At 35.7% G+C, this 144,179-nt stretch overlaps 11 protein-coding genes across 16 annotated transcripts; 7 read left to right on the top strand and 4 right to left on the bottom strand.

Moving 5' to 3' along the window:
- Nucleotides 1-40,771: 40,771 nt before the first annotated feature.
- On the bottom strand, nucleotides 40,772-42,379 carry LOC143914152 (SCAN domain-containing protein 3-like). Its single transcript, XM_077434243.1, has 6 exons — nucleotides 42,127-42,379; nucleotides 41,889-42,015; nucleotides 41,597-41,837; nucleotides 41,457-41,514; nucleotides 40,954-41,392; nucleotides 40,772-40,778 (listed from the first exon to the last, which is right to left on the bottom strand). Exons 1-6 carry the CDS (start codon nucleotides 42,377-42,379, stop codon nucleotides 40,772-40,774), a joined length of 1,125 nt encoding a protein of 374 aa, XP_077290369.1.
- A 1,076-nt stretch (nucleotides 42,380-43,455) lies between these two features.
- On the top strand, nucleotides 43,456-46,977 carry LOC143914155 (uncharacterized). The gene is made up of 2 exons (XM_077434248.1): nucleotides 43,456-44,497; nucleotides 44,574-46,977. The coding sequence occupies exons 1-2, from the start codon at nucleotides 43,595-43,597 to the stop codon at nucleotides 44,595-44,597; spliced, it is 927 nt and encodes a 308-aa protein (XP_077290374.1). The 5' UTR covers nucleotides 43,456-43,594; the 3' UTR covers nucleotides 44,598-46,977.
- Nucleotides 46,978-54,567: 7,590 nt separating this feature from the next.
- LOC143914154 (alpha-tocopherol transfer protein-like) lies at nucleotides 54,568-56,336 on the top strand. Its single transcript, XM_077434246.1, has 7 exons — nucleotides 54,568-54,784; nucleotides 54,877-55,001; nucleotides 55,061-55,217; nucleotides 55,309-55,453; nucleotides 55,534-55,641; nucleotides 55,813-56,032; nucleotides 56,097-56,336. Exons 1-7 carry the CDS (start codon nucleotides 54,669-54,671, stop codon nucleotides 56,246-56,248), a joined length of 1,023 nt encoding a protein of 340 aa, XP_077290372.1. The 5' UTR covers nucleotides 54,568-54,668; the 3' UTR covers nucleotides 56,249-56,336.
- Nucleotides 56,240-72,603, bottom strand: Pi4KIIIalpha (phosphatidylinositol 4-kinase III alpha). Of its 2 annotated transcripts, none has more exons than XM_077434244.1 (37): nucleotides 72,364-72,603; nucleotides 72,013-72,223; nucleotides 67,923-68,659; nucleotides 67,728-67,841; nucleotides 67,471-67,648; nucleotides 66,453-66,553; nucleotides 66,220-66,370; nucleotides 65,936-66,125; nucleotides 65,533-65,826; nucleotides 65,206-65,413; nucleotides 65,026-65,137; nucleotides 63,747-64,020; nucleotides 63,556-63,657; nucleotides 63,263-63,464; nucleotides 63,009-63,146; nucleotides 62,818-62,922; nucleotides 62,543-62,734; nucleotides 62,292-62,472; nucleotides 61,773-61,869; nucleotides 61,580-61,683; nucleotides 61,085-61,217; nucleotides 60,922-60,996; nucleotides 60,600-60,829; nucleotides 60,372-60,499; nucleotides 60,140-60,286; nucleotides 59,863-60,044; nucleotides 59,650-59,779; nucleotides 59,380-59,559; nucleotides 58,960-59,080; nucleotides 58,678-58,868; nucleotides 58,533-58,599; nucleotides 58,327-58,445; nucleotides 58,062-58,250; nucleotides 57,859-57,981; nucleotides 57,607-57,730; nucleotides 57,359-57,518; nucleotides 56,240-57,273 (listed from the first exon to the last, which is right to left on the bottom strand). In XM_077434244.1, exons 1-37 carry the CDS (start codon nucleotides 72,463-72,465, stop codon nucleotides 57,048-57,050), a joined length of 6,318 nt encoding a protein of 2,105 aa, XP_077290370.1. In that variant the 5' UTR covers nucleotides 72,466-72,603; the 3' UTR covers nucleotides 56,240-57,047. The 2 variants fall into 2 exon arrangements, with proteins under 2 accessions (XP_077290370.1, XP_077290371.1); XM_077434245.1 differs by having other exon boundaries at nucleotides 60,393-60,499.
- A 2,113-nt stretch (nucleotides 72,604-74,716) lies between these two features.
- Nucleotides 74,717-77,032, top strand: LOC143914850 (uncharacterized). The gene is made up of 2 exons (XM_077435225.1): nucleotides 74,717-75,002; nucleotides 75,097-77,032. Exons 1-2 carry the CDS (start codon nucleotides 74,827-74,829, stop codon nucleotides 76,370-76,372), a joined length of 1,452 nt encoding a protein of 483 aa, XP_077291351.1. The 5' UTR covers nucleotides 74,717-74,826; the 3' UTR covers nucleotides 76,373-77,032.
- On the bottom strand, nucleotides 76,431-79,252 carry HDAC3 (histone deacetylase 3). Its single transcript, XM_077435226.1, has 7 exons — nucleotides 78,498-79,252; nucleotides 78,151-78,339; nucleotides 77,799-78,073; nucleotides 77,534-77,721; nucleotides 77,050-77,193; nucleotides 76,854-76,963; nucleotides 76,431-76,616 (listed from the first exon to the last, which is right to left on the bottom strand). Exons 1-7 carry the CDS (start codon nucleotides 78,736-78,738, stop codon nucleotides 76,465-76,467), a joined length of 1,299 nt encoding a protein of 432 aa, XP_077291352.1. The 5' UTR covers nucleotides 78,739-79,252; the 3' UTR covers nucleotides 76,431-76,464.
- Nucleotides 79,253-82,794: 3,542 nt separating this feature from the next.
- On the top strand, nucleotides 82,795-84,135 carry unc-119 (unc-119 lipid binding chaperone). Its single transcript, XM_077435224.1, has 3 exons — nucleotides 82,795-83,431; nucleotides 83,527-83,699; nucleotides 83,790-84,135. The coding sequence occupies exons 1-3, from the start codon at nucleotides 82,920-82,922 to the stop codon at nucleotides 83,906-83,908; spliced, it is 804 nt and encodes a 267-aa protein (XP_077291350.1). The 5' UTR covers nucleotides 82,795-82,919; the 3' UTR covers nucleotides 83,909-84,135.
- A 4,485-nt stretch (nucleotides 84,136-88,620) lies between these two features.
- On the top strand, nucleotides 88,621-91,172 carry Mst85C. Of its 2 annotated transcripts, none has more exons than XM_077435222.1 (4): nucleotides 88,621-88,945; nucleotides 89,252-89,567; nucleotides 89,654-89,935; nucleotides 90,010-91,172. In XM_077435222.1, the coding sequence occupies exons 2-4, from the start codon at nucleotides 89,293-89,295 to the stop codon at nucleotides 90,170-90,172; spliced, it is 720 nt and encodes a 239-aa protein (XP_077291348.1). In that variant the 5' UTR covers nucleotides 88,621-88,945; nucleotides 89,252-89,292; the 3' UTR covers nucleotides 90,173-91,172. The 2 variants fall into 2 exon arrangements, with proteins under 2 accessions (XP_077291348.1, XP_077291349.1); XM_077435223.1 differs by having other exon boundaries at nucleotides 88,626-89,169; nucleotides 90,010-90,617.
- A 3,169-nt stretch (nucleotides 91,173-94,341) lies between these two features.
- On the top strand, nucleotides 94,342-113,156 carry LOC143914846 (uncharacterized). 3 transcript variants are annotated; one of them, XM_077435217.1, is made up of 2 exons: nucleotides 94,342-94,443; nucleotides 110,406-113,156. In XM_077435217.1, exon 2 carries the CDS (start codon nucleotides 110,486-110,488, stop codon nucleotides 111,170-111,172), a length of 687 nt encoding a protein of 228 aa, XP_077291343.1. In that variant the 5' UTR covers nucleotides 94,342-94,443; nucleotides 110,406-110,485; the 3' UTR covers nucleotides 111,173-113,156. The 3 variants fall into 3 exon arrangements, with proteins under 3 accessions (XP_077291343.1, XP_077291344.1, XP_077291346.1); XM_077435218.1 differs by having other exon boundaries at nucleotides 94,366-94,457; nucleotides 110,406-113,149; XM_077435220.1 differs by lacking the exon at nucleotides 94,342-94,443 and adding an exon at nucleotides 110,177-110,328 and having other exon boundaries at nucleotides 110,406-113,149.
- On the bottom strand, nucleotides 94,896-114,497 carry LOC143914842 (calcium release-activated calcium channel protein 1-like). Of its 2 annotated transcripts, none has more exons than XM_077435212.1 (6): nucleotides 114,231-114,497; nucleotides 101,360-101,827; nucleotides 99,906-100,080; nucleotides 98,860-99,114; nucleotides 98,671-98,772; nucleotides 94,896-98,593 (listed from the first exon to the last, which is right to left on the bottom strand). In XM_077435212.1, exons 2-6 carry the CDS (start codon nucleotides 101,825-101,827, stop codon nucleotides 98,445-98,447), a joined length of 1,149 nt encoding a protein of 382 aa, XP_077291338.1. In that variant the 5' UTR covers nucleotides 114,231-114,497; the 3' UTR covers nucleotides 94,896-98,444. The 2 variants fall into 2 exon arrangements, with proteins under 2 accessions (XP_077291338.1, XP_077291339.1); XM_077435213.1 differs by having other exon boundaries at nucleotides 114,227-114,476.
- Nucleotides 114,498-115,269: 772 nt separating this feature from the next.
- Kdm2 (Lysine demethylase 2) lies at nucleotides 115,270-134,553 on the top strand. The gene is made up of 19 exons (XM_077435210.1): nucleotides 115,270-115,566; nucleotides 126,995-127,224; nucleotides 127,332-127,443; nucleotides 127,515-127,679; nucleotides 127,755-127,890; nucleotides 127,970-128,097; nucleotides 128,178-128,327; nucleotides 128,405-128,716; nucleotides 128,791-128,950; nucleotides 129,036-129,186; nucleotides 129,266-129,389; nucleotides 129,477-129,567; nucleotides 129,656-129,813; nucleotides 131,551-131,674; nucleotides 131,749-132,185; nucleotides 132,284-132,420; nucleotides 132,494-132,757; nucleotides 132,838-133,020; nucleotides 133,100-134,553. Exons 1-19 carry the CDS (start codon nucleotides 115,456-115,458, stop codon nucleotides 133,218-133,220), a joined length of 3,294 nt encoding a protein of 1,097 aa, XP_077291336.1. The 5' UTR covers nucleotides 115,270-115,455; the 3' UTR covers nucleotides 133,221-134,553.
- The last annotated feature ends 9,626 nt before the right edge of the window (nucleotides 134,554-144,179 follow it).

The raw sequence follows: 144,179 nt of genomic DNA, 5'->3' as shown, positions 1-144,179 counted from the left end.
CCCAACCTAGACTAACTTTTACCGAAATCAAAGAATTCGACATTGCAGAAATGTAAAAAAAACTCGCATACCTCACCAAACCTAACCCAACCTTACCTAACCATCACCGAAATCAAAGAATTTGAGACTGTAAGATTTACACAAAATTCGCTAAACACACCAAACCTAATCCAACCTAGCCTATTTGTCACCGAAATCAAAGAATTCGACATTTCAAAAATATACACAAAACTCGCTAACCTCACCAAACCTAACCCAACCTAGCCTAACTATCACCGAAATCAAAGTATTCGACATTGCAAAAATATACACAAAACTCGCTTTCCTCACCAAACCTAACCCAACCTAGCCTGACTATCACCGAAATCAAAGAATAAGATATTGCGAAAATATACACAAAACTCGCTTTCCTCACCAAACCTAACCCAACCTAGCCTATCTTTTACAGAAATCAAAGAATTCGACATTGCAGAAATGTAAAAAAAAATTCGCATACCTCACCAAACCTAACCCAACCTAACCTTACCATCACCGAAATCAAAGAATTTGAGACTGTAAGATTAACACAAAATTCGCTAAACACACCAAACCTAATCCAACCTAGCCTATTTGTCACCGAAATCAAAGAATTCGACATTTCAAAAATATACACAAAACTCGCTAACCTCACCAAACCTAACCCAACCTAGCCTTACTATCACCGAATTCAAAGAAAACGATATTGCAAAAATATACAAAAAACTCGCTTACCTCACCAAACCTAACCCAACCTAGCGTAACTATCACCAAATTCAAAGAATACGACATTGCAAAAATATACACAAAACTCGCTTACCTCACCAAACCTAATCCAACCTAGCCTAACTATCACCGAATTCAAAGAATTCGACATTGCAAAAATATACACAAAACTCGCTTTCGTCACCAAACCTAACCCAACCTAGACTAACTTTTACCGAAATCAAAGAATTCGACATTGCAGAAATGTAAAAAAAACTGGCATACCTCACCAAACCTAACCCAACCTTACCTAACCATCACCGAAATCAAAGAATTTGAGTCTGTAAGATTTACACAAAATTCGCTAAACACACCAAACCTAACCCAACCTAGCCTATTTGTCACCGAAATCAAAGAATTCGACATTTCAAAAATATACACAAAACTAGCTAACCTCACCAAACCTAACCCAATCTAGCCTAACTATCACCGAAATCAAAGTATTCGACATTGCAAAAATATACACAAAACTCGCTTTCCTCACCAAACCTAATCCAACCTAGCCTAACTATCACCGAATTCAAAGAATTCGACATTGCAAAAATATACACAAAACTCGCTTTCCTTACCAAACCCAACCCAACCTAGACTAACTTTTACCGAAATCAAAGAATTCGACATTGCAGAAATGTAAAAAAAACTCGCATACCTCACCAAACCTAACCCAACCTTACCTAACCATCACCGAAATCAAAGAATTTGAGACTGTAAGATTTACACAAAATTCGCTAAACACACCAAACCTAACCCAACCTAGCCTATTTGTCACCGAAATCAAAGAATTCGACATTTCAAAAATATACACAAAACTAGCTAACCTCACCAAACCTAACCCAATCTAGCCTAACTATCACCGAAATCAAAGTATTCGACATTGCAAAAATATACACAAAACTCGCTTTCCTCACCAAACCTAACCCCACCTAGCCTGACTATCACCGAATTCAAAGAATTCGACATTGCAAAAATATACACAAAACTCGCTTTCCTTACCAAACCCAACCCAACCTAGACTAACTTTTACCGAAATCAAAGAATTCGACATTGCAGAAATGTAAAAAAAACTCGCATACCTCACCAAACCTAACCCAACCTTACCAAACCATCACCGAAATCAAAGAATTTGAGACTGTAAGATTTACACAAAATTCGCTAAACACACCAAACCTAACCCAACCTAGCCTATTTGTCACCGAAATCAAAGAATTCGACATTTCAAAAATATACACAAAACTAGCTAACCTCACCAAACCTAACCCAATCTAGCCTAACTATCACCGAAATCAAAGTATTCGACATTGCAAAAATATACACAAAACTCGCTTTCCTCACCAAACCTAACCCAACCTAGCCTAACTTTTACAGAAATCAAAGAATTCGACATTGCAGAAATGTAAAAAAAAATTCGCATACCTCACCAAACCTAACCCAACCTAACCTAACCATCACCGAAATCAAAGAATTTGAGAATGTAAGATTAACACAAAATTCGCTAAACTCACCAAACCTAACCCAACCTAGCCTAACTATCACCGAAATCAAAGAAATCGACATTGCAAAAATATACACAAAACTCGCTAACCTCACCAAACCTAACCCAAACTAGCCTAACTTTTACCGAAATCAATGAATTCGACATTGAAGAAATGTAAAAAAACTCGCATACCCCACCAAACCTAACCCAACCTAAACTAACCATCACCGAAATCAAAGAATTTGAGATTGTAAGATTAACACAAAATTCGCTTAACTCACCAAACCTAACCCAACCTAGCCTAACTATCACCGAAATCAAAGAATTCGACATTGCAAAATTATACACAAAACACGCTTTCCTCACCGAACCTAACCGAACCTAGCCAAACTTTTACCGAAATTAAAGAATTCGACATTGCAGAAATGTAAAAAAAACTCGCAAACCTCACCAAACCTAATCCAACCTAACCTAACCATCACCGAAATCAAAGAATTTGAGATTGTAAGATTAACAAAAAATTCGCTAAACTCACCAAACCTAACCCAACCTAGCCTAACTATCACCGAAATCAAAGAATTCGACATTGCAAAAATATACACAAAACTCGCTTACCTCACCAAACCTAACCCAACCTAGCCAACTATCACCGAAAACAAAGAATTCGACATTCCAAAAATATACACAAAACTCGCTTACCTCACCAAACCTAACCCAACCTAGCCTAACTATCACCGAATTGAAAGAATACGACATTGCAAAAATATACACAAAACTCGTTTACCTCACCAAACCTAACCCAACCTAGCCTAACTATCACGGAAATCAAAGAATTCGACATTGCAAAAATATACACAAAACTCGCTAACCTCACCAAACCTAACCCAACCTAGCCTAACTTTTACCGAAATCAATGAATTCGACATTGCAGAAATGTAAAAAAAACCAGCATACCACACCAAACCAAACCCACCCTAACCTCACCATCACCGAAATCAATGAATTTGAGATTGTAAGATTTACACAAAATTCGCTAAACTCACCAAACCTAACCCAACCTGGCCAAACTATCACCGAAATCAAAGAATTCGACATTGCAAAAATATACACAAAACTCGCTTTCCTTACCAAACCTAACCCAACCTAGCCTTACTTTTACAGAAATCAAAGAATTCGACATTGCAGAAATGTAAAAAAAAATCGCATACCTCACCAAACCAAACCCAACCTAACCTAACCATCACCGAAATCAGAGAATTTGAGACTGTAAGATTTAAACAAAATTCGCTTAACACACCAAACCTAACCCAACCTAGCCTAACTATCACCGAAATCAAAGAATTCGACATTGCAAAAATATACACAAAACTCGCTAACCTCACCAAACCTAACCCAACCTAGCCTAACTTTTACCGAAATCAATGAATTCTACATTGCAGAAATGTAAAAAAAACCAGCATACCACACCAAACCAAACCCAACCTTACCTCACCATCACCGAAATCAAAGAATTTGAGACTGTAAGATTTACAGAAAATTTGCTAAACTCACCAAACCTAACCCAACCTAGCGTAACTATCACCGAAAACATAAAATTCGACATTGCAAAAATATATACAAAACTCGCTTTCCTCACCAAACCTAACCCAACCTAGCCTAACTTTTACCGAAATCAAAGAATTCGACATTGCAGAAATGAAAAAAAAAACTCGCATACCTCACCAAACCTAACCCAACCTAACCTAACCATCACCGAAATCAGAGAAATTGAGACTGTAAGATTTAAACAAAATTCGCTAAACACACCAAACCTAACCCAACCTAGCCTAACTATCACCGAAATCAAAGAATTCGACATTGCAAAAATATACACAAAACTCGCTAACCTCACCAAACCAAACCCAACCTAGCCTAACTTTTACCGAAATCAATGAATTCGACATTGCAGAAATGTAAAAAAAACCCGCATACCACACCAAACCAAACCCACCCTAACCTCACCATCACCGAAATCAATGAATTTGAGATTGTAAGATTTACACAAAATTCGCTAAACTCACCAAACCTAACCCAACCTGGCCAAACTATCACCAAAATCAAAGAATTCGACATTGCAAAAATATACACAAAACTCGCATACCTTACTAAACCTAACCCAATCTAAACTAACCATCACCGAAATCAAAGAATTTGAGATTGTAAGATTTACCCAAAATTCGCTAAACTCACCAAACCTAACCCAACCTAGCCTAACTATCACCGAAATCAAAGAATTCGACATTGCAAAAATATACACAAAACTCGCATACCTTACTAAACCTAACCCAATCTAAACTAACCATCACCGAAATCAAAGAATTTGAGATTGTAAGATTTACACAAAATTCGCTAAACTCACCAAACCCAACCCAACCTAGCCTTACTATCACCGAATTCAAAGAATACGACATTGCAAAAATATACACAAAACTCGCATACCTTACTAAACCTAACCCAATCTAAACTAACCATCACCGAAATCAAAGAATTTGAGATTGTTAGATTTACACAAAATTCGCTAAACTCACCAAACCTAACCCAACCTGGCCAAACTATCACCGAAATCAATGAATTCGACATTGCAAAAATATACACAAAACTCGCTAACCTCACCAAACCTAACCCAACCTAGCCTAACTTTTACCGAAATCAATGAATTCGACATTGCAGAAATGTAAAAAAACCCGCATACCACACCAAACCAAACCCAACCTAACCTCACCATCACCGAAATCAATGAATTTGAGATTGTAAGATTTACACAAAATTCGCTAAACTCACCAAACCTAACCCAACCTAGCCTAACTATCACCGAATTGAAAGAATTCGACATTGAAAAAATATACACAAAACTCGCTTTCCTTACCAAACCCAACCCAACCTAGCCTAACTATCACTGATATCAAAGAATTAAGCATTGCGAAAATATACACAATACTCGCTTTCGTCACCAAACCTAACCCAACCTAGACTAACTTTTACCGAAATCAAAGAATTCGACATTGCAGAAATGTAAAAAAAACTCGCATACCTCACCAAACCTAACCCAACCTTACCTAACCATCACCGAAATCAAAGAATTTGAGACTGTAAGATTTACACAAAATTCGCTCAATACACCAAACCTAACCCAACCTAGCCTAACTGTAACCGAAATCAAAGAATTCGACATTTCAAAAATATACACAAAACTCGCTAACCTCACCAAACCTAACCCAACCTAGCCTAACTATCACCGAATTCAAAGTATTCGACATTGCAAAAATATACACAAAACTCGCTTACCTCACCAAACCTAACCCAACCTAGCCTTACTATCACCGAATTCAAAGAATACGACATTGCAAAAATATACACAAAACTCGCTAACCTTACCAAACCTAACCCAACCTAGCCTAACTATCACCGAATTCAAAGGATTCGACATTACAAAAATATACACAAAACTCGCTTTCCTTACCAAGCCCAACCAAACCTAGCCTAACTATCACTGATATCAAAGAATTAAACATTGCGAAAATATACACAAAACTCGCTTTCCTCACCAAACCTAACCCAACCTAGCCTAACTTTTACAGAAATCAAAGAATTCGACATTGCAGAAATGTAAAAAAAACTCGCATACCTCACCAAACCAAACCCAACCTAACCTTACCATCACCGAAATCAAAGAATTTGAGACTGTAAGATTTAAACAAAATTCGCCAAACACACCAAACCTAACCCAACCTAGCCTAACTATCACCGAAATCAAAGAATACGATATTGCAAAAATATACACAAAACTCGCTTACCTCACCAAACCTAACCCAACCTAGCCTAACTTTTACCGAAATCAATGAATTCGACATAGCAGAAATGTAAAAAAAACCCGCATACCACACCAAAACAAAACCCACCCTAACCTCACCATCACCGAAATCAATTAATTTGAGATTGTAAGATTTACACAAAATTCGCTTAACTCACCAAACCTAACCCAACCTGGCCAAACTATCACCGAAATCAAAGAATTCGACATTGCAAAAATATACACAAAACTCGCATACCTCACTTAACCTAACCCAACCTAAACTAACCATCACCGAAATCAAAGAATTTGAGATTATAAGATTTACACAAAATTCGCTAAACTCACCAAACCTAACCCAACCTAGCCTAACTATCACCGAAATCAAAGAATTCGACATTGCAAAAATATACATAAAACTCGCTAACCTCACCAAACTTAACCCAACCTAGCCTAACTATCACCGAATTCAAAGAAATCGACATTGCAAAAATATACACAAAACTCGCTAACCTCACCAATCCTAACCCAACCTAGCCTAACTATCACCGAAATCAAAGAGTTCGACATTGCAAAATTATACACAAAACACGCTTTCCTCACCGAACCTAACCGAACCTAGCCTAACTTTTACCGAAATCAAAGAATTTGACATATCAGAAATGTAAAAAAAACTCGCAAACCTCACCAAACCTAACCCAACCTAACCTAACCATCACCGAAATCAAAGAATTTGAGATTGTAAGATTAACAAAAAATTCGCTAAACTCACCAAACCTAACCCAACCTAGCCTAACTATCACCGAAATCAAAGAATTCGACATTGCAAAAATATACACAAAACTCGCTCACCTCACCAAACCTAACCCACCCTAGCCTAACTATCACCGAAATCAAAGAATTCGACATTGCTTAAATATACACAAAACTCGCTAACCTCAACAAACGTAACCCAACCTAGCCTAACTTTTACCGAAATCAATGAATTCGACATTGCAGATATGTAAAAAACACTCGCATACCTCACCAAACCTAACCCAACCTAAACTTACCATCACCAAAATCAAAGAATTTGAGATTGTAAGATTTACACAAAATTCGCTTAACTCACCAAACCTAACCCAACCTGGCCAAACTATCACCGAAATCAAAGAATACGACATTGCAAAAATATACACAAAACTCGCTTACCTCACCAAACCTAACCCAACCTAGCCTAACTTTTACCGAAATCAATGAATTCGACATAGCAGAAATGTAAAAAAAACCCGCATACCACACCAAAACAAAACCCACCCTAACCTCACCATCACCGAAATCAATTAATTTGAGATTGTAAGATTTACACAAAATTCGCTTAACTCACCAAACCTAACCCAACCTGGCCAAACTATCACCGAAATCAAAGAATTCGACATTGCAAAAATATACACAAAACTCGCATACCTCACTTAACCTAACCCAACCTAAACTAACCATCACCGAAATCAAAGAATTTGAGATTATAAGATTTACACAAAATTCGCTAAACTCACCAAACCTAACCCAACCTAGCCTAACTATCACCGAAATCAAAGAATTCGACATTGCAAAAATATACATAAAACTCGCTAACCTCACCAAACTTAACCCAACCTAGCCTAACTATCACCGAATTCAAAGAAATCGACATTGCAAAAATATACACAAAACTCGCTAACCTCACCAATCCTAACCCAACCTAGCCTAACTATCACCGAAATCAAAGAGTTCGACATTGCAAAATTATACACAAAACACGCTTTCCTCACCGAACCTAACCGAACCTAGCCTAACTTTTACCGAAATCAAAGAATTTGACATTGCAGAAATGTAAAAAAAACTCGCAAACCTCACCAAACCTAACCCAACCTAACCTAACCATCACCGAAATCAAAGAATTTGAGATTGTAAGATTAACAAAAAATTCGCTAAACTCACCAAACCTAACCCAACCTAGCCTAACTATCACCGAAATCAAAGAATTCGACATTGCAAAAATATACACAAAACTCGCTCACCTCACCAAACCTAACCCACCCTAGCCTAACTATCACCGAAATCAAAGAATTCGACATTGCTTAAATATACACAAAACTCGCTAACCTCACCAAACGTAACCCAACCTAGCCTAACTTTTACCGAAATCAATGAATTCGACATTGCAGATATGTAAAAAACACTCGCATACCTCACCAAACCTAACCCAACCTAAACTTACCATCACCAAAATCAAAGAATTTGAGATTGTAAGATTTACACAAAATTCGCTTAACTCACCAAACCTAACCCAACCTGGCCAAACTATCACCGAAATCAAAGAATACGACATTGCAAAAATATACACAAAACTCGCTAACCTCACCAAACCTAACCCAACCTAGCCTAACTTTTACCGAAATCAATGAATTCGAATTTGCAGAAATGTAAAAAAAACCCGCAAACCACACCAAACCAAACCCAACCTAACCTCACCATCACCGAAATCAATGAATTTGAGATTGTAAGATTTACACAAAATTCGCTAAACTCACCAAACCTAACCCAACCTGGCCAAACTATCACCGAAATCAAAGAATTCGACATTGCAAAAATATACACAAAACTCGCTTTCCTCACCAAACCTAACCCAACCTAGCCTAACATCACCGAAATCAAAAAATTAGACATTGCGAAAATATACACAAAACTCGCTTTCCTCACCAAACCTAACCCAACCTAGCCTAACTCTTACAGAAATCAAAAAATTCAACATTGCAGAAATGTAAAAAAAACTCGCATACCTCACCAAACCTATCCCAACCTAACCTTACCATCACCGAAATCAAAAAATTTGAGGTTGTAAGATTTACGCAAAATTCGCTAAACTCACCAAACCTAACCCAACCTTGCCTAACTATCACCGAAATCAAAGAAATAGACACTGCGAAAATATACACAAAACTCGCTTTCCTCACCAAACCTAACCCAACCTAGCCTAACTCTTACAGAAATCAAAAAATTCAACATTGCAGAAATGTAAAAAAAACTCGCATACCTCACCAAACCTAACCTAACCTAACCTAACCTAACCTAACCTTACCTAACCCAACCTAGCCTAACTATCACCGAATTCAAAGAACACGACATTGCAAAAATATACACAAAACTCGCTAACCTCACCAAACCTAACCCAACCTCACCATACCACCACCGAAATCAAAGAATTTAAGATTGTAAGATTTACACAAAACTCGCTAGCCTCACCAAACCTAACCCAACCTATTCTGACTTTTACCGAAATCAATGAATTCGACATTGCAGAAATGTAAAAAAAACCCGCATACCACACCAATCCAAACCCAACCTAACCTCACCATCACCGAAATCAATGAATTTGAGATTGTAAGATTTTCACAAAAGTCGCTTACCTCACCAAACCTAACCCACCCTAGCCTAACTATCACCGAAAACAAAGAATTCGACATTGCAAAAATATACCCAAAACTCGCTTTCCTCACCAAACCTAACCCAACCTATTCTGACTTTTACCGAAATCAATGAATTCGACATTGCAGAAATGTAAAAAAAACCCGCATACCACACCAATCCAAACCCAACCTAACCTCACCATCACCGAAATCAATGAATTTGAGATTGTAAGATTTACACAAAATTCGCTAATCACACCAAACCTTACCCAACCTAGCCTAACTATCACCGAAATCAAAGAATTCGACATTGCAAAAATATACACAAAACTCGCTTTCGTCACCAAACCTAACCCAACCTAGACTAACTTTTACCGAAATCAAAGAATTCGACATTGCAGAAATGTAAAAAAAACTCGCATACCTCACCAAACCTAACCCAACCTTACCTAACCATCACCGAAATCAAAGAATTTGAGACTGTAAGATTTACACAAAATTCGCTAAACACACTAAACCTAATCCAACCTAGCCTATTTGTCACCGAAATCAAAGAATTCGACATTTCAAAAATATACACAAAACTCGCTAACCTCACCAAACCTAACCCAACCTAGCCTAACTATCACCGAAATCAAAGTATTCGACATTGCAAAAATATACACAAAACTCGCTTTCCTCACGAAACCTAACCCAACCTAGCCTGACTATCACCGAAATCAAAGAATAAGATATTGCGAAAATATACACAAAACTCGCTTTCCTCACCAAACCTAACCCAACCTAGCCTAACATTTACAGAAATCAAAGAATTCGACATTGCAGAAATGTAAAAAAAAATTCGCATACCTCACCAAACCTAACCCAACCTAACCTTACCATCACCGAAATCAAAGAATTTGAGACTGTAAGATTTACACAAAATTCGCTAAACACACCAAACCTAATCCAACCTAGCCTATTTGTCACCGAAATCAAAGAATTCGACATTTCAAAAATATACACAAAACTCGCTAACCTCACCAAACCTAACCCAACCTAGCCTTACTATCACCGAATTCAAAGAAAACGATATTGCAAAAATATACAAAAAACTCGCTTACCTCACCAAACCTAACCCAACCTAGCGTAACTATCACCGAAATCAAAGTATTCGACATTGCAAAAATATACACAAAACTCGCTTTCCTCACCAAACCTAACCCCACCTAGCCTGACTATCACCGAAATCAAAGAATAAGATATTGCGAAAATATACACAAAACTCGCTTTCCTCACCAAACCTAACCCAACCTAGCCTAACTTTTACAGAAATCAAAGAATTCGACATTGCAGAAATGTAAAAAAAAATTCGCATACCTCACCAAACCTAACCCAACTTACCTAACCATCACCGAAATCAAAGAATTTGAGAATGTAAGATTAACACAAAATTCGCTAAACTCACCAAACCTAACCAAACCTAGCCTAACTATCACCGAAATCAAAGAAATCGACATTGCAAAAATATACACAAAACTCGCTAACCTCACCAAACCTAACCCAAACTAGCCTAACTTTTACCGAAATCAATGAATTCGACATTGAAGAAATGTAAAAAAACTCGCATACCCCACCAAACCTAACCCAACCTAAACTAACCATCACCGAAATCAAAGAATTTGAGATTGTAAGATTAACACAAAATTCGCTTAACTCACCAAACCTAACCCAACCTAGCCTAACTATCACCGAAATCAAAGAATTCGACATTGCAAAATTATACACAAAACACGCTTTCCTCACCGAACCTAACCGAACCTAGCCAAACTTTTACCGAAATCAAAGAATTCGACATTCCAAAAATATACACAAAACTCGCTTACCTCACCAAACCTAACCCAACCTAGCCTAACTATCACCGAATTCAAAGAATACGACATTGCAAAAATATACACAAAACTCGTTTACCTCACCAAACCTAACCCAACCTAGCCTATTTATCACCGAAATCAAAGAATTCGACATTGCAAAAATATACACAAAACTCGCTAACTTCACCAAACCTTACCCAACCTAGCCTAACTTTTACCGAAATCAATGAATTCGACATTGCAGAAATGTAAAAAAAACCCGCATACCACACCAAACCAAACCCACCCTAACCTCACCATCACCGAAATCAATGAATTTGAGATTGTAAGATTTACACAAAATTCGCTAAACTCACCAAACCTAACCCAACCTAGCCAAACTATCACCGAAATCAAAGAATTCGACATTGCAAAAATATACACAAAACTCGCATACCTTACTAAACCTAACCCAATCTAAACTAACCATCACCGAAATCAAAGAATTTGAGATTGTAAGATTTACACAAAATTCGCTAAACTCACCAAACCTAACCCAACCTAGCCTAACTATCACCGAAATCAAAGAATTCGACATTGCAAAAATATACACAAAACTCGCTAACCTCACCAAACCTAACCCAACCTAGCCTAACTATCACCGAATTCAAAGAATTCGACATCGCAAAAATATACACAAAACTCGCTAACCTCACCAAACATAATCCAACCTAGCCTAACTATCACCGAATTCAAAGAATTCGACATTGCAAAAATATACACAAAACTCGCTTTCCTTACCAAACCCAACCCAACCTAGACTAACTTTTACCGAAATCAAAGAATTCGACATTGCAGAAATGTAAAAAAAACTCGCATACCTCACCAAACCTAACCCAACCTTACCTAACCATCACCGAAATCAAAGAATTTGAGACTGTAAGATTTACACAAAATTCGCTAAACACACCAACCCTAACCCAACCTAGCCTATTTGTCACCGAAATCAAAGAATTCGACATTTCAAAAATATACACAAAACTAGCTAACCTCACCAAACCTAACCCAATCTAGCCTAACTATCACCGAAATCAAAGTATTCGACATTGCAAAAATATACACAAAACTCGCTTTCCTCACCAAAACTAACCCCACCTAGCCTGACTATCACCGAAATCAAAGAATAAGATATTGCGAAAATATACACAAAACTCGCTTTCCTCACCAAACCTTACCCAACCTAGCCTAACTTTTACAGAAATCAAAGAATTCGACATTGCAGAAATGTAAAAAAAAATTCGCATACCTCACCAAACCTAACCCAACCTAACCTAACCATCACCGAAATCAAAGAATTTGAGAATATAAGATTAACACAAAATTCGCTAAACTCACCAAACCTAACCCAACCTAGCCTAACTATCACCGAAATCAAAGAATTCGACATTGCAAAATTATACACAAAACACGCTTTCCTCACCGAACCTAACCGAACCTAGCCAAACTTTTACCGAAATCAAAGAATTCGACATTGCAGAAATGTAAAAAAAACTCGCAAACCTCACCAAACCTAACCCAACCTAACCTAACCATCACCGAAATCAAAGAATTTGAGATTGTAAGATTAACAAAAAATTCGCTAAACTCACCAAACCTAACCCAACCTAGCCTAACTTTCACCGAAATCAAAGAATTCGACATTGCAAAAATATACACAAAACTCGCTTACCTCACCAAACCTAACCCAACCTAGCCTAACTATCACCGAAATCAAAGAATTCGACATTGCAAAAATATACACAAAACTCGCTTACCTCACCAAACCTAACCCAACCTAGCCTAACTATCACCGAAAACAAAGAATTCGACATTCCAAAAATATACACAAAACTCGCTTACCTCACCAAACCTAACCCAACCTAGCCTAACTATCACCGAATTCAAAGAATACGACATTGCAAAAATATACACAAAACTCGCTAACCTCACCAAACCTAACCCAACCTAGCCTAACTTTTACCGAAATCAATGAATTCGACATTGCAGAAATGTAAAAAAAACCAGCATACCACACCAAACCAAACCCACCCTAACCTCACCATCACCGAAATCAATGAATTTGAGATTGTAAGATTTACACAAAATTCGCTAAACTCACCAAACCTAACCCAACCTGGCCAAACTATCACCGAAATCAAAGAATTCGACATTGCAAAAATATACACAAAACTCGCTTTCCTTACCAAACCTAACCCAACCTAGCCTAACTTTTACAGAAATCAAAGAATTCGACATTGCAGAAATGTAAAAAAAAATCGCATACCTCACCAAACCAAACCCAACCTAACCTAACCATCACCGAAATCAGAGAATTTGAGACTGTAAGATTTAAACAAAATTCGCTAAACACACCAAACCTAACCCAACCTAGCCTAACTATCACCGAAATCAAAGAATTCGACATTGCAAAAATATACACAAAACTCGCTAACCTCACCAAACCTAACCCAACCTAGCCTAACTTTTACCGAAATCAATGAATTCTACATTGCAGAAATGTAAAAAAAACCAGCATACCACACCAAACCAAACCCAACCTTACCTCACCATCACCGAAATCAAAGAATTTGAGACTGTAAGATTAACACAAAATTCGCTTTACTCACCAAACCTAACCCAACCTAGCCTAACTATCACCGAAATCAAAGAATTCGACATTGCAAAATTATACACAAAACACGCTTTCCTCACCGAACCTAACCGAACCTAGCCAAACTTTTACCGAAATCAAAGAATTCGACATTCCAAAAATATACACAAAACTCGCTTACCTCACCAAACCTAACCCAACCTAGCCTAACTATCACCGAATTCAAAGAATACGACATTGCAAAAATATACACAAAACTCGTTTACCTCACCAAACCTAACCCAACCTAGCCTATTTATCACCGAAATCAAAGAATTCGACATTGCAAAAATATACACAAAACTCGCTAACTTCACCAAACCTAACCCAACCTAGCCTAACTTTTACCGAAATCAATGAATTCGACATTGCAGAAATGTAAAAAAAACCCGCATACCACACCAAACCAAACCCACCCTAACCTCACCATCACCGAAATCAATGAATTTGAGATTGTAAGATTTACACAAAATTCGCTAAACTCACCAAACCTAACCCAACCTGGCCAAACTATCACCGAAATCAAAGAATTCGACATTGCAAAAATATACACAAAACTCGCATACCTTACTAAACCTAACCCAATCTAAACTAACCATCACCGAAATCAAAGAATTTGAGATTGTAAGATTTACACAAAATTCGCTAAACTCACCAAACCTAACCCAACCTAGCCTAACTATCACCGAAATCAAAGAATTCGACATTGCAAAAATATACACAAAACTCGCTAACCTCACCAAACTTAACCCAACCTAGCCTACCTATCACCGAATTCAAAGAATTCGACATTGCAAAAATATACACAAAACTCGCTAACCTCACCAAACATAATCCAACCTAGCCTAACTATCACCGAATTCAAAGAATTCGACATTGCAAAAATATACACAAAACTCGCTTTCCTTACCAAACCCAACCCAACCTAGACTAACTTTTACCGAAATCAAAGAATTCGACATTGCAGAAATGTAAAAAAAACTCGCATACCTCACCAAACCTAACCCAACCTTACCTAACCATCACCGAAATCAAAGAATTTGAGACTGTAAGATTTACACAAAATTCGCTAAACACACCAACCCTAACCCAACCTAGCCTATTTGTCACCGAAATCAAAGAATTCGACATTTCAAAAATATACACAAAACTAGCTAACCTCACCAAACCTAACCCAATCTAGCCTAACTATCACCGAAATCAAAGTATTCGACATTGCAAAAATATACACAAAACTCGCTTTCCTCACCAAACCTAACCCAACCTAGCCTAACTTTTACAGAAATCAAAGAATTCGACATTGCAGAAATGTAAAAAAAAATTCGCATACCTCACCAAACCTAACCCAACCTAACCTAACCATCACCGAAATCAAAGAATTTGAGAATGTAAGATTAACACAAAATTCGCTAAACTCACCAAACCTAACCCAACCTAGCCTAACTATCACCGAAATCAAAGAATTCGACATTGCAAAATTATACACAAAACACGCTTTCCTCACCGAACCTAACCGAACCTAGCCAAACTTTTACCGAAATCAAAGAATTCGACATTGCAGAAATGTAAAAAAAACTCGCAAACCTCACCAAACCTAACCCAACCTAACCTAACCATCACCGAAATCAAAGAATTTGAGATTGTAAGATTAACAAAAAATTCGCTAAACTCACCAAACCTAACCCAACCTAGCCTAACTATCACCGAAATCAAAGAATTCGACATTGCAAAAATATACACAAAACTCGCTTACCTCACCAAACCTAACCCAACCTAGCCTAACTATCACCGAAATCAAAGAATTCGACATTGCAAAAATATACACAAAACTCGCTTACCTCACCAAACCTAACCCAACCTAGCCTAACTATCACCGAAAACAAAGAATTCGACATTCCAAAAATATACACAAAACTCGCTTACCTCACCAAACCTAACCCAACCTAGCCTAACTATCACCGAATTCAAAGAATACGACATTGCAAAAATATACACAAAACTCGCTAACCTCACCAAACCTAACCCAACCTAGCCTAACTTTTACCGAAATCAATGAATTCGACATTGCAGAAATGTAAAAAAAACCAGCATACCACACCAAACCAAACCCACCCTAACCTCACCATCACCGAAATCAATGAATTTGAGATTGTAAGATTTACACAAAATTCGCTAAACTCACCAAACCTAACCCAACCTGGCCAAACTATCACCGAAATCAAAGAATTCGACATTGCAAAAATATACACAAAACTCGCTTTCCTTACCAAACCTAACCCAACCTAGCCTAACTTTTACAGAAATCAAAGAATTCGACATTGCAGAAATGTAAAAAAAAATCGCATACCTCACCAAACCAAACCCAACCTAACCTAACCATCACCGAAATCAGAGAATTTGAGACTGTAAGATTTAAACAAAATTCGCTAAACACACCAAACCTAACCCAACCTAGCCTAACTATCACCGAAATCAAAGAATTCGACATTGCAAAAATATACACAAAACTCGCTAACCTCACCAAACCTAACCCAACCTAGCCTAACTTTTACCGAAATCAATGAATTCTACATTGCAGAAATGTAAAAAAAACCAGCATACCACACCAAACCAAACCCAACCTTACCTCACCATCACCGAAATCAAAGAATTTGAGACTGTAAGATTTACACAAAATTTGCTAAACTCACCAAACCTAACCCAACCTAGCGTAACTATCACCGAAAACATAAATTCGACATTGCAAAAATATATACAAAACTCGCTTTCCTCACCAAACCTAACCCAACCTAGCCTAACTTTTACCGAAATCAAAGAATTCGACATTGCAGAAATGAAAAAAAAAACTCGCATACCTCACCAAACCTAACCCAACCTAACCTAACCATCACCGAAATCAAACAATTTGAGATTGTAAGATTTACACAAAATTGGCTTTCCTCACCAAACCTAACCCACCCTAGCCTAACTATCACTCGAATCAAAATATTCGACATTGCAAAAATATACAAAAAACTCGCTTTCCTCACCAAACCTAACCCAACCTATTCTGACTTTTACCGAAATCAATGAATTCGACATTGCAGAAATGTAAAAAAAACCAGCATACCACACCAAACCAAACCCACCCTAACCTCACCATCACCGAAATCAATGAATTTGAGATTGTAAGATTTACACAAAATTCGCTAAACTCACCAAACCTAACCCAACCTAGCCTAACTATCACCGAAATCAAAGTATTCGACATTGCAAAAATATACACAAAACTCGCTAACCTCACCAAACCTAACCCAACCTAGCCTAACTTTTACCGAAATCAATGAATTCGACATTGCAGAAATGTAAAAAAAAACCGCAAACCACACCAAACCAAACCCAACCTTACCTCACCATCACCGAAATCAAAGAATTTGAGACTGTAAGATTTACACAAAATTTGCTTAACTCACCAAACCTAACCCAACCTAGCGTAACTATCACCGAAAACATAAAATTCGACATTGCAAAAATATATACAAAACTCGCTTTCCTCACCAAACCTAACCCAACCTAGCCTAACTTTTACCGAAATCAAAGAATTCGACATTGCAGAAATGAAAAAAAAAACTCGCATACCTCACCAAACCTAACCCAACCTAACCTAACCATCACCGAAATCAGAGAAATTGAGACTGTAAGATTTAAACAAAATTCGCTAAACACACCAAACCTAACCCAACCTAGCCTAACTATCACCGAAATCAAAGAATTCGACATTGCAAAAATATACACAAAACTCGCTAACCTCACCAAACCTAACCCAACCTAGCCTAACTTTTACCGAAATCAATGAATTCGACATTGCAGAAATGTAAAAAAAACCAGCATACCACACCAAACCAAACCCACCCTAACCTCACCATCACCGAAATCAATGAATTTGAGATTGTAAAATTTACACAAAATTCGCTAAACTCACCAAACCTAACCCAACCTAGCCTAACTATCACCGAATTCAAAGAATTCGACATTGCAAAAATATACACAAAACTCGCTTTCCTTACCAAACCCAACCCAACCTAGCCTAACTATCACTGATATCAAAGAATTAAACATTGCGAAAATATACACAAAACTCGCTTTCCTCACCAAACCTAACCCAACCTAGCCTAACTTTTACAAAAATCAAACAATTCGACATTGCAGAAATGTAAAAAAAACTCGCATACCTCACCAAACCAAACCCAACCTAACCTAACCATCACCGAAATCAGAGAATTTGAGACTGTAAGATTTAAACAAAATTCGCTTAACACACCAAACCTAACCCAACCTAGCCCAACTATCACCGAAATCAAAGAATTCGACATTGCAAAAATATACACAAAACTCGCTAACCTCACCAAACCTAACCCAACCTAGCCTAACTTTTACCGAAATCAATGAATTCGACATTGCAAAAATATACACAAAACTCGCATACCTCACTAAACCTAACCCAATCTAAACTAACCATCACCGAAATCAAAGAATTTGAGATTGTAAGATTTACCCAAAATTCGCTAAACTCACCAAACCTAACCCAACCTAGCCTAACTATCACCGAAATCAAAGAATTCGACATTGCAAAAATATACACAAAACTCGCATACCTTACTAAACCTAACCCAATCTAAACTAACCATCACCGAAATCAAAGAATTTGAGATTGTAAGATTTACACAAAATTCGCTAAACTCACCAAACCCAACCCAACCTAGCCTTACTATCACCGAATTCAAAGAATACGACATTGCAAAAATATACACAAAACTCGCATACCTTACTAAAGCTAACCCAATCTAAACTAACCATCACCGAAATCAAAGAATTTGAGATTGTTAGATTTACACAAAATTCGCTAAACTCACCAAACCTAACCCAACCTGGCCAAACTATCACCGAAATCAATGAATTCGACATTGCAAAAATATACACAAAACTCGCTTACCTCACCAAACCTAACCCAACCTAGCCTAACTTTTACCGAAATCAATGAATTCGACATTGCAGAAATGTAAAAAAACCCGCATACCACACCAAACCAAACCCAACCTAACCTCACCATCACCGAAATCAATGAATTTGAGATTGTAAGATTTACACAAAATTCGCTAAACTCACAAAACCTAACCCAACCTGGCCAAACTATCACCGAAATCAAAGAATTCGACATTGCAAAAATATACACAAAACTCGCATATCTCACTTAACCTAACCCAACCTAAACTAACCATCACCGAAATCAAAGAATTTGAGATTGTAAGATTTACACAAAATTCGCTAAACTCACCAAACCTAACCCAACCTGGCCAAACTATCACCGAAATCAATGAATTCGACATTGCAAAAATATACACAAAACTCGCTAACCTCACCAAACCTAACCCAACCTAGCCTAACTTTTACCGAAATCAATGAATTCGACATTGCAGAAATGTAAAAAAACCCGCATACCACACCAAACCAAACCCAACCTAACCTCACCATCACCGAAATCAATGAATTTGAGATTGTAAGATTTACACAAAATTCGCTAAACTCACAAAACCTAACCCAACCTGGCCAAACTATCACCGAAATCAAAGAATTCGACATTGCAAAAATATACAAAAAACTCGCTTTCCTCACCAAACCTTACCCAACCTATTCTGACTTTTACCGAAATCAATGAATTCGACATTGCAGAAATGTAAAAAAAACCCGCATACCACACCAAACCAAACCCAACCTAACCTCACCATCACCGAAATCAATGAATTTGAGATTGTAAGATTTACACAAAATTCGCTAAACTCACCAAACCTAACCCAACCTGGCCAAACTATCACCGAAATCAAAGAATTCGACATTGCAAAAATATACACAAAACTCGCATACCTCACTAAACCTAACCCAATCTAAACTAACCATCACAGAAATCAAAGAATTTGAGATTGTAAGATTCACACAAAATTCGCTACCCTCACCAAACCTAACCCAACCTAGCCTAACTATCACCGAATTCAAAGAATTCGACATTGCAAAAATATACACAAAACTCGCTTTCCTTACCAAACCCAACCCAACCTAGCTGTTCCGACTTTTGTAATGACGTGTGGCAAACAGTCTTATTAACTGATTGTCGATTGGCATTATTGACGAGTTGGCATTAGTGTCGGCCCAAGCGGAAATACGCGACGGTCGACAGAGTCAGCGATCAGACGGCGTACGGACAACTTGTGTTCCGTACGCTCCGCTGAACCACCACGTGCAAATTTTACATTTCAATAAACTACATCAAACCATTATCGAAGTCTTTTCCATGATGGTCATTTCGAACCGGACACCAGTAACCTAGGCCACAACACCAAACGGACAAACCAATAGGAAAAAACGTGGTCGAGAAAAAATGGATGTCAATTAAGAAATCGGTATCGTTCCTTTGTTACTATCCATACCTTTCCAATACTAATAACATGTTTGCTTCTATTTCAGCAATATATTGATTGATGTACAGAGGTACATGACCGCGTGATTGACGCAGAAAATATATAAATAAAAACATAACCTACAAAGACGCATGGGACACAGAGGTAATCCAAAATTATCGGAACGATCACATAAACATCGTAAAGGATATTCAAGTAAGTGAATGTATTCAATCTCAGGCAATCTGTTCAAAAGGCAATCATGTGGGTAGGTCAGTTTTTAAAATATGTTTTAAAGTATAACAATTAATTAACGCGATTGTATAAAATAATATCGCGCTACGAAGGAATGTTTCATCGGTCGCATCGAATTTCGTATTAAAAGTGTAAAATCAGATGTAGTGTAAAATTAGCAAAGCACGTGGGGAATTATACTTGTAGCCCCAAAGTGGCTTAAACCAAGTACATACCGGTATATTCATATACCGGCAGATCTCTTTGTTTCTTAATGTGTGTAGAAACTTTCTCCCCCCTCCCCCTTCCACAATAAATGTGGAATTATACTTGTAGCCCCAAAGTGGCTTAAACCAAGTACATACCAGTATATTCATATACCGGCAGATCTCTTTGTTTCTTAATGTGTGTAGAAACTTTCTCCCCCCTCCCCCTTCCACAATAAATGTGGAATTATACTTGTAGCCCCAAAGTGGCTTAAACCAAGTACATACCGGTATATTCATATACCGGCAGATCTCTTTGTTTCTTAATGTGTGTAGAAACTTTCTCCCCCCTCCCCCTTCCACAATAAATGTGGAATTACACTTGTAGCCACAAAGTGGATTAAATCAAGTACATACCGGCATATACATACATCGGTAGATCTCTTTGTTTCATAATGTGTGATGAAACAGTGGTGATTTAAAATAAATCACAAGACTTGTAGCCCCAAAGTGGTTTAAATCAAGCACCCACCAATTTAGGGTTGTTATTTCTTCCAAAATATGTTGGATAGATTCTGGTGATAATAGTTAAAGTAGAATATTAAGATTCACGGTTAATCATTGAATATTATTACCTTATCTCTACGAATAGTTCAATTGACAGCTATAGTAGAGAATAACTGTATTTATGAGACGAAATAGTGCAACTTTCTGAAACAAATGTCAAGTGCTGAAAACGAGGAAATAGAAGCTTCGACTTCCCAGTCGCATAAAGGTCGAAATCCAACTAGGGACGTAGAACCTATTAGAGACAGGTCAAGCTCTAGAATACATCAGACTCGAAGTCAGACTCAATCGATAAAAACATTAGCGAAAGAAAATAAAGTAGAAGTTATAATGACGTCAATAGAATTAAAGTATTCGGGCGCGTTTAAAAGACTACAGGAGAAAATAGACAGAATCTCCGAAATAAATGAAGGACAGTATCAATTTATTGAAAAAGCATACGACTATCTCCAAAAACTCCATTATGAGTATTTAGACAACATCACAGATATAGAGCAGGCGGATCAAATAGACGAAGAGTTCTACATAATCACAATGACAATTCAAAATCTTAAAGCAGCATTAGAGAGACAATCCATTCAAGATTGTAAACTGAAGGTAGAGCAAGCAACAATTAAATTTGCTAGAGATAAGTTACCGACGTTAACCATTCCCACATTTCAGGGAGATCCATCTGAATGGCAATCGTTTCAACAAGCTTTTAAGAATATAATAGGAAACAAAACGGAATATTCGAATGTCACGAAATTGCAATATTTGCATCAATCCTTAATCGGTCCCGCTTTGGCAGCTGTATCAGGTTTAGATATTAGCTCAGACAATTACGAAATAGCTTGGAGTATTTTAGACAAGCAATATAATTTACCAAGACTTAATCTCAAAACTAGGATTAATTCACTTTGTGACTTAAAATTAATCACAAGAGAATCACATATCGAATTGAGAAATCTATTGAATCAGGTAACAGTGTGTATTAAAAACATTGAATCGTTGGGTTACGCGAGAGAAATTTTAGATCCATGGGTAACATGTTTAGTTCTAAGGAAATTACCTTTTAATCTAGTAAGAGACTGGGAAATATCGCTGGTCAGCAGAGAAATGCCACCATATGAAAGTTTAGAGACATTCTTGCAGAATAGATGTAATGTATTACAATCTACTGCATCTGTAACTACGGTGAAGGAATTCCCTCATAGTCGTCAAAGAATCATGAGAACTCATGTCGCGAACAAAAACCCCTCAAGTAAGGTAAACGCATGCGCATTCTGTCGAAATAATCATTTCATAGGCAAATGTGATAAATTCAAAGCAAAATCCAGTTTGGAAAGAAATGAATTCGTTAAATCTAATAACATGTGTTTTAAATGTTTAAATTCATCGCATAAGATAACAAATTGCAAGTCTAACTATAACTGCTTAAGGTGCAAACAAAACCATCATACTTTGTTGCATCAGGACGATACATTTAGTTCCAATAATACGGGAAGGAAGTCAATTAATGCTCATTCTACTCATTTCTCTCAAAGGGAGATAATTTTACCGACGGTACAAGTAGACATTATAACGGCCAATGGAACGGTCGTTAAGGGTCGCACATTATTAGATTCCGGCTCACAAGTCAACTATGTTACCACATCTTTCGCTAAGAAGAATAACTTCAAATTAGAGAAAATCTCTCAAAAAATTGTAGGTATCGCTAATCAAGAAAGTAGCATTCGTCACATCACCAAGGTGACCATAAGGTCTTCAACCACTAATTACTCAACCAAAGTGTTGTGTTTGGTATTACCAGAAATTACTGGCGAAATTCCAACTGTGAAACTGGATCAACAGTTAATTTCAATACCAGCGGGAATCAAGTTATCAGATCCCCTTTGGAATAAACCGACGCCAATCGATTTATTGCTCGGCGCCGAGATTTGCGTTCATGCTATGAAAGCAGGAACCATCCAGTTAGGAAAAGGTATGCCTATCTTAAAGGATACCGAATTCGGATGGACAATAGTTGGTCCATATCCCGAAGTAAATAATGCTCCAGGGAAGAGCCACATAGGCTTAAGTCAATTAGACAGTCACATTCAAAACTTTTGGATGATAGACCAGGTTCCTATGGTAAAACATCAATCTCTTGAGGAGAAAAGATGTGAGGAACATTACCAAGCACACACATCACGAGATAAAAACGGTAGATTTTGTGTAGCTTTACCATATAAAAATTCCCCGGTAGTATTAGGAAGTTCATTGCACATTGCGGAGAAAAGACACAAAACTTTGGAAAGACGTTTTTTAGCCAATAATAATTTAAAAATGGAATACAATAAAGTTTTAGAAGAGTACATAAATTTAGGACACATGTCAGAATGTGAACCTCCGGAGGCACATGAGGTTCATTGTTATTTACCTCATCACGTCGTGGTTAAGGAGTCTAGCCTTACCACTAAATATCGTGTAGTTTTTGATGCGTCCGCAAAGACAACGTCCAATATCTCACTAAATAATATTTTGATGGTGGGACCTAGTGTCCAATCAGATTTGTTAAGTTTACTACTCAACTTTCGACTCCATAAATACGTGATTACTGCGGATATTAAGCAGATGTACCGACAGATTCAAATAGCAGAGAAAAATAAAAATGTACAACGAATCATTTGGCGAACAGATCCCCAGAGTAAATTCAAGCATTACAAGCTTAATACAGTAACATTCGGAACTGCTTCAGCCCCATTTTTAGCTACTAGATGTCTAAATCAGTTAGCAGAGGAGAATAGAAACAAATATCCCATCGCTAGTAAAGTGATCGAACGTGATTTTTATGTTGATGATTTGCTCACGGGAACTAATACTATTGAAGCTGGTAAATTATTAAAGGTTCAACTGGAAACCATATTATTATCAGCCGGTATGCCCTTAAGCAAATGGACATCGAACAACTCCGATATAATCACGGATGTTAAAGCTGACGATTGTTCAGATTTTAACTTCTCTAACGAATCACACAAAACTTTAGGTTTATTTTGGAAACCGCGGGAAGACGTTTTTGTATTTAAGGTTCAAACCGAAGTCGAGACTGAAAATATAACAAAAAGAAACTTTTTATCAGTAATTAGTCAGATCTTCGACCCATTAGGACTATTATCTCCATTGTTAATTAATTATAAGATATTAATGCAATCTGTCTGGCAACAAACCATTGGTTGGGATGAATTCATTCCTCAGACAATCTTCAAAAAATGGAAAGATTGTCAATTATCCAATACAGTCATGAAACTTTATAAAATTCCTAGATTGATAATACTAAATAATGTCATTAATATACAGGCACACGGATTTTGTGACGCATCCGAGAAAGCTTATGGTGCTTGTATTTATGTAAAATGTACTGATCAATTGGGAAATTCCAAATGTCATCTTGTGTGTTCTCGTTCGAGAGTCGCTCCGCTCAGTTTTGTAACTATTCCGCGTTTAGAGCTGTGCTCCGCTATGTTATTATCAAAGTTAATGAAGTCAACAATAGACCAATTAACAATTCATATTAATGAAAAATATTATTGGACGGATTCAACCGTCGCATTGCATTGGATTAGAGGAGAGTCATGTAAATGGACCACCTTCGTTGCCAATCGAGTGGCCGAAATCCAATCAATATCTCAACCCATTGAGTGGTACCATGTCTCCTCTACAGACAATCCAGCAGATTTAATTTCTCGAGGGACTCAACCATCAGAATTAAATCATAATTCGTTATGGTGGGACGGCCCTAGTTGGTTGAAATTAGACGAATCACGATGGCCTCGAAGACCTCCTGAGATCACAATAGATCTTCCAGAGAGAAGGGTAGTCACTAACGCTACCCTTGTGAGGGAAAATAATTGGATAGATAAACATTCTCATCTTCCAAGACTCCTTCGAGTTTTATCATATGTTCGTCGGCCACTAAGGAATAAACAATTAAACGTTAAAGAAAATAACGAACCGTCCGCTTTAGAATTAAAAGATGCTTTAAATAATTTGATAAGGTTATCGCAAATGGAATCATTTCCATTGGAATATCGTTTGCTGAGCAAGGGACATCCAATTCCCAGTAGCAGTAAATTAGCTAAATTGTCCCCTCTATTCCACGAGAATTTAATTTGTGTTGGAAGTAGACTTCCTCTGGGAACAACTCTATCAACGTCACCCATTATCTTGTCAAATAAGCATAAACTTACACACATGATTGTCCGAGATGCGCACTTGAAATATATTCACTTGGGTACTCAAGCCTTACTGTCGTTATTGCGGCAGACCTATTGGCCATTGGCCGGACATAATACTGTCAAAGGAGTGGTGCGTTCATGTGTCATTTGTTTCAGAAATAAACCACTGTCACACAATAGATTAATGGGATTACTCCCGCTTGAACGTACCACTGCGAATTTTCCTTTCAGTCATGTGGGGATAGACTTCGCAGGACCTTTTCCTGTGAAGAGTGGTTGCAATAAGAATTCTAAGATAATTAAGGGTTACGTTTGTGTCTTTGTGTGTTTTTCCAGTAAGGCAGTTCACTTGGAACTTGTCGGAGACTTAACGAGTTCAAATTTCTTAAATTGTTTAAGAAGATTCGTAGCCAGACGTGGCAGGCCCAATACGATATATTCCGACAATGCTACTAATTTTGTCGGTGCAAGTCGTGAACTCGTTAATTTAGTAAAATTAATTTACGAACGTCCTCATGAGGAGAAGCTACTACGGTATGTAGCCTCCGAAGGGATTCGTTGGAAGTTTAACCCGCCAAGGGCGCCTCACATGGGAGGGCTGTGGGAAGCAGCGGTTAAATCCATGAAGATTCATTTAAACAAGGTGTTAAAGGCCACCACATTAAATTTCGAATCATTTTGTACGGTATTGACTCAAATAGAAGCTTGCATGAATTCCCGTCCTCTTAGTCCCTTGTCTTCGGATCCACTAGACCTTTTACCCCTCACACCTGGACATTTCTTAATTGGCAGATCCTTACTCGCTCTTCCAATGGAGGTTAAATATAACACTAATTTCCATGCCAATCTGCTTCAGATACAATTGACCACAGCAGCATTTTGGAAACGTTGGTCGGCGGAATATTTACATTCTTTGCAGTTACGACACAAATGGAAGAAGGACTCGAGCAACAATCTGAGTGTGGGTCAAATGGTCCTGTTAAAGGAGGAACACATGCTGCCAACCCGATGGGTCTTGGGTCGAGTCACTAAATTGTATCCCGGACCAGATGGCAGAGTTCGAGTCGTCGACGTCTTTACTGCCAGCGGAGAGTTTCGTCGGTCCAGTCATCTAGTGGCGCCATTGCCGATTCTACCACAAGGACCACTTGACAGGAAGGAAGATCAGCAAGAGGGAGGAGAAACAGCAGCTTCAATTCCGTCAACTTCGGTAGCTTAGTTTAACCCGAAGACACTACCCCCAACGCATATTACTTATTAGATGTAATCATGAGTTTAAATCATTCAATGTTAATAGTAGTACTCCGTAATTCACTTTAATTGTGTTGTGTGTATAATTTAAGCTATTTTCATTTTAACATTCGGCAGTATATATCTCCGAATTTAATCTAATCATTTTGTCTTTATAATATAAGACTTGTCTCATGTCATCACTCGGAAGGATATCCGAGTTTAAAATAAATTGTTCAAATTTGACAGTTAAAATTATATTCATGATTTGTTAATGTTAGTCTCCAAGCCAAACTTAATGGAGCATCTTAAATTATTTCATGTCTACTTAATTATAACCTGCCGGGAGTCATCCGCAGGTCTTATGTTTCTTGTTATGAAAACATAAGTTAACTCTTACTGTTTATAGTATCTATGTGAATCATAGAATAAGTAAATATTATAATACTGAACATTTCAATGTTTAACGTAGAGACATCTATAATCATAGTTCGCCTTCATTTCCTGCTTGTAGGAATGAATGAATGACTTTCCAATTTACTTGTAATTTAGCAATGTTTGTGTTACTTGTTGATGAAATCAAGTTAACTTAGGAGCATTACACTCACTAATCAAGTTTAGTTGATCGGTAATAGCTGATCTGTATTGACTTTATAGTGTCAACATTGTATTGTCTAAGTTAACATCAAGATGAGGAATGCTTAAGTTAAACCATATACAGTCCACTCTCTCTTCTTTAAAGTAAACTTATCTTGTAATGCTTATTCACAGCTTCAAAGGAGATTTCAAAAATTTTAATGTAAATAGAAATAACATTCACCAGAGGTATACCTATAAGTTGAAATATTACTGAACCAATAAATTGATTTTATCCTCACACTGGATGAGGCAAAGGTTTCATTATTCACCCTCTATTTAATTAATTTAAGAGCTATGAGTTATTGTAAACGACTCGTCAGTAATGCTGTAACTCTGTAGAATAACTGTATTGTTCAACAGTTTTCCTATGTGGGACTATGTTCCGACTTTTATAATGACGTATGGCAAACAGTCTTATTAACTGATTGTCGATTGGCATTATTGACGAGTTGGCAGTAGTGTCGACCCAAGCGGAAGAACGCTACGGTCGGTGAGTCAGCGAAAAGACGGCGTACGTAGAAGCTGTGTTCTCGTACGCTCCGCTGAACCACCACGTGCAGATTTTACATTTCAATAAACTACATCAAACCATTATCGAAGTCTTTTCCACCCACTAAACCTAACCCAACCAAGCCTAACTATCACCGAAATCAAAGAATTCGACATTCCAAAAATATACACAATACTCGCTTTCCTCACTAAACCTAAACCAACCTAGCCTAACTTTTACCGAAATCAAAGAGTTCGACATTGCAGTAATATTAAAAAACTCGCTTACCTCATTCAACCTAACCCAACCTAAACTAACCATCAACGAAATCAAAGAATTTGAGAATGTAAGATTTACACAAAATTCGCTAACCTCACCAAACCTAACCCAACCTAGCCTTACTTTTACCGAAATCAAAGAATTCGACATTGCAAAAATATACACAATACTCGCTTTCCTCACCAAACCTAACCCAACCTAGCCTAACTTTTACTGAAATCAAAGAGTTCGACATTGCAGAAATATTAAAAAACTCGCTAACCTCATTAAACCTAACCCAACCTAACCTAACCATCACCGAAATCAAAGAATTCGACATTGCAAAAATATACACAAATCTCGCTTACCTCAGCAAACCTCACCCAACCTAGCCTCACTATCAACGAAATCAAAGAATTCGACATTGCAGAAATATAAAAAAAACTCGCTTACCTCATTAAACCTAACCTAACCTAACCTAACCATCACCGAAATCAAAGAATTTGAGAATATAAGTTTTACACAAAATTCGCTAACCTCACCAAACCTTACCCAACCTAGCCTAACTATCACCGAAATCAAAGAATTCGACATTCTAAAAATATACACAATACTCGCTTTCCTCACCAAACCTAACCCAACCTAGCCTAACTTTTACTGATATCAAAGAGTTCGACATTGCAGTAATATTAAAAAACTCGCTTACCTCATTAAATCTAACCCAACCTAACCTAACCATCACCGAAATCAAAGAATTTGAGAATGTAAGATTTACACAAAATTCGCTAACCTCACCAAACCTAACCCAACCTAGGCTAACTTTTACCGAAATCAAAGAATTCGACATTGCAAAAATATACACAATACTCGCTTTCCTCACCAACCCTAACCAAACCTAGCCTAACTTTTACCGAAATCAAAGAATTCGACATTGCAAAAATATAAAAAAAACTCGCTTTCCTCACCAAACCTAACCGAACCTAACCTAACCATCACCGAAATCAAAGAATTCGACAATGCAAAAATATACACAAATCTCGCTTACCTCAGCAAACCTCACCCAACCTAGCCTCACTATCAACGAAATCAAAGAATTCGACATTCTAAAAATATACACAATACTCGCTTTCCTCACCAAACCTAACCCAACCTAGCCTAACTTTTACTGATATCAAAGAGTTCGACATTGCAGTAATATTAAAAAACTCGCTTACCTCATTAAATCTAACCCAACCTAACCTAACCATCACCGAAATCAAAGAATTTGAGAATGTAAGATTTACACAAAATTCGCTAACCTCACCAAACCTAACCCAACCTAGGCTAACTTTTACCGAAATCAAAGAATTCGACATTGCAAAAATATACACAATACTCGCTTTCCTCACCAACCCTAACCAAACCTAGCCTAACTTTTACCGAAATCAAAGAATTCGACATTGCAAAAATATAAAAAAAACTCGCTTTCCTCACCAAACCTAACCGAACCTAACCTAACCATCACCGAAATCAAAGAATTCGACAATGCAAAAATATACACAAATCTTGCTTACCTCAGCAAACCTCACCCAACCTAGCCTCACTATCAACGAAATCAAAGAATTCGACATTGCAGAAATATAAAAAAAACTCGCTTACCTCATTAAACCTAACCTAACCTAACCTAACCATCACCGAAATCAAAGAATTTGAGAATGTTAGATTTACACAAAATTCGCTAAGCTCACCAAACCTAACCCAACCTAGCCTTACTTTTAACGAAATCAAAGAATTCGACATAGCAAAAATATACACAAATCTCGCTTACCTCACCAAACCTAACCCAACCTAGCCTTACTATCACCGAAATCAAAGAATTCGACATTGCAAAAATATACACAATACTCGCTTTCCTCACCAAACCTAACCCAACCTAGCCTTACTTTTACCGAAATCAAAGAATTCGACATTGCAGAAAAATTAAAAAACTTGCTAACCTCATTAAACCTAACCCAACCTAACCTAACCATCACCGAAATCAAAGAATTTGAGAATATAAGATTTACCCAAAATTCGCTAACCTCACCAAACCTAACCCAACCTAGCCTAACTATCACCGAAATCAAAGAATTCGACATTGCAAAAATATACACAAAACTCGCTTACCCCACCAAACCTAACCCAACCAAGCCTAACTATCACCGAAATCAAAGAATTCGACATTCCAAAAATATACACAATACTCGCTTTCCTCACTAAACCTAACCCAACCTAGCCTAACTTTTACCGAAATCAAAGAGTTCGACATTGCAGTAATATTAAAAAACTCGCTTACCTCATTCAACCTAACCAAACCTAAACTAACCATCAACGAAATCAAAGAATTTGAGAATGTAAGATTTACACAAAATTCGCTAACCTCACCAAACCTAACCCAACCTAGCCTTACTTTTACCGAAATCAAAGAATTCGACATTGCAAAAATATACACAATACTCGCTTTCCTCACCAAACCTAACCCAACCTAGCCTAACTTTTACTGAAATCAAAGAGTTTGACATTGCAGAAATATTAAAAAACTCGCTAACCTCATTAAACCTAACCCAACCTAACCTTACCATCACCGAAATCAAAGAATTCGACATTGCAAAAATATACACAAATCTCGCTTACCTCAGCAAACCTCACCCAACCTAGCCTCACTATCAACGAAATCAAAGAATTCGACATTGCAGAAATATAAAAAAAACTCGCTTACCTCATTAAACCTAACCTTACCTAACCTTACCATCACCGAAATCAAAGAATTTGAGAATATAAGTTTTACACAAAATTCGCTAACCTCACCAAACCTAACCCAACCTAGCCTAACTATCACCGAAATCAAAGAATTCGACATTCCAAAAATATACACAATACTCGCTTTCCTCACCAAACCTAACCCAACCTAGCCTAACTTTTACTGAAATCAAAGAGTTCGACATTGCAGTAATATTAAAAAACTCGCTTACCTCATTAAACCTAACCCAACCTAACCTAACCATCACCGAAATCAAAGAATTTGAGAACGTAAGATTTACAAAAAAATCGCTAACCTCACCAAACCTAACCCAACCTAGCCTAACTTTTACCGAAATCAAAGAATTCGACATTGCAAAAATATACACAATACTCACTTTCCTCACCAACCCTAACCAAACCTAGCCTAACTTTTACCGAAATCAAAGAATTCGACATTGCAAAAATATGAAAAAAACTCGCTTTCCTCACCAAACCTAACCGAACCTAACCTAACCATCACCGAAATCAAAGAATTCGACAATGCAAAAATATACACAAATCTCGCTTACCTCAGCAAACCTCACCCAACCTAGCCTCACTATCAACGAAATCAAAGAATTCGACATTGCAGAAATATAAAAAAAACTCGCTTACCTCATTAAACCTAACCTTACCTAACCTAACCATCACCAAAATCAAAGAATTTGAGAATGTTAGATTTACACAAAATTCGCTAAGCTCACCAAACCTAACCCAACCTAGCCTTACTTTTAACGAAATCAAAGAATTCGACATAGCAAAAATATACACAAATCTCGCTTACCTCACCAAACCTAACCCAACCTAGCCTTACTATCACCGAAATGAAAGAATTTGAGAATATAAGATTTACCCAAAATTCGCTAACCTCACCAAACCTAACCCAACCTAGCCTAACTATCACCGAAATCAAAGAATTCGACATTTCAAAAATATACACAATACTCGTTTTCTTCACCAAACCTAACCCAACCTAGCTTAACTTTTACTGAAATCAAAGAGTTCGACATTGCAGTAATATTAAAAAACTCGCTTACCTCATTAAACCTAACCAAACCTAACCTAACCATCACCGAAATCAAAGAATTTGAGATTGTAAGATTTACACAAAATTCGCTAACCTCACCAAACCTAACCCAACCTAGCCTAACTATAACCGAAATCAAAGAATTCGAAATTGCAAAAATATACACAAAACTCGCTTATCTCACCAAACCTAACCCAACCTAGCCTAACATTTACCGAAATCAAAGAATTCGACATTGCAGAAATATAAAAAAACTCGCTTTCCTCATTGAATTTGAGATCGTAAGATTAACACAAAATTAGCTAACCTAACCGAACCTAACCTAACTATCACCGAAATCAATGAATTCAACATTGCAAAAATATACACAAATCTCGCTTACCTCAGCAACCCTCACTCAACCTAGCCTCACTATCAACGAAATCAAAGAATTCGACATTGCAGAAATATAAAAAAAACTCGCTTACCTCATTAAACCTAACCTAACCTAACCTAACCATCACCAAAATCAAAGAATTTGGGAATGTTAGATTTACACAAAATTCGCTAAGCTCACCAAACCTAACCCAACCTAGCCTTACTTTTAACGAACTCAAAGAATTCGACATAGCAAAAATATACACAAATCTCGCTACCCTCACCAAACCTAACCCAACCTAGCCTACCTATCAACGAAATCAAAGAATTTGACATTGCAAAAATATACACAAAACTCGCTTACCTCACCAAACCTAACCCAACCTAGCCTAATTTTTAACGAAATCAAAGAATTCGACATTGCAAAAATATAAAAAAAACTCGTTTACCTCACCAAACCTAACCCAACCTAGCCTCACTTTTACCGAAATCAAAGAATTCGACATTGCAAAAATATAAAAAAAACTCGCTTGCCTCACCAAACCTAACCCAAACTAGCCTTACTATCACCAAAATCAAAGAATTCGACATTGCAAATATATACGCAATACTCGGTTTCTTCACCAAACCTAACCTAACCTAGCCTAGCTTTTACCGAAATCAAACAATTCGAAATTGCAGAAATATAAAAAAAATTCGCTTTCCTCATTGAACCTAACCCAACCTAACCTAACCATCACCGAAATCAAAGAATTTGAGATTGTAAGATTTACACAAAATTCGCTAACCTCACCAAACCCAACCCAACCTAGCCTAACTATAACCGAAATCAAAGAATTCGAAATTGCAAAAATATACACAAAACTCGCTTTCCTCACCAACCCTAACCAAACCTAGCCTAACTTTTACCGAAATCAAAGAATTCGACATTGCAAAAATATAAAAAAAACTCGCTTTCCTCACCAAACCTAACCGAACCTAACCTAACCATCACCGAAATCAAAGAATTTGAGAATGTTAGATTTACACAAAATTCGCTAAGCTCACCAAACCTAACCCAACCTAGCCTCACTATCAACGAAATCAAAGAATTCGACATTGCAGAAATATAAAAAAACTCGCTTACCTCATTAAACCTAACCTTACCTAACCTTACCATCACCGAAATCAAAGAATTTGAGAATATAAGTTTTACACAAAATTCGCTAACCTCACCAAACCTAACCCAACCTAGCCTAACTATCACCGAAATCAAAGAATTCGACATTCCAAAAATATACACAATACTCGCTTTCCTCACCAAACCTAAACCAACCTAGCCTAACTTTTACTGAAATCAAAGAGTTCGACATTGCAGTAATATTAAAAAACTCGCTTACTTCATTAAACCTAACCCAACCTAACCTAACCATCACCGAAATCAAAGAATTTGAGAACGTAAGATTTACACAAAAATCGCTAACCTCACCAAACCTAACCCAACCTAGCCTAACTTTTACCGAAATCAAAGAATTCGACATTGCAAAAATATAAAAAAAACTTGCTTACATCATTAAACCTAACCCAACCTTACCTAACCATCACCGAAATCAAAGAATTTGAGAATGTCAGATTTACACAAAATTCGATAACCTCACCAAACCTAACCCAACCTAGCCTAACTATCACCGAAATCAAAGAATTCGACATTGCAAAAATATACACAATACTCGCTTTCCTCACCAAACCTAACCCAACCTAGCCTAACTTTTACCGAAATCAATGAATTCGACATTGCAGAAATATAAATAAAACTCGCTCATTTCACCAAACCTAACCCAACCTATCCTTACCATCACCGAAATCAAAGAATTTGAGATTGTAAGATTTACACAAAATCGCTTACCTCACCAAACCTCACCCACCCTAGCCTAACTATCACCGAAATCAAAGAATTCGACATTGCAAAAATATAAATAAAACTCGCTCATTTCACAAAACCTAACCCAACCTATCCTTACCATCACCGAAATCAAAGAATTTGAGATTGTAAGATTTACACAAAATCGCTTACCTCACCAAACCTCACCCACCCTAGCCTAACTATCACCGAAATCAAAGAATTCGACATTGCAAAAATATACACAAAACTCGCTTTTCTCACCAAACCTAACCCAACCTAGCCTTACTATCTCCGAAATCATAGAATTTGACATTGCAAAAATATACAAAAAACTCGCTTTCCTCACCAAACCCAACCCAACCTAGCCTAACTTTTACCGAAATCAATGAATTCGACATTGCAGAAATGTAAAAAAAACTCGCATACCACACCAAACCTAACCCAACCTAACCTAACCATCACCGAAATTTAAGAATTTGAGATTGTTAGATTTACACAAAAGTCGCTTACCTCATCAAACCTAACCCAACCTAGCCTTTCTATCACCGAAATCAAAGAATTCGACATTGCAAAAATATACACAAAACTCGCTTACCTCACCAAACCTAACCCACCCTAGCCTTACTATCACCGAAATCAAAGAATTCGACATTGCAGAAATGTAAAAAAAACTCGCTCATTTCACCAAACCTAACCCAACCTATCCTTACCATCACCGAAATCAAAGAATTTGAGATTGTAAGATTTACACAAAATCGCTTACCTCATCAAACCTAACCCAACCTAGCCTTTCTATCACCGAAATCAAAGAATTCGACATTGCAAAAATATACACAAAACTCGCTTACCTCACCAAACCTAACCCACCCTAGCCTTACTATCACCGAAATCAAAGAATTCGACATTGCAGAAATATAAATAAAACTCGCTCATTTCACCAAACCTAACCCAACCTATCCTTACCATCACGAAAATCAAAGAATTCGACATTGCAAAAATATACACAAAACTCGCTTACCTCACCAAACCTAACCCACCCTAGCCTTACTATCACCGAAATCAAAGAATTCGACATTGCAGAAATGTAAAAAAAACTCGCTCATTTCACCAAACCTAACCCAACCTATCCTTACCATCACCGAAATCAAAGAATTTGAGATTGTAAGATTTACACAAAATCGCTTACCTCACCAAACCTCACCCACCCTAGCCTAACTATCACCGAAATCAAAGAATTCGACATTGCAAAAATATACACAAAACTCGCTTTTCTCACCAAAGCTAACCCAACCTAGCCTTACTATCTCTGAAATCATAGAATTTGACATTGCAAAAATATACAAAAAACTCGCTTTCCTCACCAAACCTAACCCAACCTAGCCTAACTTTTACCGAAATCAATGAATTCGACATTGCAGAAATGTAAAAAAAACTCGCATACCACACCAAACCTAACCCAACCTAACCTAACCATCACCGAAATCAAAGAATTTGAGATTGTAAGATTTACACAAAAGTCGCTTACCTCATCAAACCTAACCCAACCTAGCCTTTCTATCACCGAAATCAAAGAATTCGACATTGCGAAAATATACACAAAACTCGCTTACCTCACCAAACCTAACCCACCCTAGCCTTACTATCACCGAAATCAAAGAATTCGACATTGCAGAAATATAAATAAAACTCGCTCATTTCACCAAACCTAACCCAACCTATCCTTACCATCACCGAAATCAAAGAATTCGACATTGCAAAAATATACACAAAACTCGCTTACCTCACCAAACCTAACCCACCCTAGCCTTACTATCACCGAAATCAAAGAATTCGACATTGCAGAAATGTAAAAAAAACTCGCTCATTTCACCAAACCTAACCCAACCTATCCTTACCATCACCGAAATCAAAGAATTTGAGATTGTAAGATTTACATAAAATCGCTTACCTCACCAAACCTCACCCACCCTAGCCTAACTATCACCGAAATCAAAGAATTCGACATTGCAAAAATATACACAAAACTCGCTTTTCTCACCAAAGCTAACCCAACCTAGCCTTACTATCTCCGAAATCATAGAATTTGACATTGCAAAAATATACACAAATCTCGCTTACCTCAGCAAACCTAACCCAACTTAGCCTCACTATCCCCGAAATCAAAGAATTCGACATTGCAAAAATATACACAATACTCGCTTTCCTCACCAAACCTAACCCAACCTAGCCTAACTTTTACCGAAATCAATGAATTCGACATTGCAGAAATGTAAAAAAAACTCGCATACCACACCAAACCTAACCCAACCTAACCTAACCATCACCGAAATCAAAGAATTTGAGATTGTAAGATTTACACAAAAGTCGCTTACCTCATCAAACCTAACCCAACCTAGCCTTTCTATCACCGAAATCAAATAATTCGACATTGCAAAAATATACACAAAACTCGCTTACCTCACCAAACCTAACCCACCCTAGCCTTACTATCACCGAAATCAAAGAATTCGACATTGCAGAAATGTAAAAAAAACTCGCTCATTTCACCAAACCTAACCCAACCTATCCTTACCATCACCGAAATCAAAGAATTTGAGATTGTAAGATTTACACAAAATCGCTTACCTCACCAAACCTCACCCACCCTAGCCTAACTATCACCGAAATCAAAGAATTCGACATTGCAAAAATATACACAAAACTCGCTTTTCTCACCAAACCTAACCCAACCTAGCCTTACTATCTCCGAAATCATAGAATTTGACATTGCAAAAATATACAAAAAATTCGCTTTCCTCACCAAACCTAACCCAACCTAGCTTAACTTTTACCGAAATCAATGAATTCGACATTGCAGAAATGTAAAAAAAACTCGCATACCACACCAAACCTAACCGAACCTAACCTAACCATCACTGAAATCAAAGAATTCGACATTGCAAAAATATACACAAATCTCGCTTACCTCAGCAAACCTAACCCAACTTAGCCTTACTATCCCCGAAATCAAAGAATTCGACATTGCAAAAATATACACAATACTCGCTTTCCTCACCAAACCTAACCCAACCTAGCCTAACTTTTACCGAAATCAAAGAATTCGACATTGCAGAAATATAAAAAAAACTTGATTACCTCATTAAACCTAACCCAACCTAACCTAACCATCACCGAAATCAAAGAATTTGAGAATGTTAGATTTACACAACATTTGCTAACCTCACCAAACCTAACCCAACCTAGCCTAACTATCACCGAAATCAAAGAATTCGACATTGCAAAAATATACACAATACTCGCTTTCCTCACCAAACCTAACCCATTCTAGCTTAACTATCACTGAAATCAAAGAATTCGACATTGCAATAATATACACAAAACTCGCTTACCTCACCAAACCTAACCCAACCCAGCCTTACTATCACCGAAATCAAAGAATTCGACATTGCAAAAATATACACAAAACTTGCTTACCTCACCAAACCTAACCCAACCTAGCTTAACTTTTACCGAAATCAATGAATTCGACATTGCAGAAATGTAAAAAAAACTCGCATACCACACCAAACCTAACCGAACCTAACCTAACCATCACTGAAATCAAAGAATTCGACATTGCAAAAATATACACAAATCTCGCTTACCTCAGCAAACCTAACCCAACTTAGCCTCACTATCCCCGAAATCAAAGAATTCGACATTGCAAAAATATACACAATACTCGCTTTCCTCACCAAACCTAACCCAACCTAGCCTAGCTATCACAGAAATCAAAGAATTAGACATTGCAAAAATATACATAAAACTCGCTTACCTCACCAAACCTAACCCAACCTAACCTTACCATCACCGAAATCAAAGAATTCGAGATTGTAAGATTTACTCAAAACACGCTTACCTCACCAAAACTAGCCCAACCTAACCTTTCCATCACGGAAATCAAAGAGTTTTGAGATTGAAAGATTTACACAAAATTCGCTAACCTCACCAAACCCAATCCAACCCAGCCTAACTATCACCGTAATCAAAGAATTCGACATTTCAAAAATATACACAAAACTCGCTTACCTCACCAAACCTAACCCAACCTAACCTAACTATCACAGAAATCAAAGAATTCGACATTGCAAAAATATACACAAAACTCGCTTACCTCACCAAACCTAACCCAACCTAGACTAACTTTTACCGAAATCAAAGAATTCGACATTGCAAAAATTTTAAAAAAACTCGCTTACTTCGCCAAACCTAACCCAACCTAACCTAACTATCTCCGAAATCAAAGAATTCAACATTGCAAAAATTTAAAAAAACTCGCTAACCTCACCAAACCTAACCCAACCTAACCTAGCTATCACAGAAATCAAAGAATTCGACATTGCAAAAATATACACAAAACTCGCTTACCTCACCAAACCTAACCCAACCTAGACTAACTTTTACCGAAATCAAAGAATTCGACATTACAAAAATTTTAAAAAAACTCGCTTACTTCGCCAAACCTAACCCAACCTAACCTAACTATCTCCGTAATCAAAGAATTCGACATTGCAAAAATATACACAAAACTCGCTTACCTCACCAAACCTAACCCAACCTAACCTTTTCATCACCGAAATCAAAGAATTCGAGATTGTAAGATTTACACAAAACTTAATTACCTCACCAAAACTAACCCAACCTAACCTTACCATTACCGAAATCAAAGAGTTTTGAGATTGAAAGATATACACAAAACTCGCTTACCTCACCAAACCTAACCCAACCTAACCTAGCTATCACAGAAATCAAAAAATAAGACATTGCAAATATATACACAAAACTCGCTTACCTCACCAAACCTAACCCAACCTAACCTAACCATCACCGAAATCAAAGAATTCAACATTGCAAAAATATACATAAAACTCGCTTACCTCACCAAACCTTACCCAACCTAGCCTAGCTATCACAGAAATCAAAGAATTAGACATTGCAAAAATATACACAAAACTCGCTTACCTCACCAAACCTAACCCAACCTATCCTAACTATCACCGAAATCAAAGAATTTGACATTGCAAAATCGGTGATGGCTAGGTTAGGTTGGAATAGGTTGGGTTAGCACGTTAGGTGTTTGTTTAACTCGCATTGTTGAATACTTTGCTCTGGTGACGATTAAGTTAGGTTGGCTAAGCGCGTAAGGTGTATATCTTTCATCGGTGAATACTTTGCACCGGTGAGGGTAAGGTTAGGTTGGGTGAGGTTGGGTTACCACGTTAGGTGTTTGTATATCTCGCATTGTAGAATATTTTGCTTCGGGGACGATTGGGTTTGGTTGGGTTAGCGCGTAAGGTGTATATCTTTCATCGGTGACTACCCTGCACCGGTGAGGGTTAGGTTAGGTTGGGTTAGGTTGGGATAGCACGTAAGGTGTTTGTATATCTCGCATTGTTGAATACTTTGCTCCGGTGACGATTGGGTTAGGTTGGGTTAGCGCGTAAGGTGTAAATCTTTCATCGGTGAATACTTTGCACCGGTGAGGGTTAGGTAAGGTTTGGCTAGGTTGAAAAAGAACGTAAGGTGTTTTTATATCTCGCATTGTTGAATACTTTCCTCTGGTGACGATTAAGTTAGGTTGGCTTAGCGCGTAAGGTGTTTATCTTTCATCGGTGAATACTTTGCACCGGAGAGGGTTAGGTAAGGTTGGGTTAGGTTGGGTTAGCACGTAAGGTGTTTGTATATCTCGCATTGTTGAATACTTTGCTCCGGTGACGATTGGGCTAGGTTGGGTTAGCGCGTAAGTGTATATCTTTCATCGGTGATTACTTTGCACCGGAGAGGGCTAGGTTAGGTTGGGTGAGGTTGAAAAAGCACGTAAGGTTTTTGTATATCTCGCATTGTTGAATACTTTGCTCCGGTTACGATTGGGTTAGGTTGGGTAAGCGCTTAAGGTATATATCTTTCATCGGTGAATACTTTGCACCGGTGATGGCTAGGTTTGGTTAGGTTAGGTTGGGATAGCACGTAAGGTGTTTTGCATATCCCGCATTGTTGAATACTTTGATCCGGTGACGATTGGGTTAAGTTGGGTTAGCGCGTAAGGTGTATATCTTTCATCGGTGAATACTTTGCACCGGTGAGGGTAAGGTTAGTTTGGGTTAGGTTGGGATAGCACGTAAGGTGTTTTTTTTATCTTGCATTGTTGAATACTTTGCTCCGGTGATGGTTAAGTAAGGTTGGGTTAGGTCAGTGTTTCTTAACCATATTGAAAAAATCGCCCCCTTTACCACAGTCAAATTATCCAGCGCCCCCCCCCCCCCCCCCACCCCCACACATAATTTTTTTTTTTATGTATGTATTTCATGCAATTATTTTCTTTACAAATAAAAAATTATATGAAAAACAAATAACAAACATGATTATTTTTATAAACACTATGTATTAATTGCTATTTATGTCATATTCACATTATATATGTACATTATAATTTTATTTCAATTTAAAAGTAAATAATTCAATGGAAATGTGAATTTTTTATAAAAAAATAAAAAAAAAATTGAGTTCTTTGAACATCATGTGACTGCTATATTTTTGTAAAATTAGGTTCAAGTTTAGTTAAATACAGTCTCAAATCTCCACTTTGGCTTATCTGTAATCGATTTCGGGATTTTTTCAATGTATGCGTTTCTGCGCTAAAATCCTTTTCTACTAAATATGATGAAGGAAATGCTACGATGGGTAATTTTACCTCTTTCCACAGAAGAGGGTATCGATGGCGAAAACGGACCCAAAAAACATCATAATCACATTGATTGAATACTATTTTAGCTTTACAGTCATTTTGTAGCTCAATAAACTGCTGTTTTAAATTTTTGCTGACACTTTCTACGTCTGATAAAAATGGATTAATTATCCAATCTGGTATTAAAAGTTCATACAAGTCTTTGAATCGTATTATCATATCTTCGATAAGGGCGTCAATGTGGCTACAGTATGTTTCCAAATCAGAATCTTTGAGCATATCTTCTTTTAATTGTTGTAAAGAAGGAAACTGATGAAGTTCTCGCCGACGACGATTATTTTTAAATAATTTGAGTTTTTTGATATATGTAGCTCAGTATAATGCCTTTAGCTTTAATAAGACTGATATTGCTTCCTTGAAGCTTCAAGAGATTTTCATTTATCTTTCCGAATATATCCGAAAGATAGGCCACATAATTTCGTAGTACATAATTTTAATTCAATGCATTTGTTTTCATTGTTTACATCCAAAAACTCCACAATTGTATCAAATAGTGCATAAAATCTTTTTAAACAATTTCCTTTCGATAGCCATCTTACTTCTGTATGTAAGATAAGTCGTTCGAATTCTTCATCATTTTCTTTACACAGTTGACGGAATAATCTATCATTCAAGGGATGGGACTTTATTTTCTTTATGACAACTATAACGATACTCAGCAATTTGTGAAGTCTTCCATTAAGCTTCTTTGCGACTAAATGTTGACTGTAAATAATGCAGTGAATTGTTAGAACATTCGATGCAACGTTCTTCAACCTTGATATAAAACCACGATGCCGACCAACCATAGCTGGTGCTCCGTCAGTAGCACAGGCAATAACATTAGTAAAGGGAATCTTTTTTTCAGTGAAAAAATTTTCAAGCGTTTCAAATACTGACGAACCTTTCGTGTCAGTATTAAGTAATTTTTAAAATAGCATTTCTTCGATAATTTCTTCATTCTTCACAAATCGTACATAGGCAAGTAGTAGAGATTAATTATCACGCAGAGTACTCTCATCCAATTGTAATGAAAATTCGTTAGACTGCAGTTCATCGCATAATTGAATTTCGATATCATTTGCCATCTCATCAATTCTTTTTGAAACCGTGTCATTGCTCAATGGGACTGAAGAAAGAATCTCTTGCTGGTTTTGTCCGATCATATTATTAATGAATACACGTATAGCTGGTAGTATTAATTTTTCTCCATATGTATGTGGTGCACCACATTTTGCAATAATTTGTGCTATTTCATAAGATACCATTAGTCCTTTTTCGTTCCGACTTGAAATCTTCTTAAAAACATTACTGAGAGTATTACGGCTTTCAAATGTTTTCTTAAGTTCTTGAAAGTTCAATATGTCTTTATTATTTATTATTTATTTATTTATTGGTACATCGCAGCGTCCGTATCAACATTGTCTTTTGTATCTAAAGGTGTACGCCGTTGTACTGCGAACGATATACGTATTGTTGCGTTTACGTGATGGGCGATTGTTGTCGCATGTGGCGCCATCTTTTTTTCGATGCGATAAACCGTATCGAAAAGAGATTTGCTGCTTTGGAGAGGTGATTTCCCTCATCTTTCTGTTTCCCCTGTTGCCAATGCAGCTACGGTGAACGTTCTTCTTCGCAGTCTTCCAAGGAGCTCGTAGTTTTTAAACCTTGGAATATAAGTAAAATGAACTACATACATACATATGTATGTATTTATATCTATTTTATATATTATCAAATAGCAAATTGCTAATGAATTATTCACTAATTGTGATTTTGTTAATTACAAAATCAAACTTAAACTAACAACTATAATATAACACAGCTTTTTCCCAAACTTACATATATATAATTACATCATCTTCCACATAGGTATCCATTAACTATCATGCATCTGTAAATACTCAAAAATATTACTATTTAAAATAAACCAGTAACTTAATTATTTGGTCGACATCTACATCTACTATTTTTAGTTGAAAAAACTTTTCTTCGTCAGTATCGTTTAAAAATCAAATTCAAATTTGATTTTTAGCAATATTGTTTAATGAGGACAACGAAAAGGTTGAATTTTATTTCCTCTCCAGGAAAATTATTTGGACGGGAAAATTAGTTTGACAAAAGGCTCGTTACATGTATTGGGTATGATAAATTACATAAATTAGTTTTTTTTTTAATTTTTTCAAACATTCAAACATTTCGTAATCAACTATTCAATATACGAATATTTAGTTGAACTCGACGAATTTTTGGGAGCCCTACTAGAGATTCATTAATGTAGGTTGGTATGAATTAGAATATTTTAAGTTGGCAGGCTCGAGGCGTGGCGTCACTCGCCACTCGCGCCGAGTGAGCGTGACGAAACAGACAATAAAGCGATTTCCGTCTACTTTGATTTTGAATATCCTCCCGCACACATTCCTGGATCCCATATTTGGGGGCATCGTCCGGGATCAGGATCAGAACTGAGGTTAGGACACGCTATGACATCGAGAGCGCGGACGCGGCGGTCGACAAACTGGGCGACGTCACGACCACGCCAAGCGACGCCGACGACGCCAACGACGACGAACAAGACAACGACGCCAACGACGAACAAGACAACGACGCCAACGACGAACAAGACGACGACGATGACGAGAGAAGCAACACACTTAAATTTCCGAGATCTGGAGGTTGGCTTCGGTCTGCCGAAATATAACGGCAGAAATAGCCCTATCGCATCGTGGATTGAGCGCCTTAAAGAGCACACGCAAACCCTCGGCTGGACGGAGACACGACAGTTGGTATATGGGCGGATGTTGTGTGAAGGAACTGCCAAGGACTTCTTGGACTCGGAAACGGGTATAATCACGTGGGCGATACTAAGAGAACGATTGACCAGAGAGTTTGGCCATCAGGTGAATAGTGCGGACGTGCACCGGGAGCTAAGATTGGAGAAAAGGGGAAGATTGGAAGACAGTTTAAGCTATATTTACAAGATGAAGGGGATTGCAGCCAAGTGTAGTTTTATTGAGGAAGAGGCGATTATCGCGTATATAATTGGTGGACTTGGGTTTGATAAGTATGAAAAAATGACGCTGAGCGGGGCCGGTACAATCAAGGAGCTGAAGACGCGAGTTACGCAGTGCGAGAAAATTAGAGAGGACGACGAACCCAGGGTGGCGGGGCCCGTAAGAAACCGTGAAAACCGAGAAAGAGAGAGACCACAATGTTACAATTGCGGAGGACGAGGTCACTTAGCAGCCGACTGCAGATTCAAGAAAAGAGGAACTCGCTGTTTCAATTGCAACGAGTTTGGGCACTTATCAGCTCAATGCAAAGGTACCAAAACAAAGACCGTATTGACTATGAAGGAGGATAGGAACCCGAACGTCGAAAAGGAAGTCAGTATTAACAAAGTCCCTTTAACTGCAATAATAGATACTGGTAGCCAAATTAATGTTATTACTGATTCCACAGCTCGACGACTCGGAGTCCGAATAAACAGAACACTAGCCATAAAAGTGAGCGGTATCGGGGGTGAGGCTTTAACGAAAGGGAGGTTCGCTGCCGAAATCATTGCTGATGACGTCAAATTCATGGCGGAATTCCACGTGATGGACGATAAAAGTATCCCGGGAGCCATCCTGTCGGGTAGCCCCATCACAGAATCCGTCCGTATGTGCATTGATGGCAACAAAGTAAAATTCTTCAAAAAACCGAACCCTGATAGCACCACCCGTTGTAGATTTAGTAATTGTTTTAGAAACCTGCAAATAGACGCAACCTCAGAAGTGGATCTGGCACATGTGAGCGACAGAGATTCCAAGGACAGGATCGAACACCTAATCAAGACGTACAAACCTGAGAAGACAGAAACCACAAACATCAAGATGACGATTGTTTTACAATCGGAAAAACCGATATACCAACATCCAAGACGACTTCCGTTCGCTGAAAGGGCAGAAGTAGAAGGACAGGTGAATAAATGGATTCAGCAAGGAATAGTCAGACCAAGCTGCTCGGACTTTGCGAGTCCCGTAGTACTAGTGCGGAAGAAGACAACACGGCTCGAGTTTGCATAGATTATCGACGACTCAACCGTGAAATCATAAAGGATAGATATCCACTGCCCCTGATTGAGGATCAGCTCGATCAACTTCAAAATGCGAGAGTGTTTAGTACGATAGATCTAAAGAATGGATTTTTCCATGTGGATATCGAAGAAGACAGCCGGAAATACACATCATTCGTAACGCACGAGGGGCAATATGAATTTACAAAGGTACCATTTGGACTATGTAACTCACCATCAGTATTCCAGCGCTTTATTAACCACATATTCCGATCGCTAACTTGTCGGGGCATTGCTCTAACTTACATGGACAATATCATTATTCCGGCTCCTGATGAACAAGAAGGAATGCAGAGGCTCGAGATGGTAATTGATACTGCTAAGAGATATGGGCTGGAGATCAATTGGAAGAAATGTCAGTTCCTTATGCGACGGGTACAATTTCTAGGCTATATTATAACAAATGGAACCATAAAACCCTCGCCAGAGAAAACTTCAGCTGTAAGGAGGTTTCCGGTACCAACAACGGCTAAACAAGTGCAGAGCTTTTTAGGATTGACTGGCTATTTTAGAAAGTTTATCCCGAAATACTCTACTGTTGCTAAACCCATCAGTGACTTGCTACGTACAGGAGTAATTTTAAAATTCGAGGAGAAAGAAGAGGAAGCTTTTAAAACATTGAAGGAACATTTGACTAACGAACCAGTTCTTCGTTTATTTAAACAGGGGTGTAGAATCGAGCTCCACACGGATGCAAGTCAAATCGGGTATGGAGCGGTACTATTGCAGGAGTCTGACGGTGATGGAAAATTGCACCCTGTATACTTTTGGAGCAAGAAAACGTCTCCCGCCGAAGAAAAGTACAGTAGTTACGAATTGGAAGTATTGGCTGTCATCGGAGCTGTGGCAAAGTTCAGGATTTATTTATTGGGCATGAAATTTAAAATTGTCACTGACTGTTCAGCTTTTACCATGACGATGGAGAAAAGAGATTTATCAGCCCGCATCACCAGGTGGGCAATGGCGCTGGGAGAATACGATTATGAAATGGAACATAGACCGGGAGAGCGTATGAAACATGTAGATGCTCTGAGCCGATTCCCGGTATTGTGCATCACAAATAACGGAGTCACCGCACGTTTGAAAGTGGCGCAGCAGGAGGACGAACACCTCGTGACCATTCGAGAAATACTCAAAGAAAGCAACGTGCCGCATGAGTCTTACTTTCTTAAGAACAACATTATATACAAGTACACCGATGGCAAATAATTAATTTGCGTACCAGAAGTCATGCAGAAGGAGATTATTAAGAACGCACATAATGTCGGTCATTTCGCAGTGAAGAAAGTAGAAGATGTCATACAAAGGGAATTTTATATCCCGAAATTGAAAGACAAGATCGAAACTTGTATAAAAAATTGCGTTCCATGTATACTGGCCAACAAGAAGTTGGGAAAGCAGGAGGGATTACTACATCCGATATCTAAGGGAGAAAGTTCCTTGGGAACATATCACATTGATCATCTGGGGCCATTACCGTCGACAGCAAAGAGCTATAATTACATACTAGCAATCATCGACGGCTTTACTAAATGCACGTGGCTGTATCCGACTAAGACGACAACGACAAAAGAAGTGTTGGATAAATTGATGATACAGCAGAGAACGTTCGAGAATCCATCGCGCATTATCAGTGACCGAGGAACGGCTTTTACGTCAAAGGATTTTGAAAATTATTGTACCGAAGAAGGGATCGAACATACACTTCACCACTGGATCACCACTGGAGTTCCAAGAGGAAATGGTCAGGTGGAGAGGGTTCACCGCACTGTTATTTCCATTTTATCCAAGGTTAGTGTTGAGGCACCAAAAGCCTGGTATAAACATGTCGACGCCGCACAAAGGGTTTTAAATTCCACACTTCATCGCAGCATCGGGATGACTCCTTTCGAGTTGATGACTGGAGTCCAGATGAAGTCTAAAGAAGAATTGAGATTGCGAGAACTGTTGGAAGAAGAAGCGATCGAAGAATTTGTTCAAAATCGAGACCATCTAAGGGACGCTGGTAGAAGACAATTGCTGCATGTGCAGGATGAAAACCGGAGAACCTACAATAGAACACGGAAACAGGCGCGGACATACGCCGTTGGTGACTTGGTGGCGATCAAGAGGACCCAGTTTGGAACGGGATTGAAGCTATATAGAAACTACCTAGGCCCATATGAGGTCACTCAGGTTAAAACACATGAACGATATGGAGTCCGGAAGGTCGGTACATTCGAAGGGCCGCAACTCACCTCCTCTTGTGCTGAGTACATGAAGCCGTGGTCGAAAGAAATATAATTCGAAGCTATTATATAGAGATAAGTTTTAGAGATATAAGATAAGTTGAAGTATGGCCGAGATACGAAGAATGTTTTATGTTATTTAAGACTATGTTTTAAGTTGTACCGATGGAAGTGAAGTGTGCGTTAGTGAATTATAGAAGTGGAATACCCGGAGGGGTTTTTAGTTAAGCCTTAATTGTTTTATCGCTTATTCTAGTATTTTTTGGGAAGTGCTTTGTATATTGAATAATGTTTTAATTTGGTTACATGCTTAGAAGAATATAAGATAACTGTGTTGAATTGTAATTCTAGTAATGTTTTAAGATGTGATTGTTTCCGATGTAAAGATTTAACTTCTGTCGTTGTAAAGGTATTGATTTTAATGTTTTATTGCTAATTCTAGTAACGTTTTAAAATGTGATTGTTTCCGATGTAAAGATTTAACTTGTCATTGTAAAGGTATTGATTTTAATGTTTTGTATTGCTTGTAATAATTTTAAATTGTAATTGTGATACCTTTCTGTTTTGTATTGCTTGAAATAATTTTAAATTGTAATTGTGATGATTTATGTGTAACTTTATTGAAGATTGAATTGTGTTGAAATGTAAAAATTGATTTGTAGTGAAATGTGTAACGATTAATTTGTTATAATTATAATTGTTATGTAAATTGTAAAATGATTGATGTATAAGTGTATTGAAATGTAGTTGTGATGATGATTGTAGTTGTGATGTAAATTGTAATTGGGACAATTGAAAGCTTGTTTAAAAGAATGTAAGATGATACATTGTATAGAATGGAAGAAGACGGATATTCGAGGACGAATATGTGAGCAGGATTGGCCGTGTAGGTTGGTATGAATGAGAATGAGAATATTTTAAGTTGGCAGGCTCGAGGCGTGGCGTCACTCGCCACTCGCGCCGAGCGAGCGTGACGAAACAGACAATAAAGCGATTTCCGTCTACTTTGATTTTGAATATCCTCCCGCACACATTCCTGGATCTCATATTAATATGTTTTATGGTTTTTTTTTGCTAATTTAAATTTTAATTAACGCTAAATGAAATTTGCGAGTATTTCTATCACTTAAAAGTATTTTTTTTTATTATCGAATTAATGAACACGCGATATTACATGTGTAATTATTATCAGATACTATGTGTGATTGACTTTAAAGGTTATTCGTATTACGTTTGAAATATACCGGTAGACACATACATATGTATGTACGTTCATACACAGGGACGTCCCGTGGGCATAGGCAATGATCACAGAACAAGTTTTAAAAAGGCAAAATATTTTTGAAACACGAATTTGGTTTAATATATATGATGTCTCACTGTCTTTGGTATAAAAAAAATAAAAATAAAAAAAAGGTGGAAAAATACAATTTCAGTAGTAATAACTAAAGAGCGGACTCAGAACGCGCCGTTCATTGTTCAATTGTTGTAAATGCATTGTTAAAGGTTCGCCGAACCTTTTTTTTTAGACTAGCTTTGTAAATAGAGCCAAACCACCCCGATTCCTGAAAAAAGCACGGTCTCTACCCGCGCTCTAGTAATAAAATTGAGTGACTGATAGGTAGGGTTGCCATAATTGTCAAGCATTGATAAGGTACATTTAAGTGCTACATAAATGAAACATGGAAAAGTAAAATTGAGCTTAACATCGTCAATCTCTACACCTCTGATGCTCAAGAACTCAATGCATGAAACTAAATCATCATGCCCTGCCCCCTTTTTCGCCTCCTTGACAGTTGAAATCCCGGTGCTAGCACCGGGATTTCAACTGTATAAGAAAAAAAGTTCAATTGCATGTTTTCATATTTCAAAAACGTTCAATTGCATTTTGCAAACTCTCCCGATGTTTCACGAAAAAAATACTCCCATATTGACGAACTAATTTTGGGAGTTTGGCTACATTCTTTACATTTTCCGTTAGCATTCATAAATTTCGAATATTAAATAAAACACATCCGAAAATGTAATTAAATAAAGTAATAACGTGTATTGATGACCAAAATGAGCAATAGGGCAAAGTATGAAAACGATCGAATAAGAGATAAAAATGACCACTAACACGACAGCCACGTAAAACGTAAAGGAGGTATGTAAAAAACGTCGCTTTGATTCATTGATTCGTTTTTCCAAATAGTTTGTACCGTCTAGTAATTATTCATCGAAACAATCCACCCAATATAAAAAAAATCTTCAATTACATTTACTTTATGTTAAAAATTTGGATGTGACCAACCTACGACTTTATCTATATATTTGAGGAATATAAGAAGGATAAAAAACAAAATTCGATAATCGAACATATCTATGTATGTACATATGTACACGTTCACACATACTGGCTATTAGCATTTTGAACACAAATGTAGGAAAACTTACACAAGACAAAAGTGCTACTTCCGGCTTACGAATTCCGACCAAAAAAGAATACAAATATAAATTTTCAGCTAAATATGTTCAGGGCGTGGAAAGAATCGTTGTCACAACATTTTTGGCTTTTCTAAGAGGAAAAAATCCCGCTTCCGGTTATGAATTTAGTGATTTTTTTTCATCACATTGATATACTTCAATTTTTACGTGAGGAGCAAACATGTTAAAGGGGTCGAAAAAATAGTGGAAGAAAAAATTGAACAAGAGTAAACTGCCACTTCCGGTTGATGGATGCTTACCAACTTTTATACATAACTTGGTATTAAACTTAAAACTCTAGATATAAAATTTCAGTTCAATAAATTAAAGAATTTTTTGGAAAATATAAAAAAAGCTTGATTGTCTAAATTAGAAATACTACTTTCATACCATTTCGTGGAAACGGCAAGCCGGCGTCGAAACGGGTGGCAAACAAATGGACTTGCTCATCCCACCATTGTTCATTATATAATGTTGTTTTATGTTTTTTTCCATATTATTTTTATATAAATAATATTTTTAAATAAATTTCTACCAGCACCGTAATCCCGGTATTCAGACTAGTTTCAGCACCGGGATTCACGGTACCAGAAAACACCGGGATCCCGTGATTGGAAGCCTTAGTAGCACCACATAGTCTGGGGACGTCACTGCACATATGTATGTACATATGTACATAGGGTTGCCACCTCACATTTATTTATTTATTTATTTTATATAAATATTTTTTACATACATATATACAAATAAACCAGGAAGGCTTAACAGGTAAACCCCAAATGCGCCTTCCTGGTCCACATAATTATTACATAGATACATGTAAATCTAAACAACATCTGACATCTATCGTCAGATATTACAAATATCGTATTAATACGATAAATAACTGAATAATTTTCATGTAACAATACGAATTTTATATTCGATAAACAACCACAGAGACATCTATGGTGAGCAATATGGCGAAACCTAAGATATAACAATAACTAAAGGTTCGCAACAGAAAATTGGGAAGGAAACACCAATTTTACAGGAATCGTTTCAATGAAAATCATAAAAATTGGCAAATTCTGATAAGAAACGATCGACCTTGACAAATCAAGGTCTGGCCAATAGCGAGACTTAGCGGGAATCGAACTCGTAACATCAAGTACAAGATAATTCAACATTCACCACTAGACCACACATATGTAGGTTTCACCCGGATATTATGAAAAAATATATTTTATGTACTATTTTATTCATATAAATTATTAATAAACAAAATCACATTTAGAAATAGTATATATAATAATAATGTTTGATGAAAATATTTTTATCCATTTTTATTGGCAGGCAAATCAAGCGATAGAGAGGAAGAAATGATATTTTTAAAAAGCCAGATATCATCATACAATTTATCGGCATCTAATTATATTATACATTTACGTATTTTGCAACATCTATAAAATCTTGGTATTTCGAATTATCATTCTTAAGATTAAATTTGGCTGTTTTAGTCAACTATTATATGTAGTGGCGGCTCGTGGATAAGATATCTAGAGGTGCTGCGGTTGATTAAAAATTATAAAAAAATGTTTATTTGGATTATATTTCACTATTAACATCAAAATGATCAAAATTAAACATTATATATATTTTATTTCATTATAAAATTGATTCTTCTGTCTTTTTTCCTTGAAAAAAGGTCTATCACCTTTTCGTTAAATTTTTCACTGTTCATAATCATTTTTTTTAATTGACACCATAGACAATGCCGACAATCTTTCCTGAACCATTGTGTTTCTTATATATGTATGTTTTTATTCTATTTATTGATGAAAAACACCGTTTTGGCTCAGAAGTAGTTAAAGTTGTAAACAGAATTTGAATAAGTTTTGTTATTTCCACACGAACTTTGCATAAATTGATTGCAAAAATAAGTTTAAAAAATATTAATAAATCATTAATACTATGCATTTCTTTCCTTGAGTAAATGCACTTCTAATTCAGTTTGAAGTTTTTCTTTATCTAGCATTGGATATGATTCAGTGGTTAGTAGTAGATCTTCCATTGGCATTTTCTTTCAGTACTTTTCAAAATTTTCTTTATTAAATAATTTCACAGCTTTTAATTGATTAGAAAAAGTATATCTTTCTTTATATCCTTAATAATAACATCGCACATATTTTTGGCTTCTATAATACATATGTGCGATAATATATGCATCACATATTTTTGGCTTTTATTCGCATTTGTATAATGATATATAAGAATCTCGTATTTGTATAATGACATTAGTAAAACTTTTTAAGTTTTCTTTAATTGAAAATGCATCGATATTACTAGATTGCATTTGGTTATAAATAATTTCTACATGCGGCATTAACTTGTGAAAAAGTTCTGACTAAAATAAAAAATTGTATTCAGTAAATTGGTAGAATCTGTTATTGTCTTATCAGTATTTTCGGAAGAATATTTAAGTTCTTGTAAACATTGGCTCAGCTATATAGCAGATAAAATAATGTATATAATAATATTAATTTTTCCTCAATTTCCTTGGAGGTGCTGCAGTACCACAGTGCGTATGGACGAGCCGCCACTGATTATATGTATGTATGTAGATAAATTTTCAAAAGAAAATAAAGGCGCATGGATTGTTGGAATGGCATTATCAGCACGGTCGCTCGAATATTTTATGAATTTTCGATGGATTATTCGAATGTTTGTATGGCTGAAAATCGGGGGAATATTCGAATATTTCATTGAGAACCCTAGTGGCAGCCCCAATAATATAATACATACATACATATGTACATGTACATTGTATTTATGTGTGTATGAACTTAAATTTTGTTATAATTTAAATCTTATTTTCTTTTTAACGTAATTTTACATACCTACATACATACATAGGTTTGGTAACTAGATAAAGGGGTGAAACACTGGTTTTTATTGATTTCATTGGCTGTGGTGCTCAGATATATACTAAATACATACATATGTACATAGTATGTACCTATATGTATGTACATAGCCAGCAGTTTGGCTTATGGTGCTTACGGACTAAACCAACGACGATTTTGGGCCAACTTTTTAACCAGCAGGATAAAACCAGTAGCGTACAAAATATTGAAATAAAAATTGAAATTAAATATCAAAATTAAGCTAAAGAGCGAGATTGAGCTAAAATTAGATCATCGTTGATGTTTTGAATTACAACAATGTTTTGAATTACAACAATGTTTTGAATTACGACGATACGCATTTAAAACCAGAGAAATATTATAATTTCATCTTGTTATTATTTCTTAAAAGTCGTCACAATATGTTACTGTATTTCGACCGTCGATGATCGATAAAAACAACAATTCATAAAAAAACGCGGTGTCGGATGTCGGTGATTTGTCAAAGGGTTTTTTTTCTTTCGTCGAAATAAAATTATTAATCACATATTATCCGATAAATTTTACCTCTGATGCTGCGTACGGACCAAACCAACGACGATTTTGGGCCAACGTTTTAACCAGCAGGATAAAACCAGTAGCGTACAAAATATCGAAATAAAAATTAAATTTAAAAATTGAAATTAAATACCAAAATTAAAACTATTATTATTATATTAAAATAAAATTCAAATATCAAAATAAAATTATAATCATTATACTAAAATTAAAATAAAATATTGAAAGTTAAAACAGAACATGCCCAATTTAAATAAATTTTCGAGATTGACCTAAAATTAGATCATCAACAATCACATACAGGTAATCCTCGACTTTTGTTTGTCGAAGATGTTTTAAAAGTTGGCCTGTGGGCCGTTCGTTGGCTTGGTGCGTACGCACCATTAATGGTAGCGTATATAATTAGCACCACTGAGACCGAAGGTTTGAGTCGTCAAACTGCTGGTTAGGTTTGGGGGTTTTGTGACTCCAAATCGATCGTTTCTCTATCAGAGTTTGCCAATTTTATGTGATCATTGCTGAAACGGTTCCTGAAAAATTGGTATTAGATCATTTCCTTTTATCACAAAAATCTGTCTGTGTATAATTTATAATAATTATGCACAGTTATCTGAAATCTATAGATATCTCTATAATTTCGTATTTATTATATGTATAAAAAATTGTACACAAAATCTAAAAATAATCCATAGATGTCTCTATGATTATTATTTCTGAGTAATTGTTATATAATTAATTGTTATATGCTATGTATTCTGATTGTATATGTATTATTGTATTTCTGATTTCTGATTGTATATGTATTCTGTATTTCGTTATCGTACACCCGTCGCATTGGAGCGATCTGTAATGACGAGTGTATATTGATTGTAACAATATAATAAAATAAAATAACTGTATCGTTTCAATTACATATGTACATTACCGCTGTCCTCCTTGCAGTACCAGTTTCTGGATGACCTTTTCTGTGTCAATTGCGTAATTATAACCGCATTTAAATTACACAACAATTATTATTATATATATATATATATATATATATATATATATATATATATATATATATATATATATATATATAGATATATATTTTTAACAATAATTTTAAATTTGAATTTTTTTTAGTACAGTCCATTAGTGGATATTTTTTGGTGGGATAATCACCATGAATCATGATTTTTACAATATCGTTAGATTTTTTAATGGTGAATTAACAATTATTTCCTGATTATCCATCATCGCGACGATTAACTTGCAATTGGCGAAGGTCACATATAATGTATAATGTACATTGTATGTACCTATGTATGTAATTAGCAATCGGTGCAAAGGCCACTCGTTACATGTCCACATACCCAAAGATAGAATAATCAGTATTGAGCTAGAGTTTGTTTTCTCAACACGTTCAGGACGAGACAGGTAGCCAAAAACAGTCACAAATATATTAAATTTTCATTATATGTATACTTTGAACAAAATTTATGTACATACATATGTATATTCTACTTTAGCATAATGGCAATGACTTCGGTAACTGTTGAAGAAGAATTCAAAAAAAATTCCCAGCTCTCAAAAGACTCTCTCGATAGTATGAGAGATTGGATAGAAAAACAGCCTCACTTACCCAAATTATCTGGTATGAACACAAAAAAGCAAAATCAAATATTTTAATTACTAATTAATTTTAACTTTTAGATTTGGATATTGTATTCTTTTTGCACAGTTGCTTTTATAGCATGGAAAAGGCAAAGTACACCATTGAAACATACTATACAGTTAGAACTCATGTTCCAGAATTCTTCAGTAACAGAGATCCCAACCACAGCTCACTTGTCCGCGCAATGGACTTTATGTAAAGTACTTTTAATAAGTACATATGTATGTAATTATGAATCTACGTGTTTTAAGAAATTATTATTTTCGTGTAATTTATATTGTTTTAGATCATTTATAATATTGCCAGAAACGACCATCAAAGGTGAGCGAGTGATTTATTGTAAGCTTTACGATATGGAACCATCACACTTTATATTTGCTGATGCCATGAAATACTTTTGTTCGGTTACTGATCTAATGCTTCAAGAATATGTAAATACATTCATATTCCATTTTTTTCATTTCATGTGAATATATCAAACATACATATAACATGTGTAAACTTTATTTAGGGTACTGATTTGGGTCATAAAATTGTTATTGACATGGACGGGGTGGTGATTGGTCATTTGGCCAGACTTGCTATAATACCGCTGAAGAAAATTCTCTACTATTTACAGGTGAAATTTAATCCACCCTTATTATTAAATGTACATACCTACCTATATACACAAATATTACATACATACATATAATGACTGGGTGGCTTAAAATTTCATTTATTTAAAAAAATTTCCGATTTACCGAAGTTCTTATGAAAAATATAATAATTACAAAAACTGATTCATTAGGAAGCAATGCCTGTTCGACTGAGTGGAATGCATTTTATAAACGCAGTGTCTTTCATGGATAAGATATTGGCTTTGATGCGGCCATTTATGAAGCAAGAATTGATGGAAATGATACATATTCACACTGCAAATGAAATGAAGTCTTTTTATGAATATGTCTCAAAAGATATAATGTTGAGTGAGTTCGGTGGAAGAGCATCGGATACCCTTACCCTGAGAAGTAATATTTTTTCACAACAAAAATAATTTATTTCATGCACCTATTAATTATTTTGACATTTCAGAACAAACAATTGATAAGATGAAGAAAAATAAAGAGTTTTTTTTACAAGAAGAAAACCTGCGGGTAAACGAAGCTAAAAGACCAGGAAAGGCAAAAAATGCTGGAGATATTTTTGGAGTAGAAGGATCATTTAAAAAATTAGATATTGACTAATCAATCACTTTATTATTATAGTATTGTAAATAATCACAATAAAACAGTATATCATAGAATTCTACATAGTTAACACTTTAATCAATAAATAAACTATCCAAATAGATAAACGTGTATTGAATAACATTTTTACGTACATTTAGTAAGATACATACTTGAACAACATAATAAGAATAAGAAACGATAAAATACTTGTACAAAACTTGACTACATATGCATGTACATACATATGTATTTGGTTGGTTAAGGGTGCGATTATAACGGGTGCATACTCTGACAAATTTTGCTTTTCAATAATCCTTTTGTGAATTGTTCGTCAGGGCACGCATTTCTTAAACATTATCCTATTAACAATTACATTTTACATTACCCATTACTTTGACACTGTTGGGTAAATATTGTGGTAATTTAATTACATTGTATGTGTGATTTATTCGCTAAGTGAGAATGAAAGGTAACTTTTTAAGTCATACATATGTACATATGTACATATAACCACAAATAATTACATTTTGCAGGATGGATGCAATATTTTAGATATTGGAATGTTTTTTAACATTTACAAAGAGATTTAATAGGAAAGTACATATATGTAGTACATATGCACATAGAAATTTAAAATTGTTCCATTGAAATATTCCATTGAAATATTCCATTGAAAGTTATAATTAAGTAGATAATTAATAAATAATCTTACCAAATGACTAAATTTTACTAAATCACAAAAATAATAGTATCTCATACAACCCTATGTCTGTGTAATACATTTACTTACAAACAATTAGTATTACATAATTAATTAATATGGAATTTGATTTTGATAATACTGTATCATATCATATGTTCTCGTACGGAAATTCAAAAATGAATTTCGAATTACTTGTAACATAAATGCTGCAGCTTCTTTATCTGACGAATTCGGAGCGAAACGAGCTCTCAACAATCTAATTGTTTGTCCACGGAAACAAGGTAATCCAGTATCGAGCATCAACGATACTAGGGATATGATTGCTTCTTGATAAGGTCTAAAACAGTTTGTAATTTGAAAATATTATAGAAAATAATAACAACACAACAATAATAATAAAGAATCACATGTGACCAACTTACCTCACTGCCAAAAACGCTTGTACACATAATTCACAAAACCAGCGGAATGGTGGTGCTTCCATCTTTCCACCCATAATCATCACCATCTCGTCTGTCAATTTTATGTCAGGTTCAAATCCAAGATTACCACCAGGCGATGATTCAAACATAAATCCAAAATCTAAAGCGATGACCAGAATGGGAATATTAAAGAAAATAAAAACAAAGTATTTACATACATATGTACATATGTAGTAGTCAAATCTCACCTATGTGTATTAAATGTCCATCGGTATCCAACATAATGTTCCCATTATGGCGATCTTTAATTTGTAACAAAAATCCAATTACACTGTAAGCCGCCATTGATTTAATAAAACATCGACGTGCAGCCTGCAAATAATAAAAATTATTAAAATTTTGTACATGCAGTTGATGGTGAGTTCTAACCGAGTAAACGTTCTTTGCAAGTTTCAATACGGGCAGAACCGGCTGTATATGTCTCTTATAATAAGACTTACCTGAAACTCTCTAGTTGTTTCATCTCCATACTTCTTAATAAAATATTCGTACATTCCAATATCGGTTTGACGGCCCAGCTGATCTCGAGATTTAGCATTCGGTACGCATTCAATAACACCACACTGAAAATTGAAAATGAATTAATTATTAGTTAAAAATGAATAATACAGATTTGGCCAAACATGCTGACATTAAAACTTACCCCTGGAGCCGTGGCAACGACTCTGTATGGAAAAAGATACAAGTCGAGACCCACTTGCTGAAAGATATTTTTGAAAATGGATATAACTTGAAGTGCAAGCATATCTTGCCTGACGTCGTCACCAACTTTGAATATGGCTGCTTGCCACTGTTCCGCTCCTAAACTAGTATGATGATCTTTACCATCGCTCTAAAATAATACATATTGCATCACATGTAAAAAAGTAAATAGCCTAGAATAAATTTACTATGCATATACTACTTACATTCGACTGATCATTACTTGTGTTCATAAGGGCCAATGATTCTAATTCATTAATTCCATGTCGGATTACACGAAATCTTGCTAAATATGGAGCTTTAGCTGCACTCTGCATGGGCGTTCCTAAAAATTATTGATTCGCAAAATTTAGCACACATTTTCGAGATACATTCACGTATGAATTATATTTATTGTATGATTATCACAAACCACTTTTGTAATCTATATCCATCACCATGGAATCTGGATTAGATGGAAGGTAACATCCCGGTTGAACCTGAAATAAATATTATATGTACATACATATGTAGATAAAAAATCTAGAATTTTAATTTCAGATCAACAAAACATGTACCTTAATTTTTTTCAATGCTTCCAAACAAGCTTTTTTTCTTTCAGCGCCCTTTGGATACGGTCTAATTTCACCACTAATATTTGTTATTTTACTAAAAAAATCAAACTCGCGTTCGTAAAATGCTTTTGCTGGACCAGACAAAGATGCCACAATACTTTTTGTCAATGTGTCCAGTGTGTCGAATAAAACCACTAAAACATTTACAGAGATTTAAATATTCTGCGCTAACAGTATGTAGTTACAAAACAATCACAATATTTAATTAAAAAAAGCAATTGGTACCATCTTTGCATTGCATGTCTTCATCAGTAAACATATTAGTTTGCATATTCCAGATTAACTGATGAGCCACTAGTTGAGATTTTTGAGAAATTACTTTGATGAATTCAGTTACATATCCCATCTGTGCATAAAAATATAATAAATAGGTAAATAGAAAAAATCATAAATGTGTAATATACATATATTAGATATGGTCAATGCTATGAACTGACTATTATTCATAATAATAACCAGTTAATGTGATTAATTAGATTAGGAAGAGCGCTCGTTAAATTAGGTTAAGTTGGTTTTGGTTAATTAAAAGTTTGAACCGGGTAAAGTTGAGTTAGTAAAAATTAAAAATAAGAATATAATTAATTAACTGGTTATTTTTAATAATATACAGACAATAAGCAAATTGAAGTATACAGAAAAACTAACGGTATCGTGTCTGAGCGCTTGGACAAGTTGGGGAATATAGAAAAGAACAGCATCAGCGGGATAGCTTCCTAAAACTCTGACTGCATATTGCGCTGAAGTCGGATGCGGTGGATATTGACGAGAAAAATAAGCCAATGCTTCAATCGGTGTAACGCGCGCCCAAGTCAACATATGAACGAGCTGAAAAATTTAGTTCACACGTGATTTTATTACAATTCACATGTGTATACAATACGTTTACTTCATTAGAATTGATATTGTATGTATTACTTCATTAGAATCATTGAGTAATGTATCGGTTGTTGCGAGATATTGTAAAGCTAATGGTATGTGAGATACAGCCAGAGGATCGAATCTAACTTTTCGTCCCAGTTCCTGAATAACCGCTTCATTTTTTATTCTGTAGCAGAAAAACAAATGTGTATTATATAAATATTCTTCCAAGAGATATTTGAATGTAATAATCGTATAATATGAGACAACCGTTCTGGTAAAAATACTGCTAAAGTTGGACTTATCTCCCAAGCAAGTTTTAAATAGTCCTTCCAAATCTTTTCAGTGATGGGTTTAGAGCGCCATGCTGCAATGTTTTCTTCTCCGGGAACTATCAATTCAGGTCGAGATCCAGGATTATGCCAAATAATTAAAAATTCAATTTCAACGGCCTAAAAACAAAAATTATTACTTCATATACATACATATGTAATGTATAGGTATGTAAAAACAAATTGTGTATGAAAAATATAAAATTGATAGATACCAATAATTCTAAAATAAGATTTCGTTTTTTTATATAATCCTTGACAAAAACATCAGCTGTCGTTTTGGGATTCAATTTGAGGGATCTCGCAGAGCGTTTTCCGACAATACTTCCAGCTGTACTGCCCCCACCGGATGACAAAGGAACCTGTAAAATTCGCAAAAGCCAATGACAACAGATTATAATTACCTTCGTCCATAGATTGTCGATTTATCGTTAAAAAATTAGTTACGGTGTTAATCCAACCACTAGCCTGTTTGTTAAACTCATTACTTCCTACTGATGTTCTATTATCGGCTGCATTGAGAGTATATAGACTTGGTGAAATGGTGAGATTATTTGGTCCATAAACATCAAAATCTACAGTAGGAAACAAACCATAAAATTAAAATATGAAATGAAAGTGAAAGCATAAATGTACATACGTACGTATGTATGAATATCGTTAAAACTTAATTACCGCCAATAGCACTCGCTTTTAAATATTTTTTATCGGAATGCATGACTTGCCAAAACTTGACCAAAGTAATGATATCTTCCCGCAGTGCTGCACCTTGTTTTGAAGGGCAACGTGGTTCGCGACAAAAATAGTCTAAACATGCACTGTAAACTCGTTCTCGCAAAACATTTCTAGCTAAAGATCGAGGAAGAGTATCTCCTTGCAGTAGCGAAAGACCGCATGATAAAAGTCTGAAAACATATTTTCGTTAAAATCAATTGTCTTCGCTCTCAATTTCATATATGTACATATGTACATGTAGTAAAAATCAAAAATTGCATACTTAAATCGAACTCCAACAGCATCAACATGACGGTTTTGATGGCCATCTCTAGCTCCAACACTCATGGGTAAAGATCTATCATGTGAACATATAACAATACTTATGTAGGAACATACATAACATCCACGCGATATTTTATTTTTAAATATTTAAAATAGATTACCTGTGTAATAGTGTAGCTAACATATCAACCTTCTCCTGGCTACAATACTTGGCCGTTTCGGCAAGTTCACACAAAAACCCAACCCAAACGCCATGAGGTGCGACAAAAGGAGGAGACGGTTCCAGTGTGCAATCTTAAATCATTTATATTACATATATTATAATGGAAATCTATAATATTATATATCTAAATGTATGTATGTATGTATGTCCATGGTATACTGTCTCGAGAACCGTAGAACCTTAACGGGTTTCCGAAGGCCAGAGACCTAAGAGAGTAAATATAAAGGCTCCCCAAAAGTGCTATGCATAGGCACAGTTTTCGCCAAGCTAGTGTATGTATTTGTCTACTGTGCAATTTGACAGTTTTTAATAGATTATATACTCAATATAGATATATACTATTTCATGGTATTATAAATTACACAATACGTAAGTGGTTTTTAACATAAGTGATCGGAGGCCAAAGTCAAAGTAGTTTTTTCGTAATACACACCTTCGTATGCAGCCAATGGGCTTGTTTCTTCAGTTTGAATAGAAAACAGTCCCATTTTTTTGTCTACAGTGTATTGCCAAGCTGATAGCATTTCTTGAAGAAATCTTAAAATAAGAAATTATTTTACTAAAAATATTGTAATATTACATGATGTACACATGTATATTTTACATATGTAAGCTCAAAGTTTTACCTTAATTCAAGATCAGGCCTAGCCGTAATTAACCACTGCCAACATTCTACGGCAGCCACCATGGCGTCTTCCGTAAATAATTCCACTTGGGACCACGCTACATGGAAAATTATAATCATATGCATATTAAATCATCATTATTTTTGCGGACTAAAAACGGAAAGTATTTCGTTTGATAGTATCATATCTCGAAATAAAATAAAATTTTATATCCTTTCTTGAACAAGGGAATATACAGTATGCCTGTTTTTAAAATGTTCTCGGATTACAATATTACCTACTATCAAATTACTCATTTTAATAACCTTGCTTTGCATAGGAGTCAATTTATCTCCATATCCTGGTGACAAATATTTATAACTGTTTTTTATCTGATGTTTTAACATGTTCATTATTAAAAGTAATAATGATATTTTGTTTTCGGTGTTTCCTCATTACAAACCTCTTTTTTTTTAATCCCTGATTTTAACACAACTACTTTAAATAGAAATTATATTAGGTATGCATAAATGTATTTACCAACGGCATGCAAAAGTTGTCTATGAAGACCAGGAGTGTTTATGAGGAGAGCTGTAGCCCTCCACAAAGCATGTCGGTGAGCAGCTTCCCCGGAAGTACCGGCTGCCCAAACGCAATCAGCTACTTGACTGGCCACACGAGACCTATCGCCTTCGGGAGCATTATCCAGCATTCCTGCAACCTAAACAACCAAGTGATAAGTTATTAAATTTTAAAATGAAATTAAAATTAAATTTTATTTTTGCAAATACCTCTCCAGCATAACGACTTCTCACACTAAGAACACTAACAAAACGAGAACTGTCACTTTTAACACATCGAGGGCGTTTATCTAAGGCCGTTGTCGATAGAGGTGCACTTATTTGGTTCAATCCAGCCGTTTGCAAAAGAGAATCAGTGGCTAATGCCAATCCAGAATGATGCCATAGTGTCGAATTTGGCACCTTAAATAAAAAAGAAAATAAAACTATTGAAATCTTAAAATTCAAAATAAAGCATGAAGCATGAAGTTTTAAACTTGACTTACTTGATTCAAATATTCTTGAAGATGAGAACGTGTCGACTGAGGGGCCCATTTCATTGCTTCTTGAACGATACCTTGACAGCGATCAGCAAAATCTTTTACAATACTCTATAATGATGTGATAAAATAAAGTGTATAGTTTACGTTGTAATGTTTACCTTGACATAAATTAAATAATTTAATCGAGTACAAACTTCTCTCGCTTCTAAAGTATCCTGGAGTTGTAGAGTGAGATTTGTAGATGGCACTCTTAACACTGGCGTTTCCTCGTTTGCGTCTAATTGTAAACTGAACGATAATACTTGTAGAATGTCTAACATAGCCCACAGAACCTACAAAAATTTGAATAATAATATAAAGTAAACTAACACATTGTATTAACATCATACGTATTTACATATATGTATGTATGTAAGTACACATTATACCTTATATGTATCCAACTCACCCGACAATTCCAGAGTAAATGCGGAAACCTGTCTACCAAACCAGCTAAATATTTATCAGCAACTCTCCGAATTTGTTTATGCATGTGATTAAAATTCACCAACAAAAATTGGGCGTGACTTTCTAGTTCCCGTTCGCGCGCCTCATCTTTTGCTTTATTAGACATACAGTCCAGGAATTTTTGAAAGACTCTGTCGCCGACACTGAAAATAAGTCAATTTTACCATATTACATACATACATACAATGTAACTGTATGTGTAATATGTAGGTTATATTATTATGTAATACATACCTGCAAACACACTGCCACATGCCTGATTTATCTTTTTGCAACGCAGAATCGCTCAAGTACTCCAATATAGGTTGCAAACTGGGCTCTGGAGAATTAGATACTCTAATAGAAAAAATAAAAGTATTTCACTAGGTATTGTACAATAAAAGAAATTTGCAATTCAACACGCAATAAAATCTATGAATAAAAACCTTAACGTTTCCAACCAATACACACTAAGGAGATATGTGCATTGTGCAAAGCTTAATTTATTGACATACGCCGTGATGTCAGCTGGGTGCTCCAACAGATTCAAAATTTGAGTTTTCAATTCTTGCAGTTCAGTTAAAGATACCGAATCGTTTCGAACAGCTGACGTGTATTGCAGTTCTCTCATTTCCGAACGAGATGAAGTCTGAGAAACGAGATACGGAGATTTCTCTGCTATTTCTTTAACACCCACATACCATTCAACAGGCCACAGACCTAAAACATTCATTACATATTATGTATAGTAGAACCTCAAACAGACACAAATTTTACGATTTTGCTGCTGAATTTGAATTGAAATTGCTTTCAAATGTTTACGTTATCAGCTTCTATAAGGAAATAAATTTAAAAGGCTGTTGCTGCATGGTAGCAGAAAGTTGGAATTCTTTAAAGGTGAAAAAAAAACATTGAAAAAATCATGGAACAAAATTTTGACAAGGCCATTAGTATGTTCCAGTAACGCATTCATAAGTTATATGGGAAACATTACGGGAGCAATAGCACAACTTTCAATATGTGGTGATCGTGGTGAAAATGTCATTGAAGAGTGGTTGAATTGCGATACGGACGATCCTGGATTCCAAATTTTGAACGATGAGGAAATAATTAAAGAAATATCTAACTCAGTGGAACAAGATGAAGTAGACGATGAGGAAATTTGCGACGGCGATATTGGTCCTACACATTCTGAAGCTTTTCAGTGCTTAGATGTTGCCATGAAGTGGTTTGAGAGCCAAGAATAATGTAACTCGAGACAATTTATGTGTGTTAAAGGTATTCGCGATTTGGTAGATTCAAAAAGAACAGCTATATATGTAACTTTTAAGCAAAAAATAAAGAATAATTGATAAATGATAATTGATCTTCATGTTATTATATATGTATGTACATAAATGTCGACAAATAAAAATTATTCATACAGAATGTACTCGTCTTTCTCTGTCAATTATGATTTTTTCGATTATCCGGACTACCTACATCCCCAATTAGTCCAGATAATCGAGGTTCTACTGTATGTATGTAATGTACAAACGTGTGAACAAAACAAAACAGGCTAGCAATGATCATGAACTGAACATTTTTTCGACAATATTATAAAATAATAACAATTTCACGAATTGGGTGTAACATATAAATGTGAATATTTTAAATCTATATACATACATACATACGTATGTACATATGCACTCAACAAGTCTGAAAATGTAAAAAAAAAAATACCTGATTCTGCTGCTGTGAATCCCATTACAACACAATATAGCCAAAAATCTTTGAAAAGTTTATGGAGACGGGGTTTGGGGTTTCGAATTGGAGGCAATCTTCGAACCAAAACCTAGAAGTGATTTTGTTTAAAGAATGTTTTGATAAATTAAATACAATGAGTGGATATTGTTCAGTTACCGCAATGACAGGAACGAGTACTCCAAGATTTCCAGCACTGCTCGATGATTTGAGTGCATTCGGTGCCCTTTCTGAAGCCCGCTTGCCTTCAAGTCCTAATTGAACAAACAATTCAAGCAATCTTCCCAACAATTCGGTCATACCTTGTTCGCCTGGAATATTGGCAGCTATATTTGCTAAGGCATTAATCACTGCTCCAGAGACATGTCTAGATAAAAGGAAAAACGAACGGTAATGACAAAATATACACATATGTAGTATATAATTTTATTTGCATGCACATACATGTGTATTGAATATAATAAAAATAAAAATAAACTAGTGTACCTATACTGTTTTCGTTCATCTGATGCGCCACCAGCGCCATATGCTGCACTTCCAGCTTCAACTGTAATCACCGTAAACATTCTCATGATCTCTTCGTAAACTGGACCATCCCATTGTGAAATAATCATGCAGCCCAGTTGATCCACGATCAACGTATCCAATGACGAGGGAACCCGACAAAATCTTTGTTGAAAAAACTGCAATATTGTATCGGTCGTTTTAGGCGTATCTTTCAACGCCACAGCAACGTGACCCAGCATAATCACAATATTTGTACTAATTAGTGACGATTCACTGAAAAAAAAAAGATCGTTTGATTTAATATATGTACATAGTATTATTGTATGTGTTATTCGTGAATACGGAACAAATAGTTGTTAGATACATATATGTACATATGTACCTGTCACTGGTTTCAGCAGTAAATAGTCTATTGCTAACGGATGCTACGAGAGCCGGAACACAGTATGGATCGACAGACTGAGCTGCTTCCAAAGCAATGCATAGATTTTCTATAGCAGCATCGCGAAGTTTTTCAAAAGCAGTGCAACGAGACGACACATTGTCGACAACCGTCATTTCATTACCTTGCACTAAAATTTCAATAGAACACTATTATTATTACAACAAATACGAGTGAAACCAATATACATATATGTAACTGTTGAAAAATAGCACAAAACAAACATGTCACTTTGAACTGCTCCTTGTTGCCTTTCTCGGCAAATTGCTTGTGTAATTTAAACAGTATTGGTGAAGGTGTTACTAGAAAATCTCTAAGACAGTAAATAGAGGTACTGGCAATATTTGGAAACTTTAATGCAAGTTTTCCTAAGCCCTGAAAACACCAACATTATACGTGTATGTATGTGTATCAACACAATATAAGATTATTGTATGAATATTTATTGATTATGCACCTCTAAACAAACCATCAACAGTGGCATATGGGCCAATACCAATTTGTGATTATGGTTGGAATTTATTTTTTCAGTAAGTCTCCCGCATAGTGAATCTGCACCTGGAAACATCAAATTTCTTAAAAACCACTTTAAATACTAATTAATGATTACAATCCAAAAACACACCATATTTTATATATAAATTTATTATATTATGCATGCGTTCAAGGAAGAAATTTTAATATATGTAGTATGTAAAAAGGATAAAAATTAATTCAATAAATCTCAAGCGTCATACACGGTTATACATATCACTTGAAGACGCTGTTAATAAAAAAAAAGACTGTTATCAAAAGGGAATTGAAAATTCACACAATATATTTGTGATAAATTTCACCTATGATTATTGTTAAGCAGTGAACCAAATCCAAAATATCATAATCGTCATCCACTGAAAAAAATGTACGAAAATCTTATCAAATACAAACATTTTATAAGCCAACATATCTATTGTACTATCCCAAATATCATATTGTAAATAAATGAATTTTATTTATTTGATAAATAAATATCATCAAAAATATAAGTACATAATAATATGTATGTGTAGATAACATACATATGTATCTGCCAAATTTTATATATTTGCCAAATTTTTATTTCATTGACTATTTTTGGAAAGGGTTTCTCGTTTCGATGTTTCATCTAAAAATATGCTGTTAAAAATTAAATTTATAAAAACACTTTAATTTTTTTTATACTTACATAAAACCATGAATATGTAAAAAAAAAACATTTAGTAGTAAAAAATGTGCTAAATTAAATATGGTTAAATTTGATAAGAATATTAATTAATTAAAATAATCATAAATCGATTACATACCTACATATAATATTATATAAGTGCAAAATTATATTATACATAAAAAACGTTACACCAATATTATAAAGTGAATAGAATATTCATATGCAATTTTGCTCGCTTTTAGATCGGTTTTTATTAAAACTATTTCTAAGAAGAGATAAAATAAATTACCTGTTTCGTCTCCAATAGCCCAAACGAGAAGATCTACACAAGCAGAATTAGCCATTACGTTTACTTTGAATTTGTTCACGGTTGCATAGTTATTTTCTTTGTCTTCTCTTTCAGAAGCATCGTGATGTCGACTTTGGAGTTCCGTTTGTCCACTTAAAAAGAGACATTTCACAAATTCCTGTGCGGGGCAACAAAATAATACTTGAATGTGATTTTAAAAATTTTATGTAATCTCAAAATGAAATTATGGTGCATACTTGAACATCTTTGGTAAAAGGGGCTGGCAAATCTTTTTTACTCTGCAACAATTCTCTCAGCAACGTTACCATTACTAGATTTAATGTTTCTGAAAATGACCTATAAGGAAATATCTGAAAAAAAAAATGTTTTTTGAAAAAAAATCAATAGTATACATATGTACACACATCCATTTCCAATACCCAATAACACACCTGTATTTGTCCCGATGCAAATATATCTTCAGCTTCCTCGTCCAAATAATTGAGTAAATCTTTAACTAACAATTTTTTTGCTAAAGCTAAAATAGTTTGAAGATGCATGACTGGAAATTGAACGACGGCTCTTTTTTCAGGTGACTCCATCGTGAACCTCATGTTTGGAAATTGATTGAAACTCGAACCATATTTTGTGAAAAAATATGTAGTGGGGTCATAAGGAACAGAATTGTGACTTTGTAATGAACCTCTCTTCAACGAGTTGGTGCCGCCGCCGTTGATTCCGTCATTTGTATCATTATGAGAACTGGAATTCAATGATTCAATAGTGGACGAATTGAGATTACCAGACAGTGAGCGGGGTATGATGGATCTGAATTGATTGAAACTGCGTTTTTTGTTTGTATTCACTTGAATATTATAATCCAAAGATTTAGGTTTAACGGGGGGATCGGGCTCGGGAAAAATCCGACAGAGCAACGGAGGATTGTTGCTGCAAAATCGACCCATGGATCGTGCCAAACCTATTAAAACTGGGATTGTACTTTTACAAAGCTGTAACTTTGATAGAGCATTTTCTTTACTCTCGTGACACTCGGTAATATGTTTGGTGAGATTGTTCATCAAATCCACTTGAGCAGAAATTATTTCATCTCTGAGATTAGCATGTCTCGTTGCAATATCAGATAGTAGCGTATTTAAACAGAAACTGAATTTTTCGGATGCCGTAATACCTGTAAAATCAATAATGAATACAAAATTGATTAAAACAATTTCAAATGCATAACAATAGAATCCTATTCATTACTGACAATTAAATGCAATTTTGAACAATTAACGGTAGTACATAGAAGCGAATCTCTTTTATGACTACACAGATTACATGATAAAAATCAAGAAATATGTACATAACATAGAATAACTATGCATAATGGTGATGAAAATTAGCAGTACAACAATTAATTATATGACATACACATAACTCTGAAGCAATGATTCTAAATGCAACTCGGATAAAAATTAATATACAATATAATACATACATACATATATGGACGTACAACATAATACAAATTTATTATTATCATTTGGAAATTGATAAAAATATAAATATGGGACACATTCTGCACGAGACATGTTTCGATAATTCAAATATGTGGGTTAGTAAATGCTACTTCTAAAAAGATAACTTTTATTTTGAAACGAATTATCTTAACATAATATTTACTTTATCTATGTACATATGTACGTACTATCAATAGATGAAGTTTTGTGATCATAGCGAAAATTCCAACTCGAGATTTTGACTGATTCGAACTCAGAATCGATCACTGATCACATTTTCATGATCTACTAAAAATGTGTGTGTGTGTGTGTGTGTGTGTGTGTGTATTTTGGGGATTTTTCGAATACCGTTAGTCATATCGAACTGAAACTTAGTATCGGTTACTAAAATTCTTATCGACACGACGTAAATCTTTTTCAAATTTTTAATTTGACCGGAAATGGTATCTCTCCTTATACAGAAGTGTCCCCTTTTTTTAAGTTTTTCAATTCAATTATCTCCCAAGCCGCTAACTGAATAGGACTGAAATTTTTTTACATGTAATAGAAATAATAATCTTTATAACCTTATATTTTTTAAATATTTTTATCTGAACCGGAAGTAGTACTGTTACTCTAGAGAATCGAGGTTTTTTTATGTTTTTCTCAGAAACCTTGTGGTTTATTGAACTGAAATTTCATATCTAAAAGTTTAAACTTAATACCAAGTTATGTATAAAATTAAGTAAGCATCTATTTGAATGTAAAGTGACATTCTTCTACCACTACCACTTTCTATTTCTACAGTTACTTTGACGACCTAACGCGAGATAAGCGATATTAGAAGTGCAGACTATCCATTTTAGGATGCAAACAAATTAATTTCCATGCCTTTAGTAATATAAAGTTTCTACATCATATTATTTTATAATTGTGCAAATAGTAATTATAATGAATTTTGAACTACATTGTACTTGATCTATTTATACATAATACATAACGTGACTAACCATGGAAACTTTTTTTTATTATTTTATAACTCCGTAAATGGAAAACCGTTTGTAACTACATAAATATATGTATATGTAAATACATACATACATACATAGATGAGATTAAAAATAATAACACCAATTGTGACTTATTGTTACTCAACATATAAATATGTCAACGGAATCAAGCGTAATTCAGTTACTAGAAGAATTGCACACGTATAATACACAAAAATGCATAAAATATTGTTAATATTTGTAATTGTTTTGGGAACACTCGTCAACCTGGTAAGTTAATTTGAATTCACTACAATTTACTTTAGGCTTAAATGTATAGAAAATACTTGACTCTACATGTGTACATATGCATGTATGTATAGGTACACTAAAATTGCTTTTTTTTTAAACTGGAAATGGTAAATGCCAATTAAAGTGACTGTAAAGCAGCTATAAACTCCTTAATATTATGTATTATTTATACATATTTCATACAATTTTAGAACAATGCTCAAGGTGGAGGAGGTAACGCTGGCGGTGGAGCAAATGGAGGCAAGTAATGTGGTACCCCATCGCGCCCACATTTCGGCGCAGTTCAACAGTCATTTCAAAAAAATTTTATATAACAAATTAAAACAGAATTTGTATGCAAAATAAAGTGTATATATATGTACATATGTTATTGGCTAATTATGGAAAGGTGTCTGACGAATAATTACAACTATTTGTTTATTGATCGTTTTATAGATTTTTGTACATGATTTTAATTTGTTTATTAGCGATTATCTAATATCAATATAAATTTCCCGAAAAGTAATTATATCGTTACATTATATCAATCTGTGACCGACAAACTTATAAAAAATAAATTTTACCTGATTTTTTTCAACGGTTGTGAACTTATAAGAAAGGGGTACACTTTCTTCTAGTTTTAAGCCAAAACGTGTGTTAACAAATAACTTATTTATTTAACGCCCTATAAGAGGCTTTTAAACTTCATTTGGAATATGCAAATACTCCACAGTTCATTTTGTTATCATAATACAATTGATAACTTCTTCTTCTTCTTCTTCACTTCCATCCTCATTATCTTTGTTTTCTGGTTGACTAATATTTATGACTAACATTTCCATATTGAAACGATTGAAAATCGTATAAAAATGATATTATATTCAATAAGCTAAAAACAAAGAGTCCAGATTATTCGTTTGAGACTTCTAACATTAGCATCATTAGCTGGGTAATTGGTAAAATACTCTAATGTTTATTTATTTGGCAAATAACTTCTGTTTTTCTATTATTTTTTTTTATTATAATGAGCGAAAATGATGTTGCGCTGAAATGTTACGCGCGGAAATACCTGTGTGTAATACATTAACGCCATTACTTTATATGAATTTGCAATAAAGACGATCATATTTTTACAGGAATAGGCTTTGGAGCGGGTATAGGAGGTGGAGCAGGTGGTGGAGCAGGTGGTGGAGCAGGTGGTGGTGGTGATGGCAGAGGCAATGGAGGAGGTAACGCAGGAGGTAACCGACACACGGAAATACACTGTTCAAATTTTATGTAATTTTCATGCATTATATGTTGAATTTTTAACAGCCGGTGCCGGTTTTGAAATGGGTATTGGAGCCGGAGCCGGAGCCGGAGCTGGGGCTGGAGGCGGTGGCAAATAATAAACAAAATGTGAAAATGGTGAAAATAACGAATGCATACACTGCTTTTATTTCACGAAGGCGCATTTTATATCATAGAGGAGCACAATTCTTTCCCTCTCGAAAAATCTCCATAAATGTACTCGAAATATAAAATAATGCGCCTTCTTGGAGTGCAAAAACAGTGCACATATGTTACATATTTAATAAGTCGAAAATGATTTGTTTTCATTGACAAAATTTCTTTCACAGAAAATGACATTCACAACAACGGCAATTAAAGGAATATGAGAAAATGTGAACCTCGAATTGGAATAACTACACAAACTATGTATTTATTAAATGTACTTTTTTTTTTAAATAAATGTTGTATTAAATAAGTGGAAGTTTTCTTACGATCTGTGGATACGATGTTGCAGGAGGGTTCCTCCCATTGCGCAGTGGATAAACATTTGAGCAGTTTGAGAAAATATGGTAGCAGTTTGTCTCGATGTTGCAATCCACTCTGCAGGAAATAAATTCCTAGAGCGATAGTCGCCTCTTGGCTCCTGGGAGTGATGTGAACGATTCCCGACACTTGGGGACATAGTGCGAAGAGAGTATTGATCTGCAAATGAACGAGAGCGAAGTGAGCGGTCCAAATGTGCGAGGTTGAAGGTTACAGGTAGTACGAGGGTGCAAAGGTGCACAGAGGTGCAGAGAGGTGTAGAGAGGAAGATGAGGGCAATTAGTGTAGTGTCGAATAACCTTGTCCCAGGGGGCTGGAGGGGGCGTGCGAAGGGCGAGTGATCTCGCCAGATGTCTGACGGCTCGGCTGTGAGCCGTCAAGGCCACGCCGCCCGCAGACATCGCGAATGTCGGAAAGTCGCGAATCTTCGAAACGCGAGATCGCCACTCCCACTCCCACTCCCACTCTCACTCGACAGTGACAGTGACAGTGACAGTGACAAGCTCTCGGCCGGTCTGACACTTTGCACCGACACTGCTGCCAACTCATCGTCGATCACATACCGATCGTGCTAGCTTACAAATAACAAGTACAGATGGCATCGGTGACCGAAAATATTTTTGAAAAATTCACGGTATGGCTTTGCGTCTTCCGAGATTGCAATAAAATTACATTACACTCATCACCGTGAAAGCAGTGCACATTTCGGATGACCTATTAATGATAAGTCCGCTTGGCGTACATATTTGGCAAGACTTGCGTAACCGGATAGGATAAACGCTACAGTCGTTGGCCACCTGAACTAATGTCATGTTGTAACATATGTACACTGTGGGGATACAAAATAATACAGTGTCCTATATAGGTCTGTTCATACCTAGTAGGCACGTACCGACTTCAGCAGGTATCCGGCCGTACTAAAAGTATTCTTTGATACATTTTGTATGGGTATATTCATACCAACCGTCACGTTTACGCCACGGCAGGCTTACAGCAGTACCCGACATTTCCTGTTCATACCTTACAGCAACATCCGTCAACGTATTGTATCCGTTTTTTTGGCCATCGTGGAAATATACACGCGAATTACGTGCCATGAGTCTGCCGCTTTGCTGTTTTGAACCAATTATCGATAGTTACAGTTGACAAGTGTTCAATCTTTCGACATGGTTTTGGTGCAAATATTTAAAAAATATTTTAATTTTTTTTTAATTTTTTACGGAAATATTTAAAAAAAATTTGTCCATCATCCACAAGCTGCTTATACAGTGTCCAAAACTCTCCTTCGGTTTTTCTATTTTTTAACATGGGATGCACATCAAAACGCCTCCGTGCTTTTTTATTGCCTTCTTGAGCTTCTTCTTCCAACAACAACGCGATTATACATAATTTTTCGTTCGATAAACGCCGAAACATTTTTGCTGACTTGTATTACGAATGCACGTGTATGCATTCATATTGTAAGTACTCGACAATACGACGTAAGCAATATTGCGCCGTATCGTCATGGCCTGTAATGTATGTATAAGTAAGCAATTTTGCCTTGCACTCGGCCAAAGTGCTGTAAACGTGACGTGACCGCGACGTGTAGGTAGATATGAATAGAAATGTAATAAAATGACATATTTGAAACGGAGTCGTGCAGTGCTGTTAAGTATAAACAGACTGAACGCTAGCTGCAGGGGCTGTATATATGCGTGTGTATGTGTGGATGACCAGTGGCTGTGTACGTGTCGTCGTCTCGATCAGCTTGCTCTGGAACGGTGCGGGGTGAGGGAATTATACAAAAGAGTAGCAGTTGGTCTCGTTTTTATTGACGAGTTGATGGCCGAGCCGGGGAGTTGCTCGACGCCTCTGCCCCTTTATGGCGGAGGCTGTGGATTGTAGGCGGTGGCTGGTCAGGAAGGGTAGACCAGCCACGCCAAGACCTTCTCGGTTGGCGTTTCACGAGCGTCTAAGAGCTCGCCGTGTTCGAGGCTTGGATCGAACACGTGGTCGAGCATAGTCGGTGAGGCACGACTATGGAAGAAGCCATACTCCTCGGAGGGCTTCTATGATGCCAATGACTTCTATGATATCAGACTTGGGCGGATCACGGGGCCAGAGTTCGGGGCTTAGTTCGAGGCCGGCTTTTACGAGGGACGCTGCATCTGGCGGTCCGCGCCGGGATCACCGGTCGCCGGACCCACGGGAGAATCTAGAGCGACTGACAGATGGTCGGTGTAAAAAGAGAGAAAACAAAAGCCGAAGCCGTAAGAGGACAACCAACGGCCATGAGGGTTTTTGGCTCGGATACAGACCTATATACATACGTACATAATTCGTTGTTATACAGCTGGCTGTAAATCAGCTGGGAGTTTATTTTTTTTTTCAGACAGCTGCAACGTCAGTAAGACAGTGGAGACTTTGACGACGAATTATGTACAATAGATACGTATGGTGATCGGAAAAATGCTCAAAGATCGGAGAGAACCGCACTCTCGAGACTTTCACTTTTAACTTTCAAAGGAGCTCAAGAAGAAGTTGGAATGCATTAGAATAGCAACCGAAAAAACGTTATTTGTGGAGTCGTATTGGTTGTTGTGGTTGTTGGTAAATGAGTGTGCCTTTGAAAAAGAGTACATATACATAGTAAGATAGGGAGGTATGGCCAGAATGGAAGCGGTGCAGACCAAGGAGAAGCGTAAACATATGCGACGTCGAAGCTTTCGCACGTAAACATTAAACACGTCAAACGTGAAACCGGAAGCGGAAGGGGGGGAATGGCTCCTCGAAAGCAGCCAAATTCGTTGTTCGACATTTCGGTGAGGGCATCTATCCGAACGATTAACTGCGCGTGCTTCGCAATGGAGAAAATCCATCGGTGCTATTACGAGGAGAGCTTCCAGTATCACATCGAGATCATGAAGAACTATCTGGTCGCCAATCTGCCCACCGAGTGAGGCCCACCCACACATTAGTCGATAAGTTTTATGTTATTTTGTTTTGGTACCGTTTCACTCACTCACTTTGTCATCGCTTTGACCTTTCAGCTTGTTCGACGCCCTTTGCTCGCAAAGAGGCTCCGTTCCGCTGAAAGCCGATCCCAGAATTCAGCTGTCGCTGCTCACCCACCCGAGCATCACGAGCTTTCGAAAGTGCGACTCCGACAACAGCATCCCCCAAGCGTTTTGGCTCAAACGCCTCTCGGCGCTCACCCGACTCGTCGAGTTGAATCTGCAGCAGATCTGCACCGACGACATATTGAAAGTCGTCGGCCAAAATTGCACGCTTCTGCAGAAGATCAACGCCATATCCAGAGTCGATTTGCTCAAGTCCTCGTTCAATGCCTCCGTCTTGGTAAGAAACGTCTCCGACGCCGGCTTGGAATGCCTGATCGATTTGGAACATTTGCGAATACTGATCATCGATCCGCCGAGAAACGAAAGACTGAGCGTCCAAAAGACCAAGTATATTTCTCAGGCGGGAATAAGAAATATAGTCAATCACCTGCAGTCCCTCGAAGAACTCAGGATAGAGTCGTGCGACATTGGCTCGACGTTGGTGGCCGCCGAATTCACCTGCCATCCTCTCAGCCTGAAAAAGATCAACCGCCACTTTGCCCGAACTGAAAGTGTTCGAAAACTGGTGAAACTTTGCCCCAATTTGATAGATTTGAATTTGACGCATCTCGGAGAGAGTGACAGTGATGAAATATTACAACTTTTGATACGCAGCGAGATGAGTCTGACTAGACTGGTTCTGTCGTTTTTCCCGTTCACCGACTCGATGCGTGAACTCTTGACTATAAAAGGTTGCAATCTCACAGACTTTACGCTGTGGGAAGTGGGCAACGTGTTGAGCCTCAACGACATCCTGACGATCGGAAAGTGCTGTCCGAATTTGATAGCTCTGCGTCTCATCACGCGTTCCGTCAATCTAGTCGTGCCCCAAAATTTCAAACGTAAAGAGATCTTGTTTAAGGACTTGAAGTGCCTCTATCTAGGATCTGGCAATTTCAATCTGGAAGACGTGTTGCTATTTTTCATGTCGTATGCGAAATGCCTCTCCAACCTCATAGTCAAGTATCGTGCCAAGTTGTCGTTTGACGCGACGCTGACGAAACTTCTCCAAAGTGGGTTCATGCATCATTTAGTGTTCCTTTCGCTGGACTGCACTTTGACGGTGTCTCAGGTCGTCATCAAAAAGGTGATCGACAGCTGCTACTTGTTGAGGCGGTTCACAGTCAGTTACAACGATCAAGACATGTGTCTACAGAAGTATATAAAAGATAATAATTTCGATATTACGTTGGATAGTTATTACTGAAACGAAATAGACGTACGAGTCGTGGTGTAAATAAAATAAAATAAAATAACAGGCGGTTGTCGATTTCAAATAAATTTATTCAACGTTATCTATCACTGAGCTTCTATTGCACTTTTATCATTGTCTTTTTCACTATCGTAAAATTCATTTTGGGCATCCACCATTTTGTCCGCTTCTTCTTGGCTCACTTTAACGTCAGGATCTGGCTCTTCTTTTATTCTCAACTCATCTGGAAAAGCGTCCTCTGTAAATAAACATTATCATAAGTATTTAAAATGTACATAAAATTATTGTAAAATATATATGTAAAGATATGTACATACATTATATATAATATAGCATAGTATAGTTTAGTATAATTGAAGTGACATTTAACTCGTGATATGTGATTTGTAGTGTATTTATTTGCAAGCAATCACTCAAGTATGTAAATATACATATTGTATTATCTTAAATTAGAGTAACATGTAGAATTTTATACCTGGAGTTTCATGCATTTGAACGCTGGGCGCGTGTTGACACATTTTCAAATTGTCGTATACGTGTTTTGTTATCGTTTCCAGGTATTGCTTGCTATTGGCATTATCTTGTCTGAAATCAATCAAATGTATAAATTATTAATTGCATATGATCGTCAAATATAAATTATTACGCAAATATTATCGTCGTTTTATTACCTAGTGGTTATGTCAGGATGCAGAGTGAAATCGGGAGCAAAATATTCCAAATATTCCGTATATGGTAATTCATTCGAGATATTCTCATCGACTAATAACGACGTCTCGTACGTCCAACATCTGGCCACATTTCTTAGAGTATATCTAAAAAATATCAATCGTAAATTAATTAATACTTGGCACGTTTTTACTGTCGACTGGAAAAATACACTCGAGATATCCAAACTTTCAAAGATGCTCAAGAAGAACTAACGCAATAGAATTCCACAAAAAAGCGTTAAGGGATGGATATCTGTATGTTATCCGAGGGAGCTCACCTTTATTTGTGGAATGCTATTCTGTAAGTTCTTTTGGAGCGCCTTTGAAATAATTTTCAAGTCCTAATCGAAACTGCGCCACTATTCAGTGCAATTTAGTGAATCTTTCCGGGAACCGTTTTTACTATACGTATATGTCAATTTTAACAAAAATGAATGAATCTCACCCTCCGCCCCCTACGACGAGAATCGGAACTCCGAGGCCTTTGACGAACTTGACGCACTCTCCGTGACCTCGAGTCGAGAGAGAGAAACAACCGAGCCTATCGCCTGCGAGTGAATCAGCACCACACTGTAGGACGATAGCCGTCGGTTTGTAAAATTCCATAACATACGATATGACCGGTTTAAATACCTGCAAATCACGAACAAATACATGATTATTGTTTCACAATAAGAAATGCTCCGAGACGAGAGTCTGGCAATACTCACTTGGACGTAGCTTTGGTCATCGATGCCCTCTTTCAGGGGAACGTTGACAGAGTAATAGCGTCCACATTCGGCGCCAATTTCGTACATATCACCCGTACCCGGGAAGAAATAGTTGCCATATTTGTGAAAACTGACGGTCATCACTCTGTCTGTTAAGTAAAACGCTTCTTGTACTCCATCGCCGTGATGCACGTCGATGTCTATATATAATACTCTAGGATGATATTTGAGAAGTTCTAAAATGCTTATAACAATGTCGTTGACGTAACAGAATCCTGAAACGACAGAGAAACGTTGCATAAAATGGACACAATAGCCGCAAATATTTGAATACGTCGGTTAAAGATGGTACCGGAGGCTTCGAACTTTTTGGCGTGATGCAATCCACCCGACCAATTGATGGCGATATCGCAATGGTTGTTGTTGAGTTTCATGGCACCCTCTAAAGAAGCGCCCGTGTACATGGAACAGAAATCGAACAGTCCTTCGAACACCGGGCAGTCGTCACCGACGTTGAAGTGTGTCAAATACTTGGTGAAACCTGAAATAAAATCGAAACGGTGATGAGAATGTACCCACTAACGAACTCGATATGTTAAGAGAATAGAATTGCAGAGGGTTCTCGGATCATAAATCGAGTTCGCCCACGTCTAATCTAATAATCCAATGCAATGCAAGCAGAAGAAAGAGAATACTGACTTTGAATGTTCTGTGGCGTGACTCTGTGCAAAAACTCGATGTACTCTTCGCTGTGAAAGCGTTGCATGTCATGAGACGTCGCTCGGTAGGGTCGATAGATTTGCATGCGACTGTGTAGGCCGTAGTTGAGGACGAGGCTGTGGATGACGGCGAGGCGATGCGGCTTCATGGGATGTCCGGGGCCGTAGTGGAAGTTGCCCACCTCGGCGTTGTAGAAGTACGAGACGCGTTTGTTGGACATGTCGGTGGAGACGGAGACGGAGACGGAGACGGAGACGATTCACCAGACGCTGCCCAGCCACTCCTTGAAGAGCAGGAGAGCCGTCAGAAGCAGAGCGATCACCAGAAGCCGTCGGGTCAGCTGCAGGCGGCCGAACTCGATCATAGGGATAGGAATTCCTATGGGGTCGATCGCGAAGACATTGCATCGACGACACTCGCAAATCGCAACTCGCCACTCGCCACTCGCTCACGTTAGCCGGCCGCCAAACGTCAACACGACGACAGTGTCAACCGAGACGCGGATCTGTTTTCGCGGAGTGTTTTGGTCCAAACTCACTTTTTCACACGACTCTCTCTCATATCTCATAATGGTAATTGGACTATTCGTCACATCGCGGTGGTCACAAAGACAATTTTTGCCATGAAAATCGCGAATACACAATATTTGGCACTCAAGTTCTCGTTACTATGATAGTTATCGTTAGTATGATGCAGTGGCGGCTCGTGATAATTTTTAGTGGCGGGGCTGCACTGAAAAGATGTCTAAAACATGTCACCATAATTGTTCTATCATGTCATAACTACAGGTAGGACCGGAAGCGCGCCGTCTATTGTTCCATTATTGTAAATGCTTTGTTAAAAAGATTCGGCAAACCTTTAACAATGCATTTACAACATGTGAACAATGGACAGCGCGCTCTGGGTCCGCTCTTTAGTCATAACAGGACAAAAGTTTTCGTTATGCTTACCTATTTCCCGCCGATAAGCTTCGCTTAAATGGGTTTTTATGTTAGCCGATCCCAAACTCGTGAGATTACACACATTTTTTAAGTGTTCGACACTTCCCTCGTGTTTTTTTTAATTTTATCGTTTAAATGTTTTAAGTCAATAACTCCTGTTTTCGTCCAAGATGCTTCGCCTGGCGACTCGCCTCCAAACAAAAGACACGTATAACAAAATAACGCGTTTTTTTCTGTACATCCCGTTAACCAATTGTATTTTTTATAAATGTCTGGATTAAATTTTCGCGAGTAACTAAAGGATCTACTAGTAGCAGGCTGTGAAATAATTAAATTGGGCGTGAGGCAGCCTAATGCTTTTATAGCGACTTTTTCGGTAAGTTCTAGTCGCGAAAAGTGCAAATTTTGTAAATATTTTACTGAATTCTTTTTTTATTCCATTTTTAAAAGAAAAAAAATCTTAATATATTTAAATAAAAATTACGAGAAAAAATTAAACAGATTTGAAAAAAGTTTGCTGTTATCGAAATGAAAACGACTCTTTGACGAAGATTTGATGAGGGCTCGTACACAACCAATTAAGAGTAACGAAAACGAATAAAGCTGTGATCGTGCGATTCAACTAATCAAATGTAAGATCAAGCGCGCGAAATCTTACACAAACTGACAGATGAATGTCGTTTAACAGGCGAAGGCTGCCGACTATCCAGCCCAAAACGGCAGAGTGAGTGAAAGAGAAAGAGCTATCTGCAGTTGCAAATAGCTCTTTCTCTTTCTCGTTCCGAGACTCCGGGCTGCGTGGCGTTCAGGGCGGCGCTGTAAAACTTTACAGCCAGTACAACAACATTTTAATTCATCTGTCACCATACAAGTTAGTGGGGTCTTCGAAACGGTCAACATTACTTACAATATCACCCTTTTGGATATGGGTGATATTGTAAGTAATATTTACTCTGTCGAAGACCCCAATAGTTCGTCCATCCAACTAATAAAAAAAATATCATTAATAAATAAAATATTAAATGTATTATTAAACATATATTTTAGAATTTTATAGGAGGGGCTGCAGCCCGGCAGCCCATTAGGACGAGCCGCCACTGGTATGATGGACTTTTCGGCTGCCAGATGTTCCGTTATAGAGATTTTAGTGACTTTGTGACCAGTAATCACCGAACCTCTCATAATAGCGTTTTGGTAACTACCGGTTGGTACTATTAATTTTTTTAAGTTTTTCTCGAAACAAAAGCACCTTTCTTCTTTCTAAATTTATTGCATTTTATTAATACAAAATATACAAATAAAAACACCAATGAATTCAAATAGGCACATATGTACATACGTACAAAATATTATCAATGAAGCAGATGCGATCTGAATGATCGTTAAAGATGTGAAGATGATTCGTTATTAAGCTCTGACCGCACTATGCGTCTGCGACACGAACGGCAGCGTGCGGCCAAATATTGTTTGTATGAAATTGTATGAGATATAACACACTATGTATGACGCGACGTAGTGTGTTATATCTCATACAAACAATATTTGGCCGCACGCTGCCGTTCGTGTCGCAGACGCAATAGTGCGGTCAGACCCTTAAGCTCCGAACGTCGAATTACAAAGGTAATTCGGGCTCGTGTGTATAATCTGATTCGCGAAGACAATTTTTGATGTTAAAATAACAAAAGCTGTTGCCGCTTTACACGAACAATATAACAAAAGAAACCTCTGTAGGAATCTCGTCACCGCAATCGAAACATCTATTGCGACGGAGAATACATTTCTCACGCTCAACCATTGACGTTATCTCGATTCGAGAAACTTCCACCCCAACAAATCAAGCCGAGCGACGCAAAGTCGAAGAACACCTGCATCCATTAAAGTGCACAAATAACAACTACATTGTAACCCATTGAACAAACATCCAGACTCACTGGAACAAAGGACGATAAAAACTAAATCGAGTGGAACGACGCCACATATTCGAGAATATTCCACCCCAAACAACGAAACCACATTCCTCGCATAACTTGCACACGTAAACACCACCTGCGGTTCTCAGAATCAATCGCCAGTAAACAAGTCACGTGGATCCCCAAAAACAATATAAAAGGAGATCCAACCCAGACAACTTCAGTCAACAGGCAGCAGCTACCACGACAGCAGTCGACATCCAGCATCTGACCAGCTACCACTACACTACCCTACAATGGAAGAACGCTTGCAACTCGGCCGGATCCAGAGCAACGACACATTGCAGATCCAGCGGCCATCACGACACCAAGTCCCCCGGGTGACCCCCGACATCGAGCCACGCAGCCTCGATTAATTCAGCATGCCGCTGCTCATCCCTGCCTCGCCGAGCCAGGCGGGAAAGCTACCCGCCGCGCCGCCATCGCCATCGACACAGCACGTCGCGGCCCGCGGGTGACAATAAACGAGCAGACACGGCTACCTACCTACCTAACGACTGGAGTCCAGCCACAACGTCGATGACAGGTGCTTCATTCGGATGTGGAGTCATGCGCGATCCAGTACACATAGAACGGTCATCCAGCACCACAAGACATACACCACCTCAGCACCATCATCATCATCATCATCAAGGCCCCGTCCGTCCCCACGAGCGTCGTCACGCCGAGACGGGCGGTAGCGCTACAACACCTCCACGAGCCACAACGACTCACGGTCCAGCTCGGAGTATCATCAACCACATCGATGCCCCTGCCGCCCCCGCCGCCCCACCAACCGACATCAGCCTCGGAAGAGCGGCGCCGGCGCAGCATCGCATCGGCGCGACCATCGGACCAGCCACCGTCCTGCTCGCGACGTCACCGCCCTCGAATGTACCGACCATTCAGGGCGGTACACCTACACAGCGGATGACCCACGTCAACAAATTTTTTTTCTCCCCACTCAATAATTTTTTCTTTTGTAAAATTTGTTTCTTTGTAATTTTGGTATCGCTGATGCTGGGGGGGGAGTGATGTGGCGGCTCGCTTATACGACATGGTCGAGTTTGGTTGCCTTCCTGCGAGTGGGAACCAACTCGGCTGGGTTCGGAGAGTCACTACTCACTCTGCCTTTAGCTGTCATATAATAAACACGTGCATTAACATGCCAGTCGTCTCGTTCGTTTATCCTCCATAGCTTCTTATCGGAGCGGGATCTTGGATTACCAAAGGAGTGATAAAAAATTATTAACAATTTCGAATACTTTTGATGTATGCATATTTTCAAACGTCTTCTAAATCTAATACGAGTGGTTATGTTATTGTCTAAGCTAAGAAAAGAAAAGTTGCGCGGTGTGAAATAGTGCGAAGTTGGTAGAAGTGTGGGTGCAAGTGCGAGTAGTGTCAGTGAGACAGCGCGAGGCTCTCGGAAGGGGGCGAGGCGAGGCGAAGCGCTGGTTTGAGGTTGAGGTTGAGGTTGAGGTTGAGGTCGAGGTCGAGGGCGGCTGACGATGTCGACTCTGGGTGTGGGGGTGGGGCCGAGCGAGTCGGTGGCGACGGTTACGGTTTCAGGGACGGGAACGGGAACGGGAACAGGAACAGGAACAGGAACAGGAACAGGAACGCGCCCTTCCGCCGAGCAGAGCCCTTCGCGGTCGAAACCCATCTCGCCCGAAGACGTGCTCCGGCTGGGCCGCATCACCGACACCTACCTCTGCTCGCCGGACGCCAACGTCTACGACATCGACTTCACCCGCTTCAAGATCCGCGACCTGGACACGGGCACGGTGCTCTTCGAGATCGCCAAGCCCTCCACGGACACGAACACCAACAGCAACAGCTCTTCGACGCTCTGTGGTCACGGCCACCTCTCGTCTGGCCAACGGGCCTCGCCCAATGACCACAACCAACCGCAGCCGCAGGCGCAAACCGACCCCGAAGACCCTCCCGACCCCAACGCGGGCAGATTCGTCCGCTACCAATTCACGCCACAGTTCCTCAAGCTGAAGACGGTCGGCGCCACGTGAGTCGTCCTCGTCCTCATCCTCGTCCTCTCCACATCGAGACCCTCTCTCTCTCTCTCTCTCACCTTCCATTTACTTTGCTTTTACGTTTCAGGGTCGAGTTCACCGTGGGCGGTCGTCCCGTTAGCCACTTTCGAATGATCGAACGACACTTCTTCAGAGACACGCTCCTGAAGACTTTCGATTTTGAGTTCGGCTTCTGCATACCGTACTCCCGCAACACTTGCGAACACATATACGAATTCCCGACTCTGCCGCCCCAACTAGGTAACTCGTTCGATCCTATCGTCCACATGTGTATATGTCTATATATCTATGTACGTGCTTAACTCGGATCTCGTTTGTCTATTGTTTCAGTCGACGAAATGATAGCGGCTCCGTTCGAAACGTGCTCCGACAGTTTTTATTTCGTGGAGAGTCGACTTGTGATGCATAATAAGGCTGACTACGCATACAACGGTGGCCTTAACAATTAAAATCTCTACAATTTTCGTTTCTTCGATTTCTATCATCGTCTCTTTATTTATTTATTTATTTATTTATTTATTACTAGCGGTTCCCGACGATCGATCTCGAAAATAGTTTAAAGCGTCTCGTAACTGCATCAAAAATTTTAATAATTGTTATTTAGGTGTATTGAAAACATTGTCTTTGAATACCGTCCTCGGTGCTGAAGAACGGTTGAATTTTCAGGTATACGTTTAAGAAAAGTATATATATATATATATATATATATATATATATATATATATATATATATATATATATATATATATAATTTATTTAGATTTTTTAACGTTACAACTATACGTACTCTCCCACCGTGATATATAATTTTATCAATCTAGTCATTAGTAGATACATATTAGAAAATATACGAATATAAATTAATTTGTTCTAGTGTATTTTTATTCTTTCAGCATTGCACCGATCAAAATCTGCATGTGTACATATGTACATATGCAATCTTATCGTCGGCGTACGTCATAATATAAACGTAATTTATTTTTTAGTCAGTTGTATTAATGTATTATCGGTTTGAAATTACTTTGTGAAGAACGGTCGGGTGTCAACACTGACTTGTTGAAACAATCAGAGCTTAATGTGAGAGAAGAATGAAAAAGATATACATACATACATATTATAGCCGAATACTTGTATATTTTCGGGCAACTGCGATGCATTAAACTAAACCAAGACTGTTTTTGCATAACATAATGCCCTCAAATATGCGTATTATATTATGTATTGGCTACAGATTACTGGAAACGGTAATTATTATATAACAATATTGTGAAAATAATGTGCGCGAGGATAGGCTAATATAAATTGTATAAAAGTGCATTGTGACACTTTTTATTCCATTAACATTCCTCAGTTCCTTTAGAGACGTTCCTTTATTTAATACTAAATATTATATTATACAATATTTATATTGTATGTTGTGTTTGTTTACAATATAATCCGACTTGGAAAATGTGAACAATTTTAATACTACATATACAGATTTTATTTCGTCGATTTAAAAAGAATCATTGTTCATCAATCGACTCGGACATTTTTCTTTTTTTAATTGAGCAATATGTGTACTTTTGCACGTGCATATTTTAAATGTATTTTTATGTATGGCGAGGTTTGTGCTATTTTATTTAATTTGTCAAAGTACATACACATACATATGTATATTGGAATTAGTGTTTGGTATGGAAATTTTACATTAGATACCTTAAAAAATAAAAGAGAAAAAAATGTTCAGCACAATAAATACGGGGAATTTCAGTGTTCAAAATTGTCGTTGTGCTAAATGTAACAGTCGCACGGTTCACTTTTGCACATTCTCTCCTATTGATACACTAATGCATGAAATTCCTAGTATGAGAAGGTATATGTTTGTGTATCACAATTATAATAAATGTATTTAGGTTAATTTGAAACGTAAATAATCTCAATTATGATAGAGGATTATGATTTATGAAAGATGTCAAACTATGTATGTATATTAATGCGTGTCTATGAATAATATCACCCAAAAAAATTATTTTTCGTGTATAAATGGTGGTGTTTCGTCGATTCTCGATTGTGACTTAAAAATATCATACAATTTTATCTCGACAGCTTTAATATAAATCCACTATTACCCATAAAGTATTGCATACATGTATGTTTTTGTATATTTTCCTTTAACTTCAACCTATGTATGAGAAGATTTATTTTCTTAAAATTATGTCCACAAAGATTAGGTCATATTTCTAAAAATGAAGTTTTGCTTATTTTTGTACACCGTGCATGCCTTATTTTACTCTTTTGTGGCAGCTATGAACATTTGTATCCAAAACGCTCACAAAAAATCAATAACTTATATCTACATAATATGTAAATAAGGTGGATCTCATTTTAAATATTATTATTTAAATGATTTGCTCCAAAATATTGATGATTCGAACCAATCTTACAATTACGATACTTCTCTGAGCAAAGTTTATATAAATTATCATTAAGAGTTATGCAAAAATTTGGGCAATCAAATATACTAGTTTTATAAAATAATTTTAAATGTGTTTATAAACCTATCGTAGTGAAACAATAAAGGGGAAAACCAGGTGGAGAAAAAAAATCGATGCGTTAAAAGAAATTATGAAATTTTCACAACTTAGATTGCATTACATTGGCGTAAAACGCCGCTCGTAGCATACATATATGTGTTTCAGTTTTTACGTGTTTCACCGACATTTACTTTGTCTCACTTTTGGATTATATGTCTGTATTGTTATTCTGTTTGAATATCTGGTGCATAATAAAAAATCAATTTAAAATTGAAAATATATACATATTTCATTCTGAATTGTGTCTTTTACTTGTACATACACACATACATACATATGTATTCTCAGGTCCTCTTTGAGAAAGTCAAAACCCAGGCCAACAGAGACTTGAGCCCCCTCCCCCCCCCCCCCCCGATTTAATAATTGAAAAACATAGAGAACTAATAAAAATTAAGGTTTTTTATTTTAAAACTAGTATTTAAGGTAATTGTTATATAAATCTTTTTTGATATTTGTTTTTTTCTACGAACCAAACAAAGTCTCTTTCGAAATTATATATTAGATTATTTAACAAAAAGCTTTTCGTACTTGAGCACCAGTAAAATCAGATATTATTTCAGAAGTATCTAAAGTGCGTGCTATCTGGAGATTTATGCTTAGCGGCGCCAGTCTATTTAGTCACTCTTAATTCAAAATGTGATTTTTTTTTATATATGTATACGTTTGTATTTTTGGCTTTGTACATATGTATGAATGTATGTAAGTTATGTATTTTTTCTGGCAGGTTGTAAAACTGTGAGGCCCACGACAGGTGCCCCTTCTGCCCCCTCTGATATGGTCTGAGATCTACGTCACTGGTTATTTAACATGCGAATGGTGCTGCAATGGCAGTGGCGGCTCGTGAGAATTCATAGAAGGGGGGCTGCAGAGATTAATCGAGTTGTAGTAGCTCGGTGATCAAATGCAGACAAAAATAGCATGAATATGTACTATACTGCGAGGTCTGCAGCCCACATGGACGGCAAAAATAGCATGCATTTGTACTATACTGGGAGGCTGCAGCCCCACAGCCTATATAGACGAGCCGCCACTGTACAATGGTATTGTAACAGTGCACTAACATGATGTGAGCCGATGAGTTTGAATAAATGACACATTTGTGTGGGCGTTATTTTACGCTGTAAGTTGGATTAGTATAATTTTAGAAGAGAAGGTAAGCACTATTGTTCCCAAAAATGAAGAGAGCTACGCTTTGTGCAATACAAGATGTATACTCATCTTGCAACGTTAGTATAGGTAAGATTTAACATATACTTCCTGAACGCTAAAAAATTAATAAATTGAGCGATGAATGTAAAATCAATTTTATTACATACATACATATATGTATTCAGTCAATCGTGTAAATAGTATCATAAACACCTTCAAGCGCTAATTACACTGAGCAACAAAAAAAAAATACCAGAGCGGACACTAGCCAATCATTACTAAGTTTGACCCACTGAATTCGAATATGATATTGATTTTTGTTGGTGGGCGATCGTTTACGAGATATGAGCGTTTAAAAAAATCCGCGATATTTACAGTTTTTTGGCTTTTGCGGTCTTTAACTCAAAATTTAGGATTGTTACGCTCAAAGTGAGTATTGAAATCTATAGTCACATATTTTTCCTATTAATTTTTATATTTCATTGCTTTAAAATACTTCTAATTAATTGTCTAGCGAATTTTAAAAGTCAAAAATATATTTTTTTTTTCCGTGCTATTTTTCATTTATTTGGCAAATTTTTTATTTCACCACGTTTATAAGGATTGGTTTTCTATCTCAATATATTTTTTTTATCTAAACGTGCAAGCGAGATGGCATATAATCCACCTCACAGAGTACAGCGGTCGGACTACATGCCATCTCGCTTGCACCTAACATATATACGATACAACCATATATACAACGAAAGCATTTAAATTGCAATTACCGCTTTAGTTAGTACGTTTAGATAAAAAAAAAAGTATTGAGATAGAAAACCAATCCTTATAAACGTGGTGAAATAAAAAATTTGCCAAATAAATGAAAAAAAATATATTTTGACTTTTAAAATTCGCTAGACAATTAATTAGAAGTATTTTAAAGCAATGAAATATAACAATTAATAGGAAAAATATCTGACTATTGATTCCAATACTCACTTTGAGCGTAACAATCCTAAATTTTGAGTTAAAGACCGCAAAAGCCAAAAAAACTGTAAAAATTGTGGATTTTTTTAAACGATCATATCTCGTAAACGATCGCCCACCAACAAAAATCAATATCGTATTCGAATTCAGTGGGTCAAACTTAGTAAAGATTGGCTAGTCTCCGCTCTGGTAATTAAAAAACGTGATTTTTTGTTGCTCAGTGTTATTAATGAGCCTATCTGAAATTGTGGGGTTTTATCATAGAAATTCGCATAAATTACAAAATTGTGATTTTTAGCGTTGAGGCAGCATAAAAATCGGCTTTTGGCGCGGTCCCCTGAGAAAAATACACATAGCTAAATTGTTTTCACCTCACGAAGGTGTATTTAAAAAATTGTCTTAGGTGGGCTTTCAACGTATTTTTTTTACGAGATTTGGGCAATTTTCGTAGCGGCGGTTATCCTGTTAGCGATTCACATTTGGAGTGTGTGGAATAGTGAACCATTCGATTCGTATGCACATGACGAATATTTGGATTCCAAAGCGTAAATGATCTGGGAGTTGGCTCTCCTGATTCGGTCTCCGTCTCCGTTGTCTTTGCGTTTGCTGTTGCGATTGCGATTGCGATTGCGATTGCCATTGTATGGTGTCTCGGTCGGTAGTGGTGGAGGTGGTTTCTGGTTTTCGGTTTCGCTGGCTTCGATGCGATAGCTCTCGTCTACAATTTTCTACATCCATCCATCCATCCATCCATCATCCAGCCACTCCACGCGAGCGTACGCCGACCCTCTCTCGGTAAATGTCAATGTCAAATATGCCCCAATAAACATATAAACATAACCTGCAACTACGCGACTACATCTATGTACATATATATATATATATATACTCGTACCTACATGCAAATGTCCACACACCCGCGCACATCCAATCGAGAGGCGCAAATTGACGGATTGACAGATTGTGCAACACGACACTCCCCATCAATTTCCCGTGTCCGTGTCTGTTTTCTTTCAGATGTAATGCATGTCTACGTTCTTACTTGTATGCCCCCCAACTTTGGACGCAAACGACTTCCATTTCTTTCTTGTGTTCTTGCAGGCGTTTCTTCTTCACACCAATAACAATTCTGCTCGGCCGAAATGTTCTCGAATAACAACCACTACGAGGAAATATGCGATCCTGGAAGTAAGCCGACGCCAAAATCGTTCGAAGGCCACATCGACGAGAGCCCCCTCCAGAGTCATGTAGTGATGACCCAGCCCACGGGTTTGCCGTGGAATATTCAAGGAATGCCGTGGAGTGCCACCGAACCCCATCCCACTCTGGTACATTTTACGGCGCAGTCTCAAGACGGTACAATCGCGAGAATGAAAATGTTCCCTTCGAAACGGAAAGCCGACTTGTTCTCGCCTATGTAAGACATGCACACATTCAAATAATCCTTTCATCTTCCATATGATTTTTGTGTTTTACCTTTGTGTGTTCGATTTCTCGCCGCAGACCGACGAAACAGGTGAAAACTGACGAAGCCATGGCGGCTCATCTCAATTGCCTTCACATATCGCCCGACTTCACGACCCACTGTACGGCGAACGATACCCTAGACGCCAACGACGACTCAGATGCGATGGCCATGAACGATCAAGCTATCGATAGACTCAAAGCTTACAAACCTTACAATACATTGGAAGATCGTTTAAAAACTGCAGAACGAATTGTATTGTGTGAAGAAGTTAGAAGATTTAAAAGTGAATCCATCATACCCGAATCGCTCATTAACAAGTAAGATTGCTTTGTACTTTTTTCTCAAATACTTTCAAAAGGGGTCAGACATTAATTTCTATTCCTTTTTTCAGATTAGAAAAACCGTGCATGTCTTTAGTTTTATGGAAACCTCCAGAGAAAATCTCAATCAACAGTGATAAACATTCGGATCGAAATAACAATCCTAATAAAAGTAGTAGTACTAGGCGTAGTATATTAATATCTGACTCGAGTGAAATGGACGTCGAATTATAAATTTTAATAAGAATCACACGTTTTGAGTGAAGTTGTGAAATTTGTATTTAAATTTTTTTATGAACGATACACATACGAAACTATTAAAATGTGTGTGTGATAAATCTGTAATCTGAATGTGGTTTTTACTCTTAATTTGCTGCAATTATTAATTTTTATTCTTTATATTTATATCAAAAAGCTGAAATGGCTACAATCAATTTTGTTTGCTCGTTACATACAACTTAGGATTGGCTACTATGACGTTTGATTCTCACCAAATAACACCGACGTACATTTATTGCGTACATATTTTGTGATATACCTATGATCTTTTTTTTATTTTTGAATATCATTGTAAGTGTGCTCTCTGACATAGATGTCTAATCTAATTTGTTTTTAATAAGTAATCAAATATTATACGTTTTAAAGATTGTCATAATAAACTTTTTTAAAAACAATGTTATTCAGATTTTCATTGCCAAAAAACACACTCAATAATCAGTGACCATATCAGTGGAAGCTACAGAGATGAATCGGGCTGTAGTAGCTCGATGACCAGACTGGTGACCAAATGCAAATGCAAAAGCATGTATGTACTATACTTACGCTGACCATACTTCCTTTATTTCTCTGCTGTCTTTTAGATTTATTTATTTCCTAAAATTGCCATCATATACATATATAAAATCGCTTTTCTTTTTATCTGTATGTCTGCCTGTCTGAGATGGTTCGGTGATTACGAGTCAAATGTGAAGCGGTCGCTCTAGATCGGTCACACTAAAACTGGTCACACCCTAAAATTGGTCACGAGAAAACTGGTCACACCCTAAAATCGGTCAACCAGTTTTCTCGTGACCGTTTTTAGGGTGTGACCAATCTAGAGCGACCGGTTGTCCTGTGACTAGTTCACATATGACTAGTAGTCCGTTTACCGTTTGAAATAACTCTCGCCATACTATACTAATAGTTTCGATTCGACATACTAGGTCACAGCTAAACACTGCCAAAACATATATACAAATACAATAACAAAAGAAAAAAACTTCTATATATATATATATATATATATATATATATATATATATATATATATATATATATACCATTTGCTACCAATGTTTCCTCTTGGCAGAGAATTTACCGCCATCTATTGAAAATGTATTTAATTAATTATTTTTTTTATTAGTGTTTTATATTGTTTACAAGTAGGTATAGCTCGTGCAGCGAAAGCTGGCACGTACCAATACAAACACGTATATTGTGTCCGTGAAGATATGAATAAGATTTTTTGTATCTGTTTTCTAGGACAATCAGTTGGTCCCTTTCATACGCACCCACTTCCCGAGCATGACAGAAACAACAATTATTTTTTGTATTGCTCAAAGTGTGCACTACAGGATGATTTTTTCCAGTTTCACTGGTCAGTCACCGATCAACCCCCACAAACTGACGTAACGCGTTCTTATATTGTTTGCTAATTGGTTAATTGGAGTTAGTTCATTAGAATTAGTGGATATATGATAATAAAATGCTTTGTAATAAAATTGGATCTGGGAAAACACTAACGGGACAATCTTGCGAAATTGTGTATAATGTTTTCAACTATTTCATGCATCGTATAGTGAATAGTGAAAGTGACGAAAGAAATAGTTTTATGAAAAATTTATATACTTCAACTGCGGAAGCGACTGGTGTTTCTAATAGAAGTGTTCAGCGAATTGTTTCTGAAGTACGAAATCAATTTGTGGTGGCTAATAAACCGCCAACATCGCAACCTTCAATATCGGAGCCATCAACGACACAACCTATATCTTCAGAGTCATCAGATCCAGCAGCATCCACATCTTCATCGACTGTGCGAGTTGTTTTAAGGACTTTTATTTATGACAAGTTCTGACTCGGCCACAAAATTCTGAAGCCGGCAAACAATTCTATGCAAAATAATGAAAAAATATTTTGATGGTCTAGGCACCCAACAGTGAGCAAATTAACAACAAAGTGTAGCGCTTTCTTTGCGAATTTATTTTATTATCTTTGTAACGGTCGGGACTTTACTAATACTAGCCGACAAAGAAGAATGTCTATACATAATAATGAAAAGGACTGCATAATTATCAAAATTCGAACACTTTTAAAATCACTTATTTCCTGTTTAATATAATTCATATCCTATATTTTTTTCTAATTTTTTAATTCTTATTAATTTTTGCATACGTACGTTTGTTTTACTTATAATTTAAAAAAAACGCTATTTATCATTTTATTCGTGGCACGTATTCAAATATTAAATAAATATGCCATCCAAATTATATCATAGATCTTAAAAACATTACACGATCGGTTGAAATAAAATATATAAATATTAGCGTGTTAATTTCAACAGCCTGTATATGAAAAATGCATTTGTGTAAGTACTGTGCACGCGCCTTCTGTAGCTAATATACCTATAGGTAGGTAGTTTTTACCTTTTAAATGTATTTAAAAGGTATTTGAAAAAAGGTCAACAGCGTGGGGTTCGAACACATGACCGACGATACGTTCCTTTTAATTTTATTTTATTTAATAACTTAATATAAGCCAACACCATGCGATGATATGTCAACAACAACAACACTAGTTTTGTAATATTGACTATCGCTAAAAATGTTAACGCCAAAATATTTAAAGATGCAATTCGTAAATTTTATCAAACCTGTATTAATTATATTGAGCAATAAAAAAATCTTCCAGGGTGGAGACTTACCAATCTTTACAATGAGCGTTTAAAAAAATTCGCAATTTTTTGGCATTTATAGTCTAATTCAAATTTAGTATTGATATGCCAAAAGTGTGGAATCAATAATCTGATGTTTTACTGTTGATTGTGATTTTACAATGTTTTAAAATATTTATAGTTGATTAGTGGTGCTACCCGACTTCGTTCGATAAATGGAAATTAGATGAAAACCATTAAAAAAATCTTATTTGAAAATCTTATTCGAAAATAAAAAATATTATTTGACGACCGACCAATAACAAACGTCTTTGACCAATCCAACCAATCAGAAACGACTTTGACGACAGCTTATTAGAAACGAATTACAGACGCCGTTTCGATTTTATATATAAGATTGATTAAATATACTGATTTGAGCGGTAAATGTCTTTTAAATTTCAATAATCTGCTAATATAATTTCGAAAGAGAGTTTGTAAGGTTTGGTTGGTAGAATTAAGAAAAAACCTCTATATATATCTATGATATTTCCTCTTGGAAAATTCATGAGCATTTAGCGCCATCTATTGATAAATAAATGAATTTTTCTACGGAGTGTTGTACACGACTGTTTTTTATGACGGTTGGGAAAAAAGCAACATGTCCCAGCTCGCAGTTTGGTGACCGAAACTCGACCATGTGGTAGAGCCGCTACATTGTTTTATATTGTTTATATGTAGGTAGATAGGTAATTTTTACTTATAATACATCCGATGAAATTTTCATCGGGTCTATCGCTAGCAGAGAGACGTAATAAGAATAAAGGGGCCCTTACGAATAAATAATTGTTGTCAATTTTACGCGGTACGTCTCTATAAATACGCTACATTGCACGAAATGCAATCGGATCAATTTACTTATAAAAATGTATCCCATGTTGTTTATTGTGTGTTTTTGAATGTATTTTGCAATTTTTACAGATGCTTGCTCATCTTGCGAGCAATATAAACAAACAGATAAGTTTTTATCGGACATATGACGAGCACCAAGCGTCAAATACGACTGATGCTAAAATTATTTAGATCTGTCCGTGGACAGAGTGTCACTTGACAAAAAAAGAACACCTAAAGCCACTTCTATTAATATTACATTTATCTGATCGCTAGTGTGTAATAAATATGATTTGTTTAAGATTATGAATATTCTATGCTTATATAAACTTATAAAGCATTTTATATGTTTTTTAAGCTATAAAACGATTCTTTATATGCACTTTATATATATTTTATTTTATTTGCACTTTATTTCGGTCACGAGAAAACTGATTGACCGATTTTAGGGTATGACCAGTTTTAGGGTGTGACGGGTGGTCACGTGTGATCGATCTAGAGCGACCGGTTGTCCTGTGACTGGTTCACATATGATTAGTAGTCCGTTTACCAAATATACATAGTATGTATATGTATAGTTTTTGTACTACCCTCGACTGAGACTGAGTGTAATGCTAAGGTCGACATCAGTTCGCTTTCGGCCAACTAACGGGCGAAGAATAGTGACAGCTGTCAGTATTTTGTTCAAATTTATTTTTGCTGTCAAGTGAGTTTTACTGTGTAAAAACATTTTATATTCTACCAAAATGCATACATTTTAACATTTTCAATACGCTTTAATTCTTTAGATTAAGTGTCAAATGAATTCAAACGACACTTATACCTACCTGCTCATTTACATTCTTTGTTATTATTGGAAATTAAGGATCCATATAAACTTATAAAACATATATATTATATATAGTTAGGTATTCACCGTTGAATTAGTTTGTACATAAGTATATTTTAATAACTTCTTTGTAAAATTTAACCTAGACATAAAAACATCAATTTTTATAATAGTAAACAACAGCATATTACTATTGCCTAGTCAAAAGAATAATGATGATTAAAAGCGTCCCGGTGGCTGTAGAATCGTTGAGCAAACCAACTTCCATATAATCAAATTTCCATCTAAATAATCATAATAATTTCATTAAATTAAGACAAAAAAAAAATACGTTCACATAATGATATATTTTGAGAGATTATATATGTAGATCGGGTCTACGTGACGAGACAGAATGTTAAATTACAGAAAACACAAATATCGGATACTCTAAAAATTCAATTTTCCGAAATTACTATAGAGGAATTTTGGATTTGTGTCCAAGAGGAATATACAGTTCCTTATACGTATGAGGGCACTGTAAATTTTGTTGCAGTTTTCAACATCATATTTGCGTGAGGTCGGTTTTTCAACAATAACTAATATAAAAACTAAAAAACGAGAAAGACTTACGAATTTAGATGAAAAATTGAGAAAATGAACTACATATGTCAAATATACGACCTAATATTTTTGAAATCTGCAAAATGTGACAAGCTCAGGTATGACATCAATTGATTTTTACATCAAATAAATTCCATTTTGTTATGGGTAATTTTAAATTTAATTAAATTTACGTCTAGTTGAATTGTACATCTTTCGGTTTTATTAATTTTTACATTGCGTTCGTTGATTATACATATGCAGTGGCGGACTGGCCATACAAGCGAACCCATTATGTATATGTTAGAAAATATGGGCCCTCAGTAAAATTAAATAACTTTTTAACTATTTCACGTGTGTAAAAAATTATAGGATATTGCACTTTGGGACCTAAAGTTTGGGTATTTCAACAAAACAAATTTCTTACGATATACAAAAACAACTAATACCTGCTTAAACAGCCCAAAGATCGGTTAACTTTTTTTATTAGGCTCGAAATGTAAGTTTCAACATTTGCGTGGGCCCTTTTGCCGGGATCATTTCCAACGTCAATATTATGTATGTAAACACCAATACCTATGTAACAACTACCTATTGAAATAAAATTAGTAATAAACGAATTTCCGTGAATAATATACACTGAATTGCTTAAAACAATTTTGATAGGACGATTCATCATCAACCAGCGATTTAAATTTACATCATACTTTCAAAATAACATTTGATTATACTTCGACGATATAGTAAGATTTAAATACACAATTTTAAATAGTTTACGAATATAAAATCTATCCCTAATCTATGTAGATACATCCATGTAAATAGAAATATAGGATAGGGGCCCCCTCCCCAAAATCCCGATTTTCGAGTAACATTAATTGAAAATATTATGCATTTTTTTCAGGGACGTAATTTGGGGGGGCACTCGCCCCCCTAAATTAAGGAATTGTGTGAATTTAGAAAATATTATGAATTTAATAATTAATGAGATACTATGGTTGTATGAATGCAACGTTTATGTCTTATGTATGTTACTTTTGGGTAACTAATAAAATAATCGCTGTGCTTTGAAAAAAAAAATATTTCAAAGCAAGTATATTTTGGTTTTTAAGTGGTATGCCTTGGGAAAAATTCTTAGAAATTGTTCATCCTAGGGAGCGAATCGTTAGAAAGATCCCCTTTACTTTATTTTGTCTCAAAATCAGATGTGTAACGTTTATTTTTCTGAAAGTTCGTATATTTTTTGTTTTCAAGAAAAGTTTGAAATTAATATTTTACTGAATCGGTTCAATCACAAATGGTTTTATTTCTCGTATTTTTATTTTATTTGCAGACGTCCATTCTCTCACAAAACAATGAATGAGATGGATTAAAACTTCATGTGTAACGAATTCGGCCAAAAAAAGTTTTAGTTATTTAATAAAATTGCTTTCTGACCAAAGCCTTATCAAATTTAATACATAAAGAGTACAAATATAATTTTTTAGCTTGATACGTTCAGAGATGTGGTAAAAATTATTTTTGACTTTTTTAAGAGGACAAAATCCCACTTCTGGTTAATTAAATTTAATGATTTTTTTTATTATATTTTCATCACATTGATACAAGGAATTATACATAAAATCGTGAAGAGCAGACATATTTAAAGGGTCGATTAAAATAGTGGAAGAAAAATCCGGTAAACTGCCAACAAGAGTAAACTGTCACTTTCGGTTAACGGGTGTAACACACAGAACCACACACATTTTTCTATATTATGTAAACGTGATCAGTGATTGATTCTGAGTTCGAATTTTCGCATGATCACAAAACTTTATCTATTGTTATTACGTACATACATATGTAGATAAAGTGAAAAGACAGTCGGTAGAAATTAAGTTGATTGATAGTTTTTTAGTGACTCAGTTTGATGGTCGATTTTTGTTGACCATGTGAAGATTTTTGGAAAAAAAATTTCGCTTTTTTTCACTTTTTACATAATATTTTGTTATAATTGTTTTTTAGCTTTTATAGCTCAATAAGGTGTATGCAAAGAATATTTTCCATTTTTATTCCGATATAAAAAAGATTTTTTGAAAAAAAATTCAATTTGACCAATCTTTGCCTGCCCCCCCCCAAGAAAAAGCTGAAATGACGTCCCTGATTGTTTTCTTCCGAAAGTAAAAGCCGCTTTTATGCCGTATTCTTTTATGATGCATTCTATTTACCTAGGACAAGGGTTAAACCGAAATATACAATGTAATTTATTGATTTATTTTGCTTTTGCCATTTTTCTTGTACCTAAATTTGTTTATTACCATTTTTGAAGAAAAAAAATTTTTTCCCTTGATTTTTAGCGTGATGGAAAGAAGAAAATTTTGTTATATGGGGAGGGGTGGGACAAATTTTTTTAACCCTGGGTGGGCCCCCTTTGACTCCTGGCATGCACTGATTTCAGTCCCAGTCCGCCACTGTACATATGTATGTATATGTATGAATGTATTGTCTATTGTTATTGTTATTATATTATACATTCATACATACTGTCTTCATATCAATAAATATACCTCTTTAATTCAATAGATAGAGTATTTTTCAAGTTGTATCAGATTAAACTCGTAAATCTGAATCTTTATAATATCGTATCTAAAGGAAATCGAAATCGAAACATACATAGAGAACCTTTTACATTGGTATTTAAATTAAACTATGTACATACATACATACATATATCACTGGATTAACATACTTAATAACTATAATATTATATACATATGTACATACATACATATGTATGTATTGTATATAGTACAAACATACGTAACTATTGGGAATAACCATAACTTTGAGTATGTACATATGTATGTGTATTTGGTGTAATATGTACATATATACATATGTATAATAAAATTTGAGTATTTGAAATTGCATCAAAATCAATAAAAACGTGTATAATTATTAATCAAAACATTTAAACTAATTATTAAAGACATTTAGTATGTGTATGTATATGTATTATATTATATTACGTAATCGTATCATCTATCACATTTTATTAATAATTAATGCTAACATAAAATACTTGGGATTTTTTACTTGTTTGCTGCTTGCAATCACATTTGTCAGATACATACATATGTACATACATACTCGTTTGGCAATTTGACAATAGTATTACATAAGTACGTATTATTATTTACACAATTATATTGAGAAAAGATCACAGGATAATAATGACTCGAGTCACTTCTGGAATTTTCGTTATAACATATGTATTTATTTGTCTATAATATATAATATTTGAGGGTAGGTAGTCATCACACGGGAGAGTTTGCCGTGTTTGTTGCAGAGTCCAGATTTCTTTTCATACTTTCCAACTGTTCAATATCTTCATTAGAAGATTCGTATTTGTGAACCACTAATGAGTGATAAAAATGAATAGCGAATGCCACAAATACAATCAAAACTGAAACAAACAGGAAAACATGCGAGTAAAATATGATATCAGCATGAGATGAAAATATGAATATCGTTTTATCATACCTGGGATAACTATGACGGTGGCGGCTGTAGCTGCTGCGAAAGAATAATCCCAAAATTTTACCCAGCACAATATTGCGATTTCCACCAAAAACAGAAATAAACCTGTAAATTTATTAGACAAATATCTATTACAATACATGTGTATTTTATTTAGGTTATTAATTGTATGTATGTATGTATGATATTCACCTAAAACCGTACTAAACGCCCAAGCGAGTTCTATGAATCCTCGCATCCGTTCATGTGGCGATTCTCTCAAAACATCACTGGCACTCATTTTACTGGCAGCGTCTATGTTGGGTAGGAGATATGTAGAGATCATGAGGGCGAAAATGTGCACCGCCACTAGCACGGTTGTACAAACGGCAAAGATTACGAAAAGCCATTCCGGGACATTCGTCGGCTCGTTGATTTGTAATTCAACCATCGCTATCATCGCAAAACCTAAAACCACACCACATTTTCTGACAATTTAAATTATGTATCTACTGTGGTCACAAAACTAGTCGAATGCTCTAATCCTCGCATATTTATATATTATATTTCGAATTTCATACCTAAGCTGTTTACGGCTGTTTCGCTGCACTCGAGATAACGCGGGGCATTATTTATTTAGACAAAACTTGTTCATGACACCGTGTCTCTTCAAAACATATCTGCGCGACTATGTTGAAAGTACACTCGACTAAATGTCTCTAGATAAATAATCAATTTTCTAAAGTCAAACGTAAAATTAAATTACTCGGACTCGGTGATAATCTAGTTTGTTTTAAATAGTGTTTATATGAGAATCTTATTTCGAGTAGAAATCATTTGCATATACTTGTATTACATATGTACATGTACCTAGTACAACATAAGTTGAGGATGGAACCTTTTCGGCTTATTATGTACATACAAATGTATGTATTTTTCAATAGCATTACATTCACCATGACCAGTTGATTATCTAACAGCAGAACATTTTCAAAAATTTCGATGGGAGGTATTGGAATTCTTTTTTTATCTTCCTGAAATTCGAGACGTCGACGTCCATCAAACTGCCACCGACTATTTTGTTCTTCAATAGAAATCATTAAATCCGTAAAAATGAGCATTTTTAGTTACAATGTATTGTTATCCGTTTATGACGCAACAATTCTTAGAAAAAAAAGACTTATTAAAAAAAAAATTACGCGGCTTCCTAAATACAATAATTATAGTAGGTAGGTAGGTAGGCACAATAGATTAGTTACCCGAGAGCAGTTCCGAAGTGGTAGCTGTGGCTTTGAGTTTCGCTCTGGACATGTGAAGACGTCTCCAAGACAAGGCGTCTGGCGAGCGTGCTTTATCGTGGTCAACTTCGCCATTTCCGTGACAAGAACATCGACAGCTATGATTCGATGCACCCGATCCCACTATTCCGTTCATCTGCGTGATTCAAGTATTTATATTATTTTTCATTGGCATAGTCTTTCATGTATCATACATACATAGGTATAGATATAGGAGAGGGAAAATTTTTAATTTAATCAACTTCAAAATGACTTCCATTAGCATTACCTTTTCACAGCATTTTCTCCAGTTCTAGAAATACTTGGAGCGTTTCCAAAAATATTATAAATTAAATTTTGAAGCGGCTACGTAACTTTGTGTCAGAAAAAAGTCCCGAATTGTTTCAAATACATTCATATGTAGATGATTGGTTCCTCCGCCTTGACAACGCGTCCGTACACATCGCGTTAAATTTGCAACGTTTTTTGACAAAAAAACCAACATGATCGTTGTTTCTCACTTTCTACATACATACATATGTATGTGCATACAGGATGGTCCGCGGGAAACAGACGTTTTAGTGATGAGTAGTACTTGGCGTCTGGAGGAAGGAGGAACCTGTCAACAGCCATCGGGCTGTTCGACTCCTCACTCTATGCCATTTAGTCGTAATATAACTATAATTTAAAAGTCGAAGAATCAACATGGAAAATGGTATGGTTCCAACAAGATGGGACTGCTGTCCATACAGCTAGGTAATCGGCCAATTTTTCGCAGGTCAGGTTTCCGTCATAAAATAACAATTGAACTCCCCATTGTCCGAGAAAGCAGGAGAGCAAAAACAAAATGGTTGACAATAGTGAACCATTTTTTTTAGTTGGCGAGCAACCTGACCGCCGTCCCTTAGTGATGTCCCCTGGTCAGCCCGTTCAGCTGACCTTTCTTTGCGTCATTTTATCTGTGGGTGATTCTATCTTAAAGCACACGTGTACGTTGACTTGATTTTGACCCGCAATACAAAATCAAATCAACGAAGAAACACTGGGAAGAGTGGAGGCGAATTTATTCAATCAACAGCTCCAAACGTGTGTTTCTTGAAAACGGTTATCATTCGAGTGATATAATTTTTCGCACATAGATCAAATTGGCATTTTACCTTTATTCCTATATCAGTCAATAAATAATTTTTCTACAAAAAATTGATTTACTGTGTACTGTTTAATTTATAACCATCCGTTTCCCGTGGACCAGCCTGTAACATATTTACATATATTGGCACCGTGTGACTTTATTCTGTTCCCTCAAATGAAAAGAGAACGTAAAGGAAAATATGGATATGAGTACATATGTACACATGTAAAGGCGAATGGTTCCAAAAATACATACATGGTGTGAGGGTGAGAAGTAGAAAGAAGTTGAGAAGGTATGCAGGTACCTTTTTGTGGTCGGGAATCCAGTCGGTGGCTTTGAGCGGAAGATAGTCGAGGCTACTGTTGGGGCTGTCGGAGAGGAAGGCGTAGGGTTGAGGCCTCCTGCGGACTCTGTTGGCGTAGGTTCCGTAGACGTTGTCGTAGGGGTAGGCAGAGCGCGTCGTGTAAAACGGTTGGGTTTGGGGTTGGGGTTGGGGTTGGGGTTGGGGTTGGGTGTGGGGGTAGGGCTGGGGGTGGAGACGGGAGGGGGAAGGTCTCTGCACCCTCGCCGTGGCCATGGTCGTGGCTGTCGTCGTCAGAAGCATCTCAGAGGCGTGGTGGCGCAGGGGCGGAGGCCTACTCCACCTGCCCGCCTGCGTCCCCTGAGACACCACCCTCTTCACCGCACACACACCCTCCTCCGATGGAACCTGCACTTGCACTTGCACGCCGTTGCTCTCCACCGAGTGCAGTCGCACTTCACCGTCGCACATCTGCAATTTAAAACCAATTCGTTTTAATGTCCTTATAATATTACACATACATACATATGTTTAGGTAGAGTTTTCTCGCACGACTAGCTTTAACTTTTGTGACAGTTGAAATGTACGGCCAATGTTACACTTACTTTTGAAATATTCTGTCAAAACACATCAATATTCATGTATGCGAGCTCCGAACCTGTGTACACGAACACTCCATTACGTGCTCCATTGTACGTGCTAATTATTGTCTCCTTCTCCTTGCTAAATTATTTATACTCTAAAATAACTATGTACAACGTACACACACACACACATATGCACATACATAGTAAGTACCTACTTGGTTTTCTTTTCTACATTCGGATGGAGTCATGTCTAAAATACCATCAAAATAGTTCCATCAACGGGAATATTATATCCCTGTTTTAATCGCACAGCTTCACTAACGTGTGCGCGAGCGGGATACAGGGGTACTCGATGTGACGTCACCTAATCCCCTTGTATACTGCTCGCGCACACGTACGTATGTAAGTAAGGCTGTGGGTCAAAAACAGGGAGATTTTCACGACACGCCACTGGTACGTACATACATATGTATGTATGTATATACAATATGTACTGTCTACATTTATTACGTCCGAACACCTTTATCTTTTACAGGATATGTCATTATAAAATAAGCATAGATATCGTGATTTTCAAATTTTCTTCTTTTGTTAGATTTTTGTCGAGATGACCAAATTTTTTCTTAAGTAACAACTCCCATTTTTATGTACATACAGCAGTGTCGCTCCAATTTTGGAACAATGGTTTCCAATTTTTAACAAATAGAATTCGTCGTTTTACAAATCAATTTCGTCATTATACATATCAAATTCGTCATGTTGTAAATCGAATTAAACAATTGAATGTATTTTTTTAATACTCATTTTATTATACATAGAAAACTTTAAAGAGAATATTATAGAGAAAAAGAGAATTCGATTTAAAAAAAAAATACGTCGCAATTCGGTAAAAACGATCGAGGCGCGCAAAGAGTATGCATTGCAATATTCACGTAATGCCCCGGAAGATTGCCAATCAATAATTTTCATCGACGAATCGGGGTTATGTAATATGTATATGTATTTAATACTATTATTAATAATAATAATACCCTTATATGTATAACCGTACCCTACAAATATAACCTGTATTAAAGTACATAGACAAATTAAGTACAAACTTAGTCGATTACCAATACTAGATACATACAATGTATTATATGAATTTCAAGGAAATATAACGCTCATTGCCCATATATTTATACAAGTGATATTAGCTACGTAGGTACCTACATACATACATATGTACATATGTACGTTGTATCAATTATTATAGTTATGCATGTGTTGTACAAATTTACGGTGAAACACTGCGGCAGAGCTTAATTTATTTTTACGGAAAGATACACATTCATATGTACATTCATTCGTATGTAGTCAATAAATTATAGTCACACTCGTGGTATTATTATGTACATGTCTATTCAAATCTATTATATTTTTATTATAAACTCATTAGTACGTACACACGTATGTATGTATGTGCATACAATTTACGTACATATGTACGTAGGTTGCATTTACGTGATTTGCAGGTATATGGATGTTCATATTTTTCAAAAATCTACACCTCCAAATTAAGACAGAATTTTCTTTTTTTTAACGTTGTCAATTTTGTCATTAAAACGTCATAGATTTTGCCGTTTCACGTCATTGTATTATGTACATATGTACATATGTGTATAAATGTACATACATACATATAGATATAATGTGTACTCGTACTGTATGGGCACTCGATACACAATTCAAAAATAATACCTATTTATGTAAGTATTTCGATTTATTTTCGTCACAGACAGTTATTAGCCATGATAAATTTGCCATTAAGCCAGTGCTTCTTAACCTAACCGGTTCACCGCGAAAAAAATGGTAAAAACAGAAAAAATCTACGAAATAGTGAAAACAGGATTCGTTTGTTTCATAAATCGAAACAAAATAGTGAATCTATATATATATATACATATGTAGTGGTGTAGTCGGGCCAGGTCGCCGCCCAGTGTACTTTGATATAAAAATTGTTTTTCGAGTACAATTAAAAAATATTTTTGCTTATACATATTTCATATAAAAATTTGTATACCAAATATTGTGAGCAGACTCTCGTTTTAAAATTTGGTGACTACAACCGTATCCACACTCAAATGCTCATTTGAGTGCAGAAAAAAAATTAAAAACAGCCCAACAACAACCCATTGAAAAAATTATAACTGAAACTGAATCATCTAACAAAATTTTCAGATCTGTATATTATATTGCAATAAATAATAAGCCTTATTCAGGCCACTTTGATTGACTTTTCAAGTTAATTAGCATTTGATTTTTTATAAATATTTGTACTACCGATATTAGGATAAATCGGGGGGGGGGGGGGTCGTAATAAACACCGACCTGGTACTTTTTTTATTTAGCACTACACCACTGTATATATGTACATATGTATATGCTATGCTGCAAAGAACTTACCGAACGCACGACAGGATAATATGTTTTTGATTCTATTTCTTTATATAATATATACATATGTATAGAACAATTCAAAATGTCATGGGAGCTATGTGTGGGAATTTGTACGGATGGTGCTCCGTCAATGGTAAGCTCATTTAAAGGATTTGTCACCCTTGCCTCAAAGACAAGAAACCCTAATATCATATATTAAAATGCTTAAGTTTGAAATACATAGATAAACAATGTTATAATTTTAAAGAAATATCACTATAGCTGTAAATAAATATCGATATCCCTTTGCCCATTTATTATGGGAAGAAATTGAGGACATAAAACGATGCTTACGAAACGGATTTAAAGGAGTTTTTGCTACCGAAACAACACGACTATTTTCGTTAACTTGACAAAAAAAAAATAATTGACTGGGAATCCGATTTTACAATGGTTGCTGAGAAAAGGGCTTCATTATGGGTCTTGTAAAGAATTCAGTAACCGTTTTAGTCATTGATTCTTTACTAAATTATAAAAATAAAAATAAAATGAAACATAGAAAACTCAATACTCAATACTCAATAGTCGCACCTAAAAGTAAAATATGTATATACCTAAATAGAAGTACCCATATGAAGTTTAAGATGGTAAAACGGCCTGTTTTCTGTCGCACAGAGGGTCACTCTAAATTATATGTACATTTGCATGTTTAAATTCATGCTTAATTAGGTACAATCATACATATTTATATATGTATGTAGGTACAATCATCATTTTTGACGAATATCTGTGCGTAATTCAGAACACACACATGCACATTTAGGCAATTTGATTTCCATACAATATGTAACTATCGAGTAATATATAGAGCGTATCAAAATATTTCATGTTTAATTTTTTGCAAAATATACCTAATTGTAATTTGGGTTGATTTGAAATATGTACCATAAATAATAGTTGTGTTCATAAGAGTGTATATGTACAAATATAATACTTCGTAGGTATAATAATTGAGTAGAATTGTCAGTTGTGTCTGTTGATGTTGTGTTGTGTTGTGTTGTGTTGTGCACAAAAAGATGCGTCGCCAACGTCAAGAGGGGGCATTAAAATCGTATGCAATTCGCAATAACGACCGAGTGTAAATTAATGAACGGTTCGTAACTAACGCGTTAACAAAAGACAGGATCTGAGCCTAAACATCACACAGCCATTGTATCCTAACTCTCTATGTACACAGGGCCGCTCGCCGAGAGAAATCCCGAGCCCTGGAAAAATTTATTCCGGGCCCTGTAACGAATTTAAAAAAATATATTTTTAATATGCGAAAAAACTATCAGCACCATTAGAAAAATACCCACCTACATATGTATATGTATGTTGGTTGTTAAAATAATTGAATGAGAAAGGTAATGATTAACAGGTACGATTTTCCACACGGGGCCCCTATAGTAGCCCGGGCCCTGAAACTTTACCCCCCTCGGCGGCCCTGTATGTACATACATATCTCATTATATCTAGATAGTATATATGTACATACATATATAATATTACCTTACGTATATATGTAAATACACACACACATACATATGTATATTATATGTACATACATGTATTCACATGCAGTGGCGAATCAAGTAAATAGGAGGCGCATTTGAAATTTGAGGCCCCCATTTCAGTAAAAAAAAAATGCTATCATCTTTTTTTGCCATGCTTTTCAGTATATGGTTTTTCATTGGGATTTTACAAACCCATGTTTTTTACTTAATTTTCTTTATTTACTATTCATAAATGTAGGAATGATTTTTAAACGAGCCGAGCCGTATGTGTGGTTGGTCAAACTGCTAGGGATAAAGTATGTGTGTGGTATGCATGGGAGAGACCGGAGGCGTGTTGTTATGGTCACTTGTTGGAGAACAAGCCCGACGACATGTGATAATAAATAGTTCTGACTTAATCTGCGCGTTTCGCTTGGAATCCTTCACATCCGGATCCTATATATATGTATGTACATACCTACATACTTGAAACAATAACGATTTTTGGTACAATTTTAAAATAGGTATTAATTTCAGTTATTCTTGGCTTACGAACGTATTGTGGACAATGATAATAATTTATGTTTGAAAGTTGTAAATTTTCGGGAGCCCAAGCGCGCGCTTATTTTCAATGTACATATGTATGTGTGATAAACCGCCGCTGTGTATATACATACATACATGTAAATATGTGACTGACCATATCTTCGACAGATCAACGACAATTTTTAATGCAAGGATGTTCATAGTTTTTCAATTAAAATCGATTCCCACAACAATTGGATATCCTGATATCGATTCTTCGTTGCCCGATGGCAGATGTACATATGTATGTATGTATGTACAGGTACATCAGTATCGTCACTGGTCGCTTTACTCTTTAGTCATTAGCATTACCATAAGTGTCGTTTAATCGCCCAAATAAAACATGAGTGAGTGTAAAAATATTTGCATCGGCGCGGCGCGGTGTGTTTGGAAGTTCTTCTGTAAATAAACAATGTCAAAGCCGTTACTTACTCGAAATCAACTTACTCGCAAAACGCCTACGAATTTTAAATACATACGTAACTACATTGTTACAAGTTCTTTTTTAATTAAAAGCGACTTAAATTTTGCCAATTTTCTTAACAATTTGTGTCTAAATATTTTTATCATCATATTGTCCATTCTATACATTAGAAAGCCACTCATGTGTGTACGTGTTTTTGGTTTCAAAAATCATTTCATTATGCGTTATGGCACATTAAAAACTCACATGTGTCAAAAAAACTGACCATTCAATTATCGTATGTATGTACATACTTACCGCTGCCGCTAATTTAATAAATAAAAGCTTTTAAAAATACTAACTGATCTATATAGATACATATGTATGTATACTTACTTGAATGTACATACTGTCCTTTCATTTTATTATTTATCATCATTTAAAATTCGTGAACTAACGTGACGTCTAACATTTTCCCGCTAAGTTTGTTAAAATATGTACAATACTAAACTAAATAATTATGGATGTAATTTCCACTTACATATATTGATGACTAAACCGAGCAAAATGACAAAGTATGAAAACGATCGGATAAGAGCCCAAATTTTTTTTGACTAGTGATCGTAAATGAAAGTAAGAAGAGGTTTGTAATAAAAAATGAGGGCTAATGAGCGTAAACACTATTTGCTACGTATTAAGTCGCAGACGAGAATTTATAATACATACATGCAAATAATATTTCCACGTACAACATGTACGTATGTATAATACATAGAAGATTAATAACGATTTATAAGATTTTGTACAGGTGCAAAAAAAATGCAGACACTTACACATACTTATTTACATACACGGGCCGGGCCATTCAAAGTGATTCCGAGAAGGATGTAACATACAGAATACATACTTAATGCATGTGTTTATAATATGTACATATGTGCATACTCACATCGTGTGTAGGCATACATACATACGTACATACATATAGCATTTACCACTTATTTGTTTATTTTTGTGACATTATATTATTTTATTGTTGTTTCTTTAATGAAAATATGTATGCTTCGGAAATAACTAAGTACCAACATACATACTTACATATCCACATACACGTGTGCTTTAATCAATGCTCGTTTCCCGAATCAGATAGCGTCTTCCTCTACGTATACCCGGTCGATCCCCTACGGTGACTTTACCGTGAAAATTCCTCGGGATTGTGAATCTTCGTTAGTTTCCTCTTTTAATCTTTTTGTTCGGTGAATCCCTTTACAGATGCACGCCTTTCTTAGATTTTTTTTCAATAAATTTTCAAATTAAACTATGGTTTGGTTTTATTTTCATTTTTACAAGTGTTGAAAATTACGACTCACAGAGATAGGCTTCTCCCAAGGTACATCAGAATTCTCCCAGATATTGAGTTTAACTCCAATGTATGTATGTATGTGGGTACATATTTACGTATTCATAACTTTAAGTTTCAATTCAATCTTAGAAAAACACTTCCTCTGACATGACAATCTACAACAATGCTGGACTCTACTGTCTTCTTCCACGTTGATAACTTAGTCAATGTACCTGTAGTATGTATGTATATCTTGACAAATTACATAAGCATCTACTTAGAATCATCATTTTAGTCGATCCTAGCTAGATGAGTTGAAATAAAGTTGTCTTTTTTAATCAGATGCCTGCGTGTATGAATGTACATACAATGTAATACTGAAATCGGATTTTCATCTTCCATTTCGTTTCGAGAATTTGTGTAATGTGTTTGGGATATTTTTACTTTATCTATGTACGTAGTAACAATAGATGAAGTTTTGTGATCATGCGAAAATTCCAACTCGAGATTTTGACTGATTCGAACTCAGAATCGATTACTGATCACGTTTTTATGATCTAGAAAAAATGTGTGTGTGTCTGTTTGTCTGTGTGTTTTGGGGATTTTTTGAACACCGTTAGTCCTATCGAACTGAAACTTAGTATCGGTTATTGAAATTCTTATCTACACGATGTACATTTTTTTCAAATTTTTAAGTTGACTGTAAATGGTACCTCCCCTTATAGGTGTCTTCTTTTTTACATACCTCCTTTACGTTTTTTTAAGTTTTTGAATTCAATTATATCCCAAACTACTAACTGAATCGGGCTGAATTTTTTTAATGTACTAGAAATAATAATTTTATATTTTTTAAATATTTTTATCTCAACCGGAAGTAGTACTTTTACTCTAGAGAATCGAGGTTTTTTATGTTTTTCTCAAAAACTTTTTAGTTTATTGAACTGAAATTTCATATCTATCAGTTTAAGCTTAATACCAAGTTATGTAAGTATAAAATTTGGTAAGCATCACACAAGTTGGTAAGTTGGTCACCCCCAAATTTTTTTTTTCAGTTCTAATGTTGAATCAAATAGAGCAACACTCACACAATATGTATGTACATAGATCAATGTAAAATAACAATTACTCTACATACATGCGTAGTTATCATTTTTGTAGACACGTCAAATTATTTCTTTTAAATACGTACTACAAATAAGTAGGTATTATGATAAAAACCTATAGCCAATAGTCGTTTGAATACCTTCTGACCTCGATTGTTTTATCTAATGTGGAGCTGGAGTAGCACACTGATGATGAAACATTAATTTCGTCTATTTAGAATGACTTGTAAATATGTATTCTGAGGCGTACATATGAATTTCGTTTGATGACCAGGACTCGAGTAGAATAAACACCAACGACAAATGTTTTTTTGGATTTACCCACTAGCTCGGCTCAGAGGCGACCTGGTCACCTTTTGATCGCAAGTGGAAATAATAAAAATAAGATACACGTTACGTTGCTTTCTCTTTTTTCGTATTTGCCTAAAAATTTTCTTTTATTTTGCTTCCATCTCCTGTACACTGTACACCTACATACATACATACATATATAGCCTTAAATTTTGATAAAATATCATCGGTGTATCAAATGCTGTTTATTCTTGCTCAATATAACAAAATGGGTTCAGTGCATAATACATATAAGCATTTTATTTTTTTTGTTTTTTTTTTAGTAGCATACATATATATGTATGTATGGGTACATACATACTACACAAGTGTGTATATGTATGTAGGTAACTGAATCTACAATGTATCGACATGTGTACAAACTTATTATTCGTAGTATTATATTATATATGTACATACATAGGTACTTACTTAAGTAGGTATGTATGTATGTATTTAAACGCATATATATTTGTATGGCACATGTGAACATGAATACATGTATGTATTTATGTAGTAGGTATGTAGATGAAAATTTACCAGGAAGTCCGAACGTGATTGTCAACCTCCCAGTAATTAAATGATTGTAAAAAGTCTCATTATCTGATAAGAGCGGCACTTAAATGGCCATCGTTTTAACAAAGCTACAAGAAAATTATCCCTAATCACGTGAGCTCGTTGATCGTCTTCCAATTACAATTGCAATAGAGTTGTTTTCTGATCACTTTATTTTGTTCTCGTTTCAGATGCCGATAAAATCAATGCTCGATAGGCACACATGCTGTGTACTGTAGAAGTAGGCCGTAGGGACTAGACTCCATCAGCAATGATTCAGTCGAATCTTGTACATATGCTCGATACCAAGTCGGCCTATTTTAATATTGAAGAAGATGAAAATGTATGTCTTGAATCAGACGAGAAACGTGATTCAGTGGGAGAAACTTTCGACGACAAGTCACCGGAGGAGTCGAGAGGTCGAGAGGAGCCGATTTGCGTGGATCCTCTGTTCAATTTGAGCCCCAGGAGTATGCCAATATCGCCACATGGCGTGATCGAAGAAGACTTCAAACACAACCCTTGGGCTATGCTGGTAGCGACGATCTTCCTGACGAAGACGACGGCTCGAGCTGCCAGACCTGCGATGCGGAAATTCTTTGGCGACTTTCCCGGGCCACTCGCGGTCCTCGAGGTAAATCCGGAGGAGCTGGAGCAGTACTTTGAGATGCTGGGGCTTCGCAAGCGGTCTCACATGATATGGAGGATGACGTACCAGTTCTTGTCGGCGAAATGGAGGAGGGCCAGCGACCTGTGCGGCATCGGCAAGTACGGCGAGGACGCCTACAGGATATTCTGTTTGGGTCACACGGACGTCGAACCCACAGACAGATTCCTAAAGCTCTATCTACACTGGCTCAAAACACACACTCATCACTTGGACGAGTGGGCCAATTCCGATTGTGAGTGCCTCATCGTCGATCCCACTACTGCCTACTATTCCATCTCGTTAAAATAAAACACACATCCAATGTGGATCAACAACACATTGGATGTACATACATATATACCAAATACAATACCTACAGCATTTCATATTTCTTTTCAACTTCTTATGCAATATTGTGGATGACGAATCGTTCATTTTATGTTTATTGTTTTATTTATATTTTATGTTCCTATAAACATACCTACATGGGTACGTGTGTATAAAATAAAATATAGTTTCTCAATTTTACAACTAAAAAAAATCACATATTATTCATGTACATTTGTATAGTGTAAATAAAGCTTTAACCGCATAACGTTTTTGTAATTGGATCGTTTTATAATATTAATACATATGTATGTACATATTATACGAGTATGTACGAGTATAATGCGATTGTGTGGAATCCGCATGAAGCAAATTACTCTCTGATGATTGAGAAAGTGCAAAAAGCATTTCTTCGTTTCCTATATAGGAAAGAATATGGGTATTACCCATATCTCTACCCCACTCCTTTCCTTTTGGGCATGCTTGGGTATAATTCCCTTGAACTTCGGAGAAACTTCTCATTAATTCGTTTCGTTCTCCTGCTCTTACGTGGTGATACGTCATGCCCGTTGTTGCTGGAGCAGTTGGGACTTTATGTCCCTAATCACTATGTGCGTGGTAGACATCATCATTTGCTGGCTGTACCTCCTGCCCGCACAGTCCTTTTTCGAATGGCTCCTATTCCAAGAGCTATTCGACTTCTTAATGAAATCGTTGCTGCCGAGACTGAATGTGATATTTTCCACCTTAGTGAGCGTAAATTGTCGGAAATTACTCTAACCCATTTATCTGGTAGTCTGCGCTCATCATTGTTTTCATGATTGATTGTGATTTATGAGTGAAATTTTGATTAACTCTCTTCCATTTGGGCCTTACAGGGATGTTTTGTATTTGTAGTTTGTTTCTTACATATTTATTGAAACTGGCTGTAGGTGCAAGGCATTCCTTATGCTATATTTTATTTGATATTTTTACTTTATCTGTTATTATTAAATGCTATTTTTTATGTTTATGTATGGATGTATTTATGTGTATGTTTAATTGTTATTATTTTTTTTTTGTGTTATATTTGACCATTGTGGCGCTTTAGGAATTCCTGTTATGCCACAATGGTCTGTTTAGAATAAAATAAATAAATAAATTATCAAAGGTGACGTCTCGCCACATTTACATGTTTGTCAATTTGTTATATTGAATTCTATGTTTTAGCATTAAAATTGAATTGTATACCGATACCGGTGTTTTGCTGTACATAGTATAATTTAATATGTAGTTTAAACATCCGAGTCCAAAATAATGGTGTGTCAATTGTACCTAATTCCTTCTCATATTATATTTTAGTTAATGTAGTATTCCTAAGTAACTACATGTGTATGTAGTGTAGTTCGCCTTGTGTCTATTTTTTTAAGGCGTTGCTAAGTATTGCTCGATTAAAGATTGGAGATGTCACATAAATACATATGTACATAGTTTTTCCGAATTGATTTTGAAAATGGAGTAATGTTCATAAATAAGTACGTAAGTATTAAAACTATTCTTTGATTTTTTTGCGTTAGTGTGGAATTCGTAGAATTAAATTAAAAATAATCATGATAATTATGCAAATAATGATGATAACAACGAAATAATGTATATACCTACATACAAATGTATACATAATTATGTGTACTTGGAGGTACCTATGGAATGTCAGTAATTTAAATTGTATTTATTTTATAATTTACTAACGTATGTAAGGATACATATGTATGTAAGGATACATACATACATACATATGTACATATACACGAATTACTGCAATGAATATGAAAAATAACGTTTAGAAACACTAGCAAAGCACATTATTTAAATAAATTAAATTTTAATTAAGGAATATGGAATTAATTAACTCGTATTATATTTACTTAATAGACATATGTATATTTTTAAATCCTGCTAAACCAAATAAATTTTTAGTACCTATATAAAAATAGTCATATATAATTATTTCAATGTATACAATTTTTCTAAAACAATTTACACATATGTATGTACACATAATATGATATAATGAGCTATATATTATACAGAATCAATGATAGGGGGGGGGGGAGCTGGGATAAAGTCCAGGGCCCAGACTACTTGAGGGTCCCCGTATCGGGACGTCCGGCTGACCGATATTGATATTTTATATTAATCCGTATAAAAATACACGAATTCAATACTTATTATTTTTCGATCCACAAATTCTTTGTGCCCATGTGAAATCGTACCTGTTATATCATATTTTCTAATTCAATTATTTTAAAAAATAACAACCAACACAGATATATTTTTAATAGTTGTGATAATATATTTTTCGCATATTAAAAATATATCCATAAGAATTATTTTTCTTATGGATATATTTTTTGATTTAGATTTCTATTATACGTATAATATTTAGTGTCGTGAGCTTCATCAGTGATTCGAATACATACTTTATACTTCACCTACTATTTATACATACATATCAGTAGCGTGCCGTGGAAATCGCGCTGTTTTTACAAGATTTTTATTATCTTCCCTCATTATTGTAAAGCTTAATTTTGCACAAGGGGACTCGGTGTGACGACACCTAGTACCCTTGTTTGCATCCTGCTCGTGCACACGTAAGTAGGAAAGCTGTGCGATAAAAACGGAGAGTTTTCCAAGTATATTTTGTATAGCGTACATTTTATAAATATTATTATTTTCAACATTTGGTCATAATATTGCAGGATAATGCAACAAAATGCAACAAAAATGTAAAACTCTTCATTTTTCAGAATAGTTCATTTCACTTAGATGAAATTTGATCAGAATGTAAATACTGGAATTGCTTAAACTCGCGTGAAAGACACAAGTGATGTGGAACAGCGGTAATTTTTCACTTTTTTTTTTAAATCTAAAACTGTCGTGCATGATCAGTCTTCCGATAGAGACTACCGTAAAACTACATTATTTTAATAATATCATCATATCGGTATTTGCTAGAATATATAATGTAAATAAAGTTTAAAATGTAAAAGTGTGTACCTACCACTCGCCGAGAAGAATACAAATATGTACGATTTTCGAAGATCACAATATGTATTTCAATTAGACGATGCGATTAACGTACGTGGAATTATTTGGTCGTAAACGGAGACATCGTTCGTTTATAAAATAAAGTTTTATCTGCACTCTCGACGATAAGTGTCGCGTCGTATGGCGACCGAATGATGCAAACAACGCGACGAATGAACGACGACTGACTCGACTCGATCGTCGATTCCGCTCATCACTCGTGGCGCGAGACGTTCAAATCGTGTTTCAGCGTTCAGCGTTTTCGAACGGACTTACTCCGCGAATCGTGTTCGTAAATCTCTACAAAATAATTATTTATTTTTCACGAATGCCGCGGCAGATCACCCCAAATCAACGCTGTGATTAAGATACAGATATCGATCATAAATCGACAAATACGGATCAGCCGAATTTGCGATAGACCAGTAGGAGTAAATTCCGACTTCCGACTTTCGACGATCGGGTTAGATAACTTGGTAAACTCTAACCGATCTATTCGGTCACAAAGTTTGTACGTACATATATGTATGTAAATCTATATAGACGGCTATCCGTTTCGGCACATTGAAAAAACACCCTCTCATCCCACTTGTCGTATCTTCTCTCCCCGTTACTTTTCCGGGGTGTATAGAGCACACGAATGCGCGTACCCGGCTATTAGTTTCAAAGAAAATAACAAAAATGAATGAATATATATATTATTAGTCACGCTTCTGTGTCGGGGTTGGGAACAGTGTTACAGTGGGCATAGACAAGTAAGGTAACGCCCGGGGGCGGCATGGCAAACCGGAGGAGGAATAAATATCAAAAATAATCGTAACTATTATATTTGATTAGAAATAATTTTCCATTCAAGAATGGACCACCAAAACCAAACGAGTGCATTCGAATTACGTGTATGTAATATATGTATTTAAAAATATCTATCTTTAATATAAGTCGGGACGTCACAGACAGTGGGGGGTGAAATGGTGAAAGCCTCGTTCATGGGCGTGGGTCTGTCAAATTTGGACCAGATCTCGGAGACGAGCGGTGTAGTGTGTGAGTGTGTGAGTGTGTGCGTGTGCGAATAGCCGAGAGTGGCAGCAGTGTGGCCGCAGTCGGCGAAGCGGCCGGTCGGGAGTAGCGCGTTCAGCGTCAGGCGTCAGCCGGTCGAGACTCGCGTGTAATTCGTTCGCGTTCGCGTTCGCAACTACGACATGTCGGAGTCAGATCCGGCGACTGCGACTACGACTGCGACTGCGACTACGACTGCAACTGCAACTGCGACTGCAGCCGCGGCTGCTAAACGTCAGCAGACTAGGACTCTGGTACGACTAGTACAGACTAGTGTTCCCATACTCTCATACTCCCATACTGGTCTTTGTCGACTCGCCAGCGACTTTTGCTTGTTGCAGCGACTTTTCCGCACGTCGCGTCGTCTTATATATCATCGGCCTGACCGCTCCCGCTTCCGACCCCAACCCGCCCCCGCCCCCGCCGCCATAGCACCTCCCTGTGCCGTCACGTAAACACTGCCAAAGTGAGTTCGATTCGAGTGTCGTCACTGCAATCACGCTCTGCGGCTGCAATTATTACGAGCGAAGTGACGACGACTCTGTTTGTTTACCGACGGGGGGTGTGAGGCCCCCTCAGGAGGCAGCAGAGACAGTAGATATCGCCGAATAAATATTCGCGTTACATATATTTCTAGTCTCTAGTAGTAAATCGAATGGTCTACCATTCGATTTTCATTGAAGCGGCGAGTGTGTGACGTGCGACTTGCGAGACGCGCACGTGCGCGCGTGTGCGTCTCGCGCGAGGAAAACGTCCTGGCTGAGCTGCGTTGCGTTGTGCGTTGTGTCGCGTTCCATTTCCACACTCTCACCATCCCATCACCCATCACCCATCACCCATCACCCATCACCATATCTCCTTCTCCCTCTCGCTCGCGGCATAACGCATCGGTTACGTATCTTCACACTCCGCACTGCACACCACACACACACACACACTCTCTCGGCGTTTGCACTATTTTGCCATTTTCGTTTGCGCTCACTTTTCACGTTGTTTTCATACGCATGCACGATTCGATTCCCATTGCGAAACTCCTGATTGCAGATGCTGTTCATCACTGTTCATTTGTCGTCTTCGAATACGGCCAACTGTGAAATCTCGATCTCAAAACTCAACTCGCCCATAATTTCAAAAAAATCATAATTACTAAAAAATAATGGCCGTCTGTTTTCGGCTTCACTTGATCGCATTCTTCTGTTACGGGGACGAGAAGGAGATGGTGTACAAATATTATAGTCACAGTTTTTTTTATAAGATCTTCTTTAATAGTATACACGAGATTAATGTACAATATTTTTATTACACGTTACTAGTTAGGCAGTTTAATCACAAGTTACTAGTTACACTGTTCAATCGCAAGTTACTAGTTAGAGTGTTTGATCGCAAGTGATCTTCCATATGTTTTACATCAGTATATATTCAATAGAGGTAACAATTTGGACCAATCATAGTTCGTGAGAAAATAATATTTTTAAGGGGGAACTCGAGTTAAGTAAAACAATATCTTAAGACTTTAATACTTTGACCCTTGAGTGTATCGAGAAATGGTTTACACACAATTAGCTACGCAGCTTTAAAAGGGTTTTTGAGGGAATACGCTTCGAGTCGAGTCGTGTGAAAAATGCTGGTAAAACTATAAAATTAATTAAAGACAATATTTTTGCATATGTATCCCTTGAGGTCGGATACACAATTCGTCGTGCGGATTAAGAAGGGTTTTGATACTTGGGGGAAACATAATTTGTCACGCTGATGGCGTGGGAATAAGAAATAAAGTTATTTAAAAACGATATTTTTAGTGTTGACATATGTGTCTTGAATGTATCGAGAAATGGTTGAGTAGATGCACAGAATACGTCACGCAGATAGCATTGAGTCGTGAGAAAAGTCTCATAAATAACATTAAAGGAAAATATCAATTAAGCGTACGTTCAAAGAATCAAGATAACAAGCGGGAATAAAGAGTAATATAAGTACATACATAGGTTGTAAGATATTCACAACATAACACTTCACGGCGGTGATCAATAGTCGAAGGATACGTTGTAAATGTCGCATACGTAAAATGCATATTATTCGCCATTTTCCCTCCTACCGGTGTACCGATATTTTCCGGTAAATGAAAAAAGTTTTTGTTTCGTGGACTAAATTTTATACGGTTCCTATTCCTTAAAACGTTAGCCTAAATTGAATCGCAAATAATTATAAATAAATCTCGGGTGAATAATGTCATGTTAATGCATTAAAGTAAATTCGTAATAATATACATATGTATATGTTACAGTGAAAGCATGTTTCAAGTGAAAATATATTTTCACCAATTTAAGCAGTGAAAATGTATCCAACAATGAATTTAACTTAACAACCCAATCTTATTTATTTATTTATTAATAGTTTTGGACCATTGTGGCATTACAAGAAGAACCTAATGCGCCACAATGGCCTACATTTTATAAAGATATAAAAACAAGTAAAATATAAATAAAGGAAAAAAGCCAAAGCAGAAAACATGGTAAAATAAAATAATAAATAAAAAGTAACAGGAAAATAATACATCAGAGAAAAAAATTAACAAAAGTGTAAAAATCAAAAATAAAATCCATAAATCTAAAATCCATTTTTTGTTTACACTGAACAAAATTAAAATAGTACATAAAAATGCACAAAGGAGAAAGAAAAAGTAAAATAAAATAAAACAAAATATGAATAAAAAATAAAATCAAAGCGAGGCCCAAATGGAAGAGAGTAGATTAAGATTCCACTCATACGTCACATTCAAATTAAGAAAGTAATGATGAGCGCAGGTTACCAGATAAATATGTTAAAATAATATCCGATAATCTACGCTCCCCAAGGTGGAAAATATCACATTCAGGGACGGCAACAACGATTTCATTGAGAAGTCGAATAGCTCTTGGTATAGGAGCCATTCGAAAAAGAAGTGTGCGAGCAGCAGGTACAACCATCAAATGATGATGTCTACCACGCACATAATTATTAGGGACATAAAGTCCCAACTGTTCCAGCAACAACGGGCATGACGTATTACCACGCAATAGCTGGAGAACGAAACGAATTAACGAGAAGTTTCTACGAAGTTCAAGGGAATTATACCCAAGCATGCCCAAAATGAAAGGAGTAGGATAGAGATATGGGTAGTACCCATACTCTTTCTTATAATTTGTTTTCCTTATATTTATCTTTTTCATTTTTGTAAAAATCTATTATTGGACTCGGGTGTTACATATATTATTTATTTACTTTTTGTGTTTTTTATACCTATCTCTGTACATCCTGTCTGTTGATTTTTCAATTAATAAAATAAATAAAAAAATAAATAAATAAAGAAAACGAAGAAATGCTTTTTGCACTTTTTCGATAATAAGAGAGTAGTATCTTAAATGAATAGGGCCAACCCTTACTTAACCTAACCCTTAAATAATAATCTAATCTTAAATGAATATAACCAACCGTGAAAATGTAACTGGTTATGATTTCACCGAAACGTCAGTGAAAATATATTTTCACTTGAAATATAATTTCTAGATATGTGCAATAAGTCCTACGACTTACTTTAACTGGACGGATATTGCTAAAGAGATGATTTACACCAAAAAGCTGATATCTTCAGGCACCACGATCAGGGTAACACCTGAGAGTTGAGACGGCGTCATAAAAGTTGTCCATTTATTATAATGAAAGTGGTACATATATGTATATGTACCTATAATTCGACGTTATTGTTATTTTTTCTAACATATCTAAGATCTGTCGATTGCTCATTGAACGATTATAGAAATATGAAGAATGAATTTCTACATTATTTATTTATTTAAACAGTTTCAAGAAAGTCATAGTTTGGCACCATCCCCTCCTCCCAATGGCAATTCTCTCATTTCTGGACTGGCGAATTAATTAGTTATATTATGTATGTTCGTTTTGACGTTTCTACAAGACGTGATCTACCGTCCAGTCAGTTCGTTATTTAAATTTCAATTAATTTCAGTTACCCTTTTTTTGGCAACACGAGTTGACTTGAAAATACAAAAAAAAAAAAAAAAATTGATGCGCGTCACGTGACCGTGTCACTGTATTGTGCTTTTTTAACTTAACGAATAAGCAAACAATTCCTGCATATTTCACAAAATGAACTACATATACATGAATATGTATTCATTCATTTGGTCTTATAAAAAATAAGATTTCGGAATTTCATACACAAGTTCGATGGCCACGATTAGATGTACTATTTACGAGTTGGAGTGCAAATTAGCTCAAGATATGCGATTTCTACAACACACTCACGATGTTCCTAGTTCTTGTCGATATTTTGTCCATGAACAAATTCTTAAGTGCCGGACGACACCAGAGCACAGTGTGAACAAATTGAGCGACAATTTGATGCATCGGTTGAATTGCCTATTCGAAAAGAAAAATCAAAGGCATTTCAGTTAATCACTGACAACTATTATTGTTATATTCGGTCTATCTATATAAGCATTTGGAAATTTCAGGGAATTTAAAACTGTATATGTCAAATGCCACATACAGTTTTAAATCTTTAAACGTGTAATGATTATATCAATATAAAATTACCATACATCAAGTCAATGTACATACATATATCATTAACGTTCAGGTTTCATCCTAAATATGATTTTATATCTAGTATAATTAAATCAATATTTGAAATGGTATTTTATTTTATTGTTTTACAAATATATACCAATAGTTAACCCAATACGCTTTCCGGGCCAGAAACATTGTACATACAGTAGCGGTCATGAAAAGGTGTTCATCTCCAAAAAATCAATATTTTGTTGAATACTTATGTATATATGTTTTCTAATATATTTATTGTACATTAATATTGAAATCAATTTATTTATGATATTTTAAAGTGATTCAAACTTAAGTATAATTATATATATTAAAATTAGTGATTTTGGGAAAAAAATTCGTTGTTCAATGAAAAAAAATTTTTCTGCCAAACTAATTTATTTATCTAAAAAATTTTACTTAAATTATATTATAAATTACAATAGCTATACAAAATACACAATTTAACTTTATTCTTCTAGGCATCGATTCTATCAGATTTTTTAGGTAATCGTCCGATATTTCTTTATACCACACATTTTCCAGACTTGAATGCAGTTCTCGTTTGCTAATGGACTTCTTATCGTTGATTTTAGAACCCATTATGGCCCAGAGATTCTCGATAGGGTTCAAGTCTGGACTGTTACGTGGCCATTCCAATGACAAAATGCCCTTCTTTGCAATAAATTCTTTCACCTAAAATTTACAGAATAAAATTAGCTTTATATATTCTTAATTTTAGTTATTGATTATGGTTTGAGACAGTGGAAAAATACTTAAATTTTCCCTTTTTTCTGAACAAATAGTATTCATGAGCGAAAATCCTCGTTCCGCCTCTGCATTGCTTATTGCAATTGTATTAATAATATATCTCTTAAAATATTGTCACTATATTCTCTGAAATCATTTACATTTATTTTAAAGTTAATAATTTCACTTAGAATCCTAATACATATTCTCTTTGCCAGCTTTCTACGGATTGACGTACACGTACGAGTACACGTAGTACGAGTACATAGTACATGTACGAGTACCTACATATATGCAAAAAAAATACAGTACACTCGATTATCCGGGCTAATGTTGGGGTGGGAGGACACAGATAATCCGAATCGTCAAATTTTGACTTTGTTTCGAATATGATATCATATTTACTAGGGTTTCTGATTTCTCGGACTTTTTCAATTCTCGGGATACGGGACGGAGCCTGGGATCGTTCCCGGGATCCTGGGACACGTGTAAAAAAACTTTTTTTTTTCAATTTAATATATATTTTATTACTAAAAACAATAATTATGTATTTAGAAAATATAAAAAAAGTAAATATTACATGATACATCTATTAACTGGAAAAAAACTATTAACTTGGTTTTATTATTAAAAGGGACGAATTTTTTTTTTAATTATCAGTACGTATATTAAAATTTATTTTTTAAAGTCGAGATTATTTTTATTTACGTTGTTTTGTATATTTGTCTTTGATAACTCCTTATTTAATTCTTCATTCATCGTCAAACACACAATTGTTTCATCTTCATCCGAATCTAAAAGAGTTTCTACCATTGTGGAATCGTCAATACAAGAAGGATATACTCGCTTCATAATAGTTTCACCGTAGGATACACATTTGCTTTTATTACAACACTCAATAATGTTTTGTTCGGTATAAAATTAGAATTATTTAAAATTTGTGTTAAAAAAATAAGTTTCAGGCTTCCTCTCTCTTCGATTTTAATTTTCAATTCTCGGAATAATTTATCGGTATTGAGATTTTCCAAAAATAGAATTATAAGAAACGATTTTGGCCATTATGCTCATAAAACTTCCACTTCGGGGAATGCGCTGTACTTAGTGCTAAACAACAAACCTTTTGAGAATATTTTACAATTCTTTGTGTATTTGATTTATTATTTCAGAAGTGAAAATGTTGTATATTTTCAAGTTTTTTTAAATCCAATTCCCGGGATTCGAGATAAGAATTCCCGGGACACGGGACAAAAAAATTCCATGAATTCCCGGGAATGTCTGTCCCGGGTCAGAAACCCTAATATTTACAACACATTTTTTTGTTTCAAAATTTAAATACTCATTATTCATTAAGAAAAACGCTCATAGTTAAGCAGATAAGTGACATTAGTTAGTACTAGTGTTGTACCGTTTTATGACTAATGTAACCACCGGTATCTTCACTTGTAACAGTGTCACTCTTCCTCGTTTTCTTCCTCTTGAGAAACAAAAGAAACGACATCTGCATCATCCATGCGTTTAAAACCTGGATCACTTAAATCATAATTGAGCCATTCCTCGATGTTTTCCTTATCCACGTTTTCAAAACATTTAAAATTTTTCAATAATCCACATATTTCAGATATATTATTTGCTTCATTCTTTGTCTGAAGTAATTTTATGATAAAACTTACCGTTTTGCTGAAAATCGCGAAAAACCCATATTTTTGACCTTTGACCTCAAGTAAATTTTTTTCCTAGTATCAGAACGATGAGTTTTTAAATGTCATTTATAATTATGTTTTGAACAATTTTACTCAATTTCAGCTTGTTGTAAATTTATGTACCTTCACTCTTATTACTTTATCTAGGTACGTAGTAACAATAGATGAAGTTTTGTGATCATGCGAAAATTCCAACTCGAGATTTTGACTGATTCGAACTCAGAATCGATTACTGATCACGTTTTCATGATCTAGAAAAAATGTGTGTCTGTGTATTTTGGGGATTTTTTGAACACCGTTAGTCCTATCAAACCGAAACTTAGTATCGGTTACTGAAATTCTTATCGACACGACGTAAATTTTTTTTAAAAATTTTAAGTTGACCGGAAATGGTACCTCCCCTTATAGGTGTCCTCTTTTTTTTAAGTTTTTGAATTCAATTATCTCCCAAACCGCTAACTGAATTGGATTAAATCTTTTTTACATGTAATAGAAATAATAATGTTTATAACCTTATATTTTTTAAATATTTTTATCTGAACCGGAAGTAGTACTTTTACTCTAGTTTTTACTTATTTGGCCTAATTTTACCGGACTATTATATTAACTGATGCTTCAAACCACGGAACCAAGAAAATATTTCCAGTCTTAATTCGCTTCTTTTTACCATACGAAGGTGTACAAGTCAAACTTTTAGAATTTCAAGACCAAGCGGGCGAAACTTCAGATATTATTTTCAGTTATCTAATGAAAGTATTGACGGAAAATAATTTGACTTCAAAAGTCATAGCATTTTGTGGAGATAATACCAACTGCAATTTTGGCGGATTGAAAAGACGAGGTGTTTATGCAAAACTAAATTCATCTCTCGGAAGAATATTGATAGGAATCGGGTGTGGAGCTCACATAATTCACAATGCGATTAAAACTGCTGCAGATTGTCTACCCGTAGACTTTGAATACGTTATTGTGAAAATATATTCAAATTTTTATATCTACATATTGTGTTCGCGTGGAAACCTTGAAAGATTTTTGTAATAAAGTTGATTCCTGTTCTTTTCTTTTCTTCGTCAACATTCCTGTTCTTTTTATTAATAAATGAAAACTATGAAAAAATACGCGTTTTCTTGAATACATATACTATTACGTAAAAATGTCCCGTTTTGAGGATAAAAATAAATGGTCACATTAGGTATGCCACGTGTCCAATGTTCGTGAAAAAAAAGCAAAATTGTAGGCGAACGAAGAAATCTTATCTGGAAATTTCAACTCGTCTACCCGGTTCCGCGACAACTCGCTCACGGACCTTTCACTCAACGGCGTTACGCGCACAAAATTTCACTCACACGACAACTGTCTACACAGAGTGGTACGCGGCACGTGTTTTTGTTTTTAGCTAGTTTTGTACGTGCAAAAAAAACGCGAGCACGTGTAATCTGTGCCATCGCATCCTTGGCAAAACTCGCCCTCCGTTTGGAGTGTTTTCGGTGATATTTATCCTTGTATTGACATGAGTTTAACAGTGATTCCCGTATGTAGCCCATCCCAGCGCACCAAGGAAACCAAGCGCACGCCCTTGCCTTATCATATAACCATCGCACAGAGTGGTATGTGGCCAAAAATTGTCTTTATGTTTTTTTTTACCAGAAAATAGCTTTCTGTACATGCGAGCTATTGACGATTGTAAGCAAATTGTTGATAATTTTTCGAAATTCCTCAAAATTCACAGGGGGGCACTTTGTAACAATTACTAGTTTTTTTCTTCTAAATCTTTGATTTTTTGAATAAAAAGCCTTTCGGTGCTTCCTCTTATTATATCATATAGATGCTTTCGAGTCTTAACCATGATAAAATCCTCAGAAACTGGAATATAAATAAAGAATGAAACTAAGTAAAAAAAATTGAAGTTCTATAATTATTATTTATTATTTTTTTAAAGTGCAAATTCGGGCAAACTTTGTTTTACTAGAAATAAAGTAGAGATCCTGAAGTTTCATATCACATAAATTTGATTCGGCTAAAATAAGCACAATACGTTTAAATGTATCAATTTGTACAATAAAAAAGTAAAGAAAACCTTAGTGAAAATCGTAGGGTTTATTAACAGGTCGAAACATGTAAAATAAAATTTTAAAAGGAATGAAATTTATTTAGTTTAATCTAGTGTACATATCTTGTTCTTCAACGTCCATACTAAGTTTATCCACCAAAAACACTTTTAACATATGTACATACATATGTAACATAATTAATAAGTGTATCACACAAATGAAAGGATTCGACTGCAACTATATTTGGCTAGTGAGCTTTGCCAAGGTAAAGACTCTGCAGTGAAACGTCACTTTATCTACCTGCTTTGGGACCCCAACATAAACTTAATTAAGTTCAAATTTTTGATTTTTGGCCCGCTTTTGTGACCGCTCTACCACTATGTGCAGCATTATGAAATTGGTCCCGATTTCAATTCTGACATGACATCTGATTGAAAAAGAATTCGAGGTTACCATTGGGTTCTGATTAGGGATTGCAATACTGGTAAATCGCTAAAATTTACCTTTAACTATTTTGTCGTGAATTATTAGTACATACATATATAGGCATAGTATTAAATTAAAAACTGATGCAAATTGTATCGTATTGCATCGTATGACGTATTACATTATTCTCCTTGGATTAATTTTAAATTATTTACGATTCAATCTAGGTTAGCGTTTTTAGCATTATTAACTACCTACAGATAATCCACGATTTTTTTTTCATTTACCGGTAAACGCTGCGTATTCTAAACTGTATTAAATTTCATTACAAGCATAAATTTCCTTGTCCAATTTATGAGAATATCGATCGATCAAAACTTCCAAATTTCCAATTCGGAATTTTTTTTTCTCATCCGAATCTGATATCGATGTTACAGTTGAAGTGTATCTTCCAGTTGTAATATATTTCGACTAGTTGGAATATATGTACATACAATGTATTCCGTCTAACCCACGTAAGTTTATTCGTACAGCGAATTACATTCCAACTAGTCAAAATATGGTGTTACATTGAACTGAAAATACAGTTCAGTTCAACTATGTACATATAAGTTGGTACCAGGTAAGATGGAGAGCTTACGTTAGCCCAGTAAGTTGATGTGGACAGTCTCTTTTTTTGTTTTTTTTTTTTTGTTTCGAACACGTTCTTAGAGCAGTGTTGTAATACGGTATTCATATTACCTTTATTCGTAATTCCTAGCAAATATGAACGCATTATTGAATTCTAAAACATTCGTTTTGTCAAAACTCAACTGTTATATTACAACTGGCGCACATTGTTGACAGTGTATTTGCACTTCTAGAGATATACATAATTCACTAGTTGAGTTGCATTCGAATATGAATGACCTAAAAAAACGTCAATTGATATTCTATGTGTATGTATGTACCTACAATATTACAACTGAAAATACACTTCGACTGCAACATGGACACCACCTATGTATGTGTGTACATATGTACATGCGTATTCGTAAATATAGTGATGACTTACATATTACATTATGTATTCTTTTACGAATAATAATAATATTTTTTATTTGGATAGAAAATCGATACTGAATACTACGCACCAGTAATGTCCCGAAAACAATATTTCATCTGTTGAAATTTCTCAAGTACATACGTATACATTTTTTACATATGCATGTACCACAAAAAAAAGATTTTTTGGTAAACATTTTATTATAGCATATAAAAATTGTTATATGTAATACGTACGTAATCTAATTTAAGTCTTTTTGGTGTACATATTTGTGTATAATATAATATATGTATTACGCGTGACTTACTTGTTCGTTATTTATTATCTTTGCTGTTGATTTTTATCGAACTACATACATACATACATATTTGTATTTACATACTTACGTACATATGTCCCATTACGTGTACTAATGTAATGGTATACATATTTATATGTAATATCATAAATCTGATGTCTGTACATATGCATATTTCTTTAAGACTTAATTTTCGAATAAAGATCAATTGCAGCATTATTAGGAAATGATAATACAAAAATAATAAAAATAAATTATTCCATCGCAAAATACTAATTTACTACTCTAATAATGTAACTAACAATAGATCTACATACATAAAGTTAGTAGAGTTCATATACATATGTATGTATCTTCGTAATTACATAATTGAATAATATTTAATTACCAGCCCTTTTACATTCACTGTTACTTACTTTAAAGCTTAATTATTTTCCTTGATCCTTTAATGATCTTGTTGGGTTTATTTACAGTGAATATTATTACTTTATCTGTATACGTAGTAACAATGGATGAAATTTTGTGATCAAACCTCGAGATTTTGACTGATTCCAACTCAGAATTGATCTGTTCACGTTTTCATGATCTAGAAAAAAATGAATTGCTTATCGATTCAACGTAATTTTTTTTTCAAAATTTTAAGTGATGCATTCCCTTATAAGTGTCCTTTTTTTTATTGATTTTTGGATTCAATTATTTTTTATATGTAATAGAAATAATAAATTTCATACACTACGTAATATTTTTAACACAACTGGAAGTATTACTTTTAATATAATTTTTATTTGATGTGTTTTTTTTTTTAATTTATAGCGGGAACGAAAACAACGCAAACTATATTCTGAAGAATGGGCCCTCGGAGACGAGGAAGCGGTGGAAGGTGGCAGGGGTTTTTCGTTAGCAGACAAACTCGACAGCTCCAGCTTCGATCAGCCTGGAATCATAAAAGAAATGATCGGTACCGATCTGACAGTCGCATATTTACAACGTTACGGTTTTAACACTCCACTGCTTTTGAAAGACAAAGCTGGCTTAGGAATCAGGTGAGTGTCAAACAAAATATAATTTCTCTTTAATCAAATTTTACATATCTTAACATTATTTAAATTAAACACATTACACTGAATAATGGCGTATTGTGACGTTGCAGAGTACCCACCGCCAATTTTACTGTCAACGATGTTAGAATGTGCGTTGGCTCCAGGCGACTTTTAGATGTGATGGATGTCAACACTCAGAAAAATGTCGAAATGTCTATGAAGGTACGCTACACTACATTTGTAATATATGTATAATTAATTAACGAGTTGTTGAATATGTTGTGATTGTTTAGGAGTGGCAACGCTATTACGACGATCCCAACAAGGAACGTTTGTTGAATGTGATCTCGTTGGAATTTTCACACACTCGACTAGAAAACTACATCCAGTCGCCGGCGATCGTCCGTCAGATCGATTGGGTGGACTCTGTTTGGCCTCGTCATCTCAAAGAACAACAGGTGCGTATGTGTGTGTGTGTGTGTGTTTCTCATTCACTTCGTTTATTCGATTTTGTAATATTTTATTCCTTGCAGATCGAGTCCACTAATCTTTTAGAAGATATGATGTATCCGAAAGTACAAAAGTACTGCCTTATGTCTGTAAAAGGATGTTTTACAGATTTTCACGTTGATTTTGGTGGCACTTCTGTCTGGTATCATATTCTGAAAGGTATCCATATATACTAGCCGTGTTCTAGATAAATACTACTTATTAATTATAATTAATTTTTGTTGTTGAATCGTTTTAGGTGCAAAAGTTTTTTGGTTGATCCCCCCCACCGATCGAAATCTTCAACTTTACGAAAAGTGGGTCTTGTCCGGAAAACAATCTGATGTCTTTTTTGGAGACACTGTCGACAAATGCGTTCGAGTCCACGTAAGGCGTCCACCTCTTTATTTTTTATGTGTCTCTTTATTTTCTCTTACAAACAATTACACTCGTGCGTATCGATTTAGTTACAAGCTGGCAACACATTCTTCATTCCGACCGGCTGGATTCACGCTGTTTATACTCCGAGTGATTCTCTGGTCTTTGGTGGGAACTTTTTGCATCCGTTCGGAATAGAGAAGCAACTGAAAATTGCCCAAGTTGAAGATACGACCAAGGTCAATTTTGTTTCGATAATTTGTTGTGTATCAATTTTTTGTCGCTTTTTGTTTTAATTTCCATTTTATAAAAACAGGTGCCGCAAAAGTTTCGTTACCCGTTCTTTACTGAAATGTTGTGGTACGTCCTCGAGCGATATGTCAATGTTTTACTTGGACGAACACATTTATTACCGGTCAGTGATCAAAGTGGTGATGATGAAAATGTTCAAAAGAATAATGAAGTGCCGCCGCCCGTGCAGAACAAAAACTTGGATACTGATGAAATACATATAAATGCGGAACAAGTATCAGAAGTAAGATCAAATGGCGATGCCAACAAAACTAGTGACATTAAACCACCCGTCAAACATATTCATTTAACTCAACAAGAATTGCACGGTCTAAAGGTACGCATATATTTTTCAATGTACATATAGTGTTTTTGTGTTTGTGTCTCTAATGTGTGTTTTATTGTTCACAGGCGATTGTAATGTATTTACATCAACTACCGGGGAACAGAAAAAGCGTTCCCGAATTAATCGGAGATCCTATTGCGCTAATCAGAGATGTTCGAACTTTAGTGGAGCGTCATCGCCATGACTCGCGGGACTCTGCCATAACAGGCGTAGCTGTTCTACAATGTAATTATTTTATTCAAATATGCACTCTGTGTATGTATGTATGTATGTACATTTAGTCTAAAAAGAGATGCATTTTGTACAACAGGTCACGAAGATGTATTGAATGAGCGAGTTAAGAAATATGGAATGGGAAAATTGTCGTTGATGCGTGGACCTCGTTCGTCCTACAAGAAACAAATGCCCGGCTTGGCAGAAAGGATGGATAAAAATGGAGCACCTCGTCGTAGACGAACACGGTCTGATCGCACTCGTATAATATTACAACCTATAATATTGTAGATGTGTATGAGCTAATAGATTTAATATTTTCACTAGGTGTAAGAAATGTGAAGCTTGTCAGAGGTCAGATTGTGGAGAATGCGTATTTTGTCACGATATGGTCAAATTCGGTGGACCAGGACGAGCGAAACAGACCTGTAACATGCGTCAATGCTTACAGGTAAGACCCCCATATGGATCTCTACTAAATGTGCTTCATAAGTACATCATATAATTATGTACAATGTCAATTTGTCAATATTTTTAGCCTATGTTGCCTGTTACTGCTTCTTGTGCCATCTGCCATTTAGACGGCTGGATGCAAACTCCTGTCGCTCCTCAAGCTAAAGGAAATGCTGGTGAGTACATACATACATGCATACAAATGATATATTTTGTGAACTGTCTTAAATCTGACGAGTCTTATTATTTTGGATGTGTCTAAAGGTCGCGGAGGTGCTTCAGCTCTTATGGAGTGTGCCATTTGTTACTCTATAAGCCACCCGGCTTGCGTCGGTCCCGGTGGCAGCGCTCCCAGTGACGACATGCCCAATTCGTGGGAATGTCCTCAGTGTACGAATATGGGACTGAACGTCGACTACAAGGTTTGGCTTTGAATTATCTTCTGACTGCATCTTCGACAAATCACTGCATTCATTCTACAATATGTACAGTCCCATGACAGCGAATTACTAACACCATGCGGATTTTGCAAATTCTATGTTTAGAGCTATATATTGAAGAGTAGGTTCGTAAAATTAAAACAAAGATGTGTTTATAATGATTATACATAGTTTATTTACAATATTAATACAACATATATATATATTATTAATATTTTGTATGTCCACCCTTATTTCGGAGACACGATGCTATTCTTTTGGGCATACTCTCAATACAAGACGCAATGGTTGACTTTATCTCAGGATCTCCCTGCCACACAGAAATTATGTTTTGTTTTAGGATATTTTTATTGGTACATTGGAGCTTATTTAATTTCATTTTAAGGGTATGCCGGACATTTTCTTTAGGATTTAGATCGGGAGAATTACCGGGCCAGTGAAGGAGCGGTAAATTGTGGTCGGACATGATTTTTTTCACAATTTTGGCTTTATGGCAGGGTGCAAAAATATTGCAATAAGTGCAGGCAATCCCTTTTGTCAATTTTGTTTTGTATAGAGTGCAATAGGGTGTATCGCAATACCGTTATATATTGCGAAGCATTCATCATCCCTTCTACAAAATACAATGGCCCCCGACCTTCCGCACTAATTGAGCCCCAAATCATGAGTGACAGCGGGTGTTTCACATTTTTTATGACACAGGACTCATTATACCGCTTGCCGACTCGCCTACGTACGTATTGGTGAGTCGGTGTCATCAATTGAATTGACGACTCGTCAGAGAAGTGAACCTTAAAAATGTTAAAAACATCGATTAATTCAATTCATTCAAAAAAAATTAAACAAATAATTTAATTTCAATTAAATTACCCCTTTCCAATCGTCGAGGGTGAAGTGGCGATGCTCATTAGCCAAATTGAGCCTGGCTTTCTTCATTTTTGGCGTCAAAAGCGTTTTTTTAAGTAGTTGTCTGCCATTCATCCCCGCGTCTGCGAAACGGCGTTATATTGTCCGAGTCGATATTTCGGTTCCGCTCCCGTAAATTTGTCTGGATTTTTTTATTTGTGGCAAACCGATCCTTCTCAACAGTATTTATAATATATCGATCGACTCGAGGACCGTATTTTCGAGTGCCACAACAATTCTTACGCTTGGTGACCGTAGGATTTTCACCTCTTTTTAGTTGGGTGCTAATTTTATGCACACTGAAAACTCTAACCCCCTGATCTTTAGCAATATATCGTATAGAATACTTCCCAGTATTTAATAATGTGGAAATATTGGCGATTTTCTCCATAGATAAATATTTATTTCTTCCCATCTAAAAAGGAAAGGGGTTTTTTTCACAAGCAATTTAAACAAATAATTAAGTCACATTTAAAAAATTTAAACACTTTAACTTACTTCAATGATATCGATAATATACAGGAAAGCAAAAATCTCTTCAAAACTAACTTTTCTCCCAGTGAAAGCACACGTCTACACCAAACGAATTTCAAAGCCAAACTGTGTATTTGCACTTGTTCGGTTTTTAAACTATTTGTATAAACACTACTCATCCTATCCTTCTCTAAATACATAAAATAGGATACAATGAATGGTCTACAAAAAAAACCAACCCAAAATGTTACTAAAGACGGCGCAGGTACACAAAATAGGGTAAATACGCGGGTGTTAGTAATTCGTTGTCATACGACTGTATTTACTGATTTTATACAGCCGCGCCACTTTCGAGCTCGTCAGAAGTCATCAGACATTAGACGCATGTCCGTTTCATCGGACGGTAGTTCTATTCATCCTCAGAGATCTTCCACTACAGCTTTAGACCAGTCTTTAATACGAGGTACTTTTGCAAATTCACATTAGATATATGTACATACATATGTATGTGAATTAAAATGTATCGATTTTGTACAGATATAAAACGCGAAGATGACGACACCCCCATCAAATCTGAAGACGGTCCACTGTCGCCTATCGAAGGCAAGAATAACGAAACGTCGCCACGTAATACCGGGGATGACTTGGGCACCCCTCCGGAGACTAAACGGCGGCGTAGTATGGAAGGGGCCGATAGGAGCACTTGCGGCAGCGGCGTAGAGAACGACCCTCCGAGGAAACTGGCCCTTCGGACGCAGCTGGCGCAGCAGCTGTGCTCCAACTCGACCAAAGTTCTGAAACGACCGCAGTATCCTGTGAGACCGGCGCAGTTGAACAGTGGTTCGAATGCGGGCTCGGGTGGCGGAGGCGCTTTGTGCCTGGAGCGAGCCTGTATGATTCCTGTCTTTCGATTTTTGTCAACGTCTGAACTTGCCATATGCTCTCTAGTCTGCAAAACTTGGGCAAATTACACGGTAACAACTATTTTGCTTGAAAATCTAAATTTGAATCATCATTATTAGACACTTGGATAAATATATAATATATGTATGTACATATTTGTCAATTATAGGTCGATCCAGTTCTTTGGCGTAACATGTCGTTCGTACAATGTCGTCTTACGGCTGCACACCTGGCCGGAATTGTGCGTCGTCAGCCGCAATCTCTTGCACTCGAATGGAGCACTTTAGCGCGTCGCCAACTCGCCTGGTGCGTTCTACATATATGTATATGTTCTTATCTGAATGATGTCTTAATAATGTATGTCGTGAAACATTTTCAGGCTTATCGCTCGGCTGCCGGCTCTTCGGTCTCTATCGTTGGCCGGTAGTGCTGCTGCTGCAGCGCTCGCCCTGCGCACTTGCAGCTGTCCCCCTTTGCAATCTCTCGATCTCTCGTTTTGTCCTGGAATGGGCGACGCTTGCTTGAGGGATCTGCTGTCGCCTCCGCAAGATTCTAGGCCGGGCCTAACCGGATCCAGCACACGCTTGCGTAATGTCAAGATACTTCGCCTCGCCGGCACGGATATAACCGACGTGTCTATGAGGTGTGTGTGTCGTACGGTGTCGATTTACTCAATTTGCAATCCCGACAGAGTGTTTATTACTTTTGGTATTATACTTTTAGATATGTGACGCAAGCGCTGCCTTCGTTGAACGAGCTGGACCTGTCGTCGTGCGCTCGCGTTACTGACGCGGGTGTGGCTCAGCTGGCCTCCACAAGATGCTTGGAACGCCTCAGCTTAGCCGGATGCCGACTGCTAACTGAAACTGCCTTAGAACATTTGGGTACCGTTCAAAACCTCGTCAGGTATAGTGGTTGTCTACTCACACACACAAGTCTTTCGTCGTATGGTGATTTTTATTGCGGTTTTTTTTTTACGTTGCAGGTTGGATCTCCGACATGTGCCTTTGGTGTCCACTCAGGCCGTCATAAAATTCGCTGCCAAGTCAAAGCACAATCTTTGCGTGAAAGACGTGAAACTTGTAGATAGAAGAAAAACGAAATGATGAAAAAATGAAGTGTGATGATGTGTGATGAGTTTTAATGTTACCTGAGCCTTGGAGCTCGTTGTGTTTTGTTCTCCAAAAAAATATCGTGTAAACATGTATGTAGCTTACACTTACACCACCGCATTTATTGTGAATTTCTTTGTATAGAATAAAAAGCTTTTTGATTGAATGTGTGGGTGGGGTCGAGTAGTTAAGAGTGAACGATCTCTTTTGCAGTATTAAGTATTAAAAATAGATCCATACATACATACATAGTAAATTAGAATCCATTCTAATCTCATACATGTATGTACATATATCACTGTGCTTGTTAGTGCTAAGCTATTTAGTTAGTTATGTACATTCGACGATTGGCGCTGCACTCGTGCACTATTTTTCTAATACACATGTATATACATACCTATATATGTATATATACATATATATTATTCTATTATACATACATACAATATGTGCGTATCTATTGTTTATCATCAATTCGAAGATCAATGTTTTATAATGTGACTAAATTATATTTATGTATGTTTGTTCGAGTGGTGTGCTTTTGTATTTCTGATCAGAATACTTATTTAAATTATATATGTATGTATGTACATGCAAAATCAATTGTTCAATTGGGGATAAAATTGACAGAAATGAAGGTATGCGAGTTTTGCATGTCTTAATATAATACAATACATATATTATACTTATTTTGAATTGTGATAATGAGCGATCATAGATTGAAAGTCGTCATCAGGAGAGAGTGGGAATTGTGTTTGAGATGTGAACGTACCAGTGCCATGGTATGATATCAATTTTGGAGGTAACGCGCGTACACTGAGCACTTTTAGTTTATATGTGTGTATGTATATTATACATATGTATATGTATGTACGTTTAATTGTGTAAATTAAATTTAAAGCAAATTGATAATTTTACAATACATACCTATATATCCTAGCTTAATTACATTTTTTTAATGTGTACGTCAGTCAATATTGTTTTTTAAGACTACTTGTAGGTTTCATATATCATTTATTATTAACGCACTTTGAAATTATAAAAGTGATGAGTATATTGTATGTTGATGATTGTTTAAAGATATATCACCGGAGAGATTGTGTGTTTAATTATGTTTTTTTCCTATATATGTACATATATATTTTAATAATTTTATTTGTAACACATACATACTTACAATTTTTCAGTATTTATGTTTATTTTTCACATGGATTGAATTTCCGAGGTAACTCGATTAAACCAAATGTTTTTATTTTATTTTTTATTCTCGTTGTTTTGGCATGATGAATGTTGCGTCTAGATTACAATAAATTTAATTAGAAAACGCATTCGCTTGTTTTTATTTTTTGTTAAAAAAGTACACAAATTATTATTTTTACTAATATTTTCACTATATACTGGAAATATTTGTTTCTCTGGATCTGTGTACCAAATTGAATTACAATTAGGGACAAATAAAGAGACATCTATGATTAGATAGGCAAATTATAAATGATTATACTTTTAGAGACATCTGTATTTGAAAAATACTATTATTTTTTCTGAAAGCTTTTTTTGCACGGCTTTCATGATATTGCAGAGGAAATAAATAAAAGATACATCGTACATACTTATTTATTTATCTGTTAAAAATAATTGATTTGAACCACCCAAATAACGCCGAACTTTGCATCATAAAACTTTAGTTTTTTTTCTAATAAATATAAATATAAAATATTTTTTAAAAACGTAAAAACTTTCTTGGTATACTTGACAGATACAAAATAGTTGCATAAAACGAATTGAAATGAAAACGACGTTTCGTGAAATTGCTGAAGAGATTGCAGATGTGTAATGTAGTGTGCGTGAGGGGATGAAGAGGAGACGAGACGAGACGCAACCCTGAATCAGAAGAGAGGGGAGGTCCCCTCAAATTTTGGTCGCGATTCGTTCCAAACTAACTTCATTATCTTTATTGCCATTTACACGCAGCGTTGGTTTTTTGGTATTCTTTTATTGCTCCTCTACTCCCACCTAACGAACCTAATTTCAACCCAACTATTTTATCCGTGTGAGTGAGTAAGTGAGTACCTACACGGAAAAATGTTTCATTTCGTGTAAATTATCTTGTGTTTGGACGATGTGTCTAAATTCTATTTATTAGTTAGTTGAAAGGAGTTTTCCTAATGTTTTTTTCTTTTCAGATTTTAATCGCTTGTATTATGTGACTACTACGTGTTGGTACATACATACATATATTATAATAGATATATTTATACGTATTTTTATTCAGCACGCTCGCACTACTACATAAAGAATTTTTGACGTCCGTTAAAGAAAAACATAAAGAGAAGATGAAAGAATAAAAAAAAAAAAAGCATCTACGAAACTTCCATCTCGACAAGTACCGAACAGCACCCGCGCGAAACACAAAAAACCCGAACAACTAATCAAGAGATGGTAAAAAAATGAAGAAGCCATAGCATAGGTAGATAAGGCGGACACGTATAGAAATAAACTACCGGTGAGGCAGAACCTGCGCTGCTAAATCCGTTGCGTGTAAAAAACTTTTTTCTTCTTTTCAATTTTGGTTACATACATATCTACCTATACATACATAGCATATCTATGTACCTTTACTCCATTGCGAATGTGCTGACTCAGTTTGCTCTTCTAAATCGGCATAGGTACCTACCGACTTATACCGTTACATTGAACTACGATCGAATAAAAATACATTTCGAAGTAGGTATACATATGTATGTAATTTAAGGTGGGTGCCTAAAATAAGACATCCGAGTAGCTCATCAAAGGATTTCATCCATGATTTTTTACATAGATATATGTAGGTACATATTTTATTCATATTCATGAAGGTATGCCAAGAAAGCTGATCCATGTGTATCATTTGGAACCCCCTGAATCCAGGATCCTACATACATTTATTCTATTTATTTATTATAGATATGTATATCAGTTTATTAACTATTATATATTAATCTTCAAACTCAATAAAGCTGGTGCTTCACTCAAATCAACCAGGAAGGTCGACTGTATCGACATTACGTTGACAGGGCGCCTAGTCTGGCAAATATTCCACCGATGACAGTTAATGTGCATTTAGCAGCCCTTCTTGCGAAAATGTTGAAATTATTGAAACACTAATTTAAATTAAATTCAAATTGCAAAACTAATTTCAATGTGTAATTCTACTACACCTACTTAAACGAATAAATACCCAAACAAATTTTTAATCGACCAGCATCAATGCCCAAATGTCTAGGTAGGTATCTATTTTAAATGACGAAATTGGAATTTGATAGACATGACAATTTTTTATTTGAATTTTGATCCAGCATGTTATGTACAGTTATTTATATGAAGATTAATTAAAAACCTCTTCATTGATATTCAAGGCAATCTTTTTTGATTGATTGGAGATTTTTTTTTCTAATTTTTGGATATATGGATGTAAAATTATATTGATGACCAAAATGAGCAAAATGGCAAAGTATGAAAACGATCGGATAAGAACCCAAACTTCGTCACACGACCAAATCGTTTGCGAGCTAAGAAGAGGTTAGTAAATGACGATTTTTATTTACTTGGATGAATAGATGAGTGAATGTCATTGATGCATAATATACTAGATCCGCCCTCACGTGTTATACTTGTCTCCCTTTTGGCGCATGCAAAATACATAGCGCATGCACAGTTTCTCTTAGTAGGTAGGTAGGTACCGCTGCGTCGTAGGGAAAAAAAACCCCAACTTCCCCGGTAGTTAAACCCCCCGCACCCCTCAGTTAGTGAAGACAAGATCTCCGACCAAAATAGCACGTCTGGGCCTATAATTCTGGGTTATAAAGTGTATTATACATCAATGGTGAATGTATTATATATAGGTCATAGGATGACTGATCACCGGTTATACACATACAAGATATACATACATACATATGTATATCTACATAGAAAAGCCCCAAAGCGAGCGATATTATTACCTACATACAAATTCGGACAAATGTACATTATTAAGCATGCACTAGCTGAACAATTCCCGTTCCCGTTTCAAGTGTGCCAAGCAGCATAGCTCGGTCGTTAAGCTTCTGCTTAGCGTCAAGAAGGTGCCGGGTTCAATCCCTGAATGAAAATTAATTGAAAATGAGTATGCTGTTGGCCAGACCTGGATTTGTGACTCCAGGTTGATCGTTTCTTATCAGAGTTTGCCAATTTTCTCCGATTTAGTTAATATGGGCCCTCAGTAAATATGGGCCCTCAGTAAAATTAAATAACTTTTTAACTATTTCACGTGTGTAAAAATTTATAGGATATTGCATTTTGGGACCTAAAGTTTGGGTATTTCAACAAAACAAATTTCTTACGATATACAAAAACAACTAATTACTGCTTTAACAGCCCAAGGATCGGTTAACTTTTTTTATTAGGCTCGAAATGTAAATTTCAACATTTGCGTGGGCCCTTTTGCCGGGCCCATTTCCAACGTCAATATTATGTATATACCAATACCTATGTAACAACTACCTACTGAAATAAAAATGGTAATAAACAAATTTCTGTGAATAATATAAACTGAATTGCTTAAAACAATTTTGATAGGATGATTCATCATCAACCAGCGATTTAAATTTACTTCATACTTTCAAAATAACATTTGATTATACTTCGACGATATAGTAAGATTTAAATACACAATTTTAAACAGTTTCCGAATATAAAACCTATTCGTAATCTAGACACATCCATGTATATAGAAATATAGGATAGGAGCCCCCCTCCCCAAAATCCCGATTTTCGCATGATCACAAAACTTTATCTATTGTTATTACGTACATATGTATGTATGTATGTACATAGATAAAATGAAAAGACAGTCGGTAGAAATTAAGTTAATTGATAGTTTTTTAGTGACTCAGGTTGATGGTCGATTTTTGTTGACCATGTGAAGATATTTAGAAAAAAATTTTCGCCTACGGCGCTTTTTTCACTCTTTACATAATATTTTTTTATAATTATTTTATCAAAAATAAGCTTATTTTTTTCATATTTTATAACTCAATAAGGTGTATGCAAAGAATATTTTCCATTTTTATTCCGATATAAAAAAGATTTTTTGAAAAAAAATCTTTGCCTGCGCCCCCCAAGAAAAAGCTGAAATGAGGTCCCCGATTGTTTTCTACCGAAAGTAAAAGCCGCTTTTATGCCGCATTCTTTTATGATGCATTCTATTTACCTAGGACAAGTGTTAATGAGAAATATACAATGTAATTTATGGATCTATTTTGCTTTTGCCATTTTTCTTGTACTTAAATTTGTTTATTCCCATTTTTGAAAAAAATTTTTTTTACCCTTGATTTTTAGCGTTATGGAAAGAAGAAAATTTTGTTATAAGGGGGGGGATAATTTTTTTTAACCCTGGGTGGGCCCCTTTTGACTCTTGGCATAGACTAATTTCAGTCCCAGTCTGCCACTGTATACAGGTGTATGTATGTATATTTGAGTTTCAGTTAAGACTAGCAAAAGTGAATTTGTGTATTTGGGAAGCCCTGCTTTCGAAATAACACGCGGGAGAAAGAAGGCGTTTTATAAGAGCCATATTTCTAAGATTTTTTGCGAGCGTTTATTGGTGGAGGTGGCGTCACGTGAACGAGGATTGACCAATGGCGTGCGCGCGACGCTAGGCAGCTCCGCCCCCCCGACGTCAGGATTCGACATCTCTGTCTCTCCAGTGAGTGAGAGCGCATCTGTCTCGAGCGAGAGGAGTGTGTAGGGGAGGAGCCGCGAAAGCCGAGGCACAGCTCGCACAACGAACGGCTGTCAGTCGCACGTTCGTTCTGTTCAGTTCGCGTCGCATCGCATCGCATCGCGCGTGTCCTTGTCGTTCTTGTTCGCCCCATCTCGTCTCGTCTCCCCTTGCATCGTCTCTTCTAGCTTTCCGTCAACACGTCAACACTATCTCTATCTGCAATTCTATAATAATATTATACATTTGTGGGTATAGTCGCGCGCGCGCGTCCATTTCGTCTGTTTTGTCATTCGGTGTTTGTGGGTGGGTGCATACGAGTACACAACTGCAGGAGCTGCAGGAACATGTTATTTTGGTGAATTCACCAAATGTAGGATGTGATATTGTGCCGTGCCGGTGGAGAAAAGTGATCGTATACGTGTCGCCGTGGCGGGCTTCCTGGCACGCGGGGCCCATGCGCCCTTCCACCCCCATCACATTGGTCAGCATCTCACTTTCATCATCTTTCATACACTACACTTTTACTCTGCTATCTATCCATCACTTGTGTACAAATACATATCTACATATATATTGCCTCCAACAAAACTATGATCTTACACATGTACCTACTACTTATTTTATTGAAAAATCAACAGGCCTTAGATGTAGACACTCATAAAAATAAAGAATAAATAACATCCGACCTTAATTATAGATTTTTACAAAATACATAATATATCTAGTACACATAGACAATCAAATGAATACTAAAATATGACTTAATAGGACAATGCATAATTAAAAATAAAGTGATATAATATAATTAGATAAACATAAAGTGATATACTTATTGACATGAATATTTCCTCAAACTATGTAGATATGTTCTTAGATAGTTTTTATTTTATTTATTGAAAAATCGACAACAGGATGTACATAGATATGTATAAAAAAACAAATAGTAAATATATAATATATGTAACATCCGAGTCCAATAACAGATTTTTATAAAAAAAAAATGAAAAAGATAAATATAAGGAAAACAAATGAAAAAGAAAAGAATAAAGGCTATAACATAACAAAATATGTAGAACATTGCATAATTAAACTATAGTATTAAAATATTGGAAAAAGGTTATAAAATAGAATATAAGAAGAAATTGAAATTTACAAATAAACAAATGAAAAGGAAAAGAATGAAAGCTATAATATGATTAAATAGCACATTACATAACTAACCTAATAATATAGTTGGTACATACCTTCAACCTATTCACTCAATAGGTACTTATTACACAAATTGCCCATTTTTTTAATTATCTGAAACACTTCAGTAAATATACCCAAAAAAGCATTACTTACCGACTATATCTGTATAATATGTCTTTATTACGTGTCTATAGTATATTTACTGTAATAAGAATCTTGCTAAGGTGAGATTCTAGGATCTAAAGATTCTAATTACACAAGTGTACATACTTAGGTATGAGTAAATACTAACTTGCATACATATTCATATATTAAACCATGTAATTATATCTTAGTACCTACGTACTTATGCGAATATAATTTTGCCCGTTGAGTACAATGTATTTTCGAGTACCTTCTAAAGCTATGTATGCTAAAAATGTTAATTTATACATTCAGTGTGAAGTTATAATATTTAGTTCAAATTATATAGCATATTTTTGGTCGATTTTTTAATATTTTGATAATTATAGCTTAGTAATTATTGAGGACGTTCTAGGATTTTGTTAATTGTGTTTCCGCATTCCAAAAAAATTCCATAAACGTCAATGTTCGTATGTATGTACCAATGTTGACAACTTCTGTTGTCTTTGTCGTTTATTGTTATCTATCGGTCTTATCTATAGTGCAAAAATCAGTATTTACATAGATGCTTCACCATTGAGATGGCAAGCAAAAATCCATTAGTCACTTACACCTACTCCCCGGTAGTAGACAAGAAAGTAGTAAGTGCCCAGATACTTGTGTAGATAAGCTATCGAATTCTATTAAGAGGTTTCTTTAAAATTCAATATTTATTTATTTTATGAATCGTAATATTATACGCATGTAGGTACGTGTCATACAGACTACAGACTGTGTTGAATGTACTCTAGTTGTAAATGATTTTTTCACCGCGACTTTCCTGGGGATTTACATATATGAAAATACAAATATAGATAAAGTGTTTTTATTAGTTTTACTTTTGTATGTAAGGTCATTTTTCGCTCGTAAATGAGTTTTTTGTAGTTTTTAATTCAGTTTTTAAGATCATAATTCGTATGTCCGACGGTGTCGTAAACTAAGGTAGGTAGGTAGGTGCCTACATAATAATAATGCAAGACATTCAAAGTGAATAAAATTTTAATTTTATCGTGTCCATCTATCATTTTTTTCTTTTATGCAAACAGCAGACTTAACTGTCTATATTTATTACAGATTGCTTCTCATTTTTTTATTCATCAAAAGGGAATGCTGTTTAAGGTTAAAGATTTAAATTGTTACATTAGATACCTCACTTACCTACCAATATATTTTTACACATGTATTTAGATACCTACAATTATTATTCCTATTATATGTACCTATGTATGCATGTATAATAATTATCCCCGACTTAATTAATTACCTTTTTAACAAATTCTATGTATATATGTATTTTCACAAGTAGATATGTAGGTACCTACATAGGTGTTATATTTATTTGATTTTAATTCGTGGAAGTACCAAAAGTCGTTTGAATATCTAAATCCGCTTGAATATCTATTTTCCTGGAATGGTACTAAGCGCTAGGTTATCTGGCACCTTAGCAAGTAGATGACAGAAGTAGGTATCTACAGAGTTACATAGGTAGGTCGGTATTTAGTGCTAAGTACAAGTAGGTACCTACATAGATCAGAGATTCTTATACACTGATAATAACGCCATTTTCCTTGGTACCTACTTGAGCATATACATACATACATATGTATAATATTTGTGTGCTCACATGTACCTATTCGGTTTTTTTTTCTGAAAATTGAAGCATAAAATAGTTCGGTTATTACGTCTAGTTATTAAAAAAATCTTATTCCAAGTCAAAAAGGCAACTGTGCGGTGCACCCAAGATATTATTTTGGATATACAGGTCATATATGTACATGTACCTTCATATAAGAAAATTTAAATTGAAAATTTATTTAGCTGTAGGTAATAATAATGTATTTGACTTAAAAACGCGAAGCTTTCTTTTCTACGAAGCTCTTGAATTGCTTTAGTTGTAGTTTTTACTATAAACTTTTAGTGTAAAATGTTCCTTCTTTTATTCATTGAGTGATGGAGGTAGGGTAGGGATGTGCTACTGAATATAATAATATAATATATACATATGTATACCTACATATGTATATCTACCCTCTTTCTATATATATGTATAATATAATTTTAGGAAACTGCACGGCTCATTTTTACATACCTCCTTAATGTTTCACTTACGATTATTTCAATTTATTTGAAATGTGTAAAAGTGAATAAATGAACGACAAAGATGACAAAAATATTGCATAGATCTTTTAAAATGCATCCCAAGTGAACGTACATTCTTGGAATTGTCTTTATTATATTATACATACATACATACATATGTATATGTCATTTTAAATAGATATCTTTATTATCTCTCCGAATATGCCGGAATGTTTCAATTTGAATTCTTTAATTAATCTTTATTTGTAATTTAATGAAATGAAAAATATAGATTTCAGGGAAAATATTACGTTAGAAAAAATCTCCTCGTGTCACAAAAGTTCCAATTCTCTATTTTTTTTTTTACTTTTCTCGAACGTTTCTGCAACACACCGGTCTAGTGTGAACTTTCAGATTATGTACTTTCACTTCATTAATTTAGTAAATAGGTATAAATGTTTTTATGTATGTACATACGTATAATATATTATAATTATTTTTCAATGTGATCATACATACATATCTATGTATTTACTTAAGAGTGGGACTAATAAACTTTTTAATAAATATGACATACGTATACATAATATGTAGTATTTACGGGAAAATGTTAAACTTTTATGACTGATTATACCGATATGGTTACTTTAACATATAACGAAAATTACCTAATAATTTAAAAAAATATGTAAACTTTCAGCTGGGCACAATACAAAAAATATTTTTCCAAAATCGACCGTCAAACATTAACGGGATTTTTTCCCGTTGGTATATTTTTAAGATCCCCTTTTGATTATCATTTTTTTTATTTTTTAATGGTTAGGATTCATGAAAAAAAATCCGTTTACGCAGAATTTAAACTTCGGGGGCTGTGTTTTGTTTTTATTTTTTTTGATCTTGGTTACTGATTATGGAAAATTGGAAATTCAAAACATGTTATATCATAGATATCCACATAGTACCAATGTACATATGTATATTGGATATCATAGATGCTATGTACACGTAATCTTGATTTTTGTATACTGGCAGTAGATATATGTATGTATGTATGTACATATGTATATATGCACATATTATGTTTTATTACATAAATGAATAAAAAACGGCAAAGTTTTAAAACGATCGGTAGACTAGAAATTTTAGATCAATTGTTTGCGAAGTGAAACATAGAAAAGACTAGTAAAAATAGTAAATTTGAAGTAATTTAGTAATATATTTACATACATATTAAATATGTATCTAGATAATGCGTATTTGAAATTTATGAAATACGATTACTCTAGGTATTTATACAATATTTATAGATAATGTAGTAGGTACATAAGTAAACTAGTATTTGCAGTAACTGCCTATTCGCCTATTGATTCGCGATATAAAACATTTTGTATATTTTATAATATATCTAATATAAAATTCATATTTATACTTAAATACGTAATATGTACCCATATATGTATTTCATACAAATTACCGAATGATATGGTAATTAAAAATACTTATTTTGATCGGTAGATGCCTTTCACGATTTTATTTACTTACTCACATATGTATGTACATTTACATGTTCTCAATGATTTGGTTCACTCAAGTAATAGTAGGTGCATACAAATATATACATATATTACATAGATATATAATATAATAAAGTCAGTCGGTACAGTCGGCACGTGACAAGTTTTTCACAGCTTTTCATCCACTACATACATTATAGTGGACGTAAAGCGTGAAAAATATTGACTATACATCATATGTACATGTGTTCTTCTTCTCCTAAT

The sequence above is a fragment of the Arctopsyche grandis genome, chromosome 7 (genome assembly GCF_051622035.1).
Source record: "Arctopsyche grandis isolate Sample6627 chromosome 7, ASM5162203v2, whole genome shotgun sequence".
Lineage (NCBI taxonomy): Eukaryota > Metazoa > Arthropoda > Insecta > Trichoptera > Hydropsychidae > Arctopsyche > Arctopsyche grandis.
This window is presented reverse-complemented; position numbering and strand designations above follow the sequence as displayed.

Bases quoted from the DNA above. Each gene is read 5' to 3' on its own strand.
- LOC143914152 (XM_077434243.1), bottom strand. From the start codon at position 42,379: ATGGTATCTTATGAAATAGCACAAATTATTGCAAAATGTGGTGCACCA. The intron at 41,515-41,596 runs GTAAACAATGAA...ATATTCGGAAAG, and splicing joins CAATTGTGGAGTTTTTGGAT to ATAAATGAAAATCTCTTGAA. The intron at 41,393-41,456 runs GCATTATACTGA...GTCGTCGGCGAG, and splicing joins CAGTCTTATTAAAGCTAAAG to AACTTCATCAGTTTCCTTCT.
- LOC143914155 (XM_077434248.1), top strand. From the start codon at position 43,595: ATGACATCGAGAGCGCGGACGCGGCGGTCGACAAACTGGGCGACGTCA. The intron at 44,498-44,573 runs GTCAGTATTAAC...CTGATTCCACAG, and splicing joins ACCCGAACGTCGAAAAGGAA to CTCGACGACTCGGAGTCCGA.
- LOC143914154 (XM_077434246.1), top strand. From the start codon at position 54,669: ATGTATGTAATTAGCAATCGGTGCAAAGGCCACTCGTTACATGTCCAC. The intron at 55,454-55,533 runs GTAAATACATTC...AACTTTATTTAG, and splicing joins ATCTAATGCTTCAAGAATAT to GGTACTGATTTGGGTCATAA. The intron at 56,033-56,096 runs GTAATATTTTTT...TTGACATTTCAG, and splicing joins GGATACCCTTACCCTGAGAA to AACAAACAATTGATAAGATG.
- Pi4KIIIalpha (XM_077434244.1), bottom strand. From the start codon at position 72,465: ATGTCTGCGGGCGGCGTGGCCTTGACGGCTCACAGCCGAGCCGTCAGA. The intron at 65,414-65,532 runs GTACACTAGTTT...CCTTTTATCTAG, and splicing joins GATGAACGAAAACAGTATAG to ACATGTCTCTGGAGCAGTGA. The intron at 57,519-57,606 runs GTGAGATTTGAC...TCATCGCTTTAG, and splicing joins TGGACATTTAATACACATAG to ATTTTGGATTTATGTTTGAA.
- LOC143914850 (XM_077435225.1), top strand. From the start codon at position 74,827: ATGGCTCCTCGAAAGCAGCCAAATTCGTTGTTCGACATTTCGGTGAGG. The intron at 75,003-75,096 runs GTGAGGCCCACC...TTGACCTTTCAG, and splicing joins GTCGCCAATCTGCCCACCGA to CTTGTTCGACGCCCTTTGCT.
- HDAC3 (XM_077435226.1), bottom strand. From the start codon at position 78,738: ATGTCCAACAAACGCGTCTCGTACTTCTACAACGCCGAGGTGGGCAAC. The intron at 78,340-78,497 runs GTCAGTATTCTC...ATTTTATTTCAG, and splicing joins CACGCCACAGAACATTCAAA to GTTTCACCAAGTATTTGACA. The intron at 76,964-77,049 runs GTAATAAAACGA...GATTGATTTCAG, and splicing joins CATCCTGACATAACCACTAG to ACAAGATAATGCCAATAGCA.
- unc-119 (XM_077435224.1), top strand. From the start codon at position 82,920: ATGTCGACTCTGGGTGTGGGGGTGGGGCCGAGCGAGTCGGTGGCGACG. The intron at 83,432-83,526 runs GTGAGTCGTCCT...TTTACGTTTCAG, and splicing joins CTGAAGACGGTCGGCGCCAC to GGTCGAGTTCACCGTGGGCG. The intron at 83,700-83,789 runs GTAACTCGTTCG...CTATTGTTTCAG, and splicing joins GACTCTGCCGCCCCAACTAG to TCGACGAAATGATAGCGGCT.
- Mst85C (XM_077435222.1), top strand. From the start codon at position 89,293: ATGTTCTCGAATAACAACCACTACGAGGAAATATGCGATCCTGGAAGT. The intron at 89,568-89,653 runs GTAAGACATGCA...TTCTCGCCGCAG, and splicing joins GCCGACTTGTTCTCGCCTAT to ACCGACGAAACAGGTGAAAA. The intron at 89,936-90,009 runs GTAAGATTGCTT...TCCTTTTTTCAG, and splicing joins CCCGAATCGCTCATTAACAA to ATTAGAAAAACCGTGCATGT.
- LOC143914842 (XM_077435212.1), bottom strand. From the start codon at position 101,827: ATGTGCGACGGTGAAGTGCGACTGCACTCGGTGGAGAGCAACGGCGTG. The intron at 99,115-99,905 runs GTAACTAATCTA...GTGTGGTTTTAG, and splicing joins CACTTCGGAACTGCTCTCGG to GTTTTGCGATGATAGCGATG. The intron at 98,773-98,859 runs GTGAATATCATA...ATAAATTTACAG, and splicing joins GGCGTTTAGTACGGTTTTAG to GTTTATTTCTGTTTTTGGTG.
- LOC143914846 (XM_077435217.1), top strand. From the start codon at position 110,486: ATGATTCAGTCGAATCTTGTACATATGCTCGATACCAAGTCGGCCTAT.
- Kdm2 (XM_077435210.1), top strand. From the start codon at position 115,456: ATGTCGGAGTCAGATCCGGCGACTGCGACTACGACTGCGACTGCGACT. The intron at 115,567-126,994 runs GTACGACTAGTA...TTTAATTTATAG, and splicing joins GTCAGCAGACTAGGACTCTG to CGGGAACGAAAACAACGCAA. The intron at 129,187-129,265 runs GTCTGATCGCAC...TATTTTCACTAG, and splicing joins CCTCGTCGTAGACGAACACG to GTGTAAGAAATGTGAAGCTT.